The sequence below is a fragment of the Oncorhynchus tshawytscha genome, linkage group LG16, assembly GCF_018296145.1.
Source record: "Oncorhynchus tshawytscha isolate Ot180627B linkage group LG16, Otsh_v2.0, whole genome shotgun sequence".
NCBI classification, from domain to species: domain Eukaryota; kingdom Metazoa; phylum Chordata; class Actinopteri; order Salmoniformes; family Salmonidae; genus Oncorhynchus; species Oncorhynchus tshawytscha.
In genome coordinates this window covers 40,514,426-40,658,604 of record NC_056444.1, presented here as the reverse complement: position 1 = coordinate 40,658,604, position 144,179 = coordinate 40,514,426, and the positions used below count along the sequence as shown (strand labels likewise).

The following is a 144,179-nucleotide window of genomic DNA, read 5'->3' as shown; positions in this document are numbered from 1 at the left end:
TCACCTCCGTAAGCAATGCCTGGGAGCAAAGGCTAGCTTTGACTGTGAAAAGTTAAGTACAATGAATCTGATTTAATTTATGTCTTTCCAGCCCTTCAATATACAGGTGTATGATCTTAATTTGATCACCCTTTTGTTGCAGAAAATGCAGGAAATGCAAACTTGTAGTCTATTTAATGTTTAGAAAGGCTTCTAAAGTTTGTCATTTCCACATTTCCACAAAAATGTCCTAACAAATAATGTATGACCCCAACAAAAATGTTGATTAATATATAATCCACACAATAATTTACATTTCCTGTTGCGGCAGGAACATTTTCCTGCTGTGAGAAACTGCTCAAATTAAGATCCTACATCTGTAGATAGATTGAATAATCGATATCCATCCATACACAGCAACCACTCCCTTACAGAAAAACCACATACATCTCACATGTTTGTGATCACATGATCTCACGGGATGACATATGACCACTTGTGATGTTATGCGAAGTTAATGTGATAACATGTGACAATAAGTAAAAGCAACATGTGATTCCATGAAACTAAACATGTGAAAACACGATCTCATGTGAAATAAATGTGACAATGTGGGGATGCAGAATTTCATGAAACCATGGAACCATGAAACTACAAATCGGACCTTATGTGAAATGATGAGTGCTAATATTGTAGATGTACTACAAAAATGATGGGATATTAGTCCTTGACCGCAACAGGTAACCCTCATTGACTCTTGTCTTAATCCACATCCTCGTTCAAGGCATACGCCTAATGGTTCAGTTCTAGGCAAAATTGTATCTATTCCAATTTAAGCCATGGTATTTTCTAACATGGGATGTTCGTATCAGAGATGCCGTTTGATCTGAAATCCCGCAGCTGGGGCCTTGGGCTGATTCATGTAAATGCCAGAAGTTTGATTTGGAAAATAGATTTTATTGTAACTCTGACTTCTCAAACCAACGCAGACATTCTGGTTACAACTAAATCTTGGTTAAAGAAGTCTATTCTGGACTCTGATGTGTCTCAGACTGTTTTTAGATCAGGCAGAGTTAGTAGAGGAGGGGGTTTTGTCATATACTGTTCATAAAGAGCAACTTAAAATGTGTCTGTATCTATTGCCTGTCACGACTCCTACCGAAGGTGGCTCCCCTTCCCGTTCGGGTGGCACTTGGCGGTCGTCACCGGCCTACTAGCTGCCACTGATTCTTTCCTCCCCCTCCTTGTCTGTTTATTGGTTACACCTGTTGTGTATTTGCTGATTAGTTGGGCTTTATTAGCCAGCCGGCCCACCTGCTCTTTGTGCGGGATTGTTTTGTGTAACTTGTGTGCACGTCTGTGGGTTACGTGTTTCCCATTTCGTGGGTTTTGCTGGACAGTTTAAGTCCCCGTGTTTGGGGCGTTTGTTTTGTTGTACACCCTGTGTTTTTCGTGGGGTTGGCTTATGTTTGCCGTTTTGTGCATTTAATTAGCACTACCCTGAACTCTGCTTCCTGCGCCTGACTTCTCACCCACTACACCCAGAACGTTACATTACCACCTTTGTCCCTAAGCATTTTTATTGTCTACTCCTAAATGTGGGCCTTGGAAATAATGCCCATTTGAACTTAGTGGGAATTTATCGCTCTCCCTCAGCCTCTCATGTGCTCTGAGCAAATTGTCTGACCTGCTGTTTAACTAAATCTGAATTATTAATGGTGGGTGATCTTAATCTGGATGGGTTGAAGCCAGTATCTGATAGGCTAAAATAAATATATTTTACTGAGCTAAATCTAACTCAGTTGATAACTAAACCAACTCGCCCCAACTTTAAAGACCATGAAAAATCTACTATTTTAGATATTATTCTAACAAATGCCCCTTAGATGTTTACAGCCAATGGGATATTTACTCATGAGTTCAGTGACCATTGTCCCATTGCCTGCATAAGAGATGTTAAGATAGGAAAAATGTCTTACACATTATTACAAAGATACGTTTACGAATTGAATGAGCAAAATGTTTTGTCTGAGCTGGGGTTGAGTGACTGGTGGGTTGTGTCAACTATCACTGATTCGGATCAGGCTATTAATTGCAGATAATCGTGCGCCATGCAAAAGGTTAAGGATAAAAGACAGATATAATCCTTGGTTCACGCAGAGAAATTACAGGAAGCTTGGGCTAAGTCAGCTTAGACTGACTGATTCTACGTCTGATTCGCAGTCCTTCAGACATTTGAGAAATATATGTCTATCTCTGGTTAGAAAAGCAAAATCAACATATTTTAAAAATTCTGTATCGAGAGTCGTAGTAATCCAGCCAACTTCTGGAAAGTGGTCAAATCTTTGAGACAACACCCCCCCTCGTAGCCCCAGCAGGTTTTGACAGCCTCTGAACCCTTACCAGAAAAAATAAAATACATTTGTGGTGCTTTTTTGCTCCCCGCCTGTTTGAAAGGATAGTCTCTGAAAATTAATCTCATTCAACTTTCAGTCAACTCCAAACAGATTCTTGAGAATGATGCACTGACAGACTCATACTTGAGTCATACACCATTCGATGTCTATGATGTACTAAGTGCTTTGCTGAAGATTGATGTAAAAAAAAATCCATGGGAGCTGATTCAGTTGATCCCTTCTTTCTTGACCTCTCTACCCCACTTATTGAAGAACCATTTACCTATATTTTTAACATGACAGTTGTTTCTGCCGTTATCCCTAAGATATGGAAAGTGGCACATGTCCTCCCCTACATAAAGGAATAGATCCTTCTGCTTTGATAACTACTGTCCAATTTCCAAATGATCTTGCATTTAAGAATCGCTGGCCAACTCACAGCTAAGAGCATTTTTTACTTCTCACTCTATTTTTTTATGTGCACGAATCCAGTTTTGGACATAACACTGTTTCAGCGGCTACACTTGTTCTAGATGATGTGTTAACATTGCTTAAGATAATAAGTATCCTTGTGCTGCCTTATTTATAAACCTTTCCAAGGCCTTCGACAATGTTGACCATCACATTCTCATTCAAAGGTTGACTGAAATAGGCCTGGATCAGGCTTCTTGCAAGAGGATTGAGAATTATCTGTCAGACAGGACACAATGTGTTATTTCTATGGTGTTAAGTCTAGTGTCCTGGCTATTACTATTTCAATAAATAATATTGGTCTATCTGTTAAAACTTGTAATATTCATCTGTATACATTGTGGCAGACCAGGGGGTTGGGTCAAGACGTTTACACAGATCAGACGCGGACAGAGTATGATTAGCTCGGGTTTCAAGGGTGTTTATTAAATAATAAATCAAAAGAAAAGGATAGGATAGGTCTCCCCATGAGACCCTTTCTGGGATACTGTATTCTGGGGTCTGGGTCTTGCCTGTCCTGTCGGGCACACAAACTCAAACTCCCTCTTCTTAGCTCGGGCAGCTTCTCCAACTACACGGAAGTCACCTTACTTCCCCCAGTCCTCCCCTGTGTGCTGCCCTTCTGGCAGCTTTATGGGGCTTGTACAGCTGGTGAGCAATCAGCCCTTGATTACTCACAAACTCCCCAATCAGCCCCAAATAGTCCTGGGCGGAGAGCCCGTCGAGACCTTGCACATCCAGAAGAACATTAGGTGGGGTAGTAGCGGGTCCCAGTTCTTCCCGTCCTTCTCGATGACCTTCCGCAGCATCTGTTTGAGCGTTTTATTAAAGCGCTCGATGAGCCCATCCGTCTGCGGGTGAAAAACGAAGGTCCGGATCTGCTTGATCTGCAGGAGGGCACACAAATCTTTCATGAGTCGGGACATAAACTCCGTACCTTGGTCTGTCAAGATTTAGTTTGGGATGCCCACCCGGCTAAAGAGGTGGAACAGCTCCCGGGCGATTCCCTTGGATACCGCCGTCCGTAGTGGAATGGCCTCGGGTGTGGGCCAGCTGAAGAACCTGAGCGGAGAGCCCGTTGAGACCTGACATTGCCAGCAGATGAAGCCATCGCCTCGTGATGTAATAATCCGTCTGTCCTCGACGAGTCTCCCCGGTGGCTGAACTGCTGTACGCCACCCCCCCAGGGAGGGGACTGTCGTCAGTGCGACGTACGTCTCCCTTCTCGATAGGGTCATCCGCGTTTCATGCTTTGCCCCCGACCTGTGCACAACAGAAAAAGAGAAGCGTTGAAGGGACAAGAACCACCTGGTGACCCGATCGTTTGTGTCCTTTCCCCTGGCCATCCAGACCAGGGGAGCATGGTCTGTGACCAGGGTGAAGTGGGTACCCAACAGGTAATACTTGAGAGTGTTTAGCACCCACTTCACCGCTAGACACTCTTTCTCAACAATGGAGTACTTTTTCTCTCTAGGAACCAGCTTTCTGCTGATGTACATGATGGGGTGCTCCTCCCCATCGTGTATCTGGGACAGAACGGCGCCTAATCCCGTATCACACGCATCCGTCTGGACCACCATCGGTACCTGGAAATTGGGCGTTACGAGAATCAGATGGGAGCACAGTGCTTCCCTCAGGTGGCTGAATGCCGCTTCTGTCTCGTTCGTCCATTTCACTGTATTCGGGAGTCGGGCCCTGGTTAGATCGGTGAGGGGGAAGCTATAGCCGCAAAGTTGGGGATAAATTGGCTATAGTATCCTGCCAGGCACAGGAAAGACTTGACCTCTGTCTTGGTGCGTGGAACGGGCCAGTCACGGACCGCGTGAACCTTCCTCTCCTGGGGCTTGTTGTTCCCCTGTCCAATTAAATACCCCAGGTACTCCACCTCCTCGAAACATAGTTTGCACTTCTTGGGGTTCGCCGTCAACCCAGCTTGTCTGAGCGCGTCCAGCACCGCCTGGAGGCGCGTCAAGGGCTGTTCCAAACCTTGGCTGTGGATGATGATGTTAGCCAAATAGGCTGCTGCGTATTGCTGGTGTGGTCTAAGTAGTTTGTTCATCAGCTGTTGGAATGTGGGCGGGGCTCCGTGGAGACCGAACGGGACCACCCGGTACTGAGACAACCTGTCTGATGTCGAAAACGCCTTCTTCTCCCGGGAGGAGGCTGCCAACGGGACCTGCCAATATCCTTTGGTCAGGTCAAGGGTGCTGATGTACCGGGCCAATCGGTCAATTTCCAATTTCCAATTTCCCAATCGGTCAATGAGCTCATCCACCCTCGGCATGGGATATGCGTTGAACAAGCTGATTTTGATCACCCCACGGAAATCGTTACAGAAGCGGAGGCTACCGTCCGGTTTGGGCACCAACACGATGGGGCTGCACCATGCACTGTGGGACTCTTCAGCGACCGCATCCTCAGCATAGCCTCCACTTCTTGCTTGACGGCCTTTCTTCGGGCCTCCGGAATCCGATATGGCCTTTTTCTTACTGTTTCGCCGGGCCGGGTACGGATGTGGTGTTCAATGAGGGTCGTGCGGCCCGGCTTCTCAGAGAACACCTCCATGTTCTGATCGACAAGCTCCCTGAGCTCTTGCTTCTGGGCCGGGTCGAGGTCCTCATTGCTCGGAACCACCATTGGTCCCATTGGCGTCCTGGGTCCAGACCATAACATGGCCAAGGCTGTCCTCTCGTGCCACTTCTTCAACAGGTTGACGTGGTAAATCTGTTGAGGTTTCTGTCTCCCTGGTTGCCGTACGCGGTAATTGATAGATCCCATCTTCTCAACCAGCTCGTATGGTCCGTACCATGTTGCCAGGAACTTACTTTCGGCCGTGGGGATTAAGACGAGCACTCTGTCTCCCACCTGGAATTCTCGGGGCTGGGCTCCCCGATTGTAGACCTGGGCCATATGGCTGTCATCCGCTCCCTCATTTTCTCCACGCACTCTACCACGCTGCGTAATGGGGTCGGTTGGGCTTCCCACACCTCCTTTGCGAGGTCCAGTACGCAACGTGGCCTCCTCCCGTAGAGGAGTTCGAACGGGGAAAATCCAGTGGAGGATTCTCGGATTGAGAACATTAGGTGGGGTAGTAGCTGGTCCCAGTTCTACCCCAACACAGAATGAAGAGCAACTACTCTTAAACCTATGGATGCCGTCTACCATAGCGCCCTTCACTTTATCACAGGTGACAGTTTTAGTAGTCATCACATAGATCACTTCACTATTCCCTTTTTGTTTACAATGCTCGACAACCCAAGCTTCCGACTTACCTAACTTTGTTGTTGAAGTATATAAAGATGAGTTACCAAACTTTGGTTAACTCATGAGGTTCCCCGGGTATCCACCGAATTAGGTAAATCCGATTTTATTTTTAATGCACCTCCCTGCTGGAACAATTTACAAAAATAATTTACAAAAATCCTTACAATTGGATGTTCTGGTGCCGCTCGGGCAATTTAAAGTGTAAGGACTGACGCTGGGAGATGAAAAGCAAGTGTCGAAGCTCTCTTTATAAAACTATCCGCCGCCATTGTTGCACACCCTATTACCAGCCTGTTCCACCTCTCTTTTATATCGTCCGAGATCCCTAAAGATTGGAAAGCTGCCGCGGTCATCCCCCTCTTCAAAGGAGGTGACACCGTTGACCCAAACTGTTACAGACCTATATCCATCCTGCCATGCCTATCTAAAGTATTCGAAAGCCGTGTTAATAAACAGATCACTGACCATTTCGAATCCCACCGTACCTTCTCCACTGTGCAATCTGTTTTCCATGCTCCTGGTACTAAACGATATTATAACCGCCATCGATTAGAGTGGAGTACCGTGATTAATGGACAGTCCAGCAGGCATCAGCTATGTAGCCAAGTAATCATAGGGTCCAGGGGGCAGCAATGGATGGAACAGGGAAGCCGCGTGCTACTATGCTAGCATGCGGGCGACACAGCATTTAAAGATATTAGCCCGGGGCTAGTAGAAGCGTCTGCTCCGACGGAGGCCGGTTGAAGGCACAGCCTATGGAGTATTCATTGGCAGACCAGTCGTGGTGGTGCGGCGGGGCGACATGTCGACTAAGGATCCAAGCCAGATGGCGAAAGAGGTGTTGTAGTTGTAGTAATTTAGTTTTCTAGCCAGGAGATGCGCCTGGCTCACGGCTAACTGGTGCTAGCTTCGGGGCAGGGGCATTAGCCACTATAGCCACTCGGTAGCAGCGGTGATCCGGTGCCAAGGTCCAGAGCTTACGGCAAGGATCCGGTGGAGTAGTGTGTTCTAGCCGTGTTTGGGTGGAGTCCGGATGAACAACTGAGTAGGCCAGGAGGTGGGCCTCAGGGATTGCTTCGGTACTGGGTAACTCAGTGGTTGCTAGCTAGCTGTGAAGATCAGGAGTGATGGTTCAGGTTTTACAGCATGAATCCGGCGTTGTAGTGGAGAGACAGTCCGTTTTTTAAAATAAAAAATAATAATAAAAAGGGCTGGAATGTGTGCAGAAGGTAAAGGCCGCTAGCAGTGGCTAACAATGGCTAAATAGCTTGTAGCTAATTTTGGATGGCATCTTGGATGGGCAGCCTGGCGCCCTCGAGCGCCTGGGGGGGTAGTGGGAGTGGTCGTGACAGTTCCCCCCCCTCTAGGGGCGCCACCCAGTAGCCCACCTGGGCAATCCCGACGGGCCAGCCGAGACATAGGAGTCGGACGAGCCGGCTGAGGCGTGTGAGCCCGACGAGCCGGCTGAGGCATGGGAGCCCGACGAGCCGGCTGAGGCATGACGTGGGGTGGAAGCCTGCCGAGCCAACCGAGGCAAGGAAACCTCCCGAGCCAGCTAAGGCGTGGGAGCCCGACGAGCCAGCTGAGGCACCCCCAGTTCCTTCGGCAGCGGCCCCAGACCCGACTTCACCAACCAAAACAAAAAACAAAACTCCCTGTTGTGGTGTCAGCATTCTGTAAGGTCCGACACTGGGAAATGAGAAGCAAGTACAGGGAGTGAACATTTAATGGATAACAGACAAGAAACAAACAAGAACAGGGTCTGGCCAGGGGAAAACATAACGACATCAAGGCTCACATGGGGAACAAACTGAGGACCAGACAGATATAGAGGGGGCAATCAACAAAGTGAAAGAGTCCAGGTGAGTCCAATCTTGCGCTGATGCACGTAATAATGGTGACAGGTGTGCGTAATGATGGGCAGCCTTGCGCCCTCGAGTGCCAGGGAGGGAGAGTGGGAGCAGGCGTGACATAAAGAGTTGATTGAGGACCAGTAGCAGAGGAATTTAACTGTTTTTGTAACTCCCGTCGTTGCATGAAGAAGGAGTGGACCAAAGCGCAGCGTCGTACGTGTTCATGATTATTTATTCAGATTGAACACTGAAACAAAAGAACAAAGTGGAACAAAAAGAAACAGTTCAGTATGGTGCAGAAACAAAACAGAAAACACTACAAAACAAACCGTGAAGCTAAATGCTATGTTCCTTAAACAAAGTCAACTTCCCACCAAGACAGGTGGAAAAAAGGGCTACCTCAGTATGGTTCTCAATCAGAGACAACGATAGACAGCTGTCCCTGATTGAGAACCCTACCCGTCCAAAACAATTAATAGAATACAAATAATATTATATAGAATACCCACCCCAACTCACACCCTGACCAAACCAAAATAAAGACATAAACAGGATCTCTAAGGTCAGTACCCCCCCCAACCAAAAGGTGCGGACTCTGATAGAAACCTAAACCTATAGGGGAGGGTCTGGGTGGGCATCTATCCGCCGTGGCGGCTCAGGTGCTGGACGCAGACCCCGCTCCACCACTGGCTCACCCCACTTTGGTGGCACCTCTGGTGCGGGGACCCTCATCGCCGACCCCGGACTGGGGACCCTCGTTGCGGGCCCCGGACTAGAGACCGTCGCTGGAGGCTTCGTGCCATGACTACTCACTGGAGGCTTCGTGCCATGGATCATGACTGGAGGCTTCTTGCCATGGATCATCACTGGAGGCTTCGGGCCATGGATCATCACTGGAGGCTTCGGGCCATGGATCATCACTGGAGGCTTCTTGCCATGGATCATCACTGGAGGCTTCGTGCCATGAATCATCACTGGAGGCTTCTTGCCATGGATCATCACTGGAGTGGAGATACACACAGGAGGCCTGGCTCTGGGAGCAGGCACAGGACTCACCAGGCTGGGGAGGCTTCTTCCTTGGCCGAGGCACCGGATACACTGGACCGTGGAGGCGCACTGGCGGTCTCGAGCGCAGAGCTAGCTCAACCCGTTCTGGCTGGATGCTCAGCCTAGCCCGGCAGATGCGGGGAGCTGGGATGTAGCACACTGGGCTAAGAACGCGTACTGGAGACACCGTGTACTCCACAGCATAACGGTGCCTGACCAGTACGACGCCCGCCACGGTAAGCACGGGAGTTGGCTCATGTCTCCAACCTGGCTCAGCCAATCTCCCCGTGTGCACCCCCAAAATATTTTTGGGGAGTGGCCTTCCGGTCTTTAGTGCCAGCCTTGTCCCCGTGTAATCCTTGGCCTTTTTACTAGCTGCCTCCGCCCTCCTTGCTGTTTCGATAGACAGCTGTCCCCGATTGCGAACCCTACCCGGCCAAAACAAATAATAGAATACAAATAATATAATATAGAATACCCACCCCAACTCACACCCTGACCAAACCAAAATAAAGACATAAACAGGATCTCTAAGGTCAGGGCGTGACAGTTTTTCATAAATGTTGTGCTGTATTTAGATATTATTTTACATTGATCGCTGTTTTCTTTCCTAATTGTAATTTATTATTGTATTACTGTGATCAGGGCACCCTTGATTTTTATTTTTTATTTTTTATTTTACTAGGCAAGTCAGTTAAGAACAAATTCTTATTTTCAATGACGGCCTAGGAACAGTGGGTTAACTGCCTGTTCAGGGGCAGGACGACAGATTTGTACCTTGATAATGAGACCATGGTTTCAATGGGCTTTGCTTTCAATGGGCTTTCCTATATAAATAAATAATGCAATTATTATTATATTTTATTGTTAAAATCCACATGAGAAACTTAATGTGAAATATCATCATGTGAACTGTTCCAAAAACACATGGCTTCACATGATTTCACATGTGGAATTTCAGACAGTATCTTGCAAATTGTGTTTGTTAGAAGACAGCTTTGACCGGGCAGCGTGGAGCCTAGCAGTTAAGAGCATTGGGTCAGTTACCAAAAGGTTGTTGGTTCGAATCTAGGTAAAACAAATATCTGCCAATGTGACCTTGAGCAAGGCAGTAACACTAATTGCTACTTTAAGTCTTTCTGGATGAGATTGTCTTTCCTAATGACCCCAACTAAAATGAAAAGTTTCACATGACGAATCTGGGGGGGTTGTCAGTGGGATTCAGTTTGTATTATCCTCTGATGACATGACTTAGTATAGAGAGTGGCTGAGTTTGAGTTTTATAAATATTGGATCCCTTCCAGTCTCCAAGGAGATATACCAGCTATAGCGTCTGTTTCTTATCTCAGTTTACACACGTCTGGATCTGTTCCATTAGAGATAGCTTATTGGCGGAAACGCAAACAAACACTCATTAAATTCACCTAACTGCACTGTATCGACAACTTATCTATAAATCTGGCAACCCAAAAAGTGCTACCTGCACTGTATTGATGACAAATCTGGCAACCCCAAAGTGCCCTCTCATCATCAAAAAAATTGGGTGTAAATTACCACAGAGATTACTCACTCACTCGGCCTGCAGCCAATTTGTTTTGTTTATGGTCCGTTTTTCTCTCTCAAATGCTCAACTTTTCTCATGCTAAGAAAGTCACAGAGAATAACTCAGTGTTGAAATTATCTTGTTTCTATGTTGTAACCGAGGAGGTGGATCAGCAGTGTGGGAGGTGAGATGTGAGTTTATCTGAGTTTTATTTCATCTATTTATAGAATCTGTCGGAAATACCTCCCACTGACTACACCATAGTTTCATTCCCTTCTTATTACTTATCTTCAAGAAGATTGTCAAGACTTCTTTACATACAGTACATTCGGAAAGTATTCAGACGGCTTGATGTTTTCAGCATTTTGTTACGTTACAGCCTTTTTCTAAAATGTATTAAATTCATGTTTTTACTCATCAATCTACACCCATAATGACAAAGTGAAATCACTCATTTTTTTTATGTTTGCAAATTTATAAAAAATTTGCTCAGGTGCATCTTGTTTCCATTGATCGTCTTTGAGATGAGTCCACCTGTGAAAAATTCAGTTGATTGGACATGATTTGGAAAGACACTCCTGCCTAGATAAGGTCCCACATTTGACAGTGCATGTCAGAGCAAAAACCAAGCCTTGAGGTCGCAGGAATTGTTCGTAGAGCTCCAAGATTCTTCGTAGAGCTGTCCACGCCGGCCAAACTGAACAATCGGGTGAGAAGGGCCTTGGTCAGGGAGGTGACAAAGAACCCGATGGTCACTCTGAAAGAGCCCCAGAGTTTTTCTGTGGAGATGGGAGAACCTTCTAGATTGACAACCATTTTTGCAGCACTCCACCAATCAGGCCTTTATGGTAGAGTGACCAGACGGAAGCAACTCCTCAGTAAAAGGCACATGACCGCCAGCTTGGAGTTTGACAAAAGTCACATAAAGACTCTCAGACAATGAGAAACAAGATTCTCTGGTCTGATGAAACTAAGATTGAACTCTTTGGCCTGAATGCCAAGCGTCACATCTGGAGGAAACCTGGCACCATCCCTACGGTGAAGCATGGTGGTGGCAGCATCATGCTGTGGGGATGTTTTTCACTGGCAGGGACTGGTAGACTAGTCAGGGTTGTGGAAAGATGAACAGAGCAAAGCACAGAGAGGTCCTTGATAACTTGCTCCTGAGCACTCAGGACCTCAGACTGGGGCGAATGTTTACCTTCCAGCAGGACAACAACCCTAAGCACCACAGCCAAGACAACACAGGAGTGGCTTTGGGACAAGTCTCTGTATGTCCTTGAGTGGCCCAGCCAGAGCACGGACTTGAACCCGATCTAACATCTCTGGAGAGACCTGAAAATAGCTGTGCAGTGACACTCCCCATCCAACCTGACAGCATGAGAGGATCTGCAGAAAAAAAGGGGGAAACTTCCCGAATACAGATGTGCCAAACTTGTAGCATCATACCCAAGAAGACTTGAGGCTGTAATCACCGCCAAAGGTTCTTCAACAAAGTACTGAGTAAAGGGTCTGAATGCTTATGTAACTGTAAAATTTCAGTTATTTTTTAGTTGTTGAATTTTTTAAACAAATTTCTACAAACCTGTTTTTGCTTTGTCATTATGCGGTATTGTGTGTAGATTGATGAGGAAATCATTTAAAAAACATTTTTTTTAGAATAAGGCTGTAACATAACAAAATGTGGAAAAAGTTGAGGGGTCTCAATACTTTCCGAATGCACTGTATATTCCACATTCATTTTACTGAAGTTAGTGTAACATTTTGACATGACAACAAACCTCTAAATGTGTCTAGAATTGATTACTATATTAAGTAGGTGCGTAATTGACAATAATAGGGAGGAAAGAATTAGCTAAAATGTTATGGTAGATACCCTCACGTGTGTGGTGCATGCATCTCTAGGCTGTGACAGAGTGATGACTTTAAATTTGAATCGCAATGCTAGAGAAGATAGAGATGCATGTTGTCGATGAGGATCACTGGTCTCTTTGTGGATCACCAGTCTGAATCACCATGCAGTGCCAAATAGATAGTGTTCTCCAGGGAATCCTCTGAGCAGCCACATCTAATCACATCCCCTTACTAGACCCCCCACATCCTCCCTGACAGCTGCCCACAGACCATACCCCACCCTGGAGACCATCTCTTCCTTATCCCCCTGGTTCCCCAAGGTCCACTCTGTCTCTACTGGAAGCGTCCTCTAAATCGAAAGAAAAAAAACAACAACATTGATTGGAGATGTCTTCTCGTTTGCGTAACCGTAATGAAGTCTCATTGACAGGACGTTGGCTAACACTGGCCATTGACTCTAGTGGATCTATCCTTGCATCTTCTTTTTGTCTCCTCCAAGCCAACTTAGGATAGGGTTTACCAGTCTGGCAATTTAGCATCGTTAATGGCTGTTCATTAAAATGCAATTGCTGAGGTGTTTTGATCTGTTTTTGTTTTCCAGATCTAACGAACACAATTAAAATGTAGTCAGTGAATCAATAGACATTGTCTCTATGGACCTCCGAGGGGTTTTGGCCAAAAATGCTAATTAGTGTCAGATTTCCATAGTATATTTATTTAGCGTTTTTTTTCCCAACACCCAGACCATCTAGGTGAGCTCTAACGAGGCTTGTCTGGGCTTGGAGGAGGGGAGGAGAGGAGGAGGAGGAGAGGAAGAGGAGGTGCAGGTGGTAGCTCTCTAATTACCTAGCCGGTGGATGACTACATTTCCCATGATTCCTGGCCCTCTGACAGGTGAGTGGGCAGATGGGATGGCTCGTCAGTGGTAAATGACAATGTTAATGAATCATTTCCTCATCAAGATAATCCATTGGGGAGGAAGACTCAGTTAACACCACTGCTAATTCAGTGACAGTTTACATTTGTGTCCAACACAGACTTGTACATTACGATCTAACAGTAGTTGTCAATCAAAAGACAATGGTTGATATAACTGTAACCATAGATATCCTATAATTCACTTGAATGTGTTCTCAATGTTATTCTATGACTGTAACATAATAAGGCTGAACCCTGATTCTAATACAAATGTAATATAAAGCAACAATAGAGCTATACATTGTTGTATGCATTCAGTGTACATTGACCAACGTAATATCACGGGTTCATAGTTTTTGGATGCCAAGCACCAGATCACCATGATCCAATAGGGGGTTCGTCATCTATTGCTTGTGCTTGAACTTGGGCCAACTGTTGCTTTCCAACAAAAATGTCTTGCTGCAACCTGGTCTTAGAGCATTTTGTATAATTCTGTATGTAAATCCGATACGCTCCATTTAGTATGATATGTTACGTTTTGTGTGGTATGTATTAATTTGTGGATGTCCATCATCCATTTTGTATATGAACGTGAATTCAAATTCGTATGATATGCTACGAATTCGCAAAATGTACGATATGTTATTCCAATATGTTGTGGCTAATGTTAGCTAGGATGATAATGCTAATGTTAGCTAGTTGACTAACATTAGCTAGGGGTTAGCGTGAGGGTTAGGGTTAGGGGGTAAGGTTAAGGTTAGGAGTTAGGTTAAAGGGCTAAGGTTAGGGTTACGGGACGGATTAGCTAAAAGGTTTAAGGTTAGGGTTAGACTAACATGCTAAGTAGTTGAAAAGCTGCTAATTAGCTAAAATGCTAAAGTTGTCCATGATGAGACACAAACACGCAACCTTTGGGTTGCTAGACGTTCGGGTTATACTACCACCCCAACCAACCACCCTTCTTTCTTTTTTGCCTTAAGTAACCATGTGTCTTATGTAATCATACCAAACGTAACTTAACATACTAACGTCTATGCTCAATGACGTACAATGGAATAAGCTGGGCCGTAGGGATAAATCTACATCATCTGTTCCTCTGTCCTTTGTGTCTGTGTGTATCCATTGACTCACTCCAGCAGCACCTCTCTTTACCCTTCCGTCCCCCAGCTCTCCCATGACTCTCCTCTCTCCTTGTTGCGTAAACAGTGTTGTCATTTAGAAACAGTTGGGAGGTGCAGGCTGGGGGGGATCTTCATTGGCAGTGGTTTGTATGGAGGTAGAGAGGTCCCATCTGTTTGTTGTCCCCCTGGGAGGGGTGTTGGGTTAGCCCTACACCCCCAACACCCCCACACTCCCCATCCCCCCACCAGACAACTCCCTTCGACCCAGGGAGAGGATAATGAGGAGTGGGAGAAAGGGCGAGAGCGGATCCCCGGGCAGGATGCATGTCTGAGCTCCCATCTCGCCCCTCATTCCGCCCCTCACCCCTGTCAGATTGACTACAGGGCCTCAGCTGGCCCAATGTGTACAGAGGAACCCCCAAGGTAGCACCTAATTGGACAATCCCAACATTGACATATGTCCTATTGGCTATGCTGGTGCAATGGCTATGGGAATGATTCAGTTTTTTCTAAACAGGTGAAATTGCTTTTCATGGTCATTGTTGATATGATATACATGTAGAAGATATGATGTTGTTCTATCATCATGCAGGTCTTGTAGCTATCATCGTATCTGCATACAGAGGTATACCTGGCAGTTGTTGCTCTGGTTTTTACTCAGAAGGATTTGAAGCCCCAGAGCAAATTCGCTGCTCTTGCAGCTTTTACCTGTCATAATCAAAGATATAGTCACAATGGGGATTACAATGTGATACACAAAGATAAACCATTTACAAAGAGTGAACACACATTACTAGCAAAGCTCAAAGACCCTGTGCACTGCTCCTGCTTGGGTATATGCTTGACTGCCATCTATTTTAATGGTTATTAAATATTACACCATTATTACACCAATATTACACCTGGCCATACATGATGATATACTGTATCTCGTTTTTTCTATAATGATTTTTATTTAATTTTTTGTAATAATTTTCAATGATGCCTTCCCCTTTCCCCCATGACGGCATAACAAATGGATCCCTGTGAATCTCTGACAGAGGATTTCAAGTCCACAGCGGAAGGCAGGATGAATCAGATACATGAGGTCAAGTTTACTTTGAGTGTTGGGCTATAAATGAGATCATCTTTACTCCATTATAGAGAATCAATCAATAGTGTCTCTACCAGGAGAATGGCCTGGTCTGGAAGGGGCGGGCGTCAGAGTAAACATTACCTGACATCATCTCACATCGCAGGGATGACGAGGAATTACATGATTTGTGTTCTAATGCCTCTACAGGATGACCCGTTTCGTTACCTCTCACTTCCTCTCTCTCTCTCACTCATCCTGTGGAAGCCTGACAAATGTGCTGTCTGTGGAAGATGTAATATTTGTTTCGTATTTTATCCCTGTTAGCTAAAGCAGCAGGTACACTTCCTGGGGTCCACACAAAACACGACATAATACAGAACATTAATAGACAAGAACAGTTCAAGGAATGAACTACACACATTGTAAATAAGAACAATAGAACCCCAAAAAAAGTCCCACTGATTTCTTAGCTTAAGAGTGTTTATCTAGGATCAGATCCTCCCTGTCCATGAGAAACTGATCTTAGATCAGCGCTCCTACTCAGACACTTTATGAACACTGCTACTCTCAACCATTACTGCACGCTACTTACGTTTGAATTATCTTAGCGTCTTGCTATGCCCCTTAGCATCTTGTATTGTATAACGGTGCTGCATGCTCTTCAACTGGGTGGTGGTTTGACACACACATGACCGCTAGGCTAGGTACAGCCTCGACAACTTCACAGCTCAACCGCATGAGCAGATGTTCCACTGAGAGGCCATCTTACAGTCCCTCAGTTGACTGACAGCTCTGGCATCTCACTCTCTGTTGGTCGGAAGATGACACACAAACACACACACACATAGATGCACACGCACACATGCACACACACACACACACACACACACATTATTGTGTGGCCTTATGGGGTGGCGGACAGACAAAGAGACAGCGTTTCCTCCACCGTCTGTAAATGAGTTTCCTCGACCCCGCCTGCTGAACACAATCTGCTGATATTTACATGTGTGAATGAATAATGAGTTTCCTCCTGGTGCCAGGGCTCTCTCACACACCTCTCTTCTCTCTTGGTCTGGATCCCAAATGGCACCATATTCCCTACACAGGGCACTGCTTTTGATAATGGGTCTATAGGGCCCTGGTCAAAAGTAACGCACTGTGTAGGGAATAGGGTGTCTTTTGGGATGTAACCTTACTCTGTCACCCTTTCTCTCCCCCTCTCTCTACCCCTTTGTCTCATACACACTCAGCATTTGTTCTCATTTTCTAGCTCTGTGGGTGAAATGATGCCCATCCCATATCTCTTCTCTTTCTCTCTCTTTTTAGTCTATCAATCTTTATCTTTTCATGTTTAGACACCATTCTTTGTCACTAACGTGTACAAAATGATTTAGATATCTTGCCTTGTCTTATCTCTCCCTCAACCAGCCAACATCTGACTATACCAACTTACGCTGTTCTCAGAACAGTCCCATGTAGACACGTTGAAATTACAGCAGTGGGCCATCATGCCTCTTCTGGGTTTAGGGTCAGATCATTATAGGAATATTTGTTCATAGTCAATTGGCTGACTTGACTCTTGCATTGTATGGTTTGTATAGAGAGAGGACATTACAAAGATAGCCCATACAGGAAGACTTGAGGTCTACATGATTCCATATGTGTTATTTCATAGTTTTGATGTCTTCACTATTATAGTAAAAATTAAGAAAAACTCTGGAATGAGTAGGTGTGTCCAAACGTTTGACTGGTACTGTAAATAAAATCTATTTTGGCTCAAAGTGGTTCATTAATTATGCAAGTGGCTCTGAGAAGTGTAAAAATGTGTCAATGGTTTTTCACCAGTGCAGGTGTTCAGTTTTAATTAATTTACACTTTCATTCATTTTTTCACCCCTCTGTATTTTTTTTCTCTCTTCTTCTCTCTCTGTATCCCTCGGTTTGTTTCTCTCTCTTGTTTCTCTTTCTCTCTCTTTTTCTCCCTTATTCATGGAGAGGCAGGGGAGCGGGCCATACCTCCATACCTACAGTCAGAGGTCATTGTGGGCCAGACAGTGGGAGGAGGTTTTGAGTCACTCCCGTCCCCCACCTGGTTGTTACGTACCTGAAGTAATGTCTGGCTGTTTGATGTCTCTGACGGTGGAACCTGAACACAACACCCCATGGTTTGTCTACGCTCTAATCAGGGCCCCACCACGGAGCTCTCCCACAGCCTGCATCCTGTCACCTAGAAGGGGATTAAAGGTTATGCCAGGTAACTCCATGCTCCGCAAATTACTCACAACTATTCCCTGACATGAATATACCACTTTGTGCAAACACTCAAATGAAATTGACCCTAATTTCAACCTTCTATTTTTTCCCCCATTTTTGTTCACCTTTATTTAACCAGGTAAGCTAGTTGAGAACAAGTTCTCATTTGCAACTGCAACCTGGCCAAGATAAAGCATAGCAGTTCGACACATACAACAACACAGAGTTACACATTGAATGAACAAAACATACAGTCAATAATACAGTAGAAAAAAAAGGGGGGAAAAGTCTATATACAGTGAGTGCAATAAGGTCAAATAAGGGAGTTAAGGCAAGAAATAGGCCATGGTGGCAAATTAATTACAATATGCCAATTTAACACTGGAATGGTAGATGTGCAAAAGATGGATGTGTAAGTAGAGATACTGTGGTGCAAATCAATGAATACAGTATGGGAATGAGGTAGATAGATGGGCTGTATACAGATGGGCTATGAACAGGTGCAGTGATCTGTGAGCTGCTCTGACAGCTGGTTCTTAAAGCTAGTGATGGAGATGGGAATCTCCAGATTCAGTCAGTGGCAGCAGAGAACTGGAAGGAAAGGCGACCAAACGAGGAATTGGCTTTGGGGATGACCAGTGAGATATACCTGCTGGAGCGTGTGCTACGAGTGGGTGCTGCTATTAATTTTGTGCTGGTCAAGGGCAGACGTGTCTGGAGTGAACCAAGGGCAATATCTATTCCTGGTTTTACATTTTTTGAATGGGGCATGCCTATTTAAGATGGTGAGGAAGGCACTTTTAAAGAATAACCAGGCATCCTCTACTGTCGGGATGAGGTCAATGTCGTTCCAGGATACCCAGGCCAGGTCGATTAGAAAGGCCTGCTCGCAGAAGTGTTTTAGGGAGCGTTTTACAGTGATGAGGGGTGGTAGTTTGCTCGCAGACCCATTACGGATTTAGGCAATGAGGCAGTGATTGCTGAGTTCTTGGTTGAAAACAGCAGAGGTGTATTTGGAGGGTGAGTTAGTTAGGATGATATCTATGAGGGTGCCCTTGTTTACGGATTTGGGGTTATATCTGGTAGGTTCATTGATAAATTGTGTGAGATTGAGGGCATCAAGCTTAGATTGTAGGATGGCCGGGGTGTTAAGCATGTCCCAGTTTAGGTCACCTAGCAGCACGAGCTCAGAAGATAGATGGGGGGTAAATCAAATCACGTATGGTGTCGAGGGCACAGAGCAAGCGGCAACGGTGAGAGACTTGTTTCTGGAAAGGTTAATGGAAAGGTTCATTTTTAGAAGTAGAAGCTCAAATTGTTTGGGTACAGACCTGGATAGTAAAGACAGAACTCTGCAGGCTATCTTTGCAGTAAATTGCAACACCGCCCACTTTGGCAGTTCTATCTTGTTGGAAAATGTTATAGTTAGGAATGGAAATGTCAAGGTTTTTGGTGGTCTTCCTAAGCCTGGATTCAGACACGGCTAGGACATCCGGATTGGTGGAGTGTGCTAGGGCAGTGAATAAAACAAACTTAGGGAGGAGGCTTCTAATGTTAACATGCATGAAACCAAGGCTTTTACAGTTGCAGAAGTCAACAAATGAGAGAGCCTGGGGGATGGGAGTGGAGGTAGACACTGTGGGGCCTGGATTAACCTCTACATCACCAGAGGAACAGAGGAGGAGTAGGATAAGGGTACGGCTAAAGGCTAACAGAACTGGACACCTAGTACATCCAGAACAGAGAGTAAAAGGAGCAGATTTCTGGGCACGGTAGAATATATTCAAGGCATAATGTACAGACAAACATATAGTAGAATGTGAATACAGTGGGGGTAAACCTGTGCATATAGTGATAATGAAAGAGATATTGTCTCTAGAAATAGCATTTAAACCAGGTGATGTCACTGCGTGTGTGGGGGGTGGAACTAAATTGTTAGTCGAGGCATGTTGAGCAGTGCTAGAGGCTCTACAGTGAAATAAAACAATAGTTACAAACCAGAACAGCAATCGACAAGGCATGGTGATGTTAGGGAAAGGCATGCGTAGCCGGGTGATCATACAAGTCCAGTGCGTAGCTTCAGGCAGCTAGCGGCAAGGGGCTAGCAGGCTAACAGAAAGGCCTTAGAGGGATGACGTGACAGAGGGCCTGTTGTGGCCTCCTCGTGCAGTTACATCAGCGGACGGATCAGCAGGGCTCCGTGTGGTAAACCAGGCCAATTGGCAAAATATGTATAGTGGCCGAAGAAATATGTCCGAAGGGCCTCTTAAGCCAGCAGTCCAATGTGCTTTAGATAGCTAGCAGGCCGCAGATTAGCGGCTGTGCGTTCAGGGGTAGTTAGCTGTTATAATTCAAGATGGATTTTTTTTTAAATATCATAATAAAAATGTCATAAATAAATAAATAAATAATAGGTTCAGAGCTTGCGGTAGGAATCCGGAGATATCAAGAAGAATAAGTCCGACTAGCTCTGGTTTGAGTCGAGCTGTACAGACTGGTGAGAGTTGTCCGGTATAAAGGTAGCTGATGACCGCTAGCAAAGGATAGCTGACTGCTAGCTAATGGCTTCGGAATGTATTCGATGGGCCTCGTAAGCCAACAGTCCGTTGTGCTCTAGACAGCTAGCATTCAGGGGACGTTAGCTGCGAAGGTCAGAAGGTGAGAAGTTTCAGAGCTTGTGATAGGAATCCGAGGATATGGAGAGAAAAATAGGTCCGGTATGCTCTGGTTGAATCGCGTACAAACTGGCGAGAGCTTTCCGAGCTAGAGGTTAGCTGATGACAGAGATGGTTACTCATATCTCAAGATACCGCTTTTGCAAACAGCCAATCACAAAAAATACGTCTTGAAAATAATATGTTATGTGGTTGCTTAGGCTGTTCTACCATCAAGTAAAGTGAAAAATGCAAATTAGCATCATTTCATTCTTTGATACAGAGATTGTTACTTTATCTCAGAAGGTGAATCAGGCTTAACCAGGACACTATTATGAAATGTGACATACATCTTGTACTCTGTGCTGACATGTCCATTCATTCTCTGGCTCTGGCAGGTGAATGAATTAGTACTCACTGACCCCTGAAAAACTAGAGCAAGGACAACACCAGGGGTCAGTCCACTCAGATAGCCAGCCAAGTCCTTTCCTCCCACTCTCTCAGCCTGGTAATGTGGCCTCCTGCCTGACCCATAGAAATAGAATACATAGAATATAGTAGTTCTGTGGGTTGAACTCATAGGCTTTCAGTCCAGGAAGGCTAGACAAGGTGGAGGGATGCATGCTTCAAATCCATGCTGTGGTGACTTAGTCACCAGTGTAAAAGGATCAGATGGAGATTCAATACAAAAACAGGCTACGAGTGTAGATTCAGCACCATTGAAGGGGACAGTTTAGCACCACATAGCAATGGACAGCGACCTTCCCACATAAATTGCAACTGAAGCAAAATAGACCACTCCATTGTTTCTTTGAATCTGCACCACACAAGCCAATAGGATTTTGTTTGTGGATTTTGCTCTAAAATCCTCTTGCGATACTAGAGTGCCAAAACACAGCTCTCATATACAGTACCAATCAAACGTCTGCCTGTCCTCCCACATCCGCTTGAATTCATTGTATAAAATCTCATTAGATTGTAATGAGTGAAAAGTCACATTTCACCAGAGAATATATGGTTGGTCCCCTCACTCGGGATTTCATTCCCATGTATTTTATAGGACAAAGAAATAGTGAGGAATCAGGGCTGAATAATTAAAAAAGACACAATGACCCACACTCTGTTGTGGTCATATTTTCACAAATCTCATCTATCTCTCACACATTTTCAGAGACAACCCAGAGAGTTCCCTGTGATGTCAGTCTAAAACTAATAATGAAGTATTGTACACCCTTACCTTGCCTCATCATCTCAGCAAACAAAATGAATCCTTTGCAAACAGCCATTCACAAAAAAATACACAGCACCACCATTGGGTGGTTCTGCAGTGGTTCTATCTAGCCTAACAATTACTTTTCTTTCAGAGAGAGTGAGGTAATGTGTTCTGCGAAATGTTGAAAAAAAGATGTCCTGCCCTGAGAATACCCACCTACAGATGAAAGAGCTTCTCTCGCTCTTTAATTCTCTCTCAGAGTGAGGGAGGGGTGTGAAGACAGATAAATTGAAGGTGAGGTGTTAAAGCCCTAGTCTGCTCTAGCTGGCGGGCGACCGGCTGTTTCCCAAATGGCACCCTATTCCCTTTATAGTGCTCTACTTTCGTCTAGGGCCCATAGGGCCTTAGTCACAAGTAGTGCACTATACAGTATATGGAATAGAGTGCCATTTGGAAAGCATCTCAGATGACTGACACCAGATGAGATATCCTCGCAGTCGCCAGTGCCATCGTCGTGGCGACTCTCCTGTCCCCACGGAGGGGAGGGGTTTAATTCACAGTGGCCTCCCTAGAGTAGGGGGTTATCAGATCTGATGACCATGAGGCACCTCAACTCAAATCTCTCTGTGCTCACAATGGGAGAGTGTCTTAAATTGAGATATACAGTGAGTGTACCAAACATTCGGGGGTTTTTTACATTTTGAGTTGCGCCCCCTTTTCCCCTCAGAACAGCCTCAATTAGTTGGGGCATGGACTACAAGGTTTTGCAAGCATTCCACAGGAATGCTGGCCCATGTTGACAATGCTTCCCACAGTTGTGTCAAGTTGGCTGGATGTCCTTTGTGTGGTGGACCATTCTTGATAACACGGGAAACTGTTGAGCGTGAAAAACCCAGCAGTGTTGCAGTTCTTGACACATTCAAACACCTACCACCATACCCCGTCCAAAGGCACAAATCTTTTTCATGTCCATGTCTCAATTGTCTCAAAGCTTAAAAATCCTTCTTTAACCTGTCTCCTATCCTTCATCTACACTGATTGAAGTGGATTTAACAGGTGACATCAATATCTATAAGGGATCATAGCCTTCACCTGGATTCACCTGGTCAGTCTATGTGATGGAAAGAGCAGGTATTCCTAATGTGTTGTACACTCAGTGTATATGCTCTGGCACAGTTTCCATTGACTTAAACCAGTTACTGACAGTCTGACTCACTATATAGTGTTTAACATGATTTTTGAATGAATACCTCATCTCTGTACCCCACACATACAATTATCGATAAGGGCCCTCAGTCTAGCAGTGAATTTCAAAACACAGAAACAACCACAAAGACCAGGAAGGTTTTCCAATGGCTTGCAAAGAAGGACACCTATAGGAAGATGGGTAAAAATAAATAAATAAACAGCTCATTGAATATTGCTTTGAGCATGGTGAAATTATTCATTTAAATTTGGATAGTGTATCAATGCACCCAGTCAATACAAAGATACAGGCGTCTTTCCTAACTCAGTTGCCGGAGAGGAAACAGTTACAGAGTTTAATGGCTGTGATTGGAGGAAACTGAGGATTGATCAACAGTATTGTGGCTACTCCACAATATTAATTGATATAGTGAAAAAAGGAAGCCTGTACAGAATAAAAACATTACAAAACATGCATCCCGTTTGCAACAAGGTAGTATATTTTCAAGCATTGTGGTGGCTGCATCATGTTATGGGTATGCTTGTAATTGTTAAGGACTGGGGAGTTTTTCAGGGTTAAAAAGAAACAGAATGGAGCTAAACACAGGCAAAATCCTAGAAGAAAAACCTGGTGCAGTCTGCTATTAATTAATCTTTCAGCAGGACAACAACCTACAACACAAATCAACACTGAAGTCGCTTACCTAGAAGACAGTGAATGGTCCTGAGTGGCCGAGGTACTGTTTTGACTAAATCTGCTTGAAAATCTATGGCAAGACTTGAAAATGGTGGTGTAGCAATATGACAGAGCGTGAAGAATTATGAAAAGAATAATGGGAAAATATTGTACAATCCATATGTGCAAAGGTCTTAGAGACTTACCCAGAAAGACTCACAGCTGTAAATGCTGCCAAAGGGGATTCTAATATGTATTGGCTCATGGGTGTGAATACTTATGTAAATAAGATATTTCTGTATTTCATTTTCAATAAATTAGGCCCTCCGATTTAACACACTGAACTCTGAGAGGTAGTTGGTGAACCAGGCGAGGCAGTCATTTGAGGATATGATATCGTTTAGGACATTGAGCGTGGCTGAGGTGCACCCATGACCAGATTACATAGCGGAGAAGGTACGGTGGGATTCAAAATGTTTGGTGATCTGTTTGTTAACTTGGCTTTCGAAGACTTTAGAAAGGCAGGGCTGGATGGATATAGGTCTGTAACAGTTTGTGTCTAGAGTGTCTCCCCTTTTGATGAGGGGGTGGACCGCGGCAGCTTTCCAATCTTAAGGGATCTCAGACGACACGAAGGAGAGGTTGAACAGGCTAGTAATAGGTTTTACAACAATTGCGGCAGCTAATTTTTAGGTATACTTCAGAGATGAGAAATCACAGCATTTATGAAGAATTGCTTTGGGGGGGAGAGAAGTATCTCATAGACATCACTCTCTGACACTGGTTTATAAAAGATGACTGAATTTTGCCAAGAGATTGAGAACTCAATTCCTCTGATTTATTTACACCTGATCTGTACTTCCCTTTAGAACAGATTGAGCAAAGACAGGTGTACCCACATCAATTGCATCTGTAACAAATGGTTGCTTTCTTGACTGGGGTTCCTATCAGTCAACTCCAAAACGTCCTGGATTGATGTGATGGTAGACATGACCAATGACTAGACTAGAATTTTTTTGTTGTTGTTGTTTGATTGAATTAAGTCACACAGAGCTCTTGTTTAAAAGCAAAGTTTCCTTCAACACAACTGCATAGCGGAAAGTGTTTTCATCTTTTTGCCATTTCTATATTTCAGTAGAATGCTACCTCCGATATTATGTACTGTTGAACTGCGAATGTTGCCCACACACAAAACAAGTGTGGATGACTTGATATAAGTGTGTCTCTGACCTCACTGACCAAAATGTCAGCTTGTACAGGTGAAGAGCTTCTCTCCACTTCTTGGTGGCAAATGGATTTGTGTGTGTCTGTGTGTGTGTGTGTGCGTGCGTGCGTGTGTGCATGTGTATGTGTTTGAGAGTGTGTGCGCGTGTCCACATGTTTTTGTGTGTGCGTGTGTCTGGAAAATTCTTGGAGATAAGTGTGTGAATCATACAGTATGCTATTGCTAATGTGTGCGAGGATGTGACATGTGGGGGCAGCTGACAGCTGGGTAATGAGCACATAGTTCAGTCCCAAACCAGGAACAGAGTGAGAGAGGGAAAGCGGGATATTTGTTGGAGACGGATAGAGATATGAATGTGAAAGTGATAATTCAATAATTCAGAGGCAAGGTTCGTCATTGAACCCTTTTCACAGAGAACTTTTTGAAAATAATGCAGACACCAACACCTCTCCTTCACCTCAAGCTTCACCATGCAGACCCCTGGCAAGACATCTCACCCACTTCTCACATAGAACAACTAACAAGGCCTACTGTGACTCTGGGAATGACTAGAATCTCAGCAGCCAATCAGAATCCAAGGACACACACATGCAAGGAAGCACACACGTAAACATGCACATATGCACACATGCACACCACACTCATACACGCATACCCCCCCCCCCACACACACACACACATACACACACACAAACACCCTCCCTACACACACACAACCCCCACACATCACAAACACAAACCCTCATAAAACAGAGGCTCTTAGTTCCCCAACAAGCTTCAATCCACGCTGCATTGTTGAGTAGTCAGACAGACAGGGCCCAGAGGGAGGTGCTGATGAAAGGGCTGCGGCATGTGGATTCCCCTCCAGAAAGCTGTCACTCAGCTGGCCCCTAGAGAGCCATGGGGTTCCTGGGGTGGGGCGGAGATCTGTGGAGCAGGAGGAGGGGGTTTGAGAGGCTATGCAGAATGTATGGTAGAGAGCAGGGAAATAACTTTGTTGATCTCACCCCCCCCATCTCACTCGCTCTTATCTCAATCTCTGGCTGTGGTTTCTCTGTCTCCTTCTTACTTTCTATCTCTATCTGTGACGGGATTCAGTAATTGGAGGCAGGTTTTCTGGCCACGCCCATATATTGATTAGAGATCGATAAGCGAGTCGGATAAATATAGTTATTTATAGAGCTGGAAGTAGGAATATTGAATATGAAAGAGCAAGAGAGAGGGAGTGGTAGATAGGAAGATAGGAGGGAGACATGGATGAGATTTTTAGACATTTTTGCAAATGTATTTAAAAACAAAACAGAAATACCTTATTTACAGAAGTATTCAGACCCTTTGCTGTGAGACTCGAAATTGAGCTCAGGTGCATCCTGTTTCCATTGATCATCCTTGAGATGTTTTTACAACTTGATTGGAGTCCACCTGTGCTAAATTTGATTGATTGGACATGATTTGGAAAGGCACACACCTGTCTATATAAGGTCCCACAGTTGACAGTGCATGTCAGAGCAAAAACCAAGCCATGTGGTTGAAGGAATTGTCCGTAGAGGTCCGAGACAGGATTGTTCTTGTTCTTGTGTCAAGGCACAGATCTGGGGAAGGGTACCAAAACATTTCTGCAGCATTGAAGGTCCCCAAGAACACAGGGCCTCCATCATTCTTAAATGGAAGAAGTTTGGAACCACCAATACTCTTCCTAGAGCTGGCCACCCGGCCAAACTGAGCAATCAGCAATCAGCAATCAGCAATCAACCTCAGGGAGGTGACCAAGAACCCGATGGTCACGCTGACAGAGCTCTAGATTTCCTCTGTGGAGATGGGAGAACCTTCCAGAAGAACAACCATCTCTGAAGCACTCCCCTAATCAGGCCTTTATGGTAGACTGACCAGACGGAAGCAACTCCTCAGTAAAAGGCACATGACAGCCCAATTGGAGTTTGCCGAAAAGCATATAAAGACTCTCAAACCACGAGAAACAAGATTCTGTGGTTTGATGAAACCAAGATTAAACTCTTTGGCCTGAATGCCAAGCGTCACTTCTGGAGAAAACCTGGAACCATCCCTACTGTGAAGCATGGTGGTAGCAGCATCATGCTGTGGGGTTGTTTTTCAGCGGCAGGGATTGGGAGACTAGTCAGGATTGAGGCAAAGATGAACGGAGCAAAGAACAGAAAGATCCTTGATGACAACCTGCTCCAGAGTGCCCATGACCTCAGACTGGGGCGAAGGTTCACCTTCCAACAGGACAACGGCCCTAAGCACACAGCCAAGACAACACAGGAGTGGCTTTGGGACAAGTCTCTGAATGTCCTTGAGTGGCCCAGCCAGAGCCCCGACTTGAACCCGATCAAACATCTCTAGAGAGACCTGAAAATAGCTGTGCAGCTACGCTCCCCATCCAACCTGACAGAGCTTGAGAGGAACTCCAGAGAAGAATGTTAGAAACTCCCCAAATACTGGTGTGCCAAGCTTGTAGCGTCATACCCAAGAAGACTCGAGGCTGTAATTGCTGCCAAAAGTGCTTCAACAAAGTACTGAGTAAAGGGTCTGAATGCTTATGTAAATGTAATATTTCTGTTTTTAATATTTTATATATTAGTAACAATTTCTAAAAACTAATTTAGCTTTGTCATTATGGAGTATTGTGTGTAGATTGATGAGGGGGAAAAAAACTATTTCATCAATTTTAGAATAAGGCTGTAACATAACAAAATGGAAAAAGTCAAGGGGTCTGATCACTTTCCGAAGGCACTGTATGCCTTTCACCAAATAACCACATAAAAGACGGTGCCAGATGTCTTACAGTATGTGTATATTTGAAGCATCTATTTACAATTTATTCTCACCACCAAATATGGTGATGAGCGGAAGTCCAGTGGCAGGAAGTGGGAGAAGATGGAGCTAGATGAAACATTCTGCAAATGTTCTCATCAATGAAACATTCAATATTAACACAGTTTCCTGTTCCCAAAACTATAATCTGTTAAGAACAGAGTGCACTAAGTTTTGGAGACTTAACCCTGTCTAAAAGAAGGAGTGCAAAGGCAAAGTGAGTTATTACACGGAGTAGGCGTTTCCCAACTGAAATATGCAAATACATGCTAGAATGCGCCAATAGGACATTGCTAGCTTGCACTTGTCTGTGCCCCCTCCTTGCTTGTTCTGCCCTCTATGCTTAATTTGCTCCCACTGGAAACAATGCATCTTGGGTTAGTTATAAAAAATCTTTGATATAACTATTTAACCATTTAACCCTATTACTGTACAGTCTACCAGGTTGAAGAAAAAGTCTGTAAAATTGGGGCACATGTGAATACATTTAAACATTTTTCAAATTGAACAGCTGTTGTATTGTTGTAAAAATATTCAAATGTCATAATAAAAGTCTGATCTCCACATTCTTATCCTTGTGGACTTTTCAGTAAACAACAAAGATATTATTAAACACTTTGACTACACATCAGGCTGGCAGTAACTGTGCTTCTCTCTGAGCATGAGGTTTGATGCTATTGTCTCATCTTACAAAGCAGGGTGTGGCTCTAGTTGACTGTATACTCTAGTTGTGTGAGGTTGTGTGTGGCTTTGTGTGATTGTATTACTAGGATATGACACTCTGAGGCTCTGAGTGTGAGTGTGAGTGTGAGTGTGAGTGTGAGTGTGAGTGTGTGTGTGTGTGTGTGTGTGTGTGTGTGTGTGTGTGTGTGTGTGTGTGTGTGTGTGTGTGTGAGTGCGTGAGTGCGTGCGTGCATGCGTGTGCTGTTAAGATATGAAACTGAGCTCTGTCTCTATTTCTCTCTCTGAGGACCCATTCATCATTAGTCCCTCCGTGCTGCCATCAGAGCTGGTAAAGCAGAGCGCGGCCAGCGCCGAGTCCACCGACTAAAGCGAATTGTGTGAAATATACCCAGTAGGATCGTTGGGTGTCCAGGAAGGCCAACGCGGCCCCGCCCAGCTCCACCGCATCCCCAGCGCATCCTCCCAGGGCCCGTTGCCTGGCAACGTGGGCTGATTGGGTTAGCAGGGTTAAGAGGGGGTCTGACAGAGGGCTGGAGAATCACTCCCATTGATCATCCTTTCTCTGTGCTCTGCTGAGGCCCGGGGCTGCGGCCGCACAATCAAAGCCCCTGGCTTTGTGTCTATCTGGGAGGGAGGAAGAGACTGGGGGGTTATTACGCATGTAGGGGAAGAGGAGGAAGACGAGCCTCCTCAGTGTCCCATTGACTTCCGATGAAATGTTTATTGAACCATAGTGGGGGAGAAATGGCAGGAGGAGCAGGGTTGGGTTGGTGGGTCGGAGGCAGAGTCTGTTATGTCTGTGAAAGGTCCCTGGCGGTCCCTGGCTGTCCCTGGATGCCCCTGCGGTGGCCACATGAGATGTGGGGGGGGATCAGTTTGAGGTCATTAGCTCTAATCCGGCATGACAGGCATTAAAAGGTTCCGCTTGCGTCCCGCTGGGGGGTTTTGTGGTGGTATTCCAGGTGCCTCCGGGAGGCACAGCCAGGCTGGTGCGCCACCTCACACCTCCACCCCTCTTGGCAGACCAGAGGGCACAGAGACAGACAGCGACCTAGCCTGGATCCACCTCTGATTAGTATCACCACCCTTATGGAAAAAACACATGAATTTCACATGTGATTTTATGTGATAACATGAAACTACACGTGAAAACATTTGAGCACATGTGAAAACATGAGCTCGTGAAATAAATGTGACAAATTTCAAAATGTGATACCATGAAACTACACGTGACAACATTTGAATGTTTTTGACATAAGAAATCGCAAATTCAATTTTAACATATGACTGTTTTTGACATATGAAAATTAAATTCCAAATGTGAGTTATTTTTGTTGTTGTTGCTAATTTCACATCTAAATCTGCAATTCACATGAGGTGAAAACATGTTATTCTCCTCACATGTGAAAAGGTGGTGTTAACATACACTACCTTTCAAAAGTTTGGGGTCACTTGAAATGTCCTTGTTTTTGAAAGAAAAGCACATTTTCTGCCCATTCAAATAACATCAAATTGATCAGAAATACAGTTTAGACATGGTTAACGTTGTAAATTACTATTGTAGCTGGAAACAGCTGATTTTTAATGGAATATCTACATAGGCGTACAGAGGCCCATTATCAGCAACCATCACTCCTGTGTTCCAATGGCACGTTGTGTTAGCTAATCCAAGTTTATCATTTTAAAAGACTAAGTGATCATTAGAAAACCCTTTTGCAATTATGTCAGCGCAGCTGAAAACTGTTGTTCTGATTAAGAAGCAATTAAACAGGCCTTCTTTAGACTAGTTGAGTATCTGGAGCATCAGCATTTGTGGGTTCGATTACAGGCTCAAATGGCCAGAAACAAAGACCTTTCTTCTGAAACACGTCAGTCTATTCTTGTTCTGAGAAATTAAGGCTATTCCATGCGAGAAATTGTCAAGAAACTGAAGATCTCGTACAACGCTGTGTACTACTCCCTTCACAGAACAGCACAAACTGTCTCTGACCAGAATGTAAAGAGGAGTGGGAGGCCCTGGTGCACATCTGAGCAAGAGGACAAGTACATTAGAGAATCTAGTTTGAGAAACAGACGCCTCACAAGTCCTCAACTGGCAGCTTCATTAAATAGTACCCACAAAACACCAGTCTCAACGTGTAACGGTTGTCTTCGGTGGAAGGAGAGGAGGACCAAAGCACAGCGTGGTAATTGTTCATATTTTTAATAAAACAACTGAACACTGAATAACAAAACAACAAAGTGAAAGAACGAAACGACAACGAAACAGTCCTGTCTGGTGAAGACACAAAACAGAAAACGATCACCCACAACTAAAATGGGGCAAACAGGCTACCTAAGTATGATTCTCAATCAGAGACTACGAACGACACCTGCCTTTGATTGAGAACCATACCAGGCCAAACACATAAACACAACATAGAAAAAAAGAACATAGACTACCCACCCCAACTCACGCCCTGACCAAACTAAAACAAAGACATAACAAAGGAACTAAGGTCAGAACGTGACACAAAGTCAACAGCGAAGAGGTGACTCTAGGATGCTGACCTTCTAGGCAGAGTTGAATAGGAAAAGCCATATCTCAGACTGGCCAATAAAAATAAAAGATTAAGATGGGCAAAAGGAACTCTGCCTAGAAGGCCAGCATCCCGGAGAAGCTTCTTCACTGTTGACGTTGAGACTGGCGTTTTGTGGGTTTAATGAAGCTGCCAGTTGAGGACTTGTGAGGCCTCTGTTTCTCAAACTAGACACTCTAATGTACTTGTCCTCTTGCTCAGTTGTGCACTGGGGCCTCCCACTCCTCTTCCTATTCTGGTTAAGGCCAGTTTGCTAAAACAACGTTCCATTGGAACACAGGAGTGATGGTTGTTGATAATGGGCCTCTACGCCTATGTAGATATCCCATTAAAAATCTGCCGTTTCCAGCTCCAATAGTCATTTACAATATTAACAATGTCTACACTGTGTTTCTGATCAATGTTATGTTATTTTAATGGACAAAAAATGTGCTTTTCTTTAAAAAACAAGGACCTTTCTAAGTGACCCCAAAGTTTTGAAGGTGGCATATGAACTCTAAATGGGGAACAATTGTTGACCTCACATGTGGCTCTTTTGTTTTCACATGTGAACCTTTCAGCTCAACATGCGAAAACAGCTATTTTACATGTAAACATTTAATTTCACAATGTGACATTTTTTGTAAAGGAAGTAATGGAATGGCATGAGGGTTTTAAGGTAAGTAGTATGCTGTTCAGCTAAAATAGTGTAAAAATAATGAATCAGTGACAACATGATTACATTTAGTGTACTCTGCACCACAAACTCTGCAGCCTTCTCAGAAGTCCCCTACACACTCATTACCTATAATATATCTCTGCACTTAGCAAAAGAGTGCCATCTGCACTGTTATTTACTCAGTCTGACTATTCTTGCATCATTGATTTAATTTACTTATTTAAACAGTTTTGGGGGGTCTTCTATATAGTTGTCTAATGTTAGTGGGGCATATGATTCTGTTTTCATGTTACTCCTGAATCACCATGATAAATAGAATATTTGTTCTTGAGTGTATTATACAAAGCTGAGATTTACTGTCAACTCCAAAGTGTATGAATACAGGTGAAATCAGTCATTGACACAGACATGTTGGCGTAGCAGGAAGATTGGATTGCTGTGAACCAAGAGGTCGAGGTTGAATAATAATTACTGTATAAATGAATATACACAATGAAATCATGTATGTCAAAATGTGTTTAAATAGGTAAGTTGAAAACAGTGTGTGCATTTTGTGACCTTCCGGGGACGTCCTAACAACTCATTTTTGTTTCCCAGGCGTCACCTGTGAAATCGCACGTGAGAATGATGCACATGTGATCATTTGAATACACGTGTGAAAGGTTATGTGGATCAAATTGGGAAAATCCACATGTGAAATATCAGCATGTGGAGCTTTTCCAAAGACACGTTTTCACGTGCCATCCCATGTGAGATTTCTCATGTGAAATCAAATATGACACATGCAAAACATGTTGAAATTTTACACGTGAAATCGGGTATTTTTTCAATAAGGGCACCACAGTGGAACACACTCAGGCACCGTGAAGCCACTCCACTGAGCCCTCAGTCAACCATATACTGAACATACATCTCACCAAGAACACACGTGTAGAAACAAAACTAAAAAAGACACTCAGTGAAACCAAAACAAAGTCAGAGCGACAAAGTATGTGCTTTATTACAGCACTCGATTCCTATGATATTTCTTACAAATTGTGTTCCTTCCACACAAATGATGTGGTGTCCATTGCACAGTCACTTGCACTTCTAATATGGGCATGATGGTCTATCTTCTGTTGTCTTTGTTACCATGGGGACTGAGGAGCTGGGTGTTCTTGTAGCTATTGTGGGACTGGACCCATGACAAAGCTCAAACCCACAAGCAGCCTGTTAAGAGCCTGCCTGCCTGGGTTTAATGTGTGTGTGGTGGGTCAAGTGTTTAAAATACAAATTTACAGATAAGTAAATATGTCTGACCCATCTGTAACCTTACACTAAGGCAACATAAAATGATTGATTAGTGTTGTGCACAGTAATACTGACTGCTTTTGGATGGAGAGCCACCTCGGTAGCTATAGACAACTTGTTGGATTGGCTATGTAGTATACCATGTGTTTGCATATACAGTACATGTGTGTGTATTGTATGCAACCTTTCGGTCTAGTGTTTTGCATGTTGAGTTTATTTATTTGATTTTTCACGTTTTCTCACTTCGTTCCTCACTTCATTTTGCTCCTCAATTTATGCACCTTGGTTGGAGAGTTTGAAAGTTAGGTAGCGGCCTTGTTACTTTACCTTTCCTATCAGGGTAAAGAATGTGTCATTGAGAATTGACGGTCTGGTATATACTGTAGGCTTGTTCTAGACGCCATCCTGGCCCTAGTTCTTCATCTGTGATGTCCTAGTCGGATGTTGGGTGCAGCAGGAGCGCAGGCGGGTGTAACTGGTCAGGAGATTCCTCCCACATCTGTCTCTCCACTGGTGCCGTCCCAAGAGGGTCTGGGGGTATCGACACCCGGGCCAAGCGAAGAGTCAGGGATTCACAGTATTCACCCCAAAGAGCAATTTAGTGTTCTCGAATTCTTTGAAGGGCAGAGACAGCAGTCTGGGTTTTCACCCTCAGATCCATGATTCCTATAGGTAGTGTAATTCTTAGAATCGTGATGTTCATTCATTGTAGACTTATAAGACTATTTGCGGTATTTATCAAGGTTATTTGTTTAGTAAGACATTTATGGACGGCAAGGACATTTGAGGTTTATACTGTGCTTTTAGCAGTACAAAATTGACTGTATTTTTAGAAGACTGTAGTTATGGACACTTGTTTCCTTTAATATCCATTTGTTGTTGTTTTTGTTTGTTGATTGCTTCAGATGATGATTTAGTGTACCCCTATTTAATTATGTGATACCCTTTAGGTGCCTAGATACCTGAAAAATGGTATTCTCTTGTCCTTTGTCCTTGTCTTCTCTCCAATCTGTCCTCCTTTCTGTGATTTCTCTTTAGGCATTTTGGTGTGATGGGCTAGTGAGAAAGTACACATATTGGATGGATGCACTATAATATGTGGAGCAGGACTAAAATGAGCTTGTGTATTGTTGTATAACAATGGTACTTTACAGTGGTACTGTTCTAGCATCCTCACCTATGAGCTGAGGATGAACTACTTATAATGTTATGGGTTTAAAAGATTAGACGAAATTGTGTTGTTTACAAAAATTTATTCATACAAATCTTACAACACTGTTTTTTTTAAACATTTATAGACTTAACCCTTGTGGATCGCCATTTTTTTTCTCATTATAATAGTACTCTCTAATATCAATTTACTACACAATAAATATATATATTCTAAGTTTAATCTTCACGTTTAGTAAGGCTGTTGGCGCTTTCAAAATGATACACATTATGGAAAGAGGGTAATCATGATGCTTGCAACTATCTACCACAAATCTCTAAGTCTAAGTGCTCAAAAAAAAAAAAAATTGTCAAAAGAAATGATTGTGAGCAAGAGTGCTCGGAGACTACACCTAATGGCACTAAAGATCCAATCAAATGTCTGCGCAACACAAAAACAACAACCAAATGGTGAAATGTAAGCTGATGATGTGCAGCATTGTAGGGCTACTAAATAGCCATCTGTGATTCGTGGCGATTTTAAAGTCGAAGCAAGGCACCACAGCCGCAAGCTGCATCCTGCGTCACAAAGCCTGGAGGGGAATGCAGAATTAAAGAAAGATTGATTTCATACACACAGGCACAGATCGAAGAACTTTGCCCTACTGCTAAGTGTCACAAAGCTCAAACCTAACCTACAGTGTCTGTAGAATCTGCCTGGTCCACTACTGGAGTTAGATCTCCTTGCAATTTAGGGAAGTGTGAATATGATGTCGTGGGGCCAGGAAATGGAAGTATACTGTACGGATTCAGAAGCTACATTTTTCATTATCTTATTAACTGTTTTTCATGGTGTCGGAAAAATGGGATGGCTAATAACAGACGTAGCGAACCCAATCATGCCTCTAGTGAGAAGAAGTGTGGCTTGTTCTGTCTATCTGTCACTGATGGGTACAAGTGAGATGATAGGCCAAGTTCTTCTAATGAGGTGTGGAAACCTTTGTCTGGTAAATTCCTTTCGCTGCCAAAAATCACCCTGTTTTCTCTCGAATCGATTGGTCATGGAATCTCCTTCTTTCTCTGTGTCCCTCTTTCTCTTTGTTCTCCTCTCTCGCACCCACTATCCTCATTCCTCTCTCTTCCTCCCACTCCCCCTCTCGTACTTGGGTCTATCTAGCACTGAACAGGTTTTATCTGCTTCTCATCTTGTGATCACTTACATCAAGAAAAAAGAGGCAAGTAAACTGAGAAGCTAGTTTGGAATTGGTGGTGTTCAGAATAGTACAGGCACGGTGGAGTACGTTTAAGGCTTTGTCTAACTGTTGATTAGGTAGAAGTTTGACTGTGCTGTGCTTGGGCTGCCAGGATAGGTAAGGATTATTCAAAACAACAATCATTCAAGCATTGTTTTTGGCATATAATACATTGGAATGTAACAGAATCTTGTCTCAAGTCCCATTGAGAAGAGACTAAAAAGAAAACATGACCGCGACTCTTTCTGAAAGCTTCTCCCCTGCAGTACATTCATCTGAGCTTTCCTATACAGAAGACAGGGGTGAGACGTTCAATCAAACACTTTGTGCAGTAATGTTGGGGAGAGAACAAAAACAAAACAACATCCAGAAAAAAAACACATATGTATATACGTCAATCAGTGAGCAAAGAAAACCATCCAATTGCAGTAGTTTGCACAGATTTGGTGGCTAGTGCAATTACTTTAATCATGCGATCTAGCTTTACATTGGTTCACATGACAAGATAGGGGAAAGCACAGTAGACCAGGAAGGTGCAACGCGTCTTCAAATTGCCTCTGAAATGTTCCTCATGAAAAATAACAAAAAACACATTGAAATTAAGTGAAGCCACATAAAAAGTATAATGTCAGTGGAAATGGTCTCCATTTTCTTATTGGACTTTCTTTTTGAGTCCGATAACCATTCTACGTTCATGATGCTTCTTATGTGGCGAGAAGAGACAAATGGAAAACCTTTACCAGCATTCCAGGTTTTCAAGAGCTTTTCAAACACATGTATACCATTACAGAGGAACACAAGATAGATACTTTGCACAAAGTTCAAAAGTGTAAGCTCATTTTCTTTAACACTGAAGAAGAAAAATAAGAAGAAGAAGAGGAAGGAAAGGAAAAAGCTCAAACGCACTCTGGTCCTCATCTTACGAGGGTCATAGAGGTAATAGGGGTCATTCTAACACTTTAGTACTTGAATTACTGCCATATATAAGGATTCTAGAGCCTGTTGGGTCATGTCTGTTTTGGCCTTAAATAAACAATTGATTTATAATACTGTTTAGCAGTCACAATATTAACCTACTGCCTCCCATAGGATATTTATGGGGAATTTTAAAGGATTTACAGTATATCCATACACATTCAATGTGTAAAAAATATCTATGCATCTATATTCACGTTCATACATATACTGCATGCAGTATAGGTGTGAATATAGGTACAGTTGTACAGCATCTCAAGAGAGACAGGAGCCCAATTGAGAAAAGAAGAAGACTGGGTTGTATTTCGTATCTGGAGGGTAAGGTCACAGGGTAAGGTGAGAAAAAGTGGGAGGGACAATAGACATCCCTCAAGACAAGGCCTCGGGAAAGAGCCTGGAACTCACCGGAAATTCGGGAGAGAACTGTTTCAGCCAGTCTCCCAAAATAGCCTCAAACTCATCCCCATCCGGTAGGGCATCAAAGTCTATGTCTTGTAGAATATGGTGAAAACCTAAGTCTTCAGGGCTGTTGTAAATAAAGACACTGAGCTCTTAATTTCAGTTGCCACAAAGTAACATTCAATACATTGTCTGTCTTTTAAACTATTTATTTCCGTCGCATTCATATCTAGATTTAAATCTTTAAAAGACAGGGTAAAGAGCATATTGATCATGTGCACATCATTTCATCTTCTTGTCTACGTAGATCTAAAAATAAATAAATATAGGCTATATTTAGGTTGAACAAAAGGATTGGTCCACAAAGTAGATCTGCGCGTTCTCAAGTGCTTAAGTACAAAAGAAAAACAATATTATTATCAAAATATTAATTTTAATGGCTTTACTTCATACATAAATACATGTTTAAAGAACACAAGAGCGATCCACCGATTGTTCAGTTTTCTCAAAATGACTTGATCTGGGCTGTACACACATGGTAGTTTGGTTTAGCAACGCTACAAATACGCTAGCCGGCGTCCTTTGCTTCTATATCTCTGTCTATACCTTTTCCCAAGGACTGCCGCCAGGTATTTCTTGACTGCCATTTGCTTTCGGTAGCGGCTGTAGCTGTCTGTGAAGATCCCATCCGAGTGTCGCTTTGACAGAGGCTCTGAGTCGTCTTCCATGGTGCTCCCTCCACTAAGAAAGGGGGAGAGCAGGATAGTTTTCACTGTTAGGAGACGCCTACCCTGCCTCGGAATGTAGCCCATAGACTGCACTGCACAGCTCTTCATTTTTATATTTTCTCGTCTCTTCAACTTTTAATCAATCATTCCAAATTGATTTTTATTTCGATATCATCATGGTTAGGCTGGCTGGTCGAGGATGTAGGGAATAATTGAAGCCTACATTTATCTTCAACCCTTGGGACTAACCCCCTACCCCCATCAAGTATTAATAATGAAAATGAAATGTATTCATCCACGTGGATCCTGGGCTTTGCTACTTAAAGAGACAATATCAGCACTGAGATCCACCGATTTGATCTAAATCATGCCGCACCCGGATTTGCGCTGTCGGAGATTTTATCAAGTCAACCCACTCTGTGCCTGAAGGCGTCAAATTCAAGTCGGAAGAACACACACATAGACACACCGGACAATTTGACGAAACATAGAATGAATAGTGAGTATTCGGAAAATCTGAGTTAGAAGAAAAACGAACACCAAAAATAACTAAGATCACAAAATAAGAGACGAGAACTAAGAAGATGTCCTTACCCTACACGCTTTGCCATCAGAGAATGGAGATATTTTCTTGCTGATAACTGACCCAGCGCTTTCCTGTAGGCTTTATTAAACATTCCGTCTGCATGCCTTTCCGTTCTGGGATGATAAAACGCCAAACAATAAATGATCACACGTAAGTGGTAACATAATGTATTTAGCCTACCAAATTCAACGCGTCATGTGGGCTGCTTTCCAAAATGTGAGCTGAAATAGTGGGCAATGCTCTTCTGGTGAATTTCATTACTTTGTAAATTGCCGGTCAATATTAAAATTGTATCGTTCTGTTTTAGTTCGCTTATAGGCTTCTAACTTGATTCTATAGCCCACAGAGCTTTCCGATTATCTTCGTTTGAATACCAGGCTACCAACCATAGTCTATCTTGCTGCAATGAAAATGTGGGAAGCTTGTTATTTTAAAGGCTAATTTTCCCCCCCTATGTATTTCCATCTAAAGATTAAATAACAAAATGTGATTATTGATGGTACAGTACATTTACTTACATAAAACATATAACATAGATGAACATAAATACGAGCCCGATAATGAAATGTTTAGCATGAATGTAAACGACATAAAAAAATAATAGGTTGAGTATAGTGATAATGATAGTCACCTTTTCTCCGGTGGGTAGTATAAAGTGTACACGTCGTCCGCCACAGACGGGGGACTTCTTATAGCAATTTGATCACCGTCAAAAGCCAAGTCCGGTAACGAATTTCCATCCTCGTCATAAACCTCATTTTCAAGTCTGAAATCGGAAATGCATTTGAATATTATACGCTTTTTGATATAGGATTAATCATGTATAATCATAAAACCAATTCTGAAAATAAACACCGAAATAAATTACTCGCATTTTTAGATTGTATAGGCTATATTCTATGTTAAGAAATTAGAGTAATTAAAACATATTTGATAGGCCTACAATAGCCATAATGTATCTGCTTAAATGTGTAATAATTGTAATTGCTATTGACCATTCCTAAGTAAGCTACAACACCTTACATAAAAACATTAGTGGAACCATAGGCTATATTTCCCAAAAGGCAAGCAAACTCATCCACATCGGAAATTAGGGGAAAAAACATGTTTAATTTAAAATCCTTTTAATTATGAATTAAATAACACCATAACCAGATCTCAAAAACCAAATTAAAATGTATAGTTGTGATTCAAAAAATAAAATTATGCAGATTGTGTCTGCTTAGTTAAGAGAATACAAAATAAATCGATCTTGTTATTCTATGAATTAGTGGCTCCCACGTTTGCCTCACGCCTCAGCAAATTACCCCTCACTGTCATTCCCACGGGACGCGTCTAAACGCTGAGATAGAGTTCTGTATCAGACGCTTGATCTACCAGTAGCTGGTAATATGCTATATTCCACTGCTATGATTCCAGGCGCTTTAAAGCCCCTCATAGCAAAACATTGCAGCATATTCAAACTCAAAATAAAACACATACACCAGTATGTGTCAATGCATAGCATATATTTGTATACCCAAATTGACAAGATGCTCTGGAGGGGAAAACGGTGTATTAATTTAGGTATCATCTATTTCCTTTATTTCTCCACACATTGATTGAACGAAAAAAATGGTATAGCAATTAATGGCATAGGTCTAGACCTATGCGGTTGCAGTAGACTCGATCTAATACATAACTACTGTCCTCAGCAGCAGAAACAATGCGTTTTCCAATGTTCATTTTACATGCAGAGATGTTCAGTTGAATGAGAAGTGTTCAGGTACCTACCTAAGGTTAGGATAGCTTAGCCCGAGAGGTGAGCAGTGGATGCTGTAGTGCATTATGATTCCATAGATGAGTAAGGCTAAAGTCGCTTTACTAGACATTGTCCTGCTGAAAAAGAAATGATTACAAAGTTAGACGTGCGAAAGTTATCTACCATTTCCAAAGTCAGAGCGAGGAAAAACGAAATGAATGCACATATTTTGTTATAGAATGGATAGGGTTTTCTTATATTTTGGAGAACAATACGCTTACGAAAATGATCCAAACTCCCCATCTATTCATCACTTAGTGCTTGCGAGTGCAACAGTGCCTCAATGCACCTCAAGTGTGTTGCCCCAAACATTCTAAAGTGCCAAATATGACCTCCAAACATTACATCCAAACCTTCTAAAGTACTATAGCCTGTTGCTGTATTCTCGTTTGTGTGTGTAAAAGTTCAGAAAGCATCACGTACCTATTACCGTGTGGAGAGACAAGCTGGATGTGATCCGGTTGCGACTGCGACTGGGAGAGTGAGATAATCTCTCTCTCTCCCTTTCTCTCTTTTCTTGCTTCGTCTGTAAAGCGTCTCTGCCGCCTCCTGATGCTCCTTTAATGTGTCCAACCCTCCGTGCGCTCACACATAAAACGCGATTATCGGATCTCTGTATGCACACAACCCCAGGAGAAAGAGCCCACACGTTTGTCTTCACAGAGGAAACTTTTTGTTCTGAAGACCTGCTTGCATCGGCTTTTTTTAAATTCCTGAATCCAACAGCATGCCTTTTCACTGGTCACACTAGGGGATACTATCTACGTCATCGCCCCCATCCTCTCGGAATGTAACACTGTAGTACTTTTCCTTCCCCGTCAATGAGATGGCCCGAGTCATAAAGTGCATATGCATGTTTAGTTCAACCACGTAATTGTGGGACAATGCATGAACGCAAATATTTGTCAGCGTGACATATATAAGCCGTACGCTAAGTGAGGTCATTGTGCGTGGTTAATTTCAATACCTCAACCAAATGACTACAGTAAAATCGCCCCCGTCAAACTTAAGACCAACTTGACCAATCATTCAATTATGGCCATGTATTGTGAAAATGATCAAGGTCAAGTGCTTGCTTTGTGCCCCATCGCCCTTAGCGCACGACAGGTAACAGAGCGGGAGTTGTCCAGTACTCAGGCTGCTGAAACCCTGGGCCTGGCAATGGTTGAATCGGCGTGTTTCAGCAAGACGACGTGAAAGGCATGGGGAGCTTGTTCCACAGAAACATTTGGTTTGAAACAGAAAAATAATAATTCAATTCTGACTACTGAATGTTTTCCTAAAATGTTTAAGGACTTCATAGCCTCCATGCATTCAATGCGTTATGTACTCTATATGTACAAAGTATGTAGACACCACTTCAAATGAATGGCTTCGGCTATTTCAGCCACACCCGTTGCTGACAGGTGTATACAATCGAGCACACAGCCATGCAATCTCCACAGACAAACATTGGCAGTAGAATGGCCCATACTGAAGAGCTCATTGACTTTCAAGGTGGCACCGTCATAGCATGCCATTTTTCCAACAAGTCGGTTGGTCAAACTTCTGCCCGTGCTAGAGCTGCCCTGGTTAACGCTAAGTGCTATTATTGTGAAGTGGAAGCATCTAGCAGCAACAACGACTAACAGGACCGCCGAGTGCTGAAGCAGGTAGCGAGTAAAAATCGTCTGTCCTCGGGTGCAACACTCACTACCAAGTTCCAAACTGCCTCTGGAAGAAATGTCAGCACAAGAACTGTTCCTCGGGAGCTTCATGATATGGGTTTCCATGGCCGAGCAGCAGCCCACAAGCTTAAGATCACCATGCGCAATGTCAAGCGACGGCTGGAATGGTGTAAAGCCTGCTGCCATTGGTCTCTGGAGCAGTGGAAACGTGCTCTTTGTAGTGATGAATCACACTTCACCATCTGGCAGTCCGTCGGACAAATCTGGGTTTGGCGGATGCCAGGAAAACGCTACCTGCCCCAATGCATAGTGCCAACTGTAAAGTTTGGTGGAGGAGGAATAATGGTCTGGGGCTGTTTTTCATGGTTCGGGCTAGTCCCCTTAGTTCTATTGAATGCAAATCTTAATGCTACAGCATACAATGACATTCTAGATGATTCTGTGCTTCCAACTTTGTGGCAACTGTTTGGGGAAGGCCCTTTCCTGTTTCAGCATGACAATGCCCCCTTGCACAAATCGAGGTGCATACAAAAATGGTTTGTCGACATCAGTGTCGAAGAACTTGACTGGCCTGCACAGATCCCTGACCTCAACCCCATCAAACACCTTTGGGATGAATTGGAATGCTGACTGCGAGCCAGGCCTAATTGCCCAAAATCAGTGCCCGAACTCACTAATGATCTTGTGGCTGAATGGAAGCAAGTCCCTGCAGCAATGTTCCAACATCTAGTGGAAAACCTTCCCAGAAGAGTGGAGGCTGTTATAGCAGCAAAAGGGAGGGACCCAACTCCATATAAATTCCCATGATTTTGGAATGAGATGTTGGACAAGAAGGTGTCCTCATACATTTTGTCATGTAGTGTACCATTGGCTATTATCTGTTATGCACACGATGGAACGATAGAGTTGCCCAATAAGCCATAGAAGCATATGACATGTCTTTAAAAATGTAGCCTGTACAACTGCCTCAAATTATGTCTCAATGATACAAGGTTTACTTTCTTGTAAAAGTGATCTTTTCCACAGATACACAAAAAAATGACATTCTATGACAAATGATCATGTTGTATGCAGTTTTTCCGATATTATAGATAGGGGTTGAATGGAATTTTATAACGGGACATAGGAATCAGTGGAAATGATCATGGAGTAGCAACATACCTTGTTTTATATCCAATCCCAAATTAACCCCTGAAATGACAAATATATAAACTTAAAAATATATATATAAATTGTCGTTTGTCAACCTGTTAAACTACTTTTCCATTGTCACATGTATTTTCAAGTGTCTTTGACAGTTGACCATCATTCATGAATGACCATTTCCTGTAAGTCTATTTCACGCGCGTGTCTGGATCATGTGTGGAATCTTTGGTGAATTATTCAGACGCCCAGCTCAGACGTCATGTGACGAACATTTCCCCAAACTCATGTACTTTTTTGTCTTTTTCAATGGGGAGATGATACGAAAAATTGCCCAGAAAAACGCTCCTTATATAAAGTGGTCGCTCCATGTGCTGAGCGAGCACTGCATCCAAGTGGTGATATGGAGTAAGTGCATCAGGATGAGAATGGAAGATCATGAACCATCCAATTTTGCAAACAGGATCAAATACTGACGATATAGACGACTATACATTTTCAGTTAGATCATATTCATGACTATTGCAGACACGTTGCCCTATGAATTCAATGTGTTAACAATTAAGTATAAGTATTCATAATAATTCCATGTACATAGACTATTTTGAACCACAGGAAGGGAACAGAAATATAGCTAAATATTTTCCCAGAAGGAACTTCACTTGTGGCAAGTCAGATAAGATATATATTAAAGCAACATTTACACATGACAGATTCAAATGATATAGGAGTCATGTACAAGAATAACATAAGTCACAAACAAATCTATCACAAGCTAATACTATGGATAAAGTTCATGATTACATGGCGACTGTAAACCTACCATAGCCATGACTACTGAGAATACCTTTTTTATCAAAAAGATATCAATCGCCGAAATATTGTCCCATTTTGGGCCCGGGGGAATCTATTAACAAGAACACAATCAATAACCAACCCATCATCATTTCCAAAGTGCAGGATGTGATGTCTGTCAGGAAGATTGATAAGGTTATTTATATCCCATAATTTCTGAGTCATGCCATAAAGTGTTTACACAGAGTGCTTCAGCTACTTCCTGTCATAATATGTGGCCACTCTGAAACCAACCCTTTCCCAGTTTGTTGACAAAGGTTTACTGTAAGTCGCTCTGGATAAGAGATCCTGCTAAATGACCAAAATGTAAATGTGAAAATTTGTTCGGAATATCCACCAAATCGTTAAGTGAAGCTAATGACCATTAGAGCCATTCCCAGCTGAAAGGGCTAATTGAGGCTGCAGCTGGCTGTTGCAACCACATAAGCTTTTACTGCAATTAAGAACAAGACCTGACCACAATCTAGAAAACTTTGGATAAAACATTTGGATGATGTCAGCTTCAGATGAGTTTGATGACATTTTCTCTCTTTTGTTTACAGCAAACACAGTGTTGTGTTTTTACAATGGCATACCCCTCACAAAAATATATCCTCTTTCCAGGCTTTATTTGATGTGTACCCGACTCATAGAGTTTCACAGAGTGACTCAGATTTACTCAGGCCTTCTGATAGGATCCGAGTTTATACAGCCCTTCATAACATCCATACCTCATACAAACTCCTTCTGTCCTTTGTGTGTAGTGTAATATTGGCTACAGAACTCATCATTGGCCCTTCACAATAACCCCCACTAGATCACCATGTCCACTGTTTGACCGAATGGGTACACAAACATTCTATCTGCTCAATCTCAATCTGTTAATGACTTTACGACACACATCCAGGATTAGGATCAATTAAACCAGGCCATAGGGCATCTCTTATCATATTGAGTGAGCTGTCAGGGGTAACTGAAAAAGCACTTTGGACTCACCTGTAATAAGAACCACTTTCTGTTGACAATACTAATGACACATTTATATAGGTACAACCTTTTATTTGGCAGTGGGCAAATATCTATCTCACTATAGGGTTTGTTTGTGTGTGTGTGTGTGTGTGTGTGTGTGTGTGTGTGTGTGTGTGTGTGTGTGTGTGTGTGTGTGTGTGTGTGTGTGTGTGTGTAATTTATGCATGCATTTCTTACAGCAGTGGGCTTTAATTAGATTTTGATTAAGAAATGTTTCAAATAAAGCTTCAAAACATTTTCCACAGATGGACTATAGCGGTTTGATTGGCATTAAATGAAATATATTTCAATGAAAATAGGTATCAAAACAGGACACTCACCAATGACAAAACATTTACATTAAAGTCAAAGCAAAAACATAAACGAGGAATACATTCGAAAGCAACATTTAAATGAATTGTTCATTGCCATATGTTATGACAAACCCAGACTTGTTGAAAGCCCCTCAAATATCTGACATTGTGACATCAAATAATATACTTTACAGAAATGTTACCCCACCACTATTAACAGTAATGGCCCTCTAATGGTGCGTCTCATAAAGCGGAACATCCCACTTACAGTTAATTTCATAATTCATTTTAGTCATTTAGCAGATGGTCGAGAGAGCAGTTAACAGTTAGGCTAATGGTTATTAGGGTCGACAGACCGGAAATACAGACATGACATGCAAAACATTTAAAGAGTTGGTCAACATTTTTTTAAATGTTATTATTATTTAGGCTTTGGTTTAGGTTTACTTGAACATATTGGTACATATGCAGACACATTCATAAAATGGATATGATCAGCCTAACTATATGGACAGTGAATCATCAATAAATTATTACTCATAAACAACAAATTAGCATACCACCAAATCAATAAATATGCATATCAATGTCTTTAGTGAGTGTCTTTAGAGAGTGCCATTTGTATAGCTCAAGGGGTTCTTGCCAAGAAAGATGTCTGATTGTCTTGTAGTGTGGCTTGTTGCAATAGAGTGTTGCCTTGGAATCCTCAGATCATACTGCCTCTGTGTAGGGGTTAGGAACTCGTGCAGTGGATTGGTGGTCATGCCGGGGCACTTTAAAAGTCTCGACTGTGGCTTCATCTCATCTGCTCTCCAAAGATGGGAGCGAGTTGTAGCAATGATGCAACAGCATCGTCTCTGAATGCCCTCTAAGTCCTCAGAGAGACACTTTGGAAGGCCGGCCCACACTGGCGAGTCATACTCCATGATTTGTCCAACGAAGGTCAGGTATGCCTGCAAGTAGGACTTCAGTAGGGAGGCCGGCTCGTCTTGCCAGCTCGTCTTGCTACACTTAGTTCCTATGTTTAACCTTTTTTTAGGATATGACTGACGTGCTCTTCCATGGACAAGCCAGCTGACACCAAGCAGGTGCACGGTCTCCACACGCTCAAATGGGTGGCCATTTACAGCAACCGCTGGTGGAGAGGCCTTGTCAGTAGCCCTAAAGCTGATAACCGTATCCTTGGTTTTCTTTTTCGTTCACATACAGTACAGGCAGTTGGTTTTTACCCACTCAGCCACTACATTGACGGCTGCTTGTGTTTGGCCTGGTAGCTTGCCAGGAAGCAACTCTGTGGGTGTGAAGTCATTAGCATACAGGACAGGTTGGGCGCTGCTTGGGGGGATGGAGTTTAGTGTGTTCATGCATAGCACAAACGATGGGGGGGGGGAGCACTCCACCTTGGGGAACCACAGCTGGACTGGCTGTGAGTTAGAAAGGCATGTTCTCGATCTCACTGTCTGCTTGCTGTTGATAGTGAGTGGGACACCCCATGCTCTGCTAGAGTGAGGAGGAGCTGGCCATGGTCTATGGTGTCAAATGCTCTGAAAAAGTCTATAAAGGTTACATGAACATCCTGCTTTGGCACTTAGTTTGAGGCGTTGTGCCACTCCTGTAGGAGCTGAATGAGAGCACTGTTGACCTGTTCTTCACAAAGTCATGTTGCGAAGACTTGATGACACGAGCTGTCTCCTTCTCCAGTATGTCATGTAGCAACCCCTCAAAGATTTTTCCCATGAGGAGAGAGATTTGCCTGTACTCTTGGGGGAAGGTGGGGTTGCTCTTCTTAGGCACAGCACAGATTATATAGCATTTCCATTGAGAGGGGAAGTTCAGAAATTGACAATATGGCACAGTACTGGTGCAAGCTCCTCATGGCAGGTTTTCAGGAACCAGGGAGGAATCTCTTCGGGGTCTGCAGACTTCTGCCCATTCAGACGCTTCAGCAGTGTTAATTTCGTCAACAAAAAGAGTGACTAAAATATTTGTCTAACACCTATTTTTCTGTGGCAATTGAAGAGATTTTAACTGACAAATAAGACCCAGAAGAAACTATAACTAAACGACTCTCTTACCTGCCCATAACTAACCAGTCACAACCAGCCTCCTAGTTAGCTACCCTTCACCTAGTTAAGAAATACAAACTTCTTTACGAAATTAAAAACAATAGCAGCATTGTTTATTAGTGAAAACATAAAGCATACCGCGGGCTGTTCTAAAACTAGGCTACTTGCAAACGGGACTGTTAACCATTTGTTTAGGCTGTACATTTTTCAGTCATGATCCCTCATTACCTAGCTATAGCCAACCTGGGGCATGTTCAGCAGGAAGCAACATTTTGGTACGTTCTGATAGAAATATACTATATAGAACAAACATGCCTCACTGACATGTTGAATAAGCAATAATGCCAGCTCTGTTCATGAAATTTCTATCTGCAGCGTTTGAGAACGTTTTGCAACTGAACGTGGCTCTGGTGACATTATCAGTAGCCTACATGCAAACATTTGATGGCACAGAAAGAAAGTAAAAGTGATAGCAAACTATTTATTGACTAAATTCCTCTTGGCACTACACAAAAGCTGGCTGGGTAAATAACTTATTTTGACTTATTGTAGGTTCAGTGACTTGGGCAATTGGACCAGGACTTGAGAACTGGGACATGGACTACAGTCATAGGGACTCTTAACTTGACTTGTGACTTGACCATTGGTGACTCGGATTTGATCACAGGGAACTTGGGACTCAATTCAGACTCAAGGTCTTGTGACTTAATTAAGTCACTGGGCGAAACAGTCATTAGTACCTATTCAAAGTCATTAGTAACCATTCTACTATTGGACATCAATGTGGCTGTGGCGTCTGTTGAACGTTGATAACAATGGCAATGACGTGACCGAGTGACGGAGGTCCAATCCATACTACTTTGCGGTACCAGCTGGTGATTGTGCTACTCCATCTCTCTCTCTCTCACTCTCTCCGTGCGTGTGTGTGTGTTGGTTTTGTATGTTGTGCATCTATGTAGGCTGAATTAGGAATTTACATGGCCAGATAATTCATATATAAACTACCAGTCAAAAGTTTAAACACACCTATTCATTCTAGGGTTTTTCTTTACTTTTTACTATTTTCTACATTGTAGAATAATAGTGAAGACATCAAAACTATGAAATAACCCATATGGAATCATGTAGTAACCAAAATAAGTTTTAAACAAATCAAAATATATTTTATATTTTATATTCTTCAAAGTAGTCCCTTTTCCTTGCATTTATGCTAAATATATAGCGATAGGACAAGGCTATGTATGTTTGTGCACATGGAAGTCAGTGATTTATGTTGACTATAGATTAATGATGCAAAACTGTTCTCGTCCTTTTGACAATAACTAGACTAAATCATTATTGAAATTACAAAAATGTGACTTCATTATATTTGAATCAAAATTACTAAGACTAAACCTAAAAAAAAGAGTGCCAAAATTAACACTTCGCTTCAAACATTTTTTGATCTGGCCAATGCTGTGACTGGGGGGGACAGAGGTTTGCCAGCGTGTTGTCAATAGCCTCAATGTTACGGTCTGTTGATACAGAGGTAAAGTGAGCATTGAGAATAACACATTCCCTCTGAGTATCCTTTTTGTTGAGGACTGAAGCGTTTATATTTATTAAGGGGATAATTATATAGGGTTATATTCCTATAATAAGTGTAACAATTATTACAATGAACCATTGTTACATTGTACTTACAGTGTAGGGCACAGTTGAAGTCGGAAGCTTACATACACTTAGGTTGGAGTCATTAAAACTCATTTTACAACCACTCCACAAATTTCTTGTTAACAAACTATAGTTTTGGCACGTCGGTTAGGACATCTAGTGCATGACACAAGTAATTTTTCCAACAATTGTTTACAGACAGATTATTTCACTTATAACTCACTGTATCACAATTCCAGTGGGTCAGAAGTTTACATACACTAAGTTGATTGTGCCTATATACAGCTTGGAAAATTCCAGTAAACGTTGTCAGGGCTTTAGAAACTTCTGATAGGCTAATAGACATAATTGGAGTCAATTGGAGGCGTACCTGTGGATGTATTTCAAGGCTTACCTTCAAACTCAGTGACTCTTTGCTTGACATCATGGGAAAATCAAAAGAAATCAGCCAATACCTCAGAAAAAAACTGTAGACCTCCACAAGTCTGGTTCATCCTTGGGAGCAATTTCCAAACGCCTGAAGGTACCACGTTCATCTGTACAAACAATAGTATGCAAGTATAAACACCATGGGACCACGCAGCCGTCATATCACTCAGGAAGGAGGCACGTTCTGTCTCCTAGAGATGAGTGCAAATCAATCCTAGAACAACAGCAAAGGACCTTGTGAAGATGCTGGAGGAAACAGGTACAAAAGTATCTATATTCACAGTATAAACGAGTCTATATTAACATAACCTGAAAGGCCGCTCAGCAAGGAAGAAGCCGCCATAAAATAGCCAGACTATGGTTTGCAACTGCACATGGGGACAAAGATCGTACTTTTTGGAGAAATGTCCTCTGGTCTGATGAAACGAAAATAGAACTGTTTGGCCATAATGACCACCGTTATGTTTGGAGGAAAAAGGGGGAGGCTTGCAAGCCAAAGAACACCATCCCAACCGTGAAGCACGGGGCTGGCAGATTCATGTTGTGGGGGTGCTTTGCTGCAGGAGGGACTGGTGCACCTCACAAAATAGATGGCATCATGTGACAGGAAAATGATGTGGATATATTGAAGCAACACCTCAAGACATCAGTCAGGAAGTTAAAGCTTGGTCACAAATGGGTTTTCAAAATGGACAATGATCCTAAGCATATTTCCAAAGTAGTGGCAAAATGGCTTAAGGACAACAAAGTCAAGGTATTGGAGTGGCCATCACAAAGCCCTGACCTCAAACCTATAGAACATTTTTGGGCAGAACTGAAAAAGTGTGTGCGAGAAAGGAGGCTGAGAAACCTGACTCAGTTACACCAGCTGTCAGGAGGAATGGGACAAAATTCACCCAACTTATTGTGGGAAGCTTGTGGAAGGCCCGAAACGTTTGACCCAAGTTAAACAATTTAAAGGCAATGCTAGCAAATACTAATTGAGTGTATGTAAACTTCTGACCCACTGGGAATGTGATGAAAGAAATAAAAGCTGAAATAAATCACTCTCTCTACTATTATTCTGACATTTCACATTCTTAAAATAAAGTGGTGACCTGACTGACCTAAGACAGGGAATTTTTTACTAGGATTAAATGTCAGGAATTGTGAAAAACTGAGTTTAAATGTATTTGGCTTCCGACTTCAACTGTATGTAGGGTTACTTAGGGTTTATGGGGCGGCAGGGTAGCCTAGTGGTTAGAGCATTCGACTAGTAACCAAAAGGTTGCAAATTCATATCCCCGAGCTGACAAGGTACAAATCTGTCGTTCTACCCCTGAACAGGCACCCACTGTTCCTAGGCTGTCATTGAAAATAAGAATTTGTTCTTAACTAACTTGCCTAGTTAAATGAAGGTAAAATGCTCTAAGTTCATTGTAGCAATGATTCATTACAATACCAGTTACACTGTATTTAAAGTGTTGCCAAAGTCTGCTACTTTTGTAGTCCCGTTGTTCACATGGATTTAAAAATAAAATAATGTATTAGGCCTAAATGGCTCAACAGGAGCAGACAGGGAGAATCAATGGGGGGCCCGGTGGATTTTGAGAAGATTGGTCCTTGGTCCTTGTAGCAAAATATGCAACTAACCTCTTCCCCACTCAAACAGTAGAAAAGGGCAGTTCAAACAAGGGATAATCCGATATTAGGCTACTACCAGTAGGTGGGGATATAGCACCAGTTTTGGAGAGATATAATTGGATTCATCTTTCATAAACAAATCACATGAAACCACACACACGGTACACAGACGCATTTCTGGTTCAAACAATGACTTCTCCCTTTCAATATATATATATTTTTTTTTATCGGGGGGTGATCATCCTGTGATGATCATCCTACCATCTCGACACCGGTCTGTAGGGTTGGTATCTCCAGCTACGGCGTCATTCCCTGGAGTCAGGTCGGCCATGTTGTAGTGGGGGTGGATGCGGGCTGGCGTAAGTTTAGAGGTAGGAAGTGTATCTACAGGAACTGGGTTACTTTTGACGACTTCTTTTGTCATCATGCCGCTGGACAGATTTCGCTGGGGTTTTATGCATTGAATTTCTGTCTGTGTCAGCCCCTTTTAATAATTTATTTTCTTCAACATTCGTCTTGCTTTGATTTAAATTCCTTGTTTTTTTTTCATTCACCGAGCACAAAAACGATTGAGAAAGGCTGATTTGTTTCAGGGAGTCGGGATGGGGGCGACTGTGATTTCCATGTTGGAATACTAGCTGATTTTGCGTCGAATAAATTGGAAATACAAACACAGGTGGCACAAGAGCGTGGATTTCTAAAAGGTAAGATTGTTTATCATGATAAAAAATAAAAACAAGTTGACGATCCAATAGTCATGATAGGCCTTTACCAGCCCTCTATGGCCGATTTTTCAGGGCATTGTCTGCACATAATTTTTCTGACCCCTACGAATAGCGGTCAATAGCCTATTATTAAAGTTACATGACAATCTTAGTGTGATAAGTTCCAATTCGTTTTCGGAGATACGCTTCACAGGCCTAAGTGTAGTTCACAATAAGGCTATCTCTGGTCTGAGCCTGTAATTTAAGTTGTATTTGTAGGCAATGGCTTGAGTTTCCGTAAAGCCTGCACCCCTTTCTCAAACCCCGACAATCGTTTCTCGATGGCAATCACTGTTAGTCCAGACGACAGTGTCCGATATTTCGAGACGACTGCTCAAATACCGAACACATGGAACAGTTAGCTGAAGAAGCAACAATGTAGCATTGTCTGGACTCTTAACACCGCATGGCCATGTTAAAATGTAACACATCCTAGTCTTGATTGTCCTGAAGATTGCTAATAGGTAATTAAGTTAAAGCAACCTTACGGAATGTGATTGGTAAATTGAAGATGTGCATCTGCAGGCTACACGTAGTCCATTCCTACACGATTTCCAGTAATGAGAGTGAAGAAATGAATTACCTCAAATTCAATTTCGGCATAGGCCTACACTAGTCATGCCAGAATCCAAATACGGAGGTTCAGTTGGTAGAAGGGAATAGAGTACTACCTCTTAAAAGAATAACAACTCCACACCACCCTATGTTAAACATATCGGAGGCATATGCTTGAGCTTGTAAAACGTCCAAATACACCAACAGATGTTTGGAGCGATGTCAGTTCAATGGAGAGAACTACTGACTGACTATCGTTGCAGGGATAAAATACTATGTTTGAAAGGTCCAAGGCCTTTAAGCATTGTTATGTCTACTGTCGTCCTCAGGATTCAGACCAACCTAGACATTACCAAAGCCCCAAATGTGACCCCATAGGCTAGAACCTATTCATGAAGACACCGATGCACCCTCTTGGAGGAACCAACATCAGCTTAACGTCCACTAGCATTCACTGTGTGTTGCTCTGTGATATTGGTTGCATTTAATGTTATAGTACAGAAATGACCCGGTATATAGGTTACCTAAGGCACAACATGGTAACCGCACAGTAATAACAAATGCCTTACAAGAGATTTACAACCAAACTAATTGAGAAGCCACTGTGATAGAAGGACGAGAACATCAGTCACATACAGTAGGTCATGACTTGAGAGACATGGGTCTGATTCTCTAGAGACTGTCACTGTCAGTGAGAATGAGGACATTTCACATCCACGCCAGTGCCTTACAGCGAGAACGTCAGCTGGATCTGGGACAGAAGTATTGAAGAGTTGTGAATAGCATGTGAATAACACCGAGTGGGCTTGCCTTCTATGAGCTTTTAGTAAACTGTTCCAGCTGGGAGATGGGAGAGCTGGGCCGTATGTATATTAGACACCAATGAAAGAAATTTGACTGAAATAGGGACGGACTACCTGAACTTCAATAAGCTACTGTATTTTTCAGTTGCTACGTTTTACTCTATTGAATATGACCCTGAACCCTTGGCGATGCCAGGCCAATGGTAGTGTCTGTCTGTCGTAGCTACATATAACATAGAGATAATTGTTGTGTGGAACCAAGGATATTGGGGGAACTTCTCTTTACATCAGGGAGCTTATTGCTGAAGGAAGTAGTGTAGGATGTAGCTTAATCTTACCATCTCTACTTCAATACCATGCAGTCAGTAAGTGACGTCAAGCTACAGTTGTGTACATTGGTGTGACTGAACACAAGCTGTGTTCGAATACTCATACTAACCATACTATTTGTGACACAAATTGAGCATGTGGTATGCTTATTAGACATAGTATGGATATAGTTAGTATGCCAAAAGTTCCCGGATGTTGTACTACATTCGTCAAAATACAAGCAATGGGACACTATTTCACGTTTTCGGATTTGAAGAAAATGGCGGAGAAATATGCAGCCGCATTCCGACGAGAGTGGATACAAATTTGTTGACAAATGTTAAGAAAAGGTTGAGCAATGTAATAAAGTAATGACTTTTCAAATAAATTACTTTACACATTAGGTTGGTTGACAATTTGTTAGCTACGCTGTCCTTATGAACAGCATAGCATATCATTACAGCAATATGTACCCGGGTGTGTTAGCTACCTCCTGTAACTTTAGTTGGCTACTAATACATCAAACTTGCCAGTATATTTACTTTATTCTATTTAACTACCCAAAGTTTATTGACTTGATTAGTCACATCATTCATAGCTTAGTAAGTGGTTTAGACGTTCAGGTGTGTTTGTAAATTCGCTCTGGCTATCTAGTCTGATTTCAGAGCACTCTCATCTGGCTGTGGCAGAGCGCAGAATAACTGATGAATTTACGAATGCTCAACACCCATTAAATATGACCTGTGTCAGTAAACGTCAGCAAAAAAAGCATAATTAAATTGTTGCCAGCAGCACAGTTCGAGTAACCAATGCTCTGGATAACATAAAAACAGCCTAACCAGCTCTACTAGGGCAAGTAAAATGGTCAGTGAGGTGTTCTCACATTTGTGTCTGGAAGTAGCTAGCCAGTTAGCTTGGGGGCTTGACTGCGGTTGTGAGGTCAGAACGCTCTGACAAAACCACTGTGCGTTCAGAGAGCGGAAAGCTCTGAATTTACGAACAGACAATCTGACAACTACCTGAATTTACGAATGCCCAGAGCACACTCTGGCACTCCAGATTGAGTTTATGAACACACCCGAAGTCGAGCTAGTAATTTGTTTTGCTAGCGAGAGGTTGCATAGCAACAGCATCAACTTCCGGTAGACAGAGTACGCTCAACTGAAAGGATACCGTTTGTTTACAATATACTAAAATAAATTAATAGTATATAGTATATACTCATTAACTATGTAGTATACAGTATGTTAGTATGGGTATTCGAACACAGCTACAGTGTTAGGGTTAGTAATGGTGGTGATGTCACTGAAGTCACCACAGCACACATTGGCAGTCAGCGCAAATCCTGAGAAGTAGGTGTTGATAGTTTAAATAGTCTTTCTCTGGCTGTTACTGTAAAAAAAAAAAACAGAAGGTGTGTGGTCACCTGCTCCTAAAATAGTTCCTACACACTCAAGATTGACTACTGTATTGGCAGACGCAGCCAGGTATTCTGTGATGCTGGCAGCCTGGCACAGCTCCAAAGGTGGAGAGATGTTCTAATTCTAATAGTAGGCTACGTGGTTTTTGAACATCATAACACACACTATACTGCATCCTTAATAATCATGGCAACATGTATACTACCTCTTCATTTCAAATTCATGTTTGACCTTGTCTTGCATGCCATGTAAGAGACTACATTAACGCTGAATTCTGTAATTATGCTGATAGAATAAGTCACCAATGTAAAGTGATGTTCCAACTTCCTTACTTTTAAAATATTTATTGTTTGATATTGTAAGACTGCAGTTTCCAATGGCCAGTTTAAGCCTTGGCATTGGAGGAATGCGGAGGAAGACGCAGCATCTGTTGGAGATTTAAAGCATGGTAAGCTCTAAGGACCCTCCCTGTCTACAGCCATGGCGTCAGCTGCTAACAGCTGTCGGTCCAGAAGGAGGGGCTACTCCCATACCCCTGGTTGCCGTGGAAACTTCCCCCATCACGCTCCTTCTTCATTCATTCAAACATAAGAGATGGTTCTCCTTGCGTTACAGTGGGCGCGTTTCCGTTGACCCAGGTTTATTTGATAAAAGCATTGTCGCCATATAAATCACGCAAGGAGAACCATCTCTAAATGATGATTGCCGAATACTTTTGAAGGTAAACGGGACACGTGATGTAATCACTTAACTATAAGCTACACTCCACATTTTATTCTGAATGCCCACTAGTAGCAAAATAAAATGAAACAAAAAAACATGTATATTTGCAGGACAAGGATTGTCCTGACTGAAGAGTGTCTGAATAAGTTTTACCATCCAATTATTTCTGATCTACAGGAGTGCAAGTTTCACCATTGCACGGACTGTGGCAATACGTTGGCACTTGAGAATTATTTGAATATCGCAAATAATAGTCATTTATTGCATTCTATAGGTGCATGCTTTCGCAGGCTACCTGAGACATGATCGGTGGGATAGCTTACATACAGTCGGCAATTTATTAATGTGAAATTTGCCTAAATGGGTAATGAAAACACTTCAACCACTACATTTTTATTCAACACTGTTTTTTTTGTGTGACATCCAGCTGTTTTTATCGACATGACAGTTTAATGGAAACGCACCCTAGCAGGCAATTGGGGCATCTATTTTCTAAGCATTCTAAATGGCAACAAGAAATCCCTGGACAAGTTAATAGAAACAAAGCTATTGTGTCAATTAGGGCTGTTACGGTGACCGTGCGCTCACGAGTCATGGCGCTAGTCAAATTTCACGTGACCGCTTAGTCAGGGTAATTAGGCTTCCCCATGTGTTGATGCTGCGGATGGTCATTAGTAGCCTACCAAACATGCTAACTGCCTGGTACTCAGTACTCTATTGTCCCTCTAATCACACTGACATCCTAGGCCTACTATATTATGAACTTTCCTAATATTAAGAACATTGCTTTGCTTTACAGCAGGAGTATAGCTTACCTGGCAGGCATGAAAATGAACCATGGGAAATGTGTCCTCCATTCTCTATTTAAGTGCATAGATGACATGTATTTTTTTTATAATGCCCTTGTTCTGAGGCAGGTGCATGATAATGGTCCACTCTAAATCAAAACTGATACACATATTATTTAGTATATGTAAATACAACATTAAATTAACTTCTCTAGTGTAGGGGGCAGCATTTGGAATTTTGGATGAAAAGCATGCCCAAATTAAACTGCCATCTACTTAGGCCCAGAAGATAGGATATGCATATAATTAGTAGATTTGGATAGAAAACACTCTAAAGTTTCCAAAACTGTTAAAATAATGTCAGAGTATAAAGAACTGATTTGGCAGGTGAAAACCTGAGAAAAATCCATTCAGGAAGTAGGATTTCTTTTTTTGGTAGTTTTCTATTCAATGCCATTACAGTATCTATTGACTTAGGACTCAAATTGCAGTTCCTATGGCTTCCACTAGATGTCAACAGTCTTTAGAAATTGTTCCAGGCTTGTATTCTGAAAAATGAGGGAGTAAGAGCAGTCTGAATGAGTGGACCCTGCCGTGTCACAGAGCTTTTTCATGCGCACGACCGAGAGAGTGCCTTTCTTGTTTACCTTTTATATTGACAACGTTATTGTCCGGTTGAAATATTATCGATTATTTAGGCTAAAAACAACCTGAGGATTGAATATAAACATCGTTTGACATGTTTCTATAAACTTTACGGATATCATTTGGATTTTTTTGTCTGCCTGTTGTGACTGCGTTTGAGCCTGCGTAATACTGAAGAAAACGTGCGAACAAAACGGAGGTTTTCGGATATAAAGAGAGACTTTATCGAACAAAAGGAACATTTATTGAATAAATGAATGTCTTCTGAGTGCAAACATATGAAGATCATCAAAGGTAGGTGATTAATTGTATCTCTATTTCTGACTTGACTCTTCTCCTTGGCTGTTTACTGTTTGTAATGATTGGTCTGCTGGGCTATGTTCTCAAATAATTGTAAGCTATGCTTCCGCCGTAAAGCATTTTTGAAATCTGACACTGTGGTTGGATTCACAAGAAGTTAATCTTTAAACCTATTTAAAGTAGTTGTCTTTTCTGAATTTTTCTAAAGAGTATTTCTGTATTTGAATTTGGCGCTCTGCAATCTCACTGGATGTTGGTCAGGTACCCTAGAGAGGTTAAGAATAGTCTGATGGGTGACAATATTAGCCTATCACTTGTGAATGATGTATTATTACTTATTAATGATGCCCAGCTTGTGCATTCAGGCAAGAAACAGCGCATACCTTATTTTGTCGCCATTTTCAAATCATAGTTGCACACCTTGTATCCTAGCCCATAGGCCTACAGTGCCTTCGGAAATTATTCAGACCCGTTGACTTTTCCAAATTTTGTTATATTACAGCCTTATTCTAAAATGGATTAAATAACTAAAAATATCCTCAGCAAATCTACACAAAATACCCCATAATGACAAAGTGAAAACGGGTTTTTATACATATAAAACACAAATACCTTATTTATATACAGTGCCAGTCAAAAGTTTGGACACCTACTCATTCAAGGGTTTTTCTTTATTTAAAAAATGTTCTACATTGTAGAATAATAGTGAAGATATCATAACTAGGAAATAACACACATGGAATCATGTAGTAACCAAAAAAGTATTAAACAAATGTAAAGTACATTTTTATTTTAGATTCTTCAAAGTAGCCACCCTTTGCCTTGATGACAGCATTGCACACTCTTGGCATTATCTCAACCAGCTTCACCTGGAATGCTTTTCCAACAGTCTTGAAGGAGTTCCCACATATGCTGAACACTTGTTGGCTGCTTATCCTTCACGCTGCGGTCCAACTCATCCCAAACCATCTCAATTGGGTTGAGGTCGGTTGATTGTGAAGGCCAGGTCATCTGAGGCAGCACTCCATCACACTCCTTCTTAGTCAAATAGCCCTTACACAGCCTGGAGGTGTGTTGGGTCATTGTCCTGTTGAAAAATAAATTATAGTGGGACTAAACGCAAACCAGATGGGATAGGGTATCGCTGCATAATGCTGTGGTAGCCATGCTGGTTAAGTGTGCCTTGAATTCTAAATAAATCACCTACACTGTCACCAGCAAAACACCATCACACCTCCTCCATGCTTCAAGGTGGGAAACACACAAGCGGAGATCATCCATTCACCTACTCTGCGTCTCACAAAGACACAGCGGTTGGAACCAAAAATCTAAGGACAGATTTCCACCAGTCTAATGTCCATTGCTCGTGTTTCTTGGCCCAAGCAAGTCTCTTCTTCTTATTGGTGTCCTTTAGTAGTGGTTTCTTTACAGCAATTCGACCATGAAGGCCTGATTGGGGCGACAGGCAGCCTAGTGTTTAGAGCGTTGGGCCAGTAACCGAAAGGTTGCAAGATCAAATCCCTGAGCTGACAAGGTAAACATCTGTTGTTCTGCCCCTGAACAAGGCAGTTAACTGGTAACTCTAATTAACTTATCTACTGCCGCAGAGGTAGCTGGTTGAGTGAATGCCAAGAGTGTGTAAAGCTGTCATCAAGGCAAAGGGTGGCTACGTGGACAAATATAACACTTTTTTTGGTTACTACATGATTCCATATGCGTTATTTCATAGTTTTGATGTCTTCACAATTATTCTACAATGTAGAAAATATTAAAAATAAAGAAAAAGACTGGAATGAGTAGGTGTGTCCAAACATTTAACTGGAACTGTAAGTATTCAGACCCTTTGCTATGAGACTCGAAATTGAGTTCAGGTGCATGCTGTTTCCATGGATCCTTGATGTTTCTACAACTTGATTAGATCAACCTGTGGTAAATTCAATTGATTGGACATGATTTTCAAAGGCACACATCTGTCTATATAAGGTCCCACAGTTAACAGTGCATGTCAGAGCAAAAACCAAGCCATGCGGTTGAAGGAATTGCCCGTAGAGGTCCGAGACAGGATTGTGCCAAGGCACAGATCTGGGGAAGGGTACCAAAACATTTCTGCAGCATTGAAGGTCCCCAAGAACACAGTGGCCTCCATCATTCTTAAATAGAAGAAGTTTGGAACCACCAAGACTCTTCCTAGAGCTAGACGCTCAGCCAAACTGAGCAGTCAGGAGAGAAGGGCCTTGGTCAGGGAGGTGACCAAGAACCCGGTAGTCACTCTGACAGAGCTCCAGAGTTCCTCTGTGGAGATGGTTGTCTTTCTGGAAGGTTCTCCCATCTCTGCAGCACTCCACCAATTAGGCCTTTATGGTAAAGTGGCCAGATGGAAGCCATTCCTCAGTAAAAGGCACATGACAGCCCACTTGGAGTTTGCCAAAAGACACCTACAGACAAGGTTCTCTGGTCTGATGAAACCAAGATTTAACTCTTTGGCCTTAATGCCAAGCGTCACATCTGGAGAAAACCTTGCACTATCCCTACAGTGAAGTATGGTGGTGGCAGCATCATGCTGTGGGGATGTTTTTCAGGGGCAGGTACTGGGAGACTAGTCAGGATTGAGGCAAAGATGAACGGAGTAGTACAGAGAGATCCTTGATGAAAACCTGCTCCAGAGCGCTCAGGACCTCAGACTGGGGCGAATGTTCCCCTTCCAACAGCACAACGACCCTAAACACACAGCCAAGACGACGCAGGAGTGGCTTCGGGACAAGTCTCTGAATGTCCTTGAGTGGCCTAGCCAGAGCCTTGATTTGAACCTAATTGAACATCTCTGGAGAGAACTGAAAATAGCTGTGCAGCAACACTCCCCATCCAACCTGACAGCGCTTGGGAGGATCTACAGGGAAGAATGGGAGAAACTCACCAAATACAGGTGCGACAAGCTTATAGCGTCATACCCAAGAAGATTTGGCTGTAATTGCTGCCAAAGAAAGGTGCTTCAACAATGTACTGAGTAAAGGGTCTGAAAAAAAAATGCAAACATTTCTAAACTTGTTTTTGCTTTGTCATTATGGGGTAATGTGTGTAGATTGAGGGAAGAAATAATGTAATACATTTTAGAATAAGGTTGTAACCTAACAAGATGTGGAAAAAGTCAAGGGGTCTGAATCCAACGTCACAGTATGTTCGCCAATTAACTTAAAATTAAGCACATTAACCTGCTTTATAACCGGCGCAGAGCCTAACTGGCATACATTGCTGCACGTGAGTTTCATGTTTGGGAAAGATGATTTTCCCGCTAGTTGATTGCATTTTGGAACATTCGCGCTTATAGCCTACTGCCATGTGCTCATTGCTGCGCTTATAATGTGAAAAAATTGCCTAACATTTTATCAACATTTTTAAGCTAAATGATCAGCCTCATTTCTTTTAAATTGTTTTTTTGATGCTGGGTGGTTGTATTAATTTGGGATCTATTGCATCCCACAACTGTAGCAGAGTATGTTTTCGAATATTTATTTCTCACACAGGAGGACAAGTTAACCAAAAGAATAGGTCAACGTATGTACTATGGTGGATAGTAGATTGACATAGGTTAGTGCTTTTGCTGTTCGTTAGGCCTACTCATCATGTTGGCTGACGAAAAGTAGGCTACATGTGGACAGTTCTATCTTAAATATGCACCTAGGAATTCGATAAGGGGGACTCGAGCGGTTGCGTCCCCGATGTTTCTGTCTTCATTCACTTGTAGCCTACTTCTTAGCTGAAATTCCTGCGAGAAGAACCCGATCATGTGACGGGCATTGGCGACATCTGAGAGAGCCATGTGAGTGAGAGGTGCTTCGGAGCACGGCAGCTGGGAGAAGGGAATTATAATTAGCCTATTATATTCAGCCCAAGGGCACAACGGCCACTTTGGCCTCAAAAGGCATGGATTTTTTTTAGGGGGGCATTACAGCCACACAAGTGGGATGCCGCTGGGAAATTCGAGTCCTTATGAGAATATTATCAAGTGCTTGTCAAATTGTGAGAGGCTGATGAAGAGTGTGCAGATTGCAACTTTTTTTCATATCATCGTTAAAGTCCCATCATGTAGCCTTAGAATGTATTAAACATCAACAGCCATATGGCATAGCCATATCAGGGCCTAACATAAGGACAACTCAGAGTATGTTCTTCTGAAATAGACTACATTTTCTTCATGTCATGTTTCTTTAGACCTGTCTAAAATAAAGAATGGACTTATTGCGAATGTGTAGGCTATATTAAATGGATTTATTAGGATTTGTAAAATGTAGATGTTCCAAAGGTCTGCATCAGTGGCTTTACAAGCTATGCGTGGAAGCCAGGAGATGCTAAATGTGTTTGTTAATTAACGGTCAATTACCGCGAGACCGAGACCGGCAGTTTATTTGCATGACAATCACTGGCTGACAAAATGTCATAACCACCACAGCCCTAGTGTCAATCAATGTTCCCATTTGTCACTGACTGATATTTAGTGTACATTATGTAATTTCACCTGCACCATTCATTATTGTCAGGCATCAGCTTTATGTCTAAGTTACCTTGTTCGGTAACAGTAGCCATGACCCAGAACAACAAGGTTGACTGATATCCATCAGCTAACCAGTTTGTCTGTTTGTTTGTTTCCTATTCCTTCTCTCTCTCTCCCTCGCTCTCACTCTCTGTCCTTGGTAGGAAGAGCACATAGAGGTGTCATTGAGATGGCCTCTTGGCTGTACTGAATGTGTGTATTCATCAGTGAGTTTCCTTAGTACGCACACTAATTTGTGTGTGCGCTTGTGTGTAGACTTTGAGCATGCGTTTTTGTGCGTGCGCGTGTTTCTGCCTGCCTGCGGTCCTCTCAGTGAAAGCCACAGCAGGTGGCCTGGAGCAGAAAGGCCCGGCGGAAGGAAGTCTGGGCCAGAGTGATCTGTCCATTTCTCACTGACCATCCCAACACTCCCTCCATTTCAGAGCAGTCAGCACAGGGGGATTCATGTCCCTATGAGTTCTAGTCTGGGTGCCAGTCTGTTTCTGCTCTCTTGCCAACTCCCCGTGGAACTGTAATGTAAAACAATGTCATCAATGGAGTTAGCAAGAACAAACAGATCTGGGACCAGATCTGGGACTATCGGTCTAGTCCTCAAACAGCTGTACTTGCTATGCAATCATGCCATTTTCATCATGATGGGGAGAATCCTAACTGAGTTTTCAATTAGTCATGTATTGTTGAGGCGGCAGGGTAGCCTAGTGGTTAGAGCGTTGGACTAGTAACCCCCCAGCCGACAAGGTACAAATCTGTCGTTCTGCCCCTGAACAGGCAGTTAACCCACTGTTCCTAGGCCGTCATTGAAAATAAGAATTTTTTCTTAACTGACTTGGTTAAAAACATTTTTTAAAAGTATAAACATTTAGTAAAAACATTTGTGGAAGTGAGGATTCAACTTATCTAGCGGAAGTCTGATGCAGAACTCCCGGAGAAGGGTGAAGTTGCCCCTAGATGGTGATCTTTGGTCAGTTTCACATTTTCCCCACTCTAGATACATTATGTACTGACCCTAGATATGTACCTATGGGAAATGTCACCCCAGAGCCAGAACTCCAGGCTGTTTAATGGTGAATGAACATGTCTTCACTCACCTCCATGTTATCAGCCCAGGACCTTTTCATGAAGCTTGTGTGGAATGTCCAGTTCTTTCCCACTGTCAGGAAAGAATGGGCCGGGGGTGGAGGATGCGATATACACAGAACCTTCATTCCACTGCAGTCTACAGTCGTGGCCAAAAGTTTTGAGAATGACACAAATATACATTTTTACAAAGTCTGCTGCCTCAGTTTGTATGATGGCAATTTGCATATACTCCAGAATGTTATGAAGAGTGCAAGTCCCTCTTTGCCATGCAAATGAACTGAATCCCCCAAAAACATTTCCACTGCATTTCAGCCCTGCCACAAAAGGACCAGCTGACTTCATGTCAGTGATTCTCTCATTAACACAGGTGTGTTGACGAGAGAGTGTTGACGAGGACAAGGCTGGAGATCACTTTGTCATGCTGATTAAGTTCGAATAACAGACTGGAAGCTTCAAAAAGAGGGTGGTGCTTGGAATCATTGTTATTCCTCTGTCAACCATGGTTACCTGCAAGGAAACACATGCCGTCATCATTGCTTTGCACAAAAAGGGCTTCACGGGCAAGGATATTGCTGCCAGTAAGATTGCACCTAAATCAACCATTTATCGGTCATCAAGAACTTCAAGGAGAGTGGTTCAATTGATGTGAAAAGGGCTTCAGGACGCCCAAGAAAGTCCAGCAAGTGCCAGGACCATCTTCTAAAGTTTATTCAGCTGCTGGATCGGGGCACCACCAGTACAGAGCTTGCTCAGGAATGGCAGCAGGCAGGTGTGAGTGCATCAGCATGCACAGTGAGGCAAATACTTTTGGAGGATGGCCTGGTGTCAAGAAGGGCAGCAAAGAAGCCACTTCTTTCCAGGAAAAACATCAGGGACAGACTGATATTCTGCAAAAGGTACAGGGATTGGACTGCTGAGGACTGGGGTAAAGTCATTTTCTCTGATGAATCCCCTTTCCGATTGTTTGGGGCATCCAGAAAAAAAGCTTGTCCGGAGAAGAAAAGGTGAGCGCTACCATCAGTCCTGTGTCATGTCAACAGTAAAGCATCCTGAGACCATTCATATATGGGGTTGCTTCTCAGCCAAGGGAGTGGGCTCACTCACAATTTTGCCAACACATCCTCCGAGAGCAACTTCTCCCAACCATCCAGGAACAGTTTGGTGACAAACAATGCCTTTTCCAGCATGGTGGGCACCTTGCCATAAGGCAAAAGTGATAACGAAGTGGCTCGGGGAACAAAACATCAATATTTTGGGTCAATGGCCAGGAAACTCCCCAGACCTTAATCCCATTGAGAACTTGTGGTCAATCTTCAAGAGGCGGGTGGACAAACAAAAACCCACAAATTCTGACAAACTCCAAGCATTGATTATGCAAGAATGGGCTGCTATCAGTCAGAATGTGGCCCAGAAGTTAATTGACAGCATGCCAGGGTGGATTGCAGAGATCTTGAAAAAGAAGGGTCAACGCTGCAAATATTGACTCTTTTTCATCAACTTCATGTAATTGTCAATAAAAGCCTTTGACACTTATGAAATGCTTATAATTATACTTCAGTATTCCATAGTAGCATCTGACAAAAATATCTTAAGACATTGAAGCAGCAAACTTTGTTGAAATTAATATTTGTCATTCTCAAAACTTTTGGCCACGACTGTACAGTAGAGGTCTTCACGGATCCACCTGTACCCGAATACCAGAGACCCAACCCGGGACCCGAGCGGGTCTGGATCCAGAATTCTGAATAATGTCATGGGTCTGGGTCGCATCTGATATGATTGTCACGGGTCTTGGATATATGTCATTTTAACCGACTTGTTCGGATGGACCCATACAGATCCGAATGCGACTGCTGCAGTAGATAGACATGTTATAGTTTCTGCTGCTGCACTTTGCTGTTCACGAGAGTGCTTGTTGTTGGCCAATCATAAGTCATCAAAGCGACAATAGGCTACAGTCATACAGGCTACAGTCAAGTTAGGAGATATCTCATCAGTGAGGAAGATGGAGTTAAAAAGATGGAATTAAAAGTTAAAGGAGAAGGATAGGCTACAACTGGTAGGCTGTTCTGTTACTTTATATTCTGAATGCAGTTGTTTGTAACTGTGTAGGATGAGAAAGCCCATTTTAATACATATCAGGTCCCGATGGGAAAGCCCCAGGTTCACTTTGGAACGGGTTCAACAGACTATAATTATGTTATGCCGTGTTCAGCAGAATTGCCGAAGATATTATCTTATTCTGTTGTAATGCGTTTTTTTGTTGTTGTTGATAGCTCTACAGAATATTCTGTGATCTGAGATTTAGAGTAAACGCATCAAATCCCTTTTGATGACGAAAGCTGATTCTCCAGTTTTAATGTGGATTTAGTGCGACTCTTTTTAATCCTCTACCATTAAAACTTTTGTGGAGGGACTCAAATCTATTGGTATCCATCCAAATATAAGTGGACTGACAAACAGTGCAGACTGCCAACCGATTTAAATCTGTACAGCTTTAAATAATAGCTCCTAGCTATCATAGCTCCTCTCCAGCCTTGACCCTCCAATCTGGGCTGACCTTTGGGAACACGCAGAAGGGACCACTTTAGCCCTTTTAATCTTATCGGTGTTATTATTTCATAATTTTCTACCAAACATACTTTCAATAAAGTTTTGTTATGAGCATTTGCATTTTCCTCTGTTAAATATATTATCTGTCCGGGTACAACACCGTTCTAAAGGTTATTTAACTCTGTGCCACTGTGGCACCCAAACCTGCCTGCGCAAGACACACGGTGCACTCAGGACAGCGGGCTGTTCACTGGAGAACTGTAGCACCAATCACTGGCATGGAATACATATAAGTGTCACACCCTGACCATAGTTTGCTTTGTATGTGTCTATGTTAGTTGCTTGTGTCAGCACAGTTCTTAGGATAGCTTCACGGTCGTTATTTGTTTTTTTACAGTTTACTTCGTGTTTGTTGTCATATATTAAATGATGCATTTACACCACGCTGCGCTTTGGTCCGCTTCATACGACGATCGTGACAGAATCACCCACCAACCAAGGACCAAGAGGCGTGGTGACAGGCAGCAGGAGCAGCGCAAGGAGGAATGGACATGGGAGGACGAGTTGGACGGTAAAGGACCCTGGGCACAGCCAGGAGAATATCGGCGCCCCAAGGAAGAGCTGGAGGCAGCGAAGGCGGAGAGGCGCTGGTATGAGGAGGCAGCGCGGCGGCGCGGATGGAAGCCCGAGAGTCAGCCCCAAAAATGTATTGAGGTGGGGGGCACACAGGAAGTGTGGCGAAGCCAGGTAGGAGACCTGCGCCAACTTCCTGTGCTTACCGGAGGGCGAGAGAGACCGGGCAGGCACCGTGTTATGCTGTGGAGCGCACGGTGTCCCCAGTGCGGGTGCATAGCCCGGTGCGGTACATACCAGCTCCTCGCATCGGTCTGGCTAGATTGGGCATCGAGCCAGGTGCCATGAAGCCAGCTCTACGCATCTGGTCTCCAGTTCGTACATGGCACCAGTCTTACGCATGGTGTCCCCGGTTCACCAGCACAGCCCAGTGCGGGCTATTCCACCTCGCCGCACTGACAGGGCGACCGTGAGCATTCAACCAGGTAAGGTTGGGCAGGCTCGGTGCTCAAGAGCTCCAGTGCGCCTACACGGTCCGGTCTATCCAGTACCACCTCCATGTACCAGCCCTCCGGTGGCAGCCCCCCACACCAGGCTGTCTCTCCATCTCATTCCTACAGGTGCTCCTGCCTCTCCAGCGCTGCCGGAGCCTCCCTCTTGTCCGGCGCTGCCGGAGCCTCCCGCCCGTCCGGCGCTGCCTCCGCCCCTCCGCCCCTCAGTCCTGAGCTGCCCCTCAGTCCTGAGCTGCCCCTCAGCCCTGAGCTACCCCTCAGTCCAGTGGGGTCCTTTTAGTAGGGTTGCCAGTCCTAGGTCGGCGGCGAGGGTCGCCGCTCAAAGGACGCTACTAAAATGGACTAAGACTACGGTAAAGTGGGGGCCACGTCCAACGCCAGAGCCGCCACCGCGGACAGATGCCCACCCAGACCCTCCCCAATAGGTTCAGGTTTTGTGGCCGGAGTCCGCACCTTGGGGGGGAGGGGGGGGTACTGTCACACCCTGACCATAGTTTGCTTTGTATGTGTCTATGTTAGTTGCTTGTGTCAGCACAGTTCTTAGGATAGCTTCACGGTCGTTATTTGTTTATTTGGTTTTGTACAGTTTACTTCGTGTTTGTTGTCATTTAATAAATGATGCATTCACACAACGCTGCGCTTTGGTCCGCTTCATATGACGATCGTGACAATAAGGAACTTCGTCATTCCTTCTCCTCAGATCTCATCAAGTCAAGTCTCACCCCTGCACCAGTCAAGTTTCACCCCTCTTCAACACTCACCCCTCCTCGAGAATCAACCAGTGGTGTCGCGCAGTTCTGCAAGGCCCCTATACATTTTGCCATGGGGCAGAGGGATAAATGTGCAGTTTTATAGCTAATCTCATTCTTTTCTACACATTCTTTTCCATGAGGCCGAGAGAAAATGTTGCTATTTTAAAGCTAATTTACTTGAATTCTAAGCATTTTGCCATGGCTTATGACGTGTTCATATGCTATCTGGGTGGCTTGCGACAATATTTTTTTTTACCCCGGGGAGAAACACTGGTGATGAAACACTAGTGAGCACACCAGGGGTGAGGAAGTCAGGGGGTCAAGGAGCCTCAGGTGGCGGTGGAACTCCAGGTCCCTCTCTGTGGAACGTATGAGGGGCGTACCTTTTTCAGCTAAAGCAATTCCAGGGTGAAGTTTCCCCCAGGTACAGATCTAGGATCAGCTTCCCCTCCCCCAATCCTTAGTGAGGACAATGAAAAACGGACCCAAGATCACCGTCTTGGGGCAACTTCACCCTGCACCAGCCAATGCATTCCAAACGTACTAGAGTGTAATCTGAGCCACAAGAACCCTATGCAAATCAGGTCTACACTTTTGACGCCAAAATGTGTTTGTGTTTTCCTCAGCTTGCTACATAGTGATATTTCCTGTCTTCTTAAGCAAGCTATTCCTGAATCTTTCGCTGTCTCAGAACACAAAGCTTTTGATTTAGACAGAGGGAAGGATGAGGCAACTTCGACCTAGTTTTGGAAGGACACGTTTCTATTCTATTTCAACATCAGCTAATGCACTGTGAGCTTTTCCCTGATAAGACAACACATCTATGGTCTGCATTTATTCTGTCTCTCCTTCAGATCAGACCGAGGAAATGTTTGAGGGTTGTAAAATAACAGAACTTTTCCTTTTTCAACTCTACCTCGCCCAGTTACAGTAATATTTTATGGTGGACTACTTGCTACACGGAATGACACCACTGGAAATCCTTTCATGTATGTGTGCTGTTATTCTGTTATAGGTTATATGCTCAGGGCAACAGGATGCTGTCAGTAATTAGATCATGTTACTAAATTTAGCTCCAAATCAACAAACATATTGGCAGTTTTGTTTAGTATTTTTGGCTCTGTAATGCATGAATAATGAGAGCCTCTATGCATTTTAGATCCTTGGAATTGATGGTTACTAAGACTTAAGACTCCTTTGTGACTTTGGATTCATGGGAAATCATTTGATTACATGACTAATGCCCCTTAGGTTACATTGTGGACTCGCTCTTTGTTCATAGGGATCTGGGGATGGCTAATATGGGTACCATTTCTCAGCGTGCGGATTCCTTCAACCTTGCTTAGAACTGTCTCGTTCTCCAAACAATGTTATAACCTTTAAAGAATAGTTATACTACAATTTAAATCCGTAACAATATCCATGTTGCATCACCACTATTTATCTATTCTCAGTCAAACCCAGTCTAATCTCAGTCAAACCCAGTCTAATCTCAGTCAAACCCAGTCTAATCTCAGTCAAACCTGTGTACTGGAGTTGGGGGGCTTTAAAGACATTGAGGGAGAAAGAGAGTGGACACAGTGGTCTGGTCAGACTTAAAGGAACCCTTTTTCCTAGAGGTGTAGGCCGAGATCGTTCAACTCTAGACCAATAATCTTAAAGGCATGTAACATGTAGGTAGGCTTGGGTGGTATACCTTATACAGTTGAAGTTGGAAGTTTACACACACTTAGGTTGGAGTCATTAACTAGTTTTTCCAACCACTCCACAAATTTCTTGTTAACAAACTATAGTTTTGGCAAATTGGTTAGGACATCTACTTTGTGACACAATACATTTTTTCCAACAGTTGTTTACAGATTATTTCACTTATAATTCACTGTATCACAATTCCAGTTGGTTAGAAGTTTACATACACTAAGTTGCTTGTGCCTTTAAATAACTTCCATAAATTCCAGAAAATGACATCATGGCTTTAGAAGCTTCTGATAGGCTAATAGACATAATTTGTGTCAATTGGAGGTGTACCTGTGGATGTATTTCAAGGCCTACCTTCACACTCAGTGCCTCTTTGCCTGACATCATGGGAAAATCAAAAGAAATCAGCCAAGACCTCAGAAAAAAATTGTAGACCTCCACAAGTCTGGTTCATCCTTGGGAGCAATTTCCAAACGCCTGAAGGTACCACGTTCATCTGTACAAACAATAGGACACAAGTATAAACACCATGGGACCACGCAGCTGTCATACCGCTCAGGAAGGAGACTCGTTCTGTCTCCTAGAGATGAGCATACTTTGGTGCGAAAAGTGGGTCAAAATTCACCCAATTTATTGTGGGAAGCTTGTGGAAGACTACCAGAAAACTTTGACCCAAGTTAAGCAATTTAAAAGCAATGCTACCAAATACTAATTCAGTGTATGTAAACTTCTGACCCACTGGGAATGTGATGAAAGAAATAAGAGCAGAAACAAATCATTCTCTCTAATATTATTCTGACATTTCACATTCTTCAAATAAAGTGGTGATCCTAACTGACCCAAGACAGGGAATTGTTACTAGGATTAAATGTCAGGAATTGTGAAAAATTGAGTTTAAATGTGTTTGGCTAAGGTGTATGTAAACTTCCGACTTCAACTGTATATCGTATACCCGGGTATTATGAAATAGCTACGGGATGATTTTGTCAATACTGTTGAAACTATTTCTTAGAATTTTTTTCAATACATTATAATATTTGTAGCTATTTTTTTAAACTAAATACCTGCTGTCAACTTGTGCAATATGTTAGAAGATTAAGCATATCTCATTCTTCTTTCACCTGTCACATTATTTTACATTATGAAGCTTATGTAGTTCCCCAGAACAGTTGATCCAGTCATGTGTTTATTTTGTAAATAGCACAATGGGAGAAAGCAGGAGCAGGTGATTCCAACTGTGTATCGACAGGGGTTAAGTTTTATTTTGAAAGTAGAGTGTTTTTTTTCCGTCAATAAACTGATCAGGGACTTGCAACTATAGTTTTCCTTCACATAAATTACATTAGTGCAATACATTTGTCAAAAAATAGCGACGATGCATGGCCGTCATATTTATAATGTTAAGGCCTATCATAGAAAGAATGTAGCCAGCTACATTTCCTAATGTTTTGCTTAAAGTTAATCTTACATTTTACCAGAGAAAAATAGGCTGGCTACACTGAGAAAAGTACTGGAGAAAAGTAGCTAAACATCAGTCAGAGCTCTGTCTTCTGATAGAATGCCCGTTTAGTGAATTCTCATCCAAGTTTAGAAGTGCAACTGAAGCACAAAATTAGTTCAATGCCGAGCAGAAATTACAATAAGATCCGTGTTTACAAACATAGCAAGATATTTCTTATGAGTTTTATATTTTTGTCCTGCATGAAAAACGCATAATTCTGTGTTAACATGAGCCCTAAGTTTAACTTGCCATCTAAGTAAGAATTATTAAAGTGATGGGGCATCATATTGTGCTAGCGTTTGAGAAGTCAAAGCCTTTTGGTTGAGTTATTTGTACAGCTGCCACTGCTATCTTGATTTCCTTGCGTTGTTTCTCCTCTCTGTTCTTTGGTCTCCTCCTCCCCTCTCTTCTCCGAGCAGAGCAGGCAGGCCCGTTGCCCTAGTGACTCCAGACTCCACACAGACACAGTGTGTAGACATGCTGCTGGAGAGCCAATACGGGCATTCGTCAAAACTTTGTTCATTCGCACAATGTCTCTCGTTCACATTCGCTTGTAAATGTCAGTAGCTCCTACACATATATGTATAACTTTATACGCTGGATTGCCTGTCTGCAATTTGTTTATTTTAGTTTGCGTTCGTTATAATATAGGGCCCTATGAAATCCGCTTAACTTTTTTCGGAGTTCCATTTAATTATTTTCCCAAATTCATTTTTTTTCCGTTTTCATTTTTCTGAAATCTGTGTTTTACAATTTATGCTAATTTAAGCATCAGAAAGAGTGTCTAATAATGTGAATGAATAAAAAGTGAACCATTTAATAAGATGTAAACAGTACAGTTGTAATGATGCAACACATTGCACTATTTTTTTTTATCAAGGCAAGTGCTTCAATACAGAGTTCTAATAAGTGTTTCATTATAAATGGAAAAAAGTAAGGCAAGAATCTAGGCAACAATGCAGCAAACTTCTCCTCTGTTTCCAGCTGGCTGAGGATGTTTGTGACTGCCTGGGATGATGACTTTTCTTCCAACAAAAACTCTGCACAGATGAACATGCTCTGCGTGGTACTTCACTGCCTCAAACCAGCTATTCCATCTGGAGCTCACTGCTTCAGGAGGAGCCTTGTTCTGCACAAACCCCTTCATAATGAGGAAGCTCACCCATCTTCTCTTTCTGGCAGGGTTCTTGAAGAAGACAGATCTCATCCATGTCACAAGTGATGCAACTTCAGAGAAGTATTTTTAGTACTGCCAGGTCTCACTCACCAGATTAATGACATGGCAGAGACCGGTTACATGGACACTTGGGCATCACTCCTTTCAGAATCTCCTTGTATGCCTTCTGGCAGTAGGAGGCATTATCTGTGACCACTGCCAAGGCTTCATTCAGGTTCAGATCGCTGTGGATGGAGGCTAGTATAGCTTGGGAAAACTTAGAGTAGATGCATCTGTCCATGAAAATTACGTCCACCAGAAATGACTGGTTTTCAACACCTTGTGTTTTAACCTAAAATAATATTGTGACAAAGCAAGTGTTATTAAAATGTCAAGTGTAAACACAATATAGATACAGCGATAGTTAGCTAGATGGAGAAGCAGTGTTCAATTCACATTGCAGAATGTAAATGTAGGCTATTGCAACGGTATATTAATAGGCCGTTAAGTTAACTCACCAATGACGATGTTTAGAACGCTGGAATCCCTTGCATCTGTTGTCTCGTCAACAACCACCGGAAACTTATTCCCACGGATCTTCTGTAGAACGGCAGTCACGTGTTGGTCGAACACACCGGGCAGGTGCGTTTGACGGAGGCTGCTCTCATTTCCGAGCACCGCTCCTCCCTGTTTGCAATGCTTCACTAGAAACGGCCGTAGCTTTCTTAGCTTTCCTAAGGGGATGTCAGACTCGGCGCACACAGCCACAAAGTCCTGAATAAATCCTCGTCTTGAATCTGCTGATGCGCTTGCACTAGTAATGGTCGTTTGAAGAGGCATGCTCAGGCTAACATGGTGTTTTTCCTTGTTCTTCACATGGGCTTTAGACTTTAAGTGGTCATCATACATATCTTTACAGGTCCAATCAATAGTATGTTGACAGAATTTATTGCCTGACTGATAATAGTCGTTTGGGTATTGCGCTTCTCTGAATTTAGGGGTTAGGGACGATTTTTTTTAATGATTATTTTTAGTTTTTTGACAACTTGGCCCTCCCAGACGGCCTCTTCGACTTGTTTCTCAAAGAGACAGCCAAGTTATGAGGTGACGTAAGGGTCCCACACACGACCGACCCACCTTTTGATTTAAAAAAAATTATATATATTTCAGCCAAATCATGTAATATTCTGCAATATTCCACGTTTTAAAGTTGAATCCATTTTTATAACCAAATTCTGCGATGCCGTCCGCATTTTCCGCATTGCAGAAATCATAGGGCACTAATAATATTTAGCTAGTGGCCTCCATGGAAATTCGCAATTACTTGGTAATAGACGCCCAATTACTTTGCAATAGACTCCCATTGGGCTTTTCTTTGTGTTTTTGACTGAGATAATCATTATCATCAGCATAGTCTCTACACTATGATCAATGAAGAGTAGATGACATTGCAGAGCATTCCTATCTCATCTCGCCTTGTTTTATTTCTCCCCCCTCTCTGAGGAGATTGTGCTTGGTGTTGAAGACGACCAAGCATGATGTGGGCTAAACCCATCATGTCATTATGTGTGTGGGTTGCTTTAACTGTGGCCTGTACTGATAGCGGGTTAGCTGTGAGCTGATGAAGGCTGTCAGCCAAAGCCTGCCCAGCCACTACGGATCACGCCATCACAGCCAAGAGTGTCGTTAAGCTCCACCGGGACAGAAAGCATCAGATCACTGGTAGCCTGAGGACGTTATCCTTCTTGAGGACTTAATGTTATTGGATCACAGGAAGGATCGACACAGACAGGTGGCACAAGGAGAATAATTAACTGTGGTAAATGAAGCGAGTGCTATAGTGGAAGTAGTCGGAGAACAATAAAAAGCCAGGGAAGTAGTTGGGCTTACCATTTTAAGCCCTAGTGCCCTCATCTGTTCTTCAGATAGTTCCCTCCCCCACCCTCTTTCAGCCTACGTCCACCACACCAGGTCTGTACATATATGGAAGCAGGTTGTTATGTTTCTCTCATCATCCTCACAGCCAGCGCAAAGCCTCCCTCCTCATAATCCTTCATTCAGTTGGCCAGGGGATTCTCTCTCTCTCTCTCAACAGATTCTTCCCTGCGCTGACAGTCCCCCATGTGAGAGGGTTTGGCACAAAATCCCAGCCCACTCTCTGTGTATCTTTGGCACACGCGCATGCACACATAAATACGGTCTTTAAAAAAAATATCTCTACATTCAGAGCAAATCTCTACCGCTCTCTTTGCCAGGCAATGTTATTCTGCTCTGATTATCTGCATTTGTGTATCGGAGGGGGGCTATGGGGATTAGCGTATGGGCGAAAGCATGACATGAGATGAAGAGCAATCACTTGTAACAGTGCACTAGGCATCTTCAAGGCTATGTGAACCTGCTGCTGTGCCCATTTACTTAGGATGGGAGAAGAGTTTCACTTGGGCCATGGGTTAGGGAAGGGGCTTTTTAAAACGGCTCGGGCGTGAACGCTTGGAGCGTAAGATCACGTTCCCCTCCTCCGCTGTCTGTTGATACAAATGCGCCAGAGGAACAGGTGTGTATGTGTGTCTACGCAGTCGGGTGCAGGCTGAATGCGCACGGCCTTTCCAGGTTTACGTGTGTGTCACCCAGACTAATCCAGTCTGTTTTCTCAGCGAGCTAGAGCTCATTCACTATATGACTGTGTTTGACTCACTGTGACGTAAGGGGGGCGAAGTTGGCGAATGGTTGACTGTGTTTCCGTTAGAAGAATGTTGCACCAGATGGTCTCTTGAGTTTTTTTATACAGATGTTGTAATGGCATTGATGCAGGCTGGAGCCTTGTGACTGGTATGTAAAGGCCTGGAACTGTGGCGTGGCAAGTTAAGTGACCTGTCTCTGGACCACTTCTTTCTGATGGTAAAGTTCAAACCAACCACAGTCAACCAACCCAACCATTTCTACCCACCAGGAGCCCAGCAGTTAAAAGGGAGGGAGGGTGGGTTAGACTCCTTTTTTAAAGGGAGGGCTGGTTCTGTAGTTACGTGGCTGACAGAATTCCTTGGCCTCCAAGCTGAACATCTGTGATTAGATTCATATGGACCAAGGCTTTTAATTATTATTAGTATTCTTTATTTTTACAAATCTGCGTTCACTTAATATAGTTTGATCAGATACTTTGACTCCGTATCAATTTGTAAACATTAATTTACCATAATTTCTTTGCTAGGTAGTGTTCGCCCGATATACCTGCGCCAATACGCAGATATTTTTCATCCTATAGCTTTATCCATCTTCTTTTTAAACAGTGCGCCAACATGAGATTAAAAACACATTTTCTCATTGCTCCTTCTTGTCCCTCTACAGCAGACATAAAGTGAGCAATATGTTTGAAACATTGAATCACAATAAAAACGCAGTATCGAATCGCAATACATATAGAATCATGGGAATACATATCGTTATTGGCAACCAAGTATCGTGATAATATCGTAAAGTGAGGTCCTTGGCAATTCCCAGCTGTACTCTTAAATCAGTTTTATAGAGAACTACCGAAACGTAATTCAAACCATAGCATGCAATTTATTCAGTGTACTTGTACTTGGCAGTTCTGCTACTGACAAACTCTGGACTTCTGCCATTCCCTTTTTATTTATTTTATTTTACCTTTATTTAACCAACCAGTTAAGAACAAATTCTTATTTTCAATGGGTAACTTGTCAGCTCGGGGGTTTGAACTTGCAACCTTCCGGTTACTAGTCCAACGTGCTAACCACTAGGCTACCCTGCCGTCCCTTTCTGTCTGTCTCTGTCTTCTAGGCCAGTGTTTCGCAATCGTAGGCGTGCAAAATTCCGACAACTTTCCCAAAAATCACAGGATTTCTAGAAATCCTAGTTGGAATATTCCTGTAATTAGGAGGGAAACAATATGGAAATCTGGGGAACCTCTAACCAGGATTACTCGAATTTTGCACTGTATGTCCCTGGGATGTTGCTAACTGACAGGTCGCTTAGATAGTCAGTTCACAGTCACACTGATTTAGTCAGCTCTCAAGAGTAAATAAAAGTCCTCCTTCAAAGTAAGGAATTAATCATAGCTTGTTTGCCAGAAAACTCCAGATTTTGAAAGACAGCTACCCACCTCAGGGTAGAGAAAACGATAGCGAATCCTGGCTGTATAACCCTCTGACTAGAGCAGCTGTTTCCGAGATCAGTCAAAACATCTGGAGCCTGCTATAGGAGCGTGTCTGATGGCAACCGTTTTTACTAGGCCTTCTCTTCACAAAGGAATGCCTTGACATAACACTGGCCAATTCTGTAGGATGGAAGAATGACAACAATGCAGATGGGGACGACGCCAGTGTAGATGTGTTGTAGCTTTTTGGACATATGGTTTCACGTAAGAGTTACTGGTGGTTAAGGCGACGTGCCGATTCGCCAACCGTCTCTTGAATTATGTACCCGCACACGCTATTGCATGGATGTAGCAATGGTGGAAACTCCCTCCTGCCAATGCTTACACCATTCCTATGCTTTTAAATCCATGACAGGGAGTGTGCACACTTCAGAAGAAGGATGGAGAATTGGGACAATACCTAATGTACATGGAGTTTTTAATGGCCGGTGGCCATGTTTTGCAACACTTATTGTGTTTGACCCACAAAAGAAGTAGCAAATGTTTATTCTGGGGGGGGGAAACATGCTTTTAAATCCTTTTCTCAGAATTCTCACCATTTTGCCTCATCAGCACTGCATTTCAGATGCTGTCAATTTGGAATTCATTCATTCTTAAATCCTACAGGTATACAACACAACAGCCCTAAACCCCTTTATAAAATCTCTTTGCATGTATTTTTTTGCGTTGGCTACACTAGACTAGTGCTGTCTCACAGTCGTGTGTGTGTGTGTGTGTGTGTGCTTGAACCCGGTCATGTGTTTGATTATGACCATGTAATATGCGTTAGGAAGAGTGATGCTCTACAACCAAATAATTTTTAGATCAGATTTAGAATTTTTGTCCCCAGATTAATAGAGCATCATGGGCTTGTGGCTTAAGCCATAAAATGACAAACAAATGGTTTATGACAAAACATTTTAATAGACGTAGAGTCGTCTAGGTTGCAGGATGGCTACAGAGGTAGTCATCTCATTGTTAAAGGCATCCTCCTAACCAGTCCATATAATCATTTTTTTCTTAATCATTTTTAACCTCTTCGCTTTCATCGTTGTTTCGACTGATGAAGTGCCACCCCTGCACACTCAGCCTATCACGTATATGCCGAGGGTGACACAGTGAATACTGTCCTGAAACTATGCTCTAATTAAGTGTGTGTGTGTGTGTGTTTCTCTCCAGACGTGACCATGGGGTGCATCAAGAGTAAAGAAGACAAGGGTCCCACCATGAAGTACCGGCCGGACAATGCTTCGGCCTCGGACGGCATCGCCCCTCACGTGGGCCCCTACGGGCCCGACCCCACCCAGCTGCAGCAGAACCAGCCACCTTCCTCTGGACCCGCCACAGGCTTCAACCCCCACGCGATCACCCCCTTCGGAGGAGCCTCCATCATGACCCCCTTCGGTGGGGCATCCACCTCCTTCTCCGGTGCTCTCCCCGGTGCATTCCCCGGTGCCGTATCAGGTGAAACTCGCCTACTATCCACATAATCCTAGATGTAGATCTTCAAGCATAGCCTACCTCGAATTTTCATACGAATTACCCATTGACATTTTAGACTTGCCCTACTATTTACAGAATTCGAACTTGAGACCTTAAGGCGGGTAGCACCTCCCTCCCCCCCCCCCGAGTGTCGGTGCAATCACGTGTTGACATCAATGGATGATTTGTGCGATGCGTTTGTGTGCATGTATCTTTCGAGTGTGGGTTTCTTTTCGTACCCGTATGGCTTTCTATCATAACAACAATGCTATATAAGCCCTCTAAGGTGTGCCATATGAGACTGCTATGGTTCCTTCACAAGGGCCCATATACTTATTTTCCAACAGAATAGTTCGTGACCTGACAACTCAATATCCGGAGTCGCTCGAATTTTTTTTGTGTTGGAACACAAAACATTGTGTTCCAGCCAATTCAAATCCAACGGACTATCGTCATCTCCCTCTAGATGTCCTTCAGTCACGTTGTACACAGGTGCCATTGGCAACAACAACAAAAAAATCAGCAACGATTGAAAGAGACATCTTTTTATAGGCCCAGTGAGCAGGGAGACGAGATTGAGCCCTCCTGTATAGGTGGGATTAGGTTTGTAATCCCCCCCCCTCCCTGTTGTGTTATCTGGTTTCGGGGTGGTGGCGGGGCTCCATGGCACGTTATGGAGTTCCTCTACCAGTTAATGGGATTAGTGTTGGCAGCTTTGTGTTGTTCAGCGTTGGTTTAGATGAACATGTGCTCCCTGTGAGGTGTGTCATAGGCTATGTCCGAAATAGCACCCTTACGGGCCCTGGTCAAAAGTAGTGCACTAACAATATATAGGGAGCAGGGTGCCGTTTGGGACGTAGCCATAGATGGTTGTGTGGATAATCTGCCTACCTATCTAATCTCAGTCCAGCAAGCAGAATGGCTTACATTGTGTTCTGTATTGACATTACAGCTGTGAGATTAGATGACCTGTGCTATGCTATTATTCATGCTTTGTAATTGTTAGATTGGCACCGAGCTGACGTAAGCATTTCCCCTACGACGCTAAACAAACAACAACCTTTGCCAGATGATGAAATCCACTCCCGTCAGAGCAACCAATTTAGTATCCACCCCCCCTGACAAATTAATACCTGACATGAATGACAGTCTTTCCCTTTACCCTTCCCAATATATCCATTGCAGACCTGGGATTAAATACTAGAGTGCCAGATCTGCAGTTTTCAACAATTATATTGATTCCATTGCACCAGGAAAGCTCAATTATGCCCAGCTTAAGTATTTTCAAATAATTTCCAATAGTATTTCAACCCAGGTCGGATCCAGGGCCAATGGCGTGTCTATGTTGCTTTCCTGACACGTGGCAGTTTTGTTCATATTTTTATACGCTGGACATTTCCATAGAGTAGAATTAACGTCGGGGAGAAAATCGACAGGGAGCGCGCAGGCTGGAGACCACGGATCTATTGCTCCCCTCCTCTCACAACAGTGTCACACTACACATACCAGTCACGTACCACCGCTATGGAAACGGAACGCGCCACTACAGATCTACGTTCTCTGACTGACCTCCCCATGGTCCCGTTTATCTTTGCAGCAGAGTTTGTTTCTGTCAATGTCACTGAATGTTGACAGTACCAATCTTGGCACAAAGGTCGCCAGGTATTTATAGAAAGTCTTTGTGTCTTTAGTAGGCTGTTAGTAGCTCAGAATGCTGTCATATTCTGACTTTTTCACCATCTGTACTGGTTCTCCACCAAAATTAGTCAACAAATGTATATACTGTCCATGAATTTCACTTGTGCTTTTTGAACGTTTTACTGAATGTTTTCTGTCTGTGTTCAGGTGGGGTCACGTTCTTCGTGGCCTTGTACGACTATGAAGCCAGAACTTCAGACGACCTGACGTTCAAAAAAGGGGACCGCTTCCAGATCATCAATAACACGTGAGTGCTTGTGGGCCCTGGCCAAAAGTAGGCCACTATATAGGGAATAGGATGCCATTTGGGATGCAGACTCCCTCTTTGCACCTGTTCTATACAACTTTCTTCCTACATGTTAAATAAAGGTTCAATATAAATCCAATTAAAACATTTAAAAAAACATGGATTAGAGTTTTGCTTTCACCCTCTGATCCTGTTTTTTTACACCCAGATCGCTGGAGTCTTTCATTTATTTAACAAACCCCCTTTAACACAGATGTGCCTTAGGTCATAAATACCTCTCTGCTCTAGAATGTAGCCTTGGTCGACTTTGTTCAATTCAAATATAATGCATTGCTGGGTGCCATAATATAGCTATAGAACACATGCATAAAAGACAGCATGTACAAGACATAACCAGAATTCCGTTACTAGGAACCGTGTGTGCTGGAGTGTGCAGACATAGTAGTGACACTAGATCTGGATGATTCTCTCTTTCGCTCTGTGTTTTTCCCCTTACAGAGAAGGGGACTGGTGGGAGGCGCGCTCCATCAACACAGGGAAGAAAGGATACATTCCCAGTAACTATGTGGCTCCAGCTGACTCCATCCAGGCTGAAGAGTAAGGCCCTTGTTTATCCTCTAACCTAACCTGATTAGGACCTTCCACTGACACAACAGCGCTATCCTAACCACAGCATCATGATCATGCATCACATGCCTCTCACTGGAAGCCCATTCACATTTTTTTATTTTTTTTTTATTTTTTATTTAACCAGGGTAGACAGTTATTTGCAATGACAGCCTCCTGGGGTACAGTGGGTTAACTGCCTTGTTCAGGGGCAGAATGACCGGTTTATTACCATGTCAGCTCGGCGATTCGATCCTTTCGGTTACTGACCCAATGCTCTAACCACTAGGCTACCTGCCGCCCCAAACTAGAATAGCTCATAGCTTCTTCTGCTCTCCTGAGGCCATATGTATCAAGCGTCTCAGAATAGGAGTGCTGATCAGGTTCCTCCTGTCCATGTAATCTTATTCATAGCGATCTACAGATGTAGGATCTTAATTAGATCAAGACAACTTTCCTGCAATTTTCAATTTGTAGTGTATTTGAGGTTTAAAAAGACTTCTGAAGTTTCCACTTTGACATTTCAGACTTAATTTTCATAATGTATCAACCCCTACCAAAAAATGCCCATGAATTTAATCCACATGATAATTCGCATGACTTGTTGCTGCAGGATTAATTTCCTGCTGTAGAAAACGGTCTCAAATTTAAAACGGGCTCTAAATCAGCACTCCTACGCCTGAGACACTTGATCCATGTGTCCCCAGGGGGTTTCATCTACCATCTCGTGTTGGATATAAGCCTAGAGGTTTATGATCGTTTAGCAAGGAAATAGAATGTAATCCTGTTTGTTCGATGACCCCTGACGGACTCAAATAATTCTGTATTTCCTCTCATTGTGTATTTCAAGTTTGACTTTTCCAAACACGGAAATGATCCTTACGAGTATTGAGTCAAATAAAGTTAATAATAACATAAGCCGGTATTCATGTTAATGTGTGTCCTCGTAAGAATAGAATGATGTGCTAGTTCTGGAGCGCAGTAAATACCTGGAATGGCTGGGGTTTCTCAAGGACAGATTTGGGAAAGGCTCATTTTTACAAAGGCTCAACTCATTCTAAGTCTGTGTTCTTCCTCAGGTGGTACTTTGGTAAAATGGGCCGTAAAGATGCCGAGCGGCTGCTGTTGAATCCAGGCAACAACCGAGGCACCTTCCTGGTGCGAGAAAGTGAAACCACTAAAGGTGACGATGATTAACGTGGAAAACGTGCATGGACTGCATCTCAAGTAACACGCTATTCCCCATGTAGTGCACTACTTTTGAGGGTTCATATTCATAAAGTGCCTCAGAGTATGGATGTGCTGATCCAGGATCAGATTCTCCCCGCCCAGAATAATCTGATTCATTGTGATCTAAAAGGTGAAACTGATCTTAAATCAGCACTTGAGCTCATATGGTGCCCTAAGTAGTGCACTATATGGAGAATAGGGAGTCATTGAAGACATAGCCAGTGACACTCTCATTTACATGAATAGATAAAGTCTAGATCTTAATACTGTTGGTTGGATGGACGAAGAATCTGGTCATTGTCTCCTCCAGGTGCCTACTCCCTGTCCATACGAGACTGGGACGATGCCAAAGGCGACAATGTGAAACACTACAAGATCCGCAAACTTGACAACGGGGGTTACTACATCACCACACGCGCCCAGTTTGACACACTGCAGAAACTGGTCAAACACTACACAGGTAAGTCTTGTAGCTCTTTTTCATAGGATCTCTCTCTCTCTCTCTCTCTCTCTCTCTCTCTCTCTCTCTCTCTCTAAGCCACTCACTCACCTCTCTTCTCTAACACTCTCTTACAGACCTGCAACCCTCCAAATGTAACCTTGCTGAGCGTGAGACACTCCTATTCATTTCAATGAAACCTGGGTGGAAGCAGCACGGCTCCGTGTGAGGCTTGCACTGCTCATCGTAAAATTACACTGGTTCTATTTTGAAGAGTATGATGTGCAGCTCACACACAAGAACACTTAATAAAGTGGCTTGCGTTCTGTTCACGTCGGCAAAAGGTCACGCATCCAGTGTGTTACCTAAAAAACAACTGTTTTCCCAACAACCGAGTGTAGCTCCCCAGTAACTTTCTCATTCACAGCTTCCCTCCCTTCTCCAAGAGCAGAGCAGTTGCTGATCTAAAATTCACTCTCTTTTACCACAGTCTCTCTCTGTCCCTTGTCTGTGCTTTGGGAATACCTGGCTTACCTGTAATTGTCCCGGTGATTTCTCCAGCTAGAGGAATGGTACTCAGATTGAATATTTAATGGATACCTTCCTCAAGTGCTTCTCTTGCCGCTAAAGGAGAGAGGTTAAAGCGCTCTGGGGGAGCCCACTTTACGGCTTGGTTTCAAAATGCACCAGAGAAGAGTAGATTATGTCCCAAATGGAACACTGTTCCCTACATAGTGCACTACTTTTGACCTTAGCCCTATGGGACCAGGCGAAACGTAATGCACTACAGTGGGGCAAAAAGTATTTAGTCAGCCACCAATTGTGCAAGATGAGAGAGGCCTGTAATTTTGTTTATAGGTACACTTTAACTATGACAGACAAAATGAGAGAAAGAAATCCAGAAAATCACATTGTAGGATTTTTAATGAATTTATTAGCAAATTATGGTGGAAAATAAGTATTTGGTCAATAACAAAAGTGTACCTCAATACTTTGTTATATACCCTTTGTTGGCAATGACAGAGGTCAAATGTTTTCTGTAAGTCTTCACAAGGTTTTCACACACTGTTGCTGGTATGTTGGCCCATTCCTCCATGTAGATCTCCTCTAGAGCAGTGATGTTTTGGGGCTGTTGCTGGGCAACACGGACTTTCAACTCCCTCCAAAGATTTTCTATGGGGTTGAGATCTGGAGACTGGCTAGGCCACTCCAGGACCTTGAAATGCTTCTTACGAAGCCACTCCTTCGTTGCCCGGGCGGTGTGTTTGGGATCATTGTCATGCTGAAAGACCCAGCCACGTTTCATCTTCAATGCCCTTGCTGATGGAAGGAGGTTTTCACTCAAAATCTCACGATACATGGCCCCATTCATTCTTTACTTTACATGGATCAGTCGTCCTGGTCCCTTTGCAGAAAAACAGCCCCAAAGCATGATGTTTCCACCTCCATGCTTCACAGTAGGTATGGTGTTCTTTGGATGCAACTCAGCATTCTTTGTCCTCCAAACACGACGAGTTGACTTTTTACCAAAAAGTTCTATTTTGGTTTCATCTGACCATATGACATTCTCCCAATCTTCTTCTGAATCATCCAAATGCTCTCTAGCAAACTTCAGGCGGGCCTGGACATGTACTGGCTTAAGCAGGGGGACACGTCTGGCACTGCAGGATTTGAGTCCCTGGCGACGTAGTGTGTTACTGATGGTAGGCTTTGTTACTTTGGTCCCAGCTCTCTGCAGGTCATTCACTAGGTCCCCCCGTGTGGTTCTGGGATTTTTGCTCACCGTTCTTGTGTTCATTTTGACCCCACGGGGTGAGATCTTGCGTGGAGCCCCAGAACGAGGGAGATTATCAGTGGTCTTGTATGTCTTCCATTTCCTAATAATTTCTCCCACAGTTGATTTCTTCAAACCAAGCTGCTTACCTATTGCAGATTCAGTCTTCCCAGTCTGGTGCAGGTCTACAATTTTGTTTCTGGTGTCCTTTGACAGCTCTTTGGTCTTGGCCATAGTGGAGTTTGGAGTGTGACTGTTTGAGGTTGTGGACAGGTGTCTTTTATACTGATAACAAGTTTAAACAGGTGCCATTAATACAGGTAACGAGTGGAGGACAGAGGAGCCTCGTAAAGAAGAAGTTACAGGTCTGTGAGAGCCAGAAATCTTGCTTGTTTATAGGTGACCAAATACTTATTTTCCACCATAATTTGCAAATAAATTCATTAAAAATCCTACAATGTGATTTTCTGTATTTTCTTTCTCATTTTGTCTGTCATAGTTGAAGTGTACCTATGATGGAAATTACAGGCCTCTCTCATCTTTTTAAGTGGGAGAAATGTTTACAATTGGTGGCTGACTAAATACTTTTTTGCCCCACTGTATATAGGGAATAGTGTGGGACATAATCTACTTTTCTCTGGTGCATTTTGAAACCAGCAGGTCCAAGCCATGTTAAACTGTCCTCTTCTCATTCATATTTTAGCTGTGTAAATTATAGGCTGAATTTAGCCGTATCGCATGGCGTACGGAAACACTTGAAGTAATGTGTGAAATGTCCCTTTTTTAAGCTACGTTCGGTTTTCCTTGTATATTAGTAACTCCTGTGATTCGTAAAAATATTGACCATGGTATTTATGTGTGTGGGTGTGTGCGTGCATCTGTGTGTGTGTATATATGTGTGTGTCTGTCTCCCCGCTCAGAGCATGCAGACGGGCTGTGCCACCGGCTGACCACAGTGTGCCCCACAGTGAAGCCCCAGACTCAGGGCCTGGCCAAGGATGCCTGGGAGATCCCCCGGGAGTCCCTCCGCCTGGAGCTCAAACTGGGCCAGGGCTGCTTCGGAGAGGTCTGGATGGGTAAGACTGTACCCACACACATACAGACAGACAGAGACACACACACATACTTGACACTCCGAATGGTTTGGATGGGCAAGACAGACAGGGGATATACAGTATGACATATTATTATATTACTATGACTTTTTTTAAATCATCCAGCAGTGCTATTTGTAGAGTTAGCTCAGAGTAATTGTTTCAATTTTTCAACCATTCCCGAACCTGCAACCAAAAATAAGCTACACATGGGCAGTAGCAAAACAAGTGACCAAATGATTGTCTCTTTGCATGCAAAATCTGCAGAGCTGTGAGGGTTGTATCCCCCATATATATGGCATTCTATTGGTTGCAAGAATTTTGTTTAATAATTTAAATTGGAAAAACTCTACGTTTTGAACCCGGCGTCGTTTTGTGTATCAATTCATAAACCATGTGAACGGAATTGGTGTATCAAAAATCTCCTCCCAACTATTTTTCAACCAGTATGGCGCAATCTGTCAATTGTTTGGTCCTAAAATGAACCTGGGATTCTTTTTTTATCTATCACAATTTTCTATAGCCAACTTTGGTCTTTAATGCAAGGCTAACAGACAAGTTCCTTACCTTCTCACATATCCACTTGTGTCATATATTTTTGCAGTAATGCTGCAATCAGTTGGTTGTAATTTTGGGAAGAGCAGACATTTCCATGTATTTTTGTTAATTGCATGTGTGACATAACTCCACCAGTCCTATTTATGATATAATTCACAAAGATCATATTTATTTATTTTCATAAATAATGTTTTTTCATCAATTAGTATATTTGAGTTAAACCATAGTATTTGTTCTGTATTTTATAGTGGATTAAACTGAAATTGCAACCAACCAACTGTTCCTAGGCTGTCATTGTAAATAACCATTTGTTCTTAACTGACTTGCCTAGTTAAATAAAGGTTAAAATGCATATAAATATTTATTTTAATAAAGGGGAAAAGGACATTCTTAAACATTCTTAGAGAACCAGTTCAGATTTAAGTATAGTTTTTGTGTGACTGAAGCCTTTAGTGAGAGTTCCGATGCTTTAATATTTAATAATTTCTGCCCTCGAAATTAATATTCATGATATAAAAAGGCCTGTTTAATTTTGTCTAGCTTCTATTCTAAATAAAGTGAATATTTTTTGCTCATATAATTTAAAAAAAACTTTTTTAGGTGTAGGCAGGGCCATAAGTAAATAGGTAAACTGGGATATGACTGAATAATTAATCAGGGTGCACATCATTATTCAGTATTAATCCAGAGAGGTTAGAAAAATAATCTAGCTCCTGTCAGGCTGTGCAGGGATCCAAATCAGCGTACAATGACACCTTTGTTTTTAAGCCCTGGATTTCTAGCCCCTCAATATTGTTGTCGGATCTGACTTTAATAGCTAACATTTCGATGGCCATAATAAATAGATATGCCGATAGTGGAAAACCTTGTTTTACTCCTCTTGACAATTTATTACTTTCTGAGAAGTAGCCATTATTTACTATTTTACATCTGGGGTTACTGTACATAACTTTAACCCATTTTTTTAAGAGATTCTCCTAAATTAACATAGTCCAGGCATTTATATATACATTTCGGGCGTACTTTATCAAAGGCCTTTTCAAAGTTAGCTATGAATACCAGGCCTGGTTTCCCTGATTTTTGTTGTTATAGTGTTCTATTGTTTCCAGTACTTATCTTATATTATCTCCAATGTATTGTCTTAATAAAAACCTGTTGTAAATGACTATTGTATCTGGAAATGGCAGATTTGTTTATTTTTATTGATTACCTACATAGGAGTACAGAGGCCCATTATCAGCAACCATCAGTCCTGTGTTCCAATGGCACGTTGTGTTAGCTAATCCAAGTTTATCATTTTAAAAGGCTAATTGATCATTAGAAATCCCTTTTGCAATTATGTTAGCACAGCTGAAAACTGTTGTTCTGATTTAAAGAAGCAATAAAACTGTCCTTCTTTAGACTAGTTGAGTATCTGGAACATCAGCATTTGTGGGTTCGATTACAGGCTCAAAATGCCCAGAAACAATTAACTTTCTTCTGAAACTCATCAGTCTATTCTTGTTCTGAGAAATAAAGGCTATTGCATGTAAGAAATTGTCAAGAAACTTCAGATCTTGTTCAACGCTGTGTACTACTCCTTTCATAGAACAGCACAAACGGGCTCTAACCAGAATAGAAGGAGAAGTGGGAGGCCCCGGTGCACAATTGAGCAAGAGGACAAGTACATTAGAGTGTCTAGTTTTAGAAACAGACGCCTCACAAGTCCTCAACTGGCAGCTTTATTAAATAGTACCCACAAAACACCAGTCTCAACATCAACAGTGAAGAGGCGTCTCCGGGATGCTGGCCTTCTAGGCAGAGTTGCAAAGAAAAAGCCATATCTCAGACTGGCCAATAAAAATAGAAGAATACGATGTTCAAAATAACACAGACACTGGACAAAGGAAGATTGAAAAAAAGTGTTATGAACAGACAACTCAAAGTTTGAGGAGTTCGGATCACAAAGAAGAACATTTGTGAGAGACCGAAAAAATGAAAAGACGCTGGATGAGTGCTTGACACCATCTGTTGTAAAGACGACTAGCTTTATTGAGCCTCCGCCATGTATATCTCACTCGGTCAGGATATTTAAGCCTCAATATATCCACTAGTTCCAATATATTGATAATATTAGTAATTTCCTTAAGTGTGTGAGGGTGATAGTTTGCAGTGTGATTTCCAGTGATTTGCAGTTATTTCCAGTTATGTTCCATTGAGTTACACTATATATACAAACGAATCTGGACACCCCTTCAAATTAGTGGATTCGGCTATTTCAGCCACACCCATTGCTGACAAATATATAAAAACGAGCACACAGCTGTGCAATCTCCATAGACAAACATGGTAGTAGAATGGCCTTACAGAAGAGCTCAGGGACTTTAACATGGTACCGTCATAGGATTACACCTTTCCAACAAGTCAGTTCTTCAAAATTCTGCCCTGCTAGAGCTGCTCCGGTCAACTGTAAATGCTGTTATTTTGTGGTGAAAACTTCAAGGTGCAATAAGGCTCAGCCGCGAAACGGTAGGCCACACGTGTCGTGCGTAAAAATTGTCTGTCCTCAGTTGTGAAACTCCCTACTGAGTTCCAAGCTGCCTCTGGAAGCAATGTCAGCACAATAACTGTTTGTCAGAAGCTCCATAAAATGGGTTTCCATGGAATAGCAGGCGGCTGCTCAAGGCTAAGATCACCATGCACAATGCCAAGCGTCGGCTGGAGTGGTGTAAAGCTCACTGCCATTTGACTCTGGAGCAGTGGAAACATGTTCTCTGGAGTGATGAATCACGCTTCATCATCTGGCAGTCTGACAGACAAATCTATGTTTGGCGGATGCCAGGAGAACGCTACCTGCCAAATGCACAGTGCTACAGTGCCTTGCGAAAGTATTCGGCCCCCTTGAACTTTGCGACCTTTTGCCACATTTCAGGCTTCAAACATAAAGATATAAAACTGTATTTTATTCAGCCCCCTTAAGTTAATACTTTGTAGCGCCACCTTTTGCTGCGATTACAGCTGTAAGTCGCTTGGGGTATGTCTCTATCAGTTTTGCACATCGAGAGACTGACATTTTTTCCCATTCCTCCTTGCAAAACAGCTCGAGCTCAGTGAGGTTGGATGGATAGCATTTGTGAACAGCAGTTTTCAGTTCTTTCCACAGATTCTCGATTGGATTCAGGTCTGGACTTTGACTTGGCCATTCTAACACCTGGATATGTTTATTTTTGAACCATTCCATTGTAGATTTTGCTTTATGTTTTGGATCATTGTCTTGTTGGAAGACAAATCTCCGTCCCAGTCTCAGGTCTTTTGCAGACTCCATCAGGTTTTCTTCCAGAATGGTCCTGTATTTGGCTCCATCCATCTTCCCATCAATTTGAACCATCTTCCCTGTCCCTGCTGAAGAAAAGCAGGCCCAAACCATGATGCTGCCACCACCATGTTTGACAGTGGGGATGGTGTGTTCAGGGTGATGGACTGTGTTTCTTTTACACCAAACATAACGTTTTGCATTGTTGCCAAAAAGTTCAATTTTGGTTTCATCTGACCAGAGCACCTTCTTCCACATGTTTGGTGTGTCTCCCAGGTGGCTTGTGGCAAACTTTAAACGACACTTTTTATGGATATATTTAAGAAATGGCTTTCTTCTTGCCATTCTTCCATAAAGGCCAGATTTGTGCAATATACGACTGATTGTTGTCCTATGGACAGAGTCTCCCACCTCAGCTGTAGATCTCTGCAGTTCATCCAGAGTAATCATGGGCCTCTTGGCTGCATCTCGGATCAGTCTTCTCCTTGTATGATCTGAAAGTTTAGAGGGACGGCCAGGTCTTGGTAGATTTGCAGTGGTCTGATACTCCTTCCATTTCAATATTATCTCTTGCACAGTGCTCCTTTGGATGTTTAAAGCTTGGGAAATCTTTTTGTATCCAAATCCGGCTTTAAACTTCTTCACAACAGTATCTCGGACCTGCCTGGTGTGTTCCTTGTTCTTCATGATGCTCTCTGCGCTTTTAACGGACCTCTGAGACTATCACAGTGCAGGTGCATTTATACGGAGACTTGATTACACACAGGTGGATTGTATTTATCATCATTAGTCATTTAGGTCAACATTGGATCATTCAGAGATCCTCACTGAACTTCTGGAGAGAGTTTGCTGCACTGAAAGTAAAGGGGCTGAATAATTTTGCACGCCCAATTTTTCAGTTTTTGATTTGTTAAAAAAGTTTGAAATATCCAATAAATGTCGTTCCACTTCATGATTGTGTACCACTTGTTGTTGATTCTTCACAAAAAAATACAGTTTTATATCTTTGTTTGAAGCCTGAAATGTGGCAAAAGGTCGCAAAGTTCAAGGGGGCCGAATACTTTCGGAAGGCACTGTAACTGTGAAGTTTAGTGGAGGAGGAATAATGATCTGGGGCTGTTTTTCATGGTTCAGGCTAGGCCCCTTAGTGAAGGGAAATCTTTGTCTAGATAGGTGTGGAAGAACATGACTGTCAGGCACAGAGCCCTGACCTCAACCCCATCGAACACTGTTGGGATGAATTGGAACGCCGACTGTGCGCCAGCTCTAATCGCTCAACATCAGTTCCCGACCTCACTAATGCTCTTGTGGCTGATTGTAAGCAAGTCCCTGCAGCAATGTTCCAAAATGTAGTATATTTCGCCCCCCTGTACACATGGATCCTAGGGTCTTTAAGAGATAGGGGCCCATCCTTTAAAAAGAGCACAAGGTGACACCTGCAGTACAGATCCAGATTCTCAGCCAAAGTAATTTCGAGCACATTCGCATTGTTTGTACCCCTTCCCAACTCAAGAGAATACTTTATGTGTGAATGCATATACAGTTTGGCTGTTTAAGAAGGCATGCCAAATTGAGCATGAATGGGAAGATTTAATTAACCAATATCTAGTGCAAGCTGATGGAGCTCGCATATCCCCTTTCCCCCCAACACCCACACAAGTGTCCCCCATTGTGACCCATCTTCCGAAGCACCTCTGTGCAGTCAGACCATTTTATTATTCTGTGCCGCCAGGGCCACAATAATATGCCCCCACTCTGATTGTCCGAGTGCAACTCCCTCCCCATGGGTTACTACAGCCAGTGTTTCCAGCACAGCCACTACCTCGGTGGGGGTACTCCACTGGAATTTCCACCGGCTAGGTGTGAGGTCATCAAGGTTCTCATTAGCAGCTTTGAGAAAATCCCATCTGGGTCTTTAGCTTTTGGACCTACCCTGCCAGGCAGGGTCAGACTCTTGTGGGGGCGGTGCTGCTTTAATGGATCTCAGACCGTATCCACCTTTCTGTCATGACTGCATAGGCTACTTGCAGCAGGCCTATAAAACGGATAAGGACTAATCCTTAGTGGGTGGGTCACTCAGGTTGGTGTCTAGGATATAGGGTTGGCACTGATCGATCATGATAGGACAAAAACAAGTTGGTTAGGGCATCTACTTTTCATGACACAAGTCATTTTTTCCAACAATTCTTTACAGACAGATTATTTGACTTATAATTCACTGTATCACAATTCCATTGGGTCAGAAGTTTACATACACTAAGTTGACTGTGCCTTTAAACAGATTGGAAAATTCCAGAAAATTATGCCATGGCTTTAGAAGCTTCTGATAGGCTAATTGACATATTTTGAGTCAATTGGAGGTGTACCTGTGGATGTATTTCAAGGCCTACCTTCAAACTCAGTACCTCTTTGCTTGACATCATGGGAACATTTTTAAAAATCAGCCAAGGCCTCAGAAAAAAATTGTGGACCTCCACAAGTCTGGTTCTTCCTTGGGAGCAATTTCCAAATGCCTGAAGGTACCACGTTCATCTATACAAACAATAGTACGCAAGTATAAACATCATAAGACCATGCAGCTGTCATACCGCTCAGGAAGGAGACGTGTTCTGTCTCCTAAAGATGAACATAATTTGGTGCGAAAAGTGAAAATCAATCCCAGAACAACAGCAAATGACCTTGTGAAGATGCTAGAGGAAACGGGTACAAAAGTATCTATATCCATAGTAAAACGAGTCCTATATCGACATAATCTGAAGGGCCCCTCGGCAAGGAGGAAGCCTCTGCTCCAAAACCGCCATAAAAAAGCCAGACTACGGTTTGCAACTGCACATGGGGACAAAGATTGTACTTTTTGGAGAAATGTCCTCTGGTCTGATGAAACAAAATTAGAACTGTTTGGCCATAATGACCATCGTTATGTTTGGAGGAAAAAGGGTGAGGCTTGCAAGCCAAAGAACACCATCCCATCCATTAAACACGGGGGTGGCAGCATCATGTTGTGGGGGTGCTTTGCTGCAGGAAGGGACTGGTGCACTTCACTAAATAGATGGCATCATGGGGACGGAAAATTATGTGGATATATTGAAGCAACATCTCAACACATCAGTCAGGAAGTTAAAGCTTGGCAGCAAATGGGTCTTCCAAATGGACAGTGACCCCAAGCATACTTCCAAAGTTGTGGCAAAATGGCTTAAGGACATCGAAGTCAAGGTATTGGAGTGGCCATCACAAAGCCCTGACCTGAATCCTATAGAATATTTGTGGGCAGAACTGAAAAGGCGTGAGCAAGGAGGTCTACAAACCTGACTCAGTTACACGAGCTCTGTCAGGAGGAATGGGGCAAAATTCACCCAACTTATTGTGGGAAGCTTGTGGAAGGCAACCCGAAACATTTGACCCAAGTTAAACAATTTAAAGGCAATGCTACCAAATACTAATTGAGTGTACGTAAACTTCTGACCTACTGGGAATGTGATGAAAGAAATAAAAGCTGAAATAAATCATTCTCTCTACTGACATTCTGACATTTCACATTCTTAAAATAAAGTGGTGATCCTAACTGACCTAAGACAGGGAATGTTTACTAGGGGTAAATGTCAGGAATTGTGAAAAACTGAGTTTAAATGTATTTGGCTAAGGTGTATGTATCCCATATCTGCGTAAAAGTGAAGACTCGCTCTGTCACAGGACTCGCTCTGTCACACTATTGTCTTTCTGGTACAATATGACTCAAACAGGACTTTTGTAATTCTATTCAGGCACGTGGAACGGCACCACCAAGGTGGCGATTAAGACCCTGAAGCCAGGCACCATGTCCCCCGAGGCCTTCCTCCAGGAGGCCCAGATCATGAAGAAGCTGAGGCACGACAAGCTGGTGCCCCTCTACGCCGTGGTGTCTGAGGAACCCATCTACATCGTCACTGAGTACATGGCCAAAGGTACACATCGTCGTACGCACGTATAGCGGACGCGTATAAATCACACACACACATACTATTGTACACACACACGCATGTGACATGGAAATCCATCGACGTAGTTACGAAGTACATGACTAAACCCACCCATGATTATGACACACGCATGCATAAAGGCAAGTACGCATGTGTTGCATAACCCATCTGCATAGGGGCAGTAGTCAGAGGGCTTGTTCGACATTGCAGGCGACCGCCGACTGACTGATCTACAAATGACCTTGCGTCATAAATAACTACTCCTTATTATTTGTGGATCAGGCAGTCAGTCACATTTTAAAATGCTTCACGTCGGCAACAATGTGGAACAAGCCAACAGACATGGCTAGGTAGCAGGTACACATGTTCATGACACACACAGATGCAGTGACGTGTGTGTGTGTGACTGGCAGCATGGTGTTGATGTAGATCTACGGCTGATCAGATGTGTAATTAAAAAAGGTATAGCTAGAGCCTCTCTCCAGAAGGGTCCTTACACACTCACACACACGCCTGGGGCAGGTGATTGGCTGACTGGCTCAGCTGGCACTTGTTATACATGTGTGATGGAGTTGGAGAACCTGACATGGAATTTAATACAAAGAAGAGAAAGCATGAGATTTGGACGTTATTTGTTGCATGTCTCCGAAAGATCTTGGGGCGCAGAAGTTTTAGATATTACGCCACAATGCACACGTCACCCTATTAGAAGTATCCCGGACAATTTCCTTAAATATTATATTTTTTTAAGTGTTATGGCCGTTTTAATTAACGTACCCTACCGGTTGAAAGTCCTTGGAAATCCCATGTGGGTTTTGGAGGCCCGGAGCAGAGATGTTTAATTGAAAACTGCAGTAGTTTTGTGGCGAGCTTTCATCTTTCTTGACTGCAATGCGTCTCACTGTTTCTTTTTAATTAGTGATTGAACACTAATGACTTATCCCTAAGTGGACTCAGTGGTGTGTGTGTGTGTGTGTGTGTGTGTGTGTGTGTGTGTGTGTGTGTGTGTGTGTGTGTGTGTGTGTGCTAAATTATATTGCATTGGTGTGTGTGTAGACTAGCCTAACTCACAAGGGAGTGTGTGTTTATCCCATTGATGTCCCCTGTGACTCTAATCTTGATTTCCTCTCACACCTCACCTCTCAAAGGTTTGTCCCAAATGACACCCTATTCCCTATACAGTGTACTAGTTTATATAGTGTACCAGTCACCAGGGCCTCATAGGGCTGTGGTCAAAAGTAGTGTACTATATAGGGAATAGGGTGTCATTTGGGACATATACTAAATGTCATGGAGCCATGGACTAAACATAGACACACGCTGCTAGCTTCATCAATACAAAGTGAATATTTAAGATGTCGTATTTAAGAAGCCTTAAGTCACTATTTCTGTGGTGTTTTGTTGCCGCACCGTTGGCAACATTTACAGCACTCTCTCTCTCTCTGGTACAGTAACTGTCATGTGTTGCTGATTTTGTAATTGTAGGAAGTTTGCTGGATTTCCTGAAGGAGGGAGATGGTAAATTCCTCAAGCTTCCCTTGCTGGTGGATATGGCCGCACAGGTAAGTCAAAAGTCAGCCTCTCAGTAAACCACCATGTATGATTACAAGTGTCTCGCCCATCAGTTTCTCCACCTAAGGATACGTTTGGCCTCTTTTTGACTACCAGTAGTACATGAAAAAACTATTTCTTCCTTTCTCCATCACAAGATTCCTCCCTCTTGTGTGTATCGATGGGTCCCAGATGGCACCCTATTCCCTATTTAGTGCAATACTTTTACCCAGGGCCCATAGGGCTCTGGTCAAAAGTAGTGCCCTATATAGGGATTAGGGTGTCATTTAGGACTTAACCTAAGAAAGGCTGCTCCGCTCTGAGTGGGTCACATCAAATATTAACGTGGGCATCAGTGAGGAAATGGAGTGTTAAACTATTTTTCTTGTTTTCCTCAGATCGCTGACGGTATGGCTTTCATCGAGAGGATGAACTACATTCACAGGGACCTCCGTGCCGCTAACATCCTGGTCGCGGACAACTTGGTGTGCAAGATCGCCGACTTCGGTCTGGCCAGGCTGATCGAGGACAACGAGTACACGGCTAGGCAAGGTTAGTAGAGCACAGAGTAGGCTTGAGCGGGATACCGTATACCGGGGTATTTGGAAATAGCCACGGGGTGGTTCTTTAATACCATCAATACTAATAAACCATTTAAAGTTTTTCAATACATTGTAATATTTGTAGCTATTTTTAAAGTAAATACCTGTAGTCAACTTGTGCAAAGCGTTCTTATTTCACCTGTCACATTATTTTACATTATGAAGCTTACCAAGTTCCCCAGAACAGTTGATCCACATGTTTGTTTGTAAATAGCACAATGGGAGAAAGAGGGAGCAGGTGAGTCCAACTGTGTATTGACAGGGGTCGTGTTTTATATTGAAAGTATTTTATTTTTTTGGCTTCAATAGAGTGGTCAGGGACGCGCAACTATAGTTTTCCTTCACGGAAAATACATTAGTGCAACACAGAAAATAGCTTCATTTTCGTCAGATTGACAACACAAGTGCAACGCTATTTGGCTGGCAGCCACACAACTAAATGAGCTAACAATGAAAAAGCAAATACGATGCATGGCCGTGATGTTTGTAATGTTTAGGCCTGTCGTAGAAAGACTGTAGCCAGCTACATTTCCTAATGTTTTGCTTCAAGTTCATCTTGAAAAGCACCAGAGTTAAGTAGCTGCACATCAGTCAGAGCGCGGCCTGCTCATCGAATGCCCGTTAGTGAATTCTCAGCCGAGTTTAGAAGTGCAACTTGCGCACAACATTTGTCTGGTGCCGAGCAAGAAATTACAATAAGAAGAATTTTCGATCTGTGTTCACAAAACACAGCAAGATATTTCTTATGCGTTTCATTTTATTATTATTTTTACCTGTGTGAAAACCGCATAATTCTGTGTTAACGTGACCCCTAAGTTTAACTTGCTATCTAAGTAAGTGGCTGAATTATTAAAGTGATGGGTCATCGTGTTGTGCTAGCGTTTGAGAAGTCAAAGACGCCTGAATGAGTTATTTATACAGCTGCCTCTGCTATCTTGATTTCCATGCATTTTTTTACTCTCTGTTCTTTGTGGTCTCCTCCTCCCCCCTCTACTCCGAGCAGAGCAGTCAGGCCCGTTGCCCTAGTGACTCCACACAGACATAGCTTGTAGACATGCTGCTGGAGAGCCAGTACGGCATGCGTTGAAACTTTGTTCATTTGCACAATGTCTCTCGTCCCTGGGATTCAACACCTCCCCCTGCAACTGGTTCCTGGACTTCCTGACGGACCACCCCCAGGTGGTGAGGGTAGGCAACAACATGTCTGCCACACTGATCCTCAACACTGGGGCCCCTCAGGGTTGTGTACTTAGTCCCCTCCTGTACTCCCTGTTCACCCACAACTGCATGGCCAAACATGGCTCCAACACATTAAGTTTGCTGCCGACACAACAGTGGTAGGCCTGATCACCGACAACGATGAGACAGCCTATAGGGAGGAGGTCAGAGAACTGGCAGTGTGGTGCCATGACAACAACCTCTCCCTCAATGTGAGCAAGACAAAGGAGCTGATCGTGGACTACAGGAAAAGGCGGGCTAAACAGGCGCCCATGAATATCAACGGAACTGTTGTGGAGCGGGTCAAGAGTTTCAAGTTCCTTGGTGTCCACATCACCAACAAACTTTCATGGTCCAAACACACCAAGACAGTCGTGAAGAGGGCACAACAAAACCTTTTCCCCCTCGGGAGACTGAAAGGTTTAGCATGGGTGCCCAGATCCTCCTGCACCATCGAAAGCATCCTGACTGGTTGCATCACCGCCTGGTATGGCAACTGCTCAGCATCTGACATAAGTGGCAACTGCTCAGCATCTCAGCATAAGCCACTACAGAGGGTAGTGCATACGGCCCAGTACATCATTGGGGCCAAGCTTCCTGCAATCCAGGACCTATATAGTAGGCAGTCTCAGAGGAAAGCCCATAAAATTGTCAGACTCCAGTCACCCAAGTCATAGACTGTTTTCTCTGCTACCGCACGGCAAGAGGTACCCGGAGCGCGAAGTCTAGGACTAAAAGGCTCATCAACAGCTTCTACCCCCAAGCCAAAAGACTGCTTAACAATTAATCAAATGGTCACCGGACTTGTACGTTGACCCCCCCCAAGGTCTACAACTTGTTGTATTCGGCCCATGTGACAAATAAAGTTTGATTTGATTTGAAAGGCGTTCTAGCCTTATTCTAAAACATGTATTAAATCATCCAACTATACACAATACCCCATAATGACAAAGCAAAAACAGGTTTTTAGAAATATTTGCTAATTTATTAAAAATAAAAAAATGATATCACATGCTGCCACCACCATGCTTCACCATAGGGATGGTGCCAGGTTTCCTTCAGATGTGACGCTTGGCATTCAGGCCAAAGAGTTCAATCTTGGTTTCATCTGGTCTGAGAGTCTTTAGGTGCTTTTTGGCAAACTCCAAGTGGGCTAATTTTGTTAGCATTCTGGTAATAGACACCCAATGGTCTTTTTTTAATCAAATAACTCTGGAAATATATATATATATATATTTATTATTATATGAGAAGGGAACAACATTCCCACCTCTTTCATTGTCAATAATAAACATTTCTTTGTTGAAGAATGCTGAAAATGCTGTGATTGAAGAAAGATTGTTCAGAGATTAAATTACATTTAAATAATTATAATTTCTACACACTTTCTACCGGGTTTAAGTTCAGACAAGTATTTTTCCATTAAAAAAAAAAAAATATATATATATATATATAAAATATATATATATATACCGAACAAAATTATAAACACACCATGCAACAATTTCACTGCGTTACAGTTCATATAATAAAATCTGTCAATTTAAATTAATTTAAAATATATTTAGGCCCCAATGTAAGGATTTATGCCCTCTCAGGCCCACCCAGCCCTGGGAAGGCATAGGCCAAACCACTGGTTGGGCCTAGCTCCCTAATCAGAATGTATTTTTCCCTCACAAAGGGGCTTTATTACAGACAGAAATACTCCTCAGTTTCATCAGCTGCCGGTGTGATTGGCTCGTTAAATGTCATTATTGTAGGGCTCATAAAATGCATTGAATATATGGCACATCAGGATTGGATGTTCATGCTGATCAAAGCTCTAATCAAATCCAGACATATTTATACCCTTTATAATGCTTTTTTAGATTGACACTTCAGGTTTTGGTGGGAAATACCGGGTTTCCCGGGAGAAAAGTGATTTATTCTCGGAATGGAACATTTGTAAAACACCGAGAAAATATTCAGCCCTATTTCCTACCATGGTAAATTAGGCTAATGGCGAAAAGCAGATGGTCATATCCAATCGTATTAGTTGAGGTGAGTAAACTCTTTCTCAAGCTTCCTGCTGCTTAACCATTTAAGCCCAATGGTTTCAGCAGAGAACTAACACTCCTTTTCCCACTCAACAACACTCTAAAACCTCAAACCTTTTGGAATGGGACTTTAGATTTTTCACCCCGCTGTGATATATTTATGATGTAGGATTCTTTTTCGATCAATTACCTTGCAATCAGATCACACTTCAACCGTTAAAAAATTAAACTATGATTCATTTTGTTACGGGAGGTCAATAGTGTAATTGTTATGGCAGACTTGAGTGTGAACTGTAATATCGGTCACCTCTCAGTGGTTATGGTACAGAGCTGTAAAGGTCTCTGATGACCCCTAGTGGAAGTTAATGTTCTGTCTCTCTTCTTTCTCTCTCTGTATTTCCCCCTCTTCTCTCTCTGTCTTTGTCCTTTCCCGCTCTTCTTTTATCCCTTCCCCTCCTGGTTTTTAGGGGCCAAGTTCCCCATTAAGTGGACGGCTCCTGAGGCTGCTCTGTACGGCCGCTTCACCATCAAGTCAGATGGCTGGTCGTTCGGCATCTTACTCACCGAACTGGTGACCAAGGGCAGGGTGCCCTACCCAGGTGAGAGCACAGACAAATTGAAAAACCATGTTTGCGTCCCACATGGGACCCATTTCCCTATACAGTGCATTTCCTTTGACTAGAGCACATAGGGAATGGGAACTATGTAGGAATTAGAGTGCCATTTTGGGATGCAGTCCCATAACAACAATGGCAGTCTGTGAGGCTGTCCATCTGGTTAAGATACTTCAATTGTATGATGCCTGAAGCTGGGAAGCAGATTTCTTGTGTGACCAGGAGGAGTAGTCATAAATTAGATGCCAGCGCAATGTAAACAAGGAAGTGACTAATTTGGTTAAAGGTGATCCGTCACAAGTCTTATAGCCTAGACTAGTTAATACTGTCATAGGAAGTGGGCCAGGGGTGACACTGTCTGATTGCTGTTTTTGTCTCTGTGGGGTAAACACACACACACACAAGCTGGCTGAGATTAGAGGAGACCATCTGGTGGGATCTGATCCGGAGATTGAACACCACTCTTGTTTAGAACCATCTGTCCCAGACTGATCGAGCTCTGGGGAGAGAGAGGGAGGCTGGCGGGTGCTCTGAAACACTGACACACACAGACACTAACCTTCAGGCCAGGCTTTAGAACTGAAATTATTTTCCAATCGTTTCGTTCTGAACAGTACCATTTATTATAATTTTTTGCCCATCCAGCAAAATGAAATTCTGAACCGGTTTGAACCCCTAACCCTTTCTGTTCATTTTTAAACCTCTTGAAATCAACCTTTTTATTACATTTAGCTCGATATTAAATTACTTCACCAATCAGTGCAGGTAGAGCAGGTTGCTATGGAGTGTGCAAACTATTTACATGCATTGTACAGACCATTGTAGGGCACGAGATGCGACTGAACATTTGCAGGTGGGGAGAGACGGCGGAGGAAGAGGCTTGACTTGAAGCGCTGGGCATCTTGTTGTTATGACATTCGTTAGAATTATACCTACGGAGGAGCGGCTTGAACTTCAGAGGGTTGCCTTAACGTTGGACCAGAGCTAGCTAGCTATCTAAGAAGCGTGTGTGTGCAGAGCGGCACCAGAATTTACTCCGGAAAGTATTCAGACCCCTCGACATTTTCCACATTTCGTTACGTTACAGCCTTAATCTAAAATTGATTTTTTTTTAAATACCCCATAATGACAAAGCGAAATTAGGTTTTTAGATTATTTTTGCAAATTTATAAAAATAAAAAAAATTGCAATACCTTATTTGCATAAGTATTCAAGGACATAGAAATTGAGCTCAGGTACATCCTGTTTCCATTGATCATCCTTGAGATGTTTCTACAACTTGATTTAGAGTCCACCTGTGGTAAATTCAATTGATTGGACATGATTTGGAAAGGCACACACCTGTCTATATAAGGTCCCACAGTTGACAGTGCATGTCAGAGCAAATACCAAGCCATGAGGTCGAAGGAATTGTCGGTAAAAGTCCGAGACGGGTGTGTTGAGGCGCAGATCTGGGGAAGGGTACCAAAAAACCTCTGCAGCATTAAAGTTCCCCAAGAGCACAGTGGCCTCCATCATTCTTAAATGGAAGAAGATTGGAACCACCAAGACTCTTCCTAGAGTTGGCCACCTGGTCAAGTTGAGCAATTGGGGGAGAAGGGCCTTGGTAAGGGAAATAACCAAATACCCAATGGTCCCTCTAACAGAGCTCTAGAGTTGCTCTGTGGAGATGGGAGAACTTTCCAGAAGGACAACCATCTCTGCAGCACTCCACCAAACAGGCCTTTATGGTAGAGTGGCCAGAAGGGAAGCCACTCCTCAGTAAAACGCACATGACAGCCCGCTTGGAATTTGCCAAAAGTCACCAAAAGACTTTCAGACCATAAGAAACAAGATTCTCTGGTGTGATGAAACCAAGATGACACTCTTTGGCCTGAATGCCAAGCGTTACGTCTGGAGGACACCTGGCACCATCCCTATGGTGAAGCATGATGGCGTCAGCATCATGCAAGGTATAGAGAGCATCATGAACGAAGCAAGGTATAGAGAGATCCTTGGTGAAGTGAAAACCTGCTCCAGGACCTCAGAATGGGGTGACGGTTCACCTTCCAACAGGACAACAACCCTAAGCACACAGCCAAGACAACGCAGAAGTGTTGACAAGTCTCTATGTCCTTGAGTGACCCAGCCAGAGCCCGGACTTGAACCCGAACAAACATCTCTGGATAGACCTGAAAATAGCTGTGTAGCAACGCTCCCCATCCAACCTGACAGAGCTTGAGAGGATCTGCAGAGAAGAATGGGAGAAACTCCCCAAATACAGCTGTGCCAAGCTTGTAGCGTCATACCCAAGAAGACTCAAGGCTGTAAACCCCGCAAAGGGGTGCGGAGTAAAAGTGCGGAGTAAAGGGTCTGAATACTTTTGTAAATGTGATATTTCCATTTTATTCCAAAAATGTATTAGCAAAAAATGTCTCAACCTGTTTTTGCTTTGTCATTATGGGGTGTTGTCTGTAGATTGATCGGGGGGCATTTTAATCTAATTTAGAATAGCTTGTTACAAAATGTGGAAAAAGTCAGGGTCTGAAAAACCTTCCGAAGGTGCTGTATAGCATCCTTAACTAGCATTTAAAAAGTTTATCCATTATTTTCTAATTAAATATCTCTCCCTAATTTCTGAATCCCGCTTGTAACATCAGCAGGCTACAGTAGACTATGCCTCGGAAGGGGAGGGGCAGGCAGCCTTCACGGACTGGCAAAGGTTTTCCAGCTGGCACGCAGACAGCGGAATAAGTTTCAGAGGGCTTTTCATAGGTGCTTTGTAGTGTTTTTTTGTGGGGCTGAAAAGAAATGCCCGTAACATAATATAACGTTATTAACCGGTTCCAATGCTTTTAAAATAATGCTTCTGTTCCGGAAAAGGATAGATAACTTTCATTACAGATTCTGTTCCTTGAAAAATGTCATTGTTTTAGGATCTGTTCCCTGAACCGATTTCAGGCCTCCTTTTTAGGCCTCCCCTTCAGGCCTCCCCCCACTCTGTTATTTATCTCTTTCTTTCTATTTCTCTTTCTCCACCCAGGCATGGTGAACAGGGAGGTCCTGGAGCAGGTGGAGCGGGGGTACCGTATGCCCTGCCCCCAGGGTTGTCCCGACTCCCTCCACGAGATGATGAAGCTGTGCTGGAAGAAGGACCCCGACGAGAGGCCTACTTTCGAGTACATCCAGTCCTTCCTGGAGGACTACTTCACAGCCACGGAGCCACAGTACCAGCCCGGGGATAACCTATAGTCAGGCCTGGCCGCAGCACAGCCCTGGACCCCTTCACCGTGCAAAGTATCCCTCCACCCAGGAGGAACAGACTTTGATACTGACGCATGGAGATTAAATGCTATGAATAATGCGCTTCAGAAAAGGCAACTGGAAGCTTGGTTATCGAGTTGCACAAACCACTGCTATCCTTGATGATAAAAATAAATATGCTATTTTTTTTTTTACACTAATTTTTACTGATCATTTTGTCTTTTTTATTTCAGGTACTACAGGTCTTAGTTTGTATGACTTTACTCCTTTTGTTCCTTTGTTTTTTTTTTATTCCTCAATTTCCCACATGGTTATAATGATCATGTTCTTTTTCGAAGTGACCAATCATTCTGTTGTGTTATTTCTAAAAATCTTTGTTGAACTGTGAAAATGCCACATGAGAGAGATGGGTAGTTGCCCTTGGAATAAGAGCTCTTCAAAATGGTGGATGAGAGAGAAGGATGTACTGTAAGCGATGAAAATATTGTCAAGTACTGTGGGAATATTTCAGTTAGGATAATTCAGTTCTGTGTTCAGTACATTTCATCAGTTCAACTGGAAAATGCTTTTTTCTCCTCCTGTGTTTTTCTGAACGATTGACTTGAGTGACGCGGATCAGGGACAGTTGCGTGGGTCCGTCTAGTCTGCTCATTTTCTATTTTATTTGTTGATTTTATTCTATGTAACTGTAAGAATAATTCATATCATGGACATGGTTCTAGGTTCATGTGAAGCCTTCCCTTCGAGTCCTTCAGTTGGACATTTTTACAACACTAAGGCCATCATGTTATGTGTCCCTGACAGACTATTGCTATGCCAAGTTAAATCGCCTCTTTAAAGATCACTACAGAGTATTTTCTGCATATGTAGTTGTAAGATGAAGTTGCCCCTAAACACTGATCTTGGTTCAATTTAGCATTTCCCCTACTAATTGTTATGGAAAGGGAAGCTGATCTTAGATCTGTACCTAGGGGAAACTTCACCCCAGAGCAATATATCACTGTGAGATGGGAGAATATTCAGCTCTCCTTGCAAAGGCCACAGCCCTGTAGCTCACTAAGCTATACATGCCAATGTGTCTCGTCTCTGCACATATCATAGCACTACACAAAAACAAACTAAATATTCACCAAATATTCACCCTCTTAGTTCCAGATTTGAATTTGTTGATACAACCACCTGATTTGGCCATTACATGCCAGAAATTGGGTCTACACACCTATGTTAAAGAGGACTTGGCCTTCTCTTTCACATACATGGAGAAGTCCCTTCAACAAACGTTATCTTTTGGATTGTATACTTGACTCATCCTCACGTGTTTCATTTTCAGATCAAAAAATTGTTTTAAAAAAAGTAACAATTTTGCCTTCATGGGAATATATTGCCAAAGCACCTGAACTGTTTTATGTTGTCTACATGTGATTTTATTTTGTGAATGGATTTAATTCAGTCTACAGTTTCAGCCTAGATACAAAGAGAATGAGTTTTTATTTACATTTTTGTTTTTATAAAGTAGCTATAAACCAGTGAGCAGTCAGTTATTTTAAGACTGCAACAGGAGGAAGCTCAAAGGTCTTTTTAATGTGTCATGTCACATCAACAGTTGTCATTTTACTCCTTTGTTTTTCTTTAAACTCATCAATTCAGTGACACATTTAATTATGCATACTTGCATAGATGGGCAGAACACACATGGTCAGCTGAGGTTTTAAAGAAGGGCTTTGTACAAAGTTGTGAAATCCTAATTTTATAAATACATTTTAAAAAAGGACAGCAAAGACTAGAATGCAAGTCATAAAGTTGGTGGAAAGATAAATAAATATGATTTAGATACTAATCTGTGGAATTTGTAATTAAACATTACAAAAATTAAACATTTCAGATTTTAATGTGTGCTATTTGTTGAACTCGTTAGATTCATCAGTTTCATACAGACAACAGACAGTTGATATCACGTTTTTTTTAAGACAGCTAAGACTAGAATGCAAGTTATGAAGCTGGTGGAGAAATAATTATGGATGCTTATCTGTGGAATTTGTACAGTTGGAAAATTAAACATGTCGGATTTGAATGTGTGCTATTCTTTGTTGAATTCGTTAGATGCAATAGTTTTATACAGACAAACAGGGAGTTGATGACACTTGTCGAGGCACGAGCTGTCACAATGTTAATATTATTGTTAATATTATTGGCATGAATTCATTTTTTGCCAGTTGCTTTGACGGAGATCTATGAAACTGCCCCGGATTTACCGCTGCTACGGCCCGTCACGTGACCAGACGTATCGGTTAAGGGAGGCCAGCCCTGCTCAAAAGTGAACCGTAATCTGCTCTGCACTCATATTGTCAACAATGCTGCGTTTTTTTAATCAAAACCAATAACTGCTGCATGTGAAAACACTGAATCCTACTCATTACTCCACGCGCGTCACTTTTGCCTTCGGACAGAACCGAGCACCCGGCTCAAGCCCAAGAGGCAGCCGGTACCCAGGAAGATTGTAATCAACGCCAACCTGGTTCACCCGGTTGTAGCCACTATGATTGCATAAAGTCATGTGAGAATCACACTTTACCTACGCGGAAAGGCATTTCAACCAATCGCAGTGGGCGAGACTCCATGTTGAGCAAGCGATAGTACACTAGCGGGCTACTTCCCTTGTATAACAAAAAATTGAGCAAAATGACAAAAACAATTATAAAGTTGACTGTCCGCGATGTCAGATTTCCAACATCTTTGGAGCAACATGGTTCAGACGCAATGGTAGGTGCATCAATGCAATGAATGCGTTCTTGCAGAAGTTGCAGACAAAATTGATTTCTGCAGCACTTTCTTTATTCATGTCACATTTTCCCCTACCTATGGTAGGCCTAAGGATCATATAGGAAAATATAAATGTTGCTTCTTTCAGCACACCGACCCGGACTACTCTGTCGCCTATGTTGTCATCGAAACTGATCAAGGAATGCAAGGATATGGCTTGACTTTTACTGTGGGGAGAGGCACAGAAATTGGTAAGATTCTTGATCCAACGTTCACCATTTCAATGTGTTATTGAGTGTCCCAGTTGGTGGGCTTTGTTTAGTAGTCTAAATGCATGTTATCCACAGCTACATATTGTGGTAGTATGTGTCCCCTTCAATGTGTTGTTGAGTGTCCCAGTTGGTGGGCTTTGTTTAGTAGTCTAAATGCATGTTATCCACAGCTACATCTTGTGGTAGTATGTGTAAACACAACATAGTCTGGCTTTGTATGCATAGGTGCAACCAGAACATAGGTACTCTCAGATCTCTAAATGATTACGCATTACATGCTAGTTGTCCCCATGTGAACCTATCTGCCAGTCTGAGTATAATACTGTGTACTTTTTTTCAAATTACTTAACATTTGTCCCTTTTTTAAACTGTGCAGTTGTGTGTGCTGTGGAAGCCCTGTCCGCCCTAGTTGTGGGGAAATCTCTAGAGGAGATTGTGAGTGACTTCCGTGGATTTTACCGTCTCCTCACCAGCGATGGACAGATGCGATGGGTGAGTGTACACAACCACTCCAACACAAACTACCCTAATCAATCCACACTGAGTAACTAACACTTCACTGAAAGATGTGTGTAAGCAGATATTTTACCCCGGTCTTGTGCCAGATTGGACCAGAGAAAGGAGTCATTCAGTTGGCCACTGCGGCGGTCCTGAATGCAGTATGGGACCTCTGGGCGCGGTCCGAGGGCAAGGTGAGACATTGGAGTCCTGTCCCCTATATAGTGCGCTAGTTTTGACCATGGCCCACATTGCCTCAGCAGTCGTTGCTGTCTGAACCTTGTAACTGATTTTATTTATTTTTCAAATGAATTGAAAGCAGTAACCCCTCAATGTACTCTGAATATATATATGCAATGAGGGTTTTCATCAGACAGCGACGCTATGGATGCCAAGCAATATAGCAAGACCCTTCATATGTCGAGATACTGCTAAAATGACTGTTGTCCTTTTGTCAACAGCCACTGTGGAAGCTGCTTGTTGAAATGGTAAGTTGCTGATATGGAGAGCTTTTTAGCTTTACTCTCGAAAAGCATCAAAAAAGCATCAAACTAAAGCATCAAACTTAAAAGGTGTTTTTTTTTTTTGGGGGGGGTTGAGAATCATATCTGTATTTTGGATGTAAATGGCATGTTCTAGAAATGTCAAGACAGAAACTTACCCAAACCAGCGATTGACATCCTCGTTCTGTAGTATGTGGGCTCGAACAAAAGCTCCAAATAAGTCTTTATAGAAACGGAAAAGCTGTCAGTATAGTGATGCAGGTCTTTAGATGTGTACAAATGAAATTGTCGTGCTGAACTTTATCCGCCACGTCATATTCAGTTTTGTGCGACATTGAAATATGACCTTGCGGATAAAGTTTGGAATGACACAATGTAATGTGTACACCTTGGAATGTGCTGTAATCAGACACGTTTTTAGGATGAAGTAGTGTATGTACGTGTGCCTGTACATGCTTGTACACGCTTGTGTTCTTGCCTCAGGACCCCAGAAAGCTCATCTCATGCATTGACTTCAGATATATCACTGATGCCCTTACTGAAGAGGAGGCCCTTGGTACGTCTTGCTGAACACTGTCCATAATATGTTCCTCTATTGGCCATCTGCACTCTTGTTTAACAGGTTCACAAGGTAGTTTACAAACACCATTACCTATTATCTTTGATCTGCGTGTTCTCTCTCTCTCTCTCGTTCTCGCTCTCGCTCTCTCTCTCTCGTTCTCGCTCTCGCTCTCTCTCTCGTTCTCGCTCTCTCTCGTTCTCTCTCTTGTTCTCTCTCTCGGTCTCTCGTTCTCTCTCTCTCTCAGATCTACTTCTGAAAGCCCAGACGGGGAAGCAGCAGAGAGGTAAGCACACAAAGGGCCTGAGCGACGTTAATGGCTTTGATAAGTGGAGTTTAGTGGCTGTAATTGCTCCTCCATGAAGTGCTTACATCCCATAATATACTCAGTACTGCAATTATAAAAATGTACCTTCCTCTATTGGAATATGAATTTTATTAATGAAGTGTATTGATGTGAATGTATGACCTCTCAGTGGACCAGATGCTGAAGGAGGGTTATCCTGCCTATACCACCTCCTGTGCCTGGCTAGGATACTCCGACCAGCTGCTGAAACAGGTCTCCTCTCATACATATGCTGTGCATTGGTCCGAGTACCAAATGGCACCTTATTCCCTATGTAGGGCACTACGTTTTACCAGGCCCCATAGGGAAACCTTATATACAGTGTGGTCCTAAATTATTGACACCCTTAATAAAGATGAGCAATTACTGTATTAAATTATTAAAATACTGGGCTATAATTAATGCAAAAAAGGGGATTGTTTTCTATACCAATACAGTTTCTGAGTTTAACAAGTGATACTTTTTTGTTCTCAAAGATAGGGGTCAAAATTGACACCCCTGAAGACTCTTATGAATAAAGGAGTCAAAAGTGTAATATTTGGTCCCATAGTCCTAGCATGCAATGACTACATGAAGCATATGCAGTTCGTTTTGTTTTTTTCAAATTATTTTGTGCCTAATAGAAATTAATGGTAAATGTGTTGTCACTTATTTTAAATAAGAATAGAATGTTTATAAACACTTCTACATTAATGTGGATGCTACTATGATTACGTATAATGATAAGTGAAAAAGTCAAAGATCATACCCCCAAGACATGCTGACCTCCCCTGTTAGTAGTAATTGTGAGAGGTTAGCATGTCTTGGGGGTATGGGTGTCAATCACTTCGGACCCCACTGTATGTCAGTCTGTATTTCTATTTTCCTATAGCTGTGCACCGATGCACTAAATGATGGATGGACCAAGTTCAAAGTGAAGGTGGGGGCTGACCTAAAGGATGACATTCGCCGGTGCAGTCTCATACGGCAGATGATTGGAGCCCACAACACACTGGTAAATCTGTAATGCCGTTGGATTCAGTGAACCTCATGCACAGGATTGGCTCAATTCATTCTGCAGCCAATTGTCTTCTCTGTTTCAGATGATTGATGCCAACCAAAGGTGGGACGTAGGCGAGGCCATAACCTGGGTGACCAGGCTGGCTGAGTACAAACCCCTGTGGATCGAAGAGCCCACCTCCCCTGACGATATCCTGGGACATGCTGCCATCTCCAAGGTGATGAGGGAAGGATCTGAGGCCTGGGTTCTGAATTGCTTTGTGATTCCTCACATCCTGTTTCCCTGCCTCCTTTTCAACTGTATTAGAGAAGGTCCCTCCCCTTGGACCTTTTCTCCAATGTGTTTTGAGGAGTCAAGGAGATGGGATGTGAGAAATTGCGGAAGCACAAATTGAGAAACAGTCATGGATTCAGAATGAAAGGTTATTCTCCAAGCCTCGACGCTTGTTTCTGCTTAAGTTTAACGTCTCTGTTCTGCAATTGCAGGCCTTGGCGCCGCTTGGCATTGGAGTGGCCACAGGAGAACAGGTTAGGACTCCCTGTGTGTCAATGTTACTGACTCGTTGTGTTCAGTGTTTTACACTAGCGCTGTCAGTATTTAGTCAGTTTAACTGATATGTAATGAATGTTGTTCTTGTGGCCCCTCCAGTGCCATAATAGAGTGATGTTCAAGCAGTTCCTCCAGGCGTCGGCGTTGCAGTTTGTCCAGATTGACAGCTGTAGACTGGGCAGTGTCAACGAGAACCTAGCCGTGCTGCTCATGGCCCACAAGTTCAAGGGTAAGACGTCAGCGGTCATATTCATAAAGCATCTCAGAATAGGAGTGCTAATCTTGGATCAGTTTTGCCTTGTAGGTAAGATTGTATGGACGGGGTGACTTGATCCAAGATCAGCAGATGCTTGATGAGTATGAGCCCAGCTGTGTGTCTCTGTGCCCGTGCTGTGTGTTTATCTTTTAATCTATTTCCCCAGTGCCTGTGTGTCCTCATGCTGGAGGTGTTGGACTGTGTGAGCTGGTTCAGCACCTGATTCTCTTTGACTACATCTCTGTGTCTGCCAGTCTTGACAACCGGTACATGGACATCCCAGCCCATCATTCTAAACCATTCAAGCTACAATGACATAATATAGAATATAACAATGACCCCATAATTATTTCATTTGGTTATAACTGTAATTATTTGAGCTGTGGTCAGGTGCTGAAATAAAATCTGTTCTCTTTCTCAGGATGTGTGAATTTGTGGACCACCTCCATCAGCATTTCAGAAGTCCCGTTGTGATTCAGAACGCCCACTACATGCCTCCCAAGGTATGGTTTCTGTCAAAATGATCTGGTGTTGTGATCATTAATTTAAATGCTGTGGCTCTTAAGTCTTGCCCATGGTTTCTGTTGGCTTTTGTTCCATCAGGATCCAGGCTACTCCTGTGAGATGTTGGAGTCGTCAGTGCAGACACACCAGTACCCTCAGGGGCAAGTGTGGAAGAAGCTCCAGTGACTGGTACGGTGCCGGGCAGTTAAAGTAGTTTTTCAACCAATGATTTTCTTAAGTAACCATTGAAAAATTCCTGTATTTGGTTATCAATGCACAAGATGAAATGATTTCACTTTTGTATGTTTCTAAAAGGGATGTTTGTGCCAATAACTAAATGTATATATTCTTTATTTACCAAATTCCTGCGATACAAACAATATAAAATACACAATTGAATCTAAAAAGGCAACAGGTAGAAACTACTGTACCAGAATATTTAAATCAAAAGGAAAACCTCCACCCAGATATTACACTGAGCAAAAATATAAACACAACATTTAAAGTGTTGGTCCCATGTTTCATGAGCTGAAATAAAAGATCCCAGAAATGTTCCATATGTCCAAAAAGCTATTTTTTTTTTGTTTTGTGCACGAATTTGTTTACATCCCTTTTACGGCGCATTTCTCCATTGCCAGGATAATCTATCCACCTGACAGGTGTGGCTGATTTAAACAGCATGATCAATACACTGCTGCAGCTTGTGCTGTGGACAAATGGCCACTAAAATGTGCAGTTGTCACAACAATGCCACAGATGTCAAGTTGAGGGAGCGTGCAATTGGCATGCTGACTGCAGGAATGTCCACCAGAGCTGTTGCCAGAGAATTGAATGTACATTTCTCTACCATAAGCTACTTCTGTCATTTTAGAGAATGACTGCGACGGGAGTCGCAGCAGTTTCAACTATACCAGGCGGATGGTTTGTATGGTGTTGTGTGGGTAAGCAGTTTGCTGATGTCAACGTTGTGAACAGTGACCCATGGTGGTGAGGGTATGGGCAGGCGTAAGCTACAATAAATGAATAATTGCTTTTTAATCGATGGAAATTTGAATGCACAGAAATTCAATGACGAGATCCCGAGGCTCATTGTCGGTCCATTAATCCGCCGCAATTACCTCATGTTTCCGCATAATGCACGGCCACATGTAGCAAGGATCTGTACACAATTCCTGGGAGCTGAAATGTCCCAGTTCTTCCAATATCCAGCAACTTCGCACAGCCATTGAAGCGTGGGACCACATTCCACAGGCCACAATTAACAGCCTGATCAACTCTATGCGAGGGTGTCGCGCTACACGAGGCAAATGAATGGTGGTCACACCAGATACGGACTGGTTTTCTGACCCATGCCCCTATTTTTTTTTTTAAGGTATCTCTGACCAACCGATGCATATCTGTATTCAGAAACATGTGAAATCCATAGATTAGGGCCTAATTTATTTCAATTGACATTTCCTTACATGAGCTATACATCAGTAAATCTTTGAAATTGTTGCATGGTGTTTTATTTTTGTTCATTGTAGTTCATTGAAGGCCATTTAAACTGCCATCTACATTTTGATGATGCGTTGGAGATTGTAGTCAACGATCTTAGTCTTCTGCACGGAAGTCATCTCTTTTTTTTCCCACTGTCCTAATGAGCTTCATCTTGGGGAAGGGCCAAATCTCTCTGGAGCTGTAAGGGAAGAGTCATCACGTTTGGGCCGCGGCCAGACATTTTGTGTCAGAAATTGATGGATTGAGCCAATGGTTTTGCAATGGGAGTCATCTGTTGACGGATAATGGACGACCGTCCGTCAAACGCACAATATGTAGGCCTTTGTACGTTTTGCAACCAGTCCAAAGATGGTTGAACTTTTGTTGGACAAATACAGAAGGATGAATGTGTATTTGTTTTCATGCGTCTGTGTGGCCATAGCGTTACACACTTGTCACTGCAGTGTGTATATCTCAGTTGTTGTATCTGTCATGAACCTACTTTCACCAGGCTGAAGGGAGAAAGGCAGGAATGAAATACCTTATTTTACTACCCTGCTTTTGTTATAGACCGGTGTTAGCGAATAGGGGATTTAAGCTGGTGTCTGCCCCACAAGTCCTGTGATGTGTGGGCGATCATGTAGGTGAGGATGGCGTAGCTGGCGATGTTGAAGGGCACTCCCAGGCCCATGTCCCCCGAGCACTGGTACAGCTGACATGGCAGCTTCCCGTCAATTGAATACAACTGACGCAGGGCAGGGGGGCAGCGCCATATGGTCTGGGAACAACACAGGCACAGGTGTGTGAGCAATACAAAACCAACATTGACTGTTAAGTATATACACAGTGAAGTCAGTGAAGACTGTCAGATGCCTTTGAGGTTCCACGCACACATGATGATTCTTCTGGATTGATCTTGATTGTGTCAACTTTCTGTAGTTAGTCCACACTTTGGCCTGTGTAATCTATAAGGGAAGTATTATCCATGAAAATTAAGCACTAGTTTAAATTTTTTTAAATTGAAACACTCATATCATAATCCTACAATACCATGTTAGAGTGTCGTGTACCTGCGTGCATATTTCTGTATTCTGCACCATAGTGCCTCCACTGGAAACTATACACAGGTCCCAGGTCTCCCTCATCCCGGTCTCTGAACCCCATCTTGTCCAAGAAGTGTCAGGACCTGTTTTGCATCTCAAATCTTCACCCCTTTCTCTGAGCTCCTTGGCATTTGTTGAGTCCTGCAGCATACACACACAGAGAACCAAGACCTGTCAACTTCTCTGTCCCCTGTATGGTATGGAGCACCACCTACTGGATGTAGTATGCAAGTGCGTAGGCAGACCTACAATTCAATGCATTTTAGCTAACACACAAGTGTGGATTATTTCAGAGGATATGGTTTCATTCTTACTTTGATAAACCAAAGTAGTTTTTCAAGAATTCCTTTCCAGAAAAACTATTTTCGGCGTCAACAAAGGAAACTGATCTGGAATGATAAACAAATTTGCAAGATGGCGCCGACAGATGGTTGCCTTGCTTCGAGTCCTTACGAAACTATGCAGTATTTTGTTTTGTTATGTATAATTTCTTTGATTGTTAGACCAGAAAATCTTAAGTGTTATTACATACAGCCGGGAAGAATTATTGGCTATAAGAGCATCGCCAACTTACCAACATTACGACCAGGAATACGACTTTCCCGAAGCAGATCCTTTGTTTGGACCACCAGCCAGGACATTGGATCTAATCCCAGAGGCCGACCCAAAACAATGTCGCTGCAGAAGAGGTAGACGGAGCGGCCTCCTGTTCAAACTTTGAAAGCGTGTACACTGCTTCCGAGTATATTGCTCGCCAATATCCAGTCTCTAGATAACAAGGTACAGTATATGAAATTAGGGCAAGGGTTGCCTTCCAGAAAGACATCAGAGATTGTAACATTCTCTGTTCCACGGAAACATGGCTCTATCGGGATATGTTGTCGGAGTCGGTACAGCCACCGGGTTTCTTCGTGCATCGTGCAGACAGAAATAAACATCTCTCTCGGAAGAAGAAGAGCAGGGGTGTATGTTTCATGATTAATGACTCATGACTCATGGTGTAAAAACATCATACAGGAACTCAAGTCCTTTTGTTCACCTGACCTAGAAATCCTTACAATCAAATGCCGACCATATTAAGAGAATTCTCGTCGGTTATTGTCACAGCCGTGCATATACCCCCTCAAGCAGACACCACGACGGCCCTCAAGGAGCTTCACTGGACTCTATGTAAACTGGAAACCATATATCCTGAGGCTGCATTTATTATAGCTGGTTATTTTAACAAAGCAAATTTGAGAACAAGGCTTCTTATATTCTACCAGCACATTGATTGTTGCGCGGGCAATACACTAACATTTGCTACTCTACCTTCTGCGATGCATACAAGGCCCTCCCTTCGGCAAATCCAACCACGACTCCATTTTGCTCCTACCGTCCTATAGGCAGAAACTCAAACAGGATGTACGCTTAAAGATTGTTTTGATCACGCGGACTGGGAAATGTTCCGCGCAGCCTCAGAGAATGACATTGATCTATACGCTGACTCGGTGAGTGAGTTTATAAAGAAGTGCATTGGAGATGTTGTACCCACTGTGACTATTAAAACCTACCCTAACCAGAAACCGTGGATAGATAGTGGCATTTGTGCAAAACTGAAACCGCGAACCACCACAGTTAACCATGGAAACGTGACTGGGAATATGGCTGAAAATAAAGAGTGTAGTTATTCCCTCCGCAAGGCAATCAAACAAGCAAAATGTTGATATAGGGACAAAGTGGAGTTGCAATTCAATGGCTCAGACACAAGACCTATGTTGCAGGGTCTACAGGCAATTACAGACTACAGAAAGAAATCCAGCCAAGTCATGGACACCAACGTCTTGCTTCCAGACAAACTAAACACCTTTGCCCGCTTTGAGGATAATACAATACTGTGGGCCTCCTTCGTGACCGACGTAAGACATTTAAACATGTTAATCCTCGCAAGGCTACTGACCCAGACACCATCCTTAGCCGCGTCCTCAGAGCATGCATAGACCAGCTGGCTCGTGTGTTTACGGAAATATTCAATCGCTCCCTATCCCAGCCTGCTGTCCCCACATGCTTCAAGATGGCCACCATTGTTCCTGTACCCAAGAAGGCAAAGATAACTGAACTAAATGGCTGACTACTGCCCCGTAGCACTCACTTACGTCATCATGAAGTGCTTTGAGAGACTAGTCAATGATCATATCACCTCCACCTTACCTTCCACCCTAGACCCACTTCAGTTTGCATACCGCCCCAACAGGTCTACAGACTATGCCTACAGCTCAGCCTTCAACATCATAGTACCCTCCAAGCTCGTCATTAAGCTTGAGGCCCTGAGTCTCAACCCCACCCTGTGCAATTGGGTCCTGGGCTTTCTGACGAGCTGCCCCCCAGGAAGTGGAGGTAGGAAACAACATCTCCAATTCGCTGATCCTCAACACTGGGGCCCCACAAAGGTGCGTGCTCAGCCTCCTCCTGTACTCCCTGTTCACTTATGACTGGGTGGCCAGGCACACCTCCAACTCAATCATCAAGTTTGCAGACGACACAACAGTAGCGGGCTTGATTACCAACAACGACGAGACAGCCTGCAGGGAGGAGGTAAGGGCACTCGAGGTGTAGTGTCAGGAAAACAACCTCTCACTCAACGTCAACAAAACAAAAGAGATGATCGTGGACCTCAGGAAACAGCAGAGGGAGCACCACCCTATCCACATCGACAGGACAGCAGTAGAGAAAGAAGAAAGTTTTAAGTTCCTCGGGGTACACATCACAGACAAACTGAAATTGTCCAGCCACACAGACAGTGTGGTGAAGAAGGCAGCATCTCTTCAACCTCAGGAGGCTGAAGAAATTTGTCTTGTCAACTAAAACTCTCACAAACTCACAACGCATCACCGGGGGGAAACTACCTGCCCTCCAGGACACCTACAGCACCCAATGTCACAGGAAGGCCAAACAGATCAATGACAACAACCACCCGAGCCACTGCCTGTTCACCCCGCTACCATCCAGAAGGCGAGGTCAGTACAGGTGTATCAAAGCTGGGACCGAGAGACAGCTACTATTTCAAGGCCATCAGACTGTTAAATAGCCATCACAAACACAGAGCGGCTGCTGCCTACATACAGACTTGAATCATTAGCCACTTTAAGAAATGGATCACTAGTCATTTTAAATAAGGCCACTTTAATCATGTTTACACATCTTACATTACTCATCTCATATGTATATACTGTATTTTATATCTATTGCATCTTGCCTATGCCGCTCTGTCATCACTCAGCCATATTTATATGTACATATTCTTATTCCATCACTTTAGATGTGTGTGTATTAGATAGTTGTTGTGGAATTCTTAGATTACGTGTTAGATATTGCTGCACGGTCGGAACTAGAAGCACAAGCACTTTGCTACATTTGCATTAACATCTGCTAACCATGTATGTAACCAATGCAATTTAATTTGAAATAGTTAGCTGGTCATTTGAACAGTCATGCCAAGGCCCAGGAAGGAGGTAGTGCTTTGTTGTTGCATGCAATTCCCGCCATGTCAAAATATTACATTGGTTTCAGTCGTGCATTTCAAACTGGATGCTATGGATGCAAGGACACACCATCCATTATATCAAAGGGCTCTATTCAATCTGTACAGCTGAAGCATTACAGAAGCGTTACAGATTCTGAGATAGAAATGTAAAGGTCATTTTCGATTTACCTGACATGCAGTGGGGCAAAAAAGTATTTAGTCAGCCACCAATTGTGCAAGTTCTCCCACTTAAAAAGATGAGAGGCCTGTAATTTTCATCATAGGTACACTTCAACTATGACAGACAAAATGAGAAAAAAAATCCAGAAAATCACATTGTAGGATTTTTAATTCATTTATTTGCAAATTATGGTGGAAAATAAGTATTTGGTCACCTACAAACAAGCAAGATTTCTGGCTCTCACAGACCTGTAACTTCTTCTTTAAAGAGGCTCCTCTGTCCTTCACTCGTTACCTGTATTAATGGCACCTGTTTGAACTTGTTATCAGTATAAAAGACACCTGTCCACAACCTCAAACAGTCACACTCCAAACTCCACTATGGCCAAGACCAAAGAGCTGTCAAAGGACACCAGAAACAAAATTGTAGACCTGCACCAGGCTGGGAAGACTGAATCTGCAATAGGTAAGCAGCTTGGTTTGAAGAAATCAACTGTGGGAGAAATTATTAGGAAATGGAAGACATACAAGACCACTGATAATCTCCCTCGATCTGGGGCTCCACGCAAGATCTCACCCCGTGGGGTCAAAATGATCACAAGCAAAAATCCCAGAACCACACGGGGGGACCTAGTGAATGACCTGCAGAGAGCTGGGACCAAAGTAACAAAGCCTACCATCAGTAACACACTACGCCGCCAGGGACTCAAATCCTGCAGTGCCAGACGTGTCCCCCTGCTTAAGCCAGTAAATGTCCAGGCCCGTCTGAAGTTTGCTAGAGAGCATTTGGATGATCCAGAAGAAGATTGGGAGAATGTCATATGGTCAGATGAAACGAAAATATAACTTTTTGGTAAAAACTCAACTCGTTGTGTTTTGAGGACAAAGAATGCTGAGTTGCATCCAAAGAACACCATACCTACTGTGAAGCATGGGGGTGGAAACATCATGCTTTGGGGCTGTTTTTCTGCAAAGGGACCAGGACGACTGATCCGTGTAAAGGAAAGAATGAATGGAGCCATGTATCGTGAGATTTTGAGTGAAAACCTCCTGAAGATGAAACGTGGCTGGGTCTTTCAGCATGACAATGATCCCAAACACACCGCCCGGGCAACGAAGGATTGGCTTCGTAAGAAGCATTTCAAGGTCCTGGAGTGGCCTAGCCAGTCTCCAGATCTCAACCCCATAGAAAATCTTTGGAGGGAGTTGAAAGTCCGTGTTGCCCAGCAACAGCCTGAAAACATCACTGCTCTAGAGGAGATCTGCATGGAGGAATGGGCCAAAATACCAGCAACGGTGTGTGAAAACCTTGTGAAGACTTACAGAAAACGTTTGACCTCTGTCATTGCCAACAAAGGGTATATAACAAAGTATTGAGAAACTTTTGTTATTGACCAAATACTTATTTTCCACCATAATTTGCAAATAAATTCATTAAATCCTACAATGTGATTTTCTGGATTTTTTTTTCTCATTTTGTCTGTCATAGTTGAAGTGTACCTATGATGAAAATTTACAGGCCTCTCATCTTTTTAAGTGGGAGAACTTGCACAATTGGTGGCTGACTAAATACTTTTTTGCCCCACTGTATGCAGTGTTTACCGTGAATGCAGTCTCCGGCTAAAGCAGGAACATTGCCTTTAAATTTCAATCATGTTGTAACTCTCAACTTCCACGATGCGGAATGAATAGGACCCACAATCATAGCCTGTATAGGCTATATAGTGTTGGTTTACAAACATTGCACTAACTCTCTTGCACTGATTCTATGCACACACACTGGACATTACCCACACACTCACACATTCTTAGACTTACCCCCCACCCACACACACACATTACATACTCCCACTCACACATATAACATGCATACTAACGCCACACACACACCACTTATTGTCACGGCTGGCTGAAGGACTGGACCAAGGTGCAGCATGGTAAGAATACATTTTTTCTTTATTCAAAATGATGCCGACAAATGAAGACCATAAACCAAACCGTGAAGCTTTGGGCCTATGTGCCCTGAACAAAGACAAACTTAACTTCCCACAAAGCAGGTGGGGGAAAGGGGTACTTAAGTATGGTTCTCAATCAGAGACAACGATAGACAGCTGTCCCTGATTGAGAACCATACCAGGCCAAGACATAGAAATACAAAACATAGAAAAAAGGACAATGCCCACCCTAGTCACACCATGGCCTAACCAAAATAGAGAATAAAAGCCTCTATGGCCAGGGCATGACACTTATGCTGCTTCTACTGTCTATCTTTCCTGTTGCCTAGTCACTTTACCTCTACCTAAATGTACAGTACATACAGCAGCTACCTCAATTACCTCATCCTTGCACAACTTGGTACTGGTACTCCCTGTACTCTATGTGCTTTTCTACTACCTGTATATAGCCATGTTATTTATACTCTTTATTTTTATTCATTATTCACTGTGTATTTATTCCTCATGTCACTATTTCAGATTTTTATTAGATTCTCACTATTTCTTATCTTATCTAACTGCATTGATGGTAAAGGACCCATCAGTAAGCGTTTCACTGTTAGTCTACACCTGTTGTCTATGAAGCATGTGACAAATACAGTTTGATATGGGTTCTGATGGGTTTTGACAGTTGTACTAAGCTCATGAGGCATTTATAACACACAGTATATTCTTCAAGAATCAATGGGTAAATATAATTTACTTATAAATCCAAAAATGGATGTAGAATAATTTAAAATACAAAATTCAACAAAGTCAACAGGTGGATAAAATAAAATGGCCCTCCCTACCCCCCAACCACCACACACACACACAATACACTATTATACAGAATTTAAAATAGTAGAAGTTATACCAGTTGACCATTATTGTGAGAAACTAGAATCACACACGCATTATTTCACTTGACACACTAACAGAGATGAACAGATTAATCTCTCATCTGATTTCATCTTCAAGACATAATCACCATCATTATCAAAGTTAATAATTCACACACACACAGAAACACACACCTCACTGAGAACATTGTCAGAGACACCTCTGATTGGCAGATCTTTATATCAGGGTTGGTGGCATTACTACTGGGTCCAACCATACAGTATGGGTACATCCTCTCTTTACATTTAATGTCTTTGTAAGTGTAGATGTGAGTCATATATTTGGAGTCATAGAAAGACACCTCCCCACTGTCATAGTCCAGCTGCACTTTGATCCTCTGGGGTCTTCTCTGCAGAGGGAGGATCCCACCTACTCCTGCTATGTACTTGCTGTTCCTCAACCAAATAGCCCAGATTCCACATTCTGGTGACAGTCAGATTTTTCTTCCTCTCGATGGACTCTTCCACACCCATATCCCAGAGAGGATGGTCCCCCACCTCCACCTCCCAGCTGTGCTTTCCTGAGCTGAACCCTTCAGAGCCCAGTACAATTGGATAATTCTCAAACCGTTCTAGGTTCATAGGTTGCTGCTGCCATTTTTGACTCACACTGGTCAGATCGTCAGACAGAGAAAGCCAAGGGGCGGCAGTGTTGGGGTCCAGAATCACGGGAGCTGTAAGACAAAAGACAGACATTCTGTTGGTTAGAGTATATAATATAAACAATCAATAATTTGTGACCTGGGTTGTTCTAGTGGTCTAAGCCTCAGGAATACATATATAGCAGCAGCATGGGTTCGAATTCGGCCTAGGCTATTTCAGAACACTCCCTTATATCTTAACCTTTCTATCCTATCCAATATAAATATGTACGATGTGGAACCGCCCAACTCCTTCAAAATAAACTATCAATAATGTATTATGAAAATACTTACCATATTAATTGATTTATTATATTGTGCAGTACTCACTGTGTTTGATGATCCCCTGCATCTTCTCCCAGATTCTGAACTGCAGGTTGCCCAGGTGTTTGGCTACATTTATCAGTGCTCCTGAGAGCAGTTTTGGATTGGGCAGTGTGCACTGGGTCCTAGGAAAACATTCAGGAGTCAGTGATGCTTTGGGGTTGGGTTCAGAACCAGAGAGAAGAGAGAGGAGGCATATCACTTACTTTTCTATCATGGCCTTGTAGTTCTGGAGATGAATACAAGAACAGCATACTTATCAATGTTATCAACGATGTAATTCATATATTTTGCTGTGTGGAATGTATTTAGAATCTGTTAAAAAAAACATATTACATTATGTGTCTGAAAGAGAGAAGTTCTTACCTGCTCCAATGAGATGTCTTCAGTTCGCAGCTCCTCTATATCTCTGTCTGAAAGTGATAATGTACCCCTGGTCATCTCTTCAATCTTCTTCATCATCTGAATCTTCTGCTGTTCTTCCTCCCCCACTGCAGCTAACCTGGCCTTCTCTTCCTCTCGTAGAAACTGGTAAAGCTTCTCAAACTCCTCCTCAATCTGCCTCTCTGTGTTCCGGGCCTGGCTCTGAAAACAGTGAGGAATAGCTCTCACAAGTGAAGTCCATTATTGCTGCAACCTTGTTTGACTTGTACTCACCTTTAATGTGTTTAGTTGTTTGAGCACAGATTTGTTGAATTTTCTTAAAGTCCTTCAGCTTCTCCTCGAGGGGCTTTAGGCCAGTCTGGAATGAGACTTCATCCTGGAATGGGACATAACCTCATTGAAAGAAACTCATTTTACTGGAGAGAGAGCAGTCTAACTGTATTACTCAGCTGTAACCTTAAACTCTACTGGGTCATTCCATGAAAATAGTGCCTGTTGCATCCCTTTGATCATTTTAAGTAGAAATTGTGGACCAATATTGAATTTTATAAGCCTGTTACAGATGTAGGATCTTCATTTGAGCCATTTTGTTTTAGCAGGAAAATAGGAAATGTCAATCATAATTAGACATTTTTGTAAGGGGTTGATACATTTTCCATTAGGGCAAATCAAGTCTGAAATTTCAAAGTTGAAATGACAATTTTAAAAGCCTTTTTAAAACTCATACACTACAAGTTTGCATTTTCTTTAGTGCAGAAAAATTCTCAGCAACAAAAGAGTGATCAAATGAATATCCTACATCTGTATATGAATTGAAGTGCTCTTTAATATAGACCACATGGATTATTCAATAAATCTGATTTTTTTTATAAGAATAAAGACTTGTAAATGCAGCATTTTGACTTGTCCCTCTGTGCACCCTTGACTTCAAGGAAGATTTTTACCCACTTAACCCCACACTTTTCACCATCATTGTAAAGCCCTAGTTATTTTGTTGCTTTGACAAAGTCATTTCTGAAGATATTTTTTTTTAATTTGATGTGATTAGTTAGTGTATGTCCCTCTTTTCTTTTTTTTTTTTTTGAATTTTACCCCATTTTTCTCCTCAATTTCGTGGTATCCAATTGTTGTTGTAGCTACTCTTTTGTCTCATCGCTACAACTCCCGTACGGGCTCGGGAGAGACGAAGGTTGAAAGTCATGCGTCCTCCGATACACAACCCAACCAGCCGCACTGCTTCTTAACACAGCGTGCATCCAACCCGGAAGCCAGCCGCACCAATGTGTCGGAGGATACACCGTGCACCTGGCAACCTTGGTTAGCGTGCACTGCGCCTGGCCCGCCACAGGAGTCGCTGGTGCACGATGAGACAAGGACATCCCTACCAACCAAGCCCTCGCTAACCCGGACGACGCTAGGCCAATTGTGCGTCGCCCCACGGACCTCCCGGTCGCGGCCGGTTACGACAGAGCCTGGGCGCGAGCCCTTAACCACTGCGTCACCCGGGAGTCCCCATGTCCCTTATTTTAAGGTCAACCCTGTTATGTGAACTGAACTCTCGTTTTAATGTGGTGAAACTATTCCTTTTTTTTAATTCAAAAGAAACAGACTTATATTAAAATCATAGTGTAAAACCTGGTGAGCTGGTTCTATGCTTTTTGGCCATTTTTTTGTGTTTTCTGGAGTTAAACTGAGTGGGTCGAGCATAACACGTCAACCCTGTTACTCATAGACAGTCTAGAAATATTTTAACAATATCTAGAACTTTTTAAAGCTTGCATTCAATTGACACTCCCTGTTGCACACAACAAGCTTCCATTCCCCATTTCACAACGGGATTTATGGCTGATTTAAGATGAAATCATCAACCCTGTGTCACCATCGTTGGAAGCACACTCGAACCAACGTGCAGCGTGATCTTGGTTCCACATCTTTTTTATTTAAAGTAAGTGAACAAAACAATAAAGAATAAACAAACTGTGACGACAATGGCGTGCTAATACACAATATCCCACATCACAGGTGTAAAAAAAGCTACCTAAATATGATCTCCAATTAGAGACAATGATTACCAGCTGCCTCTAATTGGGAATCATACAAAATCCCCAACATAGAAAAACAAAACTAGAACCCCCACATAGAAATAATAAACTACACTAACCCCCAGTCACGCCCTGAGCTACTCTACCATAGAAAATAAGGTCAGGACATGACACCCTGTTACGGTCAACCCTATACTTTATTTGGCACTTACTATATTATTTTTTTATTTAACCTCTTGAAATGTGTTCTTTATGACATATTTATTTTTGACCAAGTTACACTTTTCAAAATCCACCAAATTTTTGGAACAACCTTACTAACTTCTTTACTGAGGTAAAATGTACTAAGTTGCTCTGGATATGAGTGTCTGCTAAACGTAAATGTAAACCAGGGAATCATTGACCCAGTGAAAGACACAATCTGTAAGATTTTTGCAGTTCAATCAATTAATTAATTATATATCAATTGATGTAACTGCATCATCAAGAATATATTTTTCATGAATGTATCTAATTACATAGGTTATTGTTAGATGATGGCTAATTAACTTGGCTCTTGGTGTCACCCTGCGAGAGTTTGTTACATTAAGAATATACCTTGCTGCAGTAGAGGTATTTTGAAAATAGTTCAAGTTCCAGAACTATAGCTGTCCTATGAACACATTAATCAAATTGTGTGTTCCTGCAGCTGCACAGAAGAGCTTGAATCTTTAACTATGAACACTGCAGAGCTCCTTAAAATCCTGATGCCAACATAAAGGACTTACCAAACTCGTATGAGCTTTCTTTTCAGTCTTCTGTAAGAAGGACTCACACAAGTTCTTCAAAGCCAGGTTCGGTAATTCCATCGAAGATGTGCTCCTGCAAAGTGGACAGCCCCGAGATGTGGTCTTTTTAAAGGTCTTCTCCAGACATTCTTAACAGAAGCTGTGGCTACAGGACAGGATGAAAGGACGCTCGAAGATTTCACCACACACAGGACAAGAGAGATCCTCCTCTGGGAGAGACGATCTGGAAGCCATTTTCTCAGATGGTGCCACTGACGGAGAGATCTTTATACGCTCCTTCCAAGCTGAAATGAAATGTTTTAGTTTCACCTTTGAAATGAGCACCAAGATTGGTCCCAGAATTACAAAATGTGGAAATGAGCAATACAATGTGGTCATGAATATTGATTAATTTCATATAACACTAGCTACCTTCAGTTAACTGGTCAGCATGATGATTGTTTTTCATTCTACGTAGGATATCCAGTGTGACATCCACAGCCATATTCTCTCCATAGGTCCGCACAAACATATCCACCGTTTCCTCCTTCTTTGCATTCTGCAGTTGACTTGATAGGATGGAGGGACAGCTTTCAAACTTGTTCTGAATCATGTACCACTGAAATCTTTTCAGGTCATTTTCACCCAGCTCTTCCAGAATGTCCATCAGCAGCTTAGGGACAGGAATAGATGTTGTCATCGTAGAACACCAGATACAGCAACAGCACTACTGGCAGTACACTTTAGCCGTTAATTCTAACTTTGTACATAAGAATCCCGGTGTTGTGTTCGGGAGAGTGAAGGTCACAAACAGCCCTTTGGTAATTGAGTTTGGTGAAACACCTCCAGAAAGGTGAAGTTACATGAAAACAGAACTTCTGTAAGACAGAAAAAAACATTAGTTAGCTTGTATGTGGCTGTACTTTTACCAATGACAGAATGATTACAGTGCAGTTATAGTACACGCTGTCCTCCGTAAAGATATCAAGTCAGACGTTTACCTACATTACTGTTTCAGCTTCTGGAAAGTCACCGTTTTGAGTCAGAATAGGTCTGTTTCATATTCGTTCTTTGTAAGTGTTCAGTATTTCTAACAGTTTAAATTCCAATGTAAATTAAAATCCTGGAGTTAAGGCATGTGTGAAGCCTGGAGCGCTGAAGAGTTAAAATGCTGAACTGTACTTCTCTTCAACAGTCGGGGTAGGGTTTACAGGAAATCAGGAGTCTGGTTATAAGAATGAAAGACACATCACTGACTAATATGTCATATACAGGCCACGTATTGTACAGACACGTTCTCATGCACCCCTGCCTGGCGTCTCCCTGTGACTGTATCAGATTACAACAAGTGTAGACCTTACCGTCACACCTTACCGTCACATCATGTAGGTAGGGGAGAAGTGAGCATGCATAGATAGATAATGGTAATGGTCCTAGACTAGTTCCAGTACCGTTTGCCGTGCGGTAACAGAGAAAACAGTTTATGACTTGGGTGACTGGAGTCTATGACAATTTTATGGGCTTTCCTCTGACATCGCCTATTTTATAGGTCCTGGATGGCAGGAAGCTTGGCCAAAGTGATGTACCGAGCCATACGCACTACCCTCTGTAGCGCCTTACAGTCTGATGCCGAGCAGTTGCCATACCCTGTGGGTGATGCAACCGGTCAGGATGCTCTCGATGGTCCAGCTGTAGAACCTTTTCAGGATCTGGGGACCCATGCCAAATCTTTTAAGTCTCCTGAGGGGGAAGAGTTTTTGTCATGCCCTCTTCACGACTGTCTTGGTGTGGTTGGTAGTTCATTGGTGATGATGATAGTTCATTGGTGATGTGGACAATAAGGAACTTGAAACTCTCATCCTGCTCCACTACAGCCCCGTCGATGTTAATGGGGGCTTGTTCGGCCCGCCTTTTCCTGTAGTCCACGATCAGCTTCTTTTTCTTGCTCACATTGAGGGCTGCCAGTTCTCTGACCTCCTCCCTATAGGCTCATTGTTGTCAGCAAACTTAATGATGGTGTTAGAGTCGTATTTGGCCCCGCAGTCTTGGGTGAACAGGGAGTACAGGAGGGGACTAAGTACACACCCCTGAGGGGCCCCAGTGTTGAGGATCAGCATGGCAGATGTGTTGTTGCCTACCGTTACCACCTGGGGGTGGCCCATCAGTCCAGGATCCAGTTGCAGAGGGAGGTGTTTAGTCCCAGGGTCCTTAGCTTAGTGATGAGATTCGTGGGCACTATGGTGTTGAACACTGAGTTGTAGTCAATGAACAGCATTCTCACATAGGTGTTCCATTTGTCCAGGTGGGAAAGGCAGTGTGGAGTGTGATTGAGATAGATTCGTTTGTGAAGCTGTTGGGGCGGCATGCGAATTGGAGTGGGTCTAGGGTATCCGGGAGGATGCTGTTGATGTGAGCCATGATCAGCCATTCAAAACACTTCATGGCTACCGACATGAGTTCTACGGGGCGGTAATAATTTAGGCAGGTTACATTCACTTCCTTGGGCACAGGAACTATGGTGGTCTGCTTGAAACATGTTGGTATTACAGACTTGGTCAGGGAAAGATTGAAAATGTCAGTGAAGACACTTGCCAGTTGGTCCGGGCATGCTTTGAGTACACATCCTGGCAATCCATCTAGCCCTGCGGCTTTGTGAATGTTGATCTGTTTAAAGGTCTTGCTCACAACGGCTACCGAGAGCGTTATCACATAGTCATCCAGAACAGCTGGTACTCTTGTGCATGCCTCAGTGTTGCTTGCTTCGAAGCGAGCATAAAAGGCATTTAGCTCATCTGGTAGGCTCGTGTCACTCGGCACCTCACGTCTGGGTTTCCCTTTGTATTCCATTATAGTTTTCAAGCCCTGCCACATCCGACGAGCATCAGAGCCGGTGTAGTAGGATTCAATCTTAATCCTGTATTGACGCTTTGCTCGTTTGATTGTTCGTCTGAGGGCATAGCGGGATTTCTTATAAGCGTCTGGATTAGTGTCTCGCTCCTTGAAAGCGGCAGCTCTAGCCTTTAGCTCGATGCGGATGTTACCTGTAATCCTGGTTGGGATATGTACGTACGGTCACTGTGGGGACGATGTAATCGATGCCCTTATTGATGAAGCCGATGACTGAGGTGGTATACTCCTCAATGCCATTGGATGAATCCCGGAACATATTCCAGTCTGTGCTAGTCCAGTCCTGTAGCGTAGCATCTGTGTCACTTCCGTATTGAGCGAGTCACTGGTACTTCCTGCTTTAGTTTTTGCTTGTAAGCTAGAATCAGGAGGATAGAATAATTGTCAGATTTGCCAAAAGGAGGGTGGGGGAGAGCTTTGTATGCATCTTTGTGTGTGGAGTAAAGGTGGTCTAGTGTTTTTTTTCTTCTGGTTGCACATGTGACATGCTGGTAAAAATGTGGTAAAACTGCATTAATGTCTCCAGCCACTAGGTGCACCGCTTCTGGATGAGCATTTTCTTCTTTGCTTATGACCTTATAAAGTTGGTTGAGTGCGGTCTTAGTGCCAGCATTGGTCTGTGATGGTGAATAGATGGCTACGAACAATGTAGATGAAAACTCTCTTGGTAGATAGTGTGGCCTACAGCTTATCATAAGGTACTCTACCTCAGGCAAGCAATACCTCAAGACTTCTTTAATATTAGATATTGCGCATCAGCTGTTATTGACAAATAGACACACACCTTCACCCCTCGTCTTACCAGACGTAGCTTCTCTGTTCTGCCGGTGCATCCCGCCAGCTCTATATTATCCGTGTCGTCGTTCAGCCATGACTCAGTGAAACATAAGATATTACAGTTTTTAATGTCCCGTTGGTAGGATAATCTTAATCGTAGGTCATCAATTTTCTTTTTCATTGATTGCACGTTAGCCAGTAGAACAGATGGCACTGGGAGTTTACTCGCTCACCTACGTATACTCAGAAGGAAGCCCGACCTGCGCCCCCGTTTCCTCCATCTTTTCTTCACGCAAATGACGGGATTTGGGCCTGTTCCCGGGAAAGCAGTATATCCTACTCGTTAAAGGAAAAAGCTTCTTCCAGTTCGAGGTGAGTAATTGCTGTTCGGATGTCCAGAAGTTCTTTTTAACATTATGTACAAAATAACTTTAAAAAATAAGTTACAAACAACGCAGAAAAACTAACAAAATAGCACAGTTGGTTAGGAGCATGTAAAATGTCAGCCATCCTCTTCGGCACCATATTATTATCATGTGCGTGCAGTCTGTATGGCCAGCCTAAAATCAGAACTATATGTAGGATATTTTACTTACATTTGTGTACCACTAGTTAGTATGATGTGTTACATTACGTAATGTCACGTTACAGATAGTTTCGGAAACCCTGACCTAGGAGCAGGAGCACTACACTCCTAGAAAAAAGGGTTCTTCGGCTGTCCCCATAGGAGAATCCTTTTTGGTTCCAGGTAAAACCTTATTGGGTTCCATGTAGAACAGTGGTGGTTGGTGACATATAGGGAGGATGATTCTTTTTTTATGAGCATGGCCTTATTTCTATTACAGCATATTGTCATTCATATTCCATTCACCCATCTCAATGTAACATCGATAGGTTTAGGAGACTACATGATACTCAAACTTTCCCTATACCCATCACGAGGTTGCTACAACCTAGCCTATGAATGAAAGTTTACAATGTAGGTGCACAGGTCGAAATACATCTTTTAGTAATCAAGGTGACAGACAGTGACACATTCAATACCGCCTTGCACACTCTTGCCTGCATCTTGATGATTTAGGGTATAATCATTAGTCCAACAGTTGCAAACGAGAGTTTCTATTGGACAAACTCAAGTATGTTTATCCCCGTTTCATTCCGTTTGCTTCCGTTTAAGAAATATTTTCAACAGAATCGGCGGAATGAATACACCCCTGATCACACGCAAACACAGTTCACTTTCAAAGCAACCACATAAAAACAGCATTAACATTTTGCTCATTGTGTAATTCCTTCTCACATCTACATGTTCTCCTCCTCTCACCTTTTCGCTTCACTTGTGGACATCAGTGCACAACACATCAGATTTCTGTGATCAGGTGAAAAAACCTTTCCAAGCCAAACTTTCCTATCATAACTGCTAACCGCTACACTCAGCATACATCATTGTCACCATATTAGCTAAAGTCACCATAGCTACTATAACTAACGCGTTAGTAAACCCGCTGCAATCATGCAGTACAGCAGTTCAGCAGTTACACTGGCGGTTTTACCTGGTGGTAAAAGCTTACATTGACTTGGAAGAGATCCAGTGTTAGACAGCCATAGCCAGCTAGATAACATAGCATCCTTCTCTGTTTGAGCCGGGTGTTTGAGTAGGCTAAACTAGCTAGCTGCATTCACTAGCTAAGTGAAAGTGAAACAAAATAAATACAGTTCTCTCTCTTTCTCTCTCTCTTGCTTCTCATTCATTTTTTAAGAAATACATTTGTCCAAAACTGTTCAACTATTGTCTTTCTCTCTCTTTGAGTCAACTACACACCATGTTTTATGCACTGCAGGGCTGGCTAGCTGTAGCTTCTGCTTTCAATACTAGATGAATTCTTGGTTGGTTGGACAATATGTCAGTTCATGTTGGAGAACGTCCTCTGAACGTTGTCATAACTACTGTGTAAGTCTATGGAAGGGGGTGAGAACCATGAGCCTCCTATGTTTTGTATTGAAGTCATTGTAACCAGAGGAGGATGGAAACTAGCTTTCCTCTGGCTACACCATGGTGCTATAATTAAGTATTTAAACATTTTTGAAATTCACTGAGGATGGTCCTCCGCTTCCTCCTCTGATGCGCCTCCACTGATGTAGAACCTTCTGTGCAATTGCATTACAGATGTCTTACTTAAGATACTAGTTGAAGAGGTAAGGTTTGAAATGGGCGAACTTGGGAATGTTGAACACGAGGTGGGCTGTGGCATTCTGGATACATTCCAGGGGTTTGATGGCACAAGCAGGGAGCCGAGCCAACAGAGAGTTGCACTAGTCCAGACGGAAGATGAAAAGTGCCTGGATTAGGACCTGCGCTGCTTCTTGTGTGAGGAAATGTTGTAGAGCATGAACCTGCAGGAGCAAGTCACTAATTTGTAGTGTTGCACAGTACACTAAAACTTCTGTACTTTTTTAGTACTAGAAAATGAAAAACGGTTTGGTACTAGAATTTATTTTACTTTAGGTACTTCTGTCAAATGTGTCTCACGTCTCACGTCCTATACTGATTGAGAGGATCAAGTCTGTCTATCATTGGAGCCGATGCTCCCTATAGCGCGAGTGCACCTTGCTTCTTGCCTGCCCCACTTACTCATTTCTAGAGCACTGGAAGTCGGGGCTGAAACATGTTAGCTCCCCACTCATTCTGCACCAAACTTAACAAACTTGAATAACACAACACGGCATGCAGAAATTTTGAAATTGTTCATTAATGTTCGCAAAACAATGTCCATACAGGGTAGAACACTTTACAATGCCAGAAGATACCGGTAGCTTCCAGCTTTGTAGGCTAACTTTCCCAGCTAACTTACAGCTGATGCTAACATCAATTCACTACCCTAGTACTTGTTTTGTGATTATATGCCAACCATAACACAAAATATGCTGATTTCAAAGCTTATTGTCACCAAAAACTTTATGAATTCACTTAGGGAGGAATTCCGACCCAAGTTAAGCGTGTGTAAATGGAACATCATTCCCTTCCTATGCACTTTTCTCTCTAAAAGTATTCTGACCTTGAACTTCAGCAATATTCACCTGCTATTTGTTTAGGGTGGAGATCGAACAAATGAAGGTGTGGCAGAGGTGTGTCCACAGACACGTCGCATTCTGATTTTGACTCAAATAATTCCACCACCTTTACATGGGAGGAAACCATGAACAAGGTCTAGCGAACCTACTGGTTCCAAGTGGAAAAAGCATGTACTTTATTTTTTCCAATAGAAATAACACCATTCTCCATGCACTGTAATCTACTTGATAAGAGCTATTGATAAGATCTAGGTATATTAGTAGTCTGGCTACCACAACCTGTTTCCTATTTCTATCATGTTAAATATTGGCCACTATCAGTATCGACTGTCAGTAGGCCTAATAACCACACATATTCAAATGCCTATTTGCTGTTAGTTCCCTTCATTTGGTATAGTATAGCCTATCGTTTAATTTAATTACATTGTTTCATTTACCTTGATTTGCTTCTTCTATAAACGCAGTGTGGTTGTTGCTGAGGATCATTAGTAACAGTTGATAACATATATAAACATTTTTTTTAATATGCTAATTAAATCGTTATGGAGCAGAAAGCAGACCAGGGTATAACCGTTTGAAACCAACCAATTACGCAATGCTTGGCCATGTCATCACACAGTTCCATGGTTAGTGCAGGCAATAGACTAGGGCCCTTAAACTCTACTCTGGACCTCGAAGCCAGTTCCACTGCATTTTTTTCATTGCTCCCCTCTAATCAGGGACTGACTTAGACCTCAGACACCAGGTGTGTGCAATTAATTATCAGGTAGAACAGAAAACCAGAAGGCTCCAGACCTCGTAACGTAAGAGTTGAGTAACCCTGGACTAGGGTGTAGCCTACTATTGTACCCTATTTCCCTATAATAATTATATGTACACTAATCTTCCAACGTTACCAAATCTACCAATTGGTATTGAAACAGAGATGAATATGCATACATTTATTGTAGATGGCTTTCTTTCATTGATCCCTAATATTCTAAACCAGTTCTCTTGATATATTTCATAGTCCATAGCCGCAGCACCCCTTGAAAAATCTGAATAAATAAAAAAAATGAAAAAAATGTTTCCCCACAAAAGTAGTGCACTGGGCCTTTACTAGTCGTATTAGAGGACCAATATAGCGGTCTATAGTGCGGGCAACAACAAAAAGTTCTGCGCAGCACCCCCACCACCAAATATATTTTGCGTCTTTCGAGTCTGAGTGAGTCTGTCGACAAAATTCTATTTCCTACAACGTATTTAAAGTGATGGCTTAAGAAGAAAAAAAACACATATTGAATGAAAACTCCACGAGAAAATGTGTTGGCCAGCAAGTGGGAGGGTGTTTAGCGGTTGCATTAAACTTATTCAAAGCCTGCAAGGTAGCCACACCTGCATAAGTGCGTTACGCAACTGAATAAGGTAATGCCCCGTACACATCATCTTCAAGGAGTCTTGCCCCACTACTGAATGGAGAAGTGTAGCGTTTGCCAAGCAATATAGAGGAGAACCCTCTCGTCAGAGATCACATTTATACATAGCAAAATATGACATTTTCATTCAAGACAGGATGAATACTGTACATTGTTTAAGGTGATAATAAAAGTTGTTTTGTTTAGTTACTTTTCCCTCAACTTATTTCTCTAACTTCATAGTAAGTCAAGCTAGTTTGCACTGCATAGTGGCTACAGTGGTTCCTTATTTAAAAGTTGCATCATACGGCTTGCGTGATGCTGCGGTATAGTACTGCATGTTACAATGCATGACTTCATTGTATTTTACTGTCAGCCATTGTTGCAGTTAATGCTCGTTCAAACCACCAGAGGGCATCTTTGAGGGTGTCTTCATGAAGCTTGTTGGCACTTACTTTCCCAAATAATCCTACAGAAATCTATGCAGGCCAGATGTTTTAATTGCTATACCCTATCTGAAAGAGCAAAGCAAGTTAATTCATTTTGTTGACATGTAAACAAACATAGCCTCAGCTACTATAGCACAGAGAAATACATCTTAAAACATGCTATTCTGTTCTTTTGAAATACATTGTTTTAGTATCATGTTTTCTTATGACCTTCCTAAACAAAATATTAATGGATTTCTATGTCATTGTGTATATTAAATTGATTTATTAGACTGGCAGCTATTGGTAGGATACTCCTAAAAGCTAGGCTACTTTGAACATACCATTGTAGCTAGCGAACTCCACCTAATAATTATAATCAAAAACAATCCTCATTACCATCACAATAAACTTAAAAGGGGAGGCAACAATCATAAAATATAATTGGCTTAATAGCCCATGTGTATTATTTAACTTTACTATTAAAATAGTACTCATAGGAATGGGTGTTTGTTTACAAGTTGCTAGTATTCCCATAAAGTCATTGCCGAAAACTACAGATATTCATCTTCTGTGGTTTGGTAACTTCCTGTTCTTCAACAGACTCTGGCTGGACTGAAGAAAATGTCAAAGTATGCAGCGTCCGTCTCGCAACGGAGCCTTCAACCACGATTTCTTCTCCCTCACCAAACATTTTATTTTATTTTTATTCCATGCATTATGAAGGCTACAAATTCAAATGTGTTCCAAAAATCTATACATCCTTCTTAAATAGTAACAAGAAACGTCATAAACCATCAGATAAACACAAAAACAGAAACACATACAGTACATTGTTTTTACATTCAAAGAAATTTGGAAAGCTTAAGCGTATCAATTGATTTCATTACCTTCTTATTTTTACAGAGCATAGTATTCAATGTGGAAAATGTATTATTATTTTTTTGCTTTAAAAATATTGAATAGGATGTTTTTTTCTTAAATATAATTTTATGGATGTAATATTTTGGAAGAACTTTAATCAAATTCATCACATACATTTCATTAGTGGAGAATCTAAAGCAAATCAGAAAGAACATCAGAAGCTTCCAGATGGATGTTCCTACCAAATATTTTATCCAAGTCCAGGCGAAGATCCACTCAGAACATAGTCATAGGACTTGTGAAACGTCTGTTTCTCAAACTAGACACTCTAATGTACTTGTCCTCTTACTCAGTTGTGCACCGGGGCCTCCCACTCCTCTTTCTATTCTGGTTAGAGCCAGTTTGTGCTGTTATGTGAAGGGAGTAGTACACAGCATTGTACCAGATCTTCAGTTTCTTGGCAATTTCTCGCATGGAACAGCCTTCATCAGAACAAGAATAGACTGACGAGTTTCAGAGGAAATTTCTTTGTTTCTGGCCATTTTGAGCCTGTAATCGAACCCACAAATGCTAATGCTCCAGATACTCAACTAGTCTAAAGAAGGCCAGCTAACAAAACATGCCATTGGAACACAGGAGTGATGGTTGCTGATAATGGGCACCTATATAGATATTATTTTAAAAATCTACTGTTTCCAGCTATAATAGTCATTCACAACATTAACAATGTCTACACTGTATTCTTAATCAATTTGATGTTATTTTAATGGACAAAAAATTTGCTTTTCTTTAAAAAACAATGACATTTCTAAGTGACCCCAAACTTTTGAACGGTAGTGTACTGTATACGTTAATAAAAGTACAGCATTTTAAAAAACTTTATTGATTCCAATATAGAGATTAATAACAGACGGGAATCTGATAATGCAGAGATTCCAGCAGGGTGTGAGTTGAAGTAGTCAAATCTGGAGCTGACAAGGGCTGGAATGTAAATGACGTGATCATCTCAGATTATCTAACATCTGAGAATGTGCAGGCATTCCCTCGGATGAAGAGCATCTCCGTCTTGCTGATTCTGTGCTGTCACCCAGGTGGAAATGTCACCTGCATATCATATGATGTAGGAAAAGAGATAAGAGATAAGTTGAGTGTCCTGTCAATATCCAGGCTGCATCACATCCGGCCGTAATTGGGAGACCCATAGGGTGGCATACAATTGGTCCAGTGTTATCCGGGTTTGGCCGGGGTAGGCTGTGTTAAATAAAGGTTAAATAAAATACAAGTTAATGTATATGTACTGTGTACATGTGTTTGAATGTGATTATACAGTTGAAGTCGGAAGTTTACATACACTTAGTTTGGAGTCATTAAAACTCATTTTTCAACCACTCCACAAATTTCTTGTTAACAAACTATAGTTTTGGCAAGTCGGTGAGGACATCTACTTTGTGCATGACACAAGTAATTTTTCCAACAATTGCTTACAAACAGATTATTTAACTTATAATTCACTGTATCACAATTCCAGTGGGTCAGAAGTGTACATACATTAAATGACTGCGCCTTTTAATAGCTTGGAAAATTCCATTAATAAAAAAATGGTAGACCTCCACTAGTCTGATTCATCCTTGGGAGCAATTTCCAAACGCCTGAAGGTACCACGTTCATCTGTACAAACAATAGTACGCAAGTATAAACACCATGGGATCACGCAGCCGTCATACCGCTCAGGAAGGAGACACTATCTGTCTCCAAGAGATGAACGTACTTAGGTGCGAAAAGTGCAAATCAATCCCAGAACAGCAGCAAAGGACCCTGTGAAGATGCTGGAGGAAACAGGTACAAAAGTATCTATATCCAAAGTAAAATGAGTCCTATATCGAAATAACCTGAAAGGCCGCTCAGCAAGGAAGAAGCCACTGCTCTAAAACCGCCATAAAAAGCCAGACTACGGTTTGCAACTGCACAAAGATCGTACTTTGTGGAGAAATGTCCTCTGGTCTAATGAAACAAAAATAGAACTGTTTGGCCATAATGACAATCATTATGTTTGAAGGAAAAAGGGGGAGGCTTGCAAGCAGAAGAACATTATCCCAACCGTGAAGCACGGGGGGTGGCAGCATCATGTTGTGGGGGTGCTTTGCTGAGGAGGGACTGGTGCACTTCACAAAATAGATGGCATCATGAGGGAGAAAAATTATGTGGATATATTGAAGCAACATCACAAGATATCAGTCAGGAAGTTAAAGCTTGGTCACAAATGGGTCTTCCAAATTGACAATGACCCCAAGCATACTTCCAAAGTAGTGGCAAAATGGCTTAAGGACAACAAAGTCAAGGTATTGGAGTGGCCATCACAAAGCCCTGACCTCAATCCTATAGAAGATTTGTGGGCAGAACTGAAAAGCATGTGTGAGCAAGGAGGCCTACAAACCTGACTCAGTTACAACAGCTCTGTCCGGAGGAATGGGGCCAAAATTCACCCACCTTATTGTGGGAAGCTTGTGGAAGGCTACCCCAAAAAGTTTGACCCACGTTAAACAATTTAAAGGCAATGCTACCAAATATTAATTGAGTGAATGTAAACTTCTGACCCACTGGGAATGTGATGAAAGAAATAAAAGCTGAAATAAATCATTCTCTCTACTATTATTCTGACATTTCACATTCTTAAAAGTGGTGATCCTAACTGACCTAAGACGGAATTTTTACTAGGATTAAATGTCAGGAATTGTGAGAAACTGAGTTTAAATGTATTTGGCTAATGTGTATGTAAACTTCCGACTTCAACTGTATATCTTGGGATATATATTTTATTTTAATTTCTATTATTACTATCATTATTGTGTTTTGTGGTTGAGGGTTGGGGGGAGGTTGATGGAGATGGAGATGGTGGAGGTGCTGGGGGTGTCCTATTGAGGGCAAAGGGACTTATTGGGGAAGGGATTCTTCATGGAGGAACATTCAATCATAGTTTTGTTTTATTATATTGTTATACATTTTTTTAAATAATTTGTTTTCTATTATTATAACAGTTTACTGTGATTATGGATATGCACTCATGTTGACTTATATATTTGAACATTCTTTTTTGCCCAGAGTACAATTTTTTATTTTTATTATTCTTATTATTACTACTGTACCTACAGTGCCTTGCGAAAGTATTCGGCCCCCTTGAACTTTGCGACCTTTTGCCACATTTCAGGCTTCAAACAAAGATATAAAACTGTATTTTTTTGTGAAGAATCAACAACAAGTGGGACACAATCATGAAGTGGAACGACATTTATTGGATATTTCAAACTTTTTTAACAAATCAAAAACTGAAAAATTGGTTGTGCAAAATTATTCAGCCCCTTTACTTTCAGTGCAGCAAACTCTCTCCAGAAGTTCAGTGAGGATCTCTGAATGATCCAATGTTGACCTAAATGACTAATGATGATAAATACAATCCACCTGTGTGTAATCAAGTCTCCGTATAAATGCACCTGCACTGTGATAGTTTCAGAGGTCCGTTAAAAGCGCAGAGAGCATCATGAAGAACAAGGAACACACCAGGCAGGTCCGAGATACTGTTGTGAAGAAGTTTAAAGCCGGATTTGGATACAAAAAGATTTCCCAAGCTTAAACATCCCAAGGAGCTCTGTGCAAGCGATAATATTGAAATGGAAGGAGTATCAGACCACTGCAAATCTACCAAGCCCTGGCCGTCCCTCTAAACTTTCAGCTCATACAAGGAGAAGACTGATCAGAGATGCAGCCAAGAGGCCCATGATCACTCTGGATGAACTGCAGAGATCTACAGCTGAGGTGGGAGACTCTGTCCATAGGACAACAATCAGTCGTATATTGCACAAATCTGGCCTTTATGGAAGAGTGGCAAGAAGAAAGCCATTTCTTAAAGATATCCATAAAATGTGTTGTTTAAAGTTTGCCACAAGCCACCTGGGAGACACACCAAACATGTGGAAGAAGGTGCTCTGGTCAGATGAAACCAAAATTGAACTTTTTGGCAACAATGCAAAGCGTTATGTTTGGCGTAAAAGCAACACAGCGCATCACCCTGAACACACCATCCCCACTGTCAAACATGGTGGTGGCAGCATCATGGTTTGGGCCTGCTTTTCTTCAGCAGGGACAGGGAAGATGGTTAAAATTGATGGGAAGATGGATGGAGCCAAATACAGGACCATTCTGGAAGAAAACCTGATGGAGTCTGCAAAAGACCTGAGACTGGGACGGAGATTTGTCTTCCAACAAGACAATGATCCAAAACATAAAGCAAAATCTACAATGGAATGGTTCAAAAATAAACATATCCAGGTGTTAGAATGGCCAAGTCAAAGTCCAGACCTGAATCCAATCGAGAATCTGTGGAAAGAACTGAAAACTGCTGTTCACAAATGCTCTCCATCCAACCTCACTGAGCTCGAGCTGTTTTGCAAGGAGGAATGGGAAAAAATGTCAGTCTCTTGATGTGCAAAACTGATAGAGACATACCCCAAGCGACTTACAGCTGTAATCGCAGCAAAAGGTGGCGCTACAAAGTATTAACTTAAGGGGGCTGAATCATTTTGCACGCCCAATTTTTCAGTTTTAAATTGTTAAAAAAGTTTGAAATATCCAATAAATGTCATTCCACTTCATGATTGTGTCCCACTTGTTGTTGATTCTTCACAAAAAATACAGTTTTATATCTTTATGTTTGAAGCCTGAAATGTGGCAAAAGGTCGCAAAGTTCAAGGGGGCCGAATACTTTCGCAAGGCACTGTACATTCTTAAAAACTAAAACAGAAAAAGTGTACAAATAATGTAGAAAAAGCCATAAGAGGGAAAAGCACGACAGGATGGGGGATTGAGGGATAGGTAGAAAGAACAGCAGAGGGCTCTGAAAACTATTATTAGTGAAATAACCACTTCCTTTTGTGACTAGAGTCTAATAGATATCCTGTGGCACACATCAGAGGGCATGATTGGTCACCAAAAATGATTAGGAACTGTGCCAGGCCATGCAGTCCCAAGATAGAAGGGGGGTGTATTTTCGGCGGGCAAGAAAATAGCCTTGCCGAACCCCCCCTCTAACTTCCTTCATTTATTGGCTAGAGTCAAATACTTGGCACACAGAGTGAAATACTTTCCATAGAACAAACTTCACATCATGACAGGCAACTGAACTTAATAATTAATGTATGTGTGTTATATTAAGCATAGAGGAGGGAGTAAAATGTAGGCAAGCAATAAACATTTCAGAACAACTACTAGTCGAATAAGACATGGGAGAGATGCCGAATTTTGGCAAAGAGATTTATTTATAGAATAATACACTTGAAACAAATAGCCAAACCGAAAACTGCAGACATTACCTAGTGCCTCCCCCGTGATCAAACCGACATAAAGATCAAATTAAAGGCAGCCTAATGTGATCAGGAATCTCAACTAGCCAGCAAGTTGCAGCAATGATGAATTGAGTGTGTGCGCGTTCACGCGAGGGGGGGATTCTGGCAGGGGGGAGCTTTTCGACACGTCACCGGGACAAGACAGATGTTTTTATTTGCTTTTATTTACTGCAGTGTCTATCAATTGTCCAAACGCACAGCCTCTTTCCCACTCTATATTGCTATAGCATTTTCACAAATGTCTTTCACAAACAAAAGTTATTTTCAAAGAGATGGCTAACAACAGCAAACGCGCTGCAATAAAAAACATAGTTCTACTCACCAGATGATGATCATTTCAAACTTAGCTTCTTGTTGAAAGTTATTCTTGAAAAGGGAGAAGCTAACAAATTAGCAACAACATCCTCTTTGGTAACACTTGCTACAGCCGCTGCAAACTAGCCAAAAATAAAAGCTAACTAGCTAGCTATACCATGGGAAAACTACTGTTCGCTATTGCGCAGTGACCTGTTGGCCTTCAAGAAAGAAGTTTTCATACGTTTTTGTAAAAACGGTCCCACTCATTAAGTCAAAATGTGATTGGTTGATTCCACTGTCACTCCCAAATATTGCCCTAATACAGTTGCCTTTATCAAGCTTCTGATGGCCTTGCGAATGGCTGACTCAGCTAGCTAGATGTTTCTCCCCAGAGACCAGCAAAGAAAAATCCTGATTAGATCTTTTTTTCGCTTCAATGTTAACCTTTTCCTTTCCAACAAAATCTGAAGAAATCAAATCAGAACAACATTGAAAATAATAATATCATTATCATAATTTTTATATGATTATAATAATTTTTAAAATCCTTAGCCCTTCTCTGAAGGCATAGAAGGCCCATTGTTCGCCACTGTGTTTGAGGTAGTAATAATTTGTAGAGGGGCCCTATTTTCCCTCAGCATGCATTTTTTTGGGGACAAAATTAGAATCAAGGACATGAATGGGACTCGCATTTTTCTGGTCTCGGTCTTGACCCCTTGTCCCCCCCCCGGTCTGAGACTCGATTAAAATGAATGAATATTTTACTACATGAAAAAAGAAACAGAAAAACATGCTCTCTTGACTGGCCCTTAGGTATGTCACAATGGGCCGCCAGACTATCGCGGCTCTGCGGCTGCGGACTGAATTCATCTTTAGAGTGATGACATCTTATGTAACCTTCCTGGAAGTCATTGATTTGTTTAGAACGCTTGATCTTGTCTGATCTTCACAGATCAGAGGATTAAAATCGACACCACAGGTGACGTATTTGTATTTCTGTCTTCTGCCACAAGGGGGTGCCATATCTAAATTATTCAGCCGAGTTATGAAAATAGGCCTATGATTTGTAAAAGACATTGCAATTCATGAGGACAATAAATAGCCAGACAGAATAGATCGACCATGATTTTTATCATTCACATTTTAGGGATGGGTTATGACAGAAAATAATTTATGTCCACAAAATAAATAATCCACTAAAATGCAACGGAAGTTACTGAATAGTGGATGGCAAACTACATAGTAACTCAATGCTAAATGAACGTTCTTTTCTCCCACTGACAATATTCATATTCTGTATTTCTGTCAGAGCTAAATATCATCCCGAGCAAAAAAGACAGTAAGAGCAAAACACATGAAAAAAGACACCACACAGCCTTTCTCTTAGCGCAATATCAGTCATCAGTTGTTGCCAATACAAAAAATAGGTACAGTTGAAGTTGGAAGTTTACATACACCTTAGCCAAATACATTTAAACTCAGTTTTTCACAATTCCTGACATTTAATCCAAGAAAAAGTCTCTGTTTTAAGTGAGTTAGGATCACCACTTTGTTTTAAGAATGTGAAATGTCAGAATAATAGTAGAGAGAATGATTTATTTAAACTTTTATTCATTTCATCACATTCCCAGTGGGGCAGAAGTTTACATAACCTCAATTAGTATTTGGTAGCATTGCCTTTAAATTGTTTGACATGGGTCAAACGTTTCAGGTAGCCTTCCACAAGCTTCCCACAATAAATTGGGTGAATTTTGGCCCATTCCTCCAGACAGAGCTGGTGTCCACTGAGTTTGAAGGTAGGCCTTGAAATACATCCACAGGTACACCTCCAATTGACTCAAATGATGTCAATTAGCCTATCAGAAGCTTCTAAAGCCATGACATCATTTTCTGGAATTTTCCAAGCTGTTTAAAGGCACAGTGAACTTAGTGTATGTAAACTTCTGACCCACTGGAATTGTGATACAGTGAGTTAAGTGAAATAATCTGTACACAATTGTTGGAAAAATTACTTGTGTCATGCACAAAGGAGATGTCCTAACTGACTTGCCAAAACTATAGTTTGTTTAACAAAAAATTAACTTCCGACTTCATAGAAGCCTACATACATGCCTAATTACTTTTTTTTAAACGTATTACATACCACAAACCAATCAGAGAGCAACATGGGAACATGCTATAGGATGAATGACAAAAACTCCTTAAGAGATGAGAGAATATCATCCTCCAAAACAGAAGCAGCAGACTCGGTAGTGGCTTGCTCTTGAGAGTAAGGTGTGCGCATTACCCAAGGATTGTTATATTTATGTGACCATTAAGCCTGCCATCATTAGCACCTTACCTGCACCGCTGACTAGTGACTACAGTTTCAGTTGCATACACAAAAACAACAATAACAGTCTGTTGATCTTTTCCATAGGGCTCCAGAGAGTAATTTCTCCATAGGCTAAGTGTCCTAGTGAAACTATCTCCATGAATCCCCCTTATTCACACTGCCGAGAGAGGGCGAGAGAGACCCATAGCACCCATAGGACAGACAATGGCACCGGAGTCGGAGTATTGACTCTACACTTAATCTAAAATGTCTGCCAGCACCAACACAAGACAAACACTCACTCACATCCCTGGGCCTCAGGGTGGCTCCATGCCAGAAACACCCAAACTCTAACCCAAACACCATGGCATGAATATAACTACTATTCCCTGAAGGAGGGAACAAGGTATAACATACTATTGGGAGTCAACAACCAATCATATTCACCTGAAGAAAACTGAAATCATGCCCAATGGATGACGAGCCCGCTCTCGGAAGCCCCGCCTTCCTGGCTATAGTACAGGGACAGACAGGGCAGCTAAAGGCTCAAACCTACAAGGAACCGTGGATAACCCGGATAAATGTGAAACCTGCGTGCTGCCTAACACCCACTCCCGGACCCATCATAAGAACACATTGACAGCAGTTACATCCAAGCGATAAAACCTCACCAAGGTATGTGGGGAACCCCAAATTGCTGCAGCACAGATATCACCAATTGTCATTTCCCTGAACAATGCCCAAGAAGCCACCACACCACTAGTGGAGTGAGCACGCACACCGCTAGGCAACCCTTGTCTTTTTGCTGTCATATGTCAGGGAGATCCACAATCCAATGAGAAAGGCCCTGCTTAGAAAGCGCCCTACCCTACGCTGGATTAGCGAAACAGACAAAAAGCTGGTCACAAATGCGGATAACCTTGTTCATATTCATATACACTGAGTGTACAAAACATTAAGAACACCCCGCACCCCTTCAAGGCACTTATATTTTGTCTTACCCATTCAACCTCTGAATGGCACACATACACAATCCATGTCTCAATTGTCTGAAGGCTTAAAAATCCTTCTTTTTTAAAATTTATTTAACCTTTATTTAACTAAGCATGTCAAGTTAAAACCTTTCTAGCTCGACAACATTCCGCTGAAAAAGCAGTGCGCGAAATTCAAAAATATGTTTTAGAAAAATGTAACTTTCACACATTAACAAGTCTAATACAGCAAATGAAAGATAAACATCTTGTTAATCTACCCATCGTGTCCGATTTAAAAAATGCTTTACAGCTAAAGCACAACATATGATTATGTTAGATCAGAGCCAAGTTGAAAATGCAGAAATATAGATAAAATTCATCACTAATCTTTGATGATCTTCATCAGATAACACTCATAGGACATCATGTTACACAATACATGTATGTTTTGTGCGATAACTTGCATATTTCTATCCAAAAATCTCAGTTTACATTGGTGCCTTACGTGCAGTAATGTTTTGATTCCAAAACATCTGGTGATTTTGCAGAAATACTCATAATAAACATTGATAAAAGATACTAGTGTTATTCACAGAATTAAAGATAGACTTCGCCTTAATGCAACCGCTGTGTCAGATTTCAAAAAGCATAATCTGAGAACGGCGCTCAGAACCCAAAACAGCCAGAGGAATATCCGCCATTTTGGAATCAACAAAGTTAGAAACAACACCATAAATATTCACTTACCTTTGATGATCTTCATTAGAAGGCACTCCCAGGAGTCCCAGTTCGACAATAAATGACTGATTTGTTCCATAAAGTTCCATAATTTATGTCCAAATAGCTACTTGTTGTTAGCGTGTTCAGCCCAGTAATCCATCTTCATGAGGCGCAGGCACTTCATCCAGACAAAAACTCAAAAAGTTCCGTCACAGTCCTTTAGAAACATGTCAAACGATGTATGGAATCAATCGTTAGGATGTTTTTAACATAAAACATCAATAATGTTCCAACCAGATAATTCCTTTGTCTTTAGAGAAGCACTGGAACGAGAGGTAAACCTGTCGGGAGCGCGCATCATGAGACCAAGGCTCTCTGCCAGACCACTGACTCAAAGAGGTCTCATGAGCACCTCCTTTATAGTAGAATCCTCAAACCAGTTTATAAAGACAGTTGACATCTAGTGGAAGCCCTAGGAAGTGCAACCTCTTCCATATCTCAATGTGTATTCGGTAGGCAAAGCTTTGAAAAACTACAAACCTCAGATGTCCCACTTCCTGGTTGGATTTTTCTCAGGTTTTTGCCTACCATATGTGTTCATTTATACTCAGAAAAAATGAACATGAAAATGAAAATGCTGCCCCCTATCCCAAAAAGGTTTTAAGAACAAATTCTTATTTACAATGACGGCCTACCCCGGCCGAACCCTAACCCAGACGACACTGGGCCAATTGTGCGCCGCCCTATGGGACTCCCAATCATGACCGGTTGTGATACAGTCTGGAATCCAACCAGTGTCTGTAGTGACACCTCTAGCACTGAGATGCAGTCCCTTAGACCGCTGCGCCACTCGGGAGCTCTTTAACCTGTCTCCTCCCCTTTGACAAGTGAGATCAATAAGGGATCATAGCTTTCATCTGGATTCACCTGATCAGTCTATGGCATGGAAAGATGTTTTATAGAATCAGTGCATGTGCGTAAACACTGGCCATGCAACCTCAGTTGTTCACTGGAAGCAAACGGAGGAGGTGAGAAAGGGAACAGCTCGAAAGCCAGGGACCTGTAAGCCATAAACAGAACCGTGGGAGAAAAAGTTGCATTAGAATGTAACATCACTTTGAAGTCGCCAGGCACTAACTCCAAACAGGAAGGGTGTACTGATAGCATGTGGATATCCCCAACAGTTTTGGCCGACGAAAAGGCCATGAGTAGGGCAATTTTGTAAGAACGGACCTTCAGGTCCACAGACTCCATTGGTTCAAACGGAGGCTCACACAGGCTGTTCACCAAAACCGGGTCCCAGGTCGGTGCAATAGGCTTAGACACTGGTCTGAGCTGACGTACACCTTTCAGGAACCGCACCACAAAAGGATGATACCTCGGGGTAGCGCCGTCAATCCCTACATGACACGTCGAGATAGCTGCCATATAAACCTTCAATGTGGAAAAAGAAAGGCCCTGCTCAAAAATCTGTCCTCCAAAGAGCTTTGAAAAGGGGAAACTCTTTTAGTCTGACACCAACCCTCAAACACGCGCCACCTATACGTAGACAACCCTTTCATAGAGAGCGCACGTGCTAATTAAATTTGAGAGTAAATCCTTCGCCGTCAAATTCAACCTTTCAGGGGCCAAACCCACAGATCCCATGTCTGCGGTTGTGGGTGCCAAACCCTCCCATGCGCCTGGGACAATAGATCCTGATGACACGGAACCCTCCACCCGCCCAACAGGTGGATGATCCTCGGGAACCAGGGTTGTCTGGGCCAACGGGTAGCCCCCAGAATCAACAACAGACCTTTCTGACGGACCTTCTCCACAGTGGCCTCCACGGACCCTCTCCAAAGGCCATTGATACACCAAAGCATCCGTTCCCAACGAAGCACCCAGATCCCTCATTGAGAAGGACAGACGACAATGCACGTTTTTATTGCGATGCATAAAGATCTACGTTGGACCTGCCGAACCGGTAACCATATCTGGGCACCCACAGAGGGGTGCATTCTCCACTTCGTAGAGATAGAGTATAGAAAGTACCATAGAAAGTAGAGCCGCATCCACGTTGCTCCTACAGCAAATCGATATGATACATCTGAAGCATTGTGACCACATTCAACGACTGGGATGCCACATCCTCAACCTTGTACACTTAGTCTGGCTGATCCACCAAGAACCGGCACTGTTTATTATAAAGCATTGTGTTAAGATTAGCCCCTTTGTTAGCCTCTGGAGCTAAGTAACTCGCCAGCTTTCCATCCATCAGTGGTGCGCAAACGAGCTCCACCTCCATACATACCCTTTACATTCATGAACCCGCCATGACCTGGTAGCACCAGCTTGGGTGAACGAGGGGAATCCCAGGTTGCCTTTAGCTCACCGGCAAAATCTTTAAACAGGGGTAAGCGACACTTCACCGCTGCAGGGACAAGAGGTAAATACCTTCCCCCAAACCTGGAGGAACTCCACTGCAGGTGAGAAGATGACCAATCCACCCCCAGGTGATCTGCTGCCCAACGACACAACTCCCTCAAAGGCGCATTAACCACCAATGGTTCACTCTCCCCAAATCCAAAGCAGGGGATTTAGGCTACCATGGGCTGTCATCCGATTCACAGTCTGAAAACCCTCCAGAGCCAACCAGGGATAGTGCTGTATTTCATTTCTGGAATCCGGACTCTGAACACTGCCAGAGAAACCAGAATGAGCCTTATATCATCTCCAACCACTGCTGCTGCTCTCTCCCAGCCTCAGACAACCCCTTTTCCCGAGGTCGCTTCACCGGAAGACCCTTTGCCAACAGCCACAATCTTTCTCACAAAGTCAACTTGACACCCAATGGAAGTCCAACCTAGCCAGAGACAATGGTCACATGAACTGGTCCAAGCCAAAGCTTTCTCAGCGTGTTTCAACCGTAAGCAAACAGGACAGCACTTGTGAGTATCTTTCATTTTCATTGTGAAGCTACATGGCCTAGGGCACCATCAGGTTCAAACTCAGCTGGTTAGCCTTTTTGAATTTACTCTTACTACTGGCTTAAGCAAGGAAGCACTGGCTACACAAGCAGAGCAGAAAGTAGTTAGATTTTAGCAAACACAAAAAACGATACCAGGACCCAAACTTACAACCGACACCAGGACCCAAATTTACAACATGGATGCCGAGCCACCAAAAGCTTGGCATCCATTGGCCCGTTGGACGTAATTTCAGTTTTCTAAAGGTGTATATGATTGATTGTTGACTCCCCATAGTATGTTAAACGAAGTGACCTACTGAAAGGGAACCTCCTTTCACTCAGGAGCCTCAATAGCCACCATGCATGCAGCACCGCTGTGCTCTGTGCGTGTGTGTTTCTGTGTGAGTCGGTCTGTGCGTGTGAATGATGTTTGCTTTTCACTTTCTGACCATGTTTATATCATTCTGATCATGTTACAATCTAGCGCTGGTCCAGGGCGTTAGAGCACGTTCCTTGACTAACTTAGTGAAGAATGTGGAACTTATAGCACCTATGTGGTATCTATCTCCAGCCAAGTTAATATGAACCCTCTGTACTGCTAAGAGCCCTGACCCAGCAAATGAGGTCCCAACCTCTGAAAGAGGCCCAGCAGGAGTCTGGTCTACAGACT

The 144,179-nt window shown here is 42.6% G+C and overlaps 3 protein-coding genes and 2 pseudogenes across 7 annotated transcripts; 2 read left to right on the top strand and 3 right to left on the bottom strand.

The window, feature by feature from the left end:
• Nucleotides 1-34,005: 34,005 nt before the first annotated feature.
• Nucleotides 34,006-40,390, bottom strand: LOC112215657 (glucagon family neuropeptides). 5 transcript variants are annotated; one of them, XM_024374868.2, is made up of 7 exons: nt 40,084-40,389; nt 39,633-39,737; nt 38,491-38,625; nt 37,868-37,972; nt 37,152-37,286; nt 36,552-36,672; nt 34,006-34,511 (listed from the first exon to the last, which is right to left on the bottom strand). In XM_024374868.2, the coding sequence occupies exons 2-7, from the start codon at nt 39,728-39,730 to the stop codon at nt 34,503-34,505; spliced, it is 603 nt and encodes a 200-aa protein (XP_024230636.1). In that variant the 5' UTR covers nt 39,731-39,737; nt 40,084-40,389; the 3' UTR covers nt 34,006-34,502. The 5 variants fall into 5 exon arrangements, with proteins under 5 accessions (XP_024230636.1, XP_024230634.1, XP_024230635.1 ...); XM_024374866.1 differs by having other exon boundaries at nt 34,006-36,672; nt 40,084-40,390; XM_024374867.1 differs by having other exon boundaries at nt 34,006-36,672; nt 39,633-39,734; nt 40,084-40,390.
• A 10,336-nt stretch (nt 40,391-50,726) lies between these two features.
• On the top strand, nt 50,727-102,943 carry LOC112215656 (tyrosine-protein kinase Yes). The gene is made up of 12 exons (XM_024374865.2): nt 50,727-51,101; nt 76,412-76,696; nt 78,560-78,659; nt 79,158-79,256; nt 80,345-80,448; nt 80,806-80,955; nt 83,629-83,784; nt 91,414-91,593; nt 93,094-93,170; nt 93,558-93,711; nt 97,483-97,614; nt 100,652-102,943. The coding sequence occupies exons 2-12, from the start codon at nt 76,420-76,422 to the stop codon at nt 100,858-100,860; spliced, it is 1,638 nt and encodes a 545-aa protein (XP_024230633.1). The 5' UTR covers nt 50,727-51,101; nt 76,412-76,419; the 3' UTR covers nt 100,861-102,943.
• A 305-nt stretch (nt 102,944-103,248) lies between these two features.
• On the top strand, nt 103,249-108,510 carry enosf1 (enolase superfamily member 1). Its single transcript, XM_024374863.1, has 15 exons — nt 103,249-103,632; nt 103,781-103,883; nt 104,281-104,396; nt 104,510-104,596; nt 104,864-104,890; nt 105,389-105,461; nt 105,712-105,750; nt 105,941-106,023; nt 106,682-106,804; nt 106,893-107,027; nt 107,296-107,337; nt 107,459-107,588; nt 107,782-107,881; nt 108,037-108,118; nt 108,219-108,510. The coding sequence occupies exons 1-15, from the start codon at nt 103,552-103,554 to the stop codon at nt 108,303-108,305; spliced, it is 1,308 nt and encodes a 435-aa protein (XP_024230631.1). The 5' UTR covers nt 103,249-103,551; the 3' UTR covers nt 108,306-108,510.
• Nucleotides 108,511-110,175: 1,665 nt separating this feature from the next.
• Nucleotides 110,176-111,281, bottom strand: LOC112215151 (annotated as a pseudogene).
• Nucleotides 111,282-116,791: 5,510 nt separating this feature from the next.
• On the bottom strand, nt 116,792-122,907 carry LOC112215654 (annotated as a pseudogene).
• Between the last annotated feature and the right edge of the window lie 21,272 nt (nt 122,908-144,179).

What these genes read in the sequence shown, in the direction of transcription:
- LOC112215657 (XM_024374866.1), bottom strand. Translation starts at nt 39,730, where the DNA reads ATGTCTAGTAAAGCGACTTTAGCCTTACTCATCTATGGAATCATAATG. An exon ending in CTAAGCTATCCTAACCTTAG is followed by an intron (nt 38,626 to 39,632) that starts GTAGGTACCTGA and finishes TTCCGATTTCAG; the next exon opens with ACTTGAAAATGAGGTTTATG. An exon ending in TACTACCCACCGGAGAAAAG is followed by an intron (nt 37,973 to 38,490) that starts GTGACTATCATT and finishes TTATCATCCCAG; the next exon opens with AACGGAAAGGCATGCAGACG.
- LOC112215656 (XM_024374865.2), top strand. Translation starts at nt 76,420, where the DNA reads ATGGGGTGCATCAAGAGTAAAGAAGACAAGGGTCCCACCATGAAGTAC. An exon ending in GACTCCATCCAGGCTGAAGA is followed by an intron (nt 79,257 to 80,344) that starts GTAAGGCCCTTG and finishes GTTCTTCCTCAG; the next exon opens with GTGGTACTTTGGTAAAATGG. An exon ending in GGGCAGGGTGCCCTACCCAG is followed by an intron (nt 97,615 to 100,651) that starts GTGAGAGCACAG and finishes TTCTCCACCCAG; the next exon opens with GCATGGTGAACAGGGAGGTC.
- enosf1 (XM_024374863.1), top strand. Translation starts at nt 103,552, where the DNA reads ATGACAAAAACAATTATAAAGTTGACTGTCCGCGATGTCAGATTTCCA. An exon ending in GGGGAGAGGCACAGAAATTG is followed by an intron (nt 103,884 to 104,280) that starts GTAAGATTCTTG and finishes TAAACTGTGCAG; the next exon opens with TTGTGTGTGCTGTGGAAGCC. An exon ending in TCTGCCAGTCTTGACAACCG is followed by an intron (nt 107,882 to 108,036) that starts GTACATGGACAT and finishes TCTCTTTCTCAG; the next exon opens with GATGTGTGAATTTGTGGACC.